Raw genomic sequence first — 144,179 nt, forward strand, 5'->3', positions numbered from 1 at the left:
GAGATCCCCCCTAAAATCAATAAAAACTGCTCAACACCTCGACATTGAATAGTGAAACTTGCAAATTCCAAAGATAAAGAGAAGATCCTTAAAGCAGCAAGAGACAAGAGATCTCTAACTTTTATGGGGAGAAATATTAGATTAACAGCAGACCTCTCCACAGAGACCTGACAGGTCAGAAAGGGCTGGCAGGATATATTCATGGTCCTAAATGAAAGAACATGCAGCCAAGAATACTTTATCCAGCAAGGCTCTCATTCAGATAGGAGAGATAAAGAGCTTCCAAGATAGGCAGGAACTGAAAGAATAGGTGACCACCAAACCAGCACTGCAAGAAATTTTAAAGGGAACTCTTAAAATTCCTCTTTAAGAGTAAGTCCAATGGAACAATCCACAAAAACAGTGACTGAATAGATATCATGATGACACTAAACTCATATCTTTCAATAATAACTCTGAACGTGAATGGGCTTAATGACCCCATCAAAAGGCACAGGGTTTCAGACTGGATAGAAAATCAGAACCCATCTATTTGCTGACTACAAGAGACTCGTTTTAGACATAAGGACACCTACAGCCTGAAGACAAAAGTTGGAGAACTATTTACTATTCAAATGGTCCTCAAAAGAAAGCAGGGGTAGCCATTCTTATATCAGATAAATGAAAGTTTATCCCAAAGACTGTAGTAAGAGATGAAGAGGGACACTATGATGGATCTATCCAACAAGAGGACTTAACAATCATCTTAAAGGATATATCCAACAAGAGGACTTAACAATCATCAATATATATGCCCCAAATGTGGGAGCTGCCAAATATATCAATCAATTAATAACCAAAGTTAAGACATACTTAGATAATAATACACTTATACTTGGTGACTTCAATGTAGCGCTTTCTACACTTGATAGATATTCTAAGCACAACATCTCCAAAGAAACGAGAGCTTTAAATGATACACTGGACCAGATGGATTTCACAGATATCTATAGAACTTTACATCCAAATGCAACTGAATATACATTCTTCTCAAGTGCACATGAAAATTTCTCCAGAATAGACCACGTACTGGGTCACAAATCAGGTCTTAACCAATACCAAAAGATTGGGATTGGGATTGGGATTGTCCCCTGCATGTTCTCAGACCATAATGCCTTGAAATTAGAACTAAATCACAAGAAGTTTGAAAGGATTTCAAACACGTGGAGGTTAAGGACCATCCTGCTAAAGATGAAAGGGTCAACCAGGAAATTAACGAAGAATTTAAAAGATTCATGGAAATTAATGAGGATGAAGATACAACCATTCAAAATCTGTGGGATACAGCAAAAGCACTGCTGAGGTGGAAATACATCGCAATACAAGCATCCATCCAAAAACTGGAAAGAACTCAAATACGAAAGCTAAACTTGTACCTAATGGAGCTGGAGAGAAAACAGCAAATAGATCCTACACCCAGCAGAAGAAGAGAGTTAATAAAGATTCTAGCAGAACTCCATGAAATCGAGACCAGAAGAACTGTGTAACAGAAAAACAAAGCCAGGGGTTGGTTATTTAAAAGAATTAATAAGATAGATAAACCATTAGCTAGCCTTATTAAAAAGAAGAGAGAGAAGTCCTAGCCTCAAAATCAGACAACACAAATAAATAAAAGGCATTCAGGGATCCCTGGGTGGCGCAGTGGTTTGGCGCCTGCCTTTGGCCCAGGGCATGATCCTGGAGACCCAGGATCAAATCCCACATCGGGCTCCCAGTGCATGGAGCCTGCTTCTCCCTCTGCCTATGTCTCTGCCTCTCTTTCTTTCTCTCCCTGTGACTATCATAAATAAATTAAAAAAAAAATAAAAGGCATTCAATTTGGCAAAGAAGAAGTCAAACTCTCCCTCTTCACCAATGACATGCTACTCTACATAGAAAACCCAAAAGACTCCACCCCAAAATTGCTAGAACTCATACAGCAATTGGCAGTGTGGCAGGATACAAAATCAATGCCCAGAAGTCAGTGGCATTTCTATACACTAATAATGAGACAAAGAGAAATTAAGGAGTCAATCCCATTTACAATTGCACCAAAGCATATGATACCTAGGAATAAACCTAACCAAAAAGATAAAGGATCTATACCCTAAAAACTACAGAAACTTCTGAAAGAAATTGAGTAAGACACAAAGAGATAGAAAAATATTCCATTCTCATGGATTGGAAGAATTAATATTGTGAAAATGTCAATGTTACCCAGGGCAATTTACAGGTTTAATGCAATCCCTATCAAAATACCATGGACATTATTCAGAGAATTGGAACAAATTATTTTAAGATTTGTGTGGATCAGAAAAGACCCCAAATAGCCAGGGGAATATTAAAAAAGGGAACCATAGCTGGGGGTATCATGGCTAAATAATAGCTGAGAAATTCCCTATTTGTGGAGGGAAACACTCATTGAGATCCAGGAGATAGAGAGGTCCCCCCCTAAAATCAATAAAACTGTTCAACAACTCAACATTTAATGGTGAAACTTGCAAATTCCAAAGATAAACAGAAGATCATTAAGGCAGCAAGAGACAAGAAATCCCAAACTTATATGGGGAGAAGTATTAGATTAACAGCAGACATCTCTACAGAAACCTGGCAGGCCAGAAAGGGCTGGCAGGATATATTCAGGGTCCTAAATGAGAAGAACATGCAGCCAAGAATACTTTATCCAGCAAGGCTCTCATTCAGAATAGAAGGAGAAATAAAGAGCTTCCAAGATAGGCAGAAACTGAAAGAATATATGACCACCAAACCAGCTCTGCCAGAAATATTAAGGGGGACCCTGTAAGATAAAGATGAAGCCCAAAGAAATCCACAAAACCGGGACTGAATAGCTATTATGATGACAATAAATTCATATCTTTCAATAGTTACTCTGATCCTCAATTGACTAAATGGTCCCATCAAAAGGCACAGGGTTTCAGACTGGATAAAAAGGCAAGACCCATCTATATTCTGTGTATAAGAGATTCACTTTAGACCTAAGGACACCTACAGCCTGAAAATGAAAGGGTGGAGGACTATTTACCATTCAAATGGTCCTCAAAAGAGAGCTGGGGTAGCCATCCTCAACAGATAAATTAAAGTTTATCCCAAAGACTGTAGTAAGAGATGAAGAGGGACACTATATCATACTTAAAGGTTCTATCCAACAAAGACTTAACAATCACGAATATTTATGTCCCTAATGTGGGAGCTGCCAAGGATATCAATCAATTAATAACCAAAGTAAGACATACTTAGCTAATAATACACTAATAGTAGGAGTCTTCAACACAGTACTTTCTGCAAGTGACAGATATTCTAAGCACAACATCACCAAAGAAACAAGGGCTTTAAATGATATAGTGGACCAGATGGATTTCACAGATAGTTACAGAACTTTGCATCCAAATGCAACTGAATACACATTCTTCTCAAGTGCACATGGAACTTTCTCCAGAATAAACCACATACTGGGTCACAAATCAAGTCTCAACTGAGACCAAAAGATGCAATTGGCATTGTCCCTGAATATTTGGAGACCACAACGCTTCAAAACTAGAACTCAACCACAAGAAGAAATTTGAAACAATCTCAAACACGTGGAGGTTAAAGAGCATTCTGCTAAGACATAAATGGGTCAACCAGAAAATTAGAGAGTTAAAAAGATTGATGGAAAAGAATGAAAATGAAGATACAACTGTTCAAAATCTTTGGGAAACAGCAAAAGCAGGCCTAAGAGGGAAATACATTGCAATATAAGCCCCCCTCAAAAAATTGGAAAAAACTCGAGTACACAAGCTAACCTGGCACCTAAAGGAACTGGAGAAGGAACAGCAAATAAAACCTACACCAGGCAGGAGAAGGGAGATAATAAAGATTCGAGCAGAACTCAATGAAATGGAGACCAGAAGACTGTAGAACTGATCAACAACCCCAAGTTGGTTCTTTAAGAGAATTAATAAGATAGATAAACCATTAGCCAGCCTTATTAAAAAGAAATGAGAAAAGACTCAAATTAATAAAATCATGAATGAAAGAAGAGAGATCACAACCAATAATAAGAAAATAAAAAACGATTTTAAAAACGTATTATGAGCAGCTATATACCAACAAATTAGGCAATCTGGAAGTAATGGACACATTTCTGGAAAACCACAAATTACCAAAACTGGAATAAGATGAAATAGAAAACCTTGAACAGGCCAATAACCAGGGAGGAAATTGAAGCAGTCATCAAAAACCTTCCAAGACACAAAAGTCCAGGGCCAGATGGCTTCCCTGGGGAATTCTATCAAACGTTTAAAGAAAAAATAATATCTATTCTACTAAAGCTGTTCCAAAGAATCAAAAGGAATGGAGTTCTTCAAACTCATTTTATAAGGTCAGTTTCAACTTAATCCCAAAACCATCAAAGACTCCACCAAAAAGGAGAATTATAAGCCAATGTCCCTGATGAACACAGATGCAAAAATTCTCAACAAGATACTAGCCAATGGGATCCAATAATACATTAAGAAGATTATTCACCATGACCAAGTGGGATTTCTCCCTGGGATGCAATGTTGGTTCAACACTCATAAAGCAATCAATGTGATAGATCATATCAACAAGAGAAAAAGCAAGAACCATATGATCCTCTCAATAGATGCAGAAAAAGCATTTGACAAAATACAGCATCCATTCCTGATCAAATCTCTTCAGACTGTAGAGATGGAACATTCCGCAGCATCTTAAAAGCCATCTACGACAAGCCCACAGAAAATATCATTCTCAATGGGGAAACACTGGGAGCCTTTCCCCTAAGATCAGGAACATGACAGGGATGTCCACTCTCATCACTGCTATTCAACATAGTACTAGTAGTCCTAGCCTCAGCAATCAGGCAACAAAAAGAAATAAAAGTCATTCAAATTGGCAAAGAATAAGTCAAACTCTCCCTCTTCTCAGGTGACATGATACTGTACATAGAAAACCGAAAAGACTCTACCCCAAGATTGTTAGAACTCTTACAGCAATTCAGCAATGTGGCAGGATACAAAATCAATGCCCAGAAATCAGTGGCATTTCCAAACACTGAGACTGAAGAAAGAGAAATTAAGGAATCCATCCCATTTACAATGTCACCCCAAAGCATAAGATACCTAGGAATAAACCTAACCAAAGAGGTAAAGGATCTAAACTACAGAACACTTCTGAAAGAAATTGAGGAAGACAAAGAGATGGAAAAATACTCCATGCTAATGGCTTGAAGAATAAATATTGTGAAAATGTCCATGCTACCTAGGGCAATTTACACGTTCAGTGGAATCCCTGTCAAAATACCATGGACTTTCTTCACCGTTGTGTGGAATCAGAAAAGATCCTGAATAGCCAAGGGAATATTGAAAAAGAAAACCAGAGCTGGTGGCATCACAATGCCAGATTTCAAGTTGTACTACAAAGCCGTGATAATCAATACAGTGTGGCATCAGTACAAAAACAGACACATAGATCGATGGAACAGAATAGAGAACCCAGAAATGGGCCCTCAACTCTATAGTCAACTAATATTCGACAAAGCAGAAAAGACTATTCACTGGAAAAAGGACTGTCCCTTCAATAAATGGTGTTGGGAAAATTTGACAGCCATGTGGAGAAGAATGCAACTGGACCATTCTCTTATAGCATACACAAAGATAAGCTGAAAATGGATGAAAGATCTAAATGTGAGACAAGAATACATCAAAATCCTAGAGGAGAACACAGGCAACACCCTTTTTGAACTTGGCCACAGTAACTTCTTGCAAGATACACATATGAACACAAGGGAAACAAAAGCAAAAATGAATTATTGGGACTTCATCAAGATAAAAAGCTTCTGCACAGCAAAAGAAATAGTCAACAAAACTAAAAGATAACCTACAAAATGGGAGAAGACATTTGGAAATGACCTATCAGATAAAGGGCTATTATCCAAGATCTATAAAGAAATTGTTAAACTCCACACACCCAAGACACAAACAATCCAATCATGAAATGGGCAAAAGACATGAAGAGAAATCTCACAGAGGAAGACATAGACATGGCTAACAAGCACATGAGAAAATGCTCTGCATCACTTGCCATCAGGGAAATACAAATCAAAACCACAATGAGATACTACCTCACACCAGTGAGAATGGGGAACATTAACAAGGCAGGAAACAACAAATGTTGGGGAGGATGCGGAGAAAAGGGAACCCTCTTACACTGTTGGTGGGAAGTTAAGCTGGTACAGCCACTCTGGAAAACTGTGTGGAGGTTCCTCAAAGAGTGAAAATATAGAGCTACCCTAAGACCCATCAATTGCACTACTGGGGTTTTCCCCCAAAGATACTGATGCAGTGAAAAGCCAAGACACCTGCACTCCAGTGTTCATAGCAGCAATGTTCACAGTAGCCAAACTCTAGAAGGAACCTCAGTGTCCTTTGAGAGATGAATGGATAAAGAAGATGTGATCTAAAAAAAAAAAAGAAGAAGAAGATGTGATCTATGTATAAAATGGAATATTATTCAGCCATCAGAAAGGATGAGTACCCGTCATTTGCTTCTATGTGGATGGAACTGGAGGGTATTATGCTGAGTGAACTAAGTCAGTTGGAGAAGGACAATCATCACATGATTTCACTCATATGTGGATTATGAGAAATAGTGGAAGTGATTATAAGGAAAGGAGAGGAACTGAGTGGGAAAAATTAGAAAGGGAGACAAACCATGAGAGACTCCTAACTCTGGGAAATGCACAAAGGGTTGTGTAAGGGGAGGTGGGCTGGGGGTTGGGGTGACTGGGTGATGGGCACTGAGGGTGGCACTTGATGGGATGAGCTCTGGATGTTATACTATATGTTGGCAAATCGAACTTCAATTAAAAAGGTCACTGAGATCAGGAAAAAGAACTGACCAGGGCCTTGGTCATATAAAACACACAAGGATTCTCCTTGATGACTGTGGAGTCACTCAGGCAAGCCAACTTTCCAGGAAGACAGACCTGAGGTGAGCAGGCATTCTAGTGGGGGACACCAAAGTCAAAGGTGTGGGAGCAGGAAAGCCCAAGCTTGCTTGAGGGTAAGCTAGCTTGTGGGTGAGGTGCTCATGTGTGTGTGGGTGAGTGAGGGTTGGATAGACTATTCCAGAAGACTCGGAATCCAGGCTCAGACACCTGGATATTTCAATACATATAGAGGGCCTAGTACTTTCCCAGGTTCTTCATTCCATTCCATTCCATTCCATTCCATTCCATTCCATTCCATTCCATTCTTCATTTCAGTGCAGAATCTATTCAAACTGTGGCAATTAAAGGTCACCCATGAAGCCTTTACAGAGCCACAAGGAACCACCAGCAGGATGGGAGAAATTCTATCTACTTTATGGGTTCCAGATCCATTGAAGTTCTGTAATCACTTTTGATCACCTCATTGTCAACCCAGCCATGTTGCTAGGTGTGTTTTCCAGACTTAGCTCTTTTAAATTAATCTCCATGACTAAGCCTTGTCATTCTGCTTTAGAAACTGAGGAAACCAGGACTCTGTGTGTTAGCATCCCAACACCACTCATTTCTTCGTGTGATATCAAGCACCCTGCTTGCCCCCTTGTGTTTCTCTCACCATATGAGAAAACAGTGATAGTACTCACAAGAACCCATATTTCTTTGGTGGGGGGCACAGGGTGGATAAAAATGAGTTAGTACATACAAAGAGGCTTACTCTAGAAACACTTTCTTCCTTCTGGCCTTGACGGCCCTGGACCCTGTCTTCCCATTCTCTTTAGAGGTCCAGTATCCTCTTACCTGTCTTTCCTTTAGAAAATCATTTTCATGGATGGCTTGCCCACGTCAGAAAGCATCTGGGCTGTCAGGAACCTGGGTTAATACTTAGCCTCTTGGCTGTATGAAATGGCTTCCCTGGCAGAGGCCAGGTCTTTGTGTTTCTGAGGGAAATTTGCAGCCTTTGTTTGGGGATATAACACTGAACTGCCATGGAATTCATCTGGGCTTGTTATACAGGTGATGATGTTCACCATGCCACCCAGTAACCCTTAAGCTCCTGACCAGGAAGTGGGGACTTGGTGTGAGATCTGAGCAGGGTTTGTCACTTTTTTACCACCTTATGAGCATTTCAGTCCTTTAATTGCCACAGTTGAGTTCATGCATGTTTATAGATCATCAGTTTAGGGCAAGTGTGTTGTTCAATTTTTTCCTTGGTGTTTAATAGTTTTTGGAGTACAAATCTTTTCCTCCTTGGTGAGGTTTATTCCCAGATTTCTTATTGTTTTTGGTGCAGGTTTAAATGTGATTATTTTCTTAATTTCTCCGTATGTTACTTCATTATTTCTCTATAGAAATGCAGCCATTTTCTGCACATTGATTTTGTATTCTGCTACTTTACTGAATTCATTTTTCAGTTCTAGTTGATTTTTGGTGGAGTCTTTCAGGTTTGCTATAAGAGTATCGTGTCATCTGCAAATAGTGAAAATTTGACTTCTTCTTCCATAAGGTTGCCTTTAGTTCTTTTTGTTCTTTTTGTTGTCTGCTGGCTGTGGCTAGGCCTACCAGCACCTGGGGTGAATGAAGGTAGTGAGAATGGACATCCTTGTCTGGTTGCTGATCTTAATGAGAAAGGTCTGTTTTTCCCCATGAAGTAAGGTTGATGTTGTCTGTGGGCTTTTCATATATGACCTTCCTTATGACTAGAGCTCCTCTGTTGAGGGCTGTTTTCATCAATGGCTGTTGTACTTTATCAAATACTTTGTGTCTCTTGACATGATCAGATGGTTTTTATCTTTTCTCTTATGGATGTGATGTTTCATGTTGATTGATCTTTGAATATTGAACCACCCTTGCATCCTGGGAAATTCCAAAGGATTGTGTTGAATTTTTTTAATGCTTTGCTGGATTCTGAAAGCTAGTTTGTGTTGAGAATGTTTGTACCTATGTTCATCAGAGATATTGGCCTGTAGTTTACTTTTTGTGTGTGATATATTTATCTGGTTTTGGCGTCAGGGCCAGGGTAGCTTCATAAAATGGATGTGGAAGTTTTCCTTATTTTTTTATTTTTGTGAATAGTTTGAGAAGAGTAGGTATTACCAGTCCTTCAGTGTTTGGTATAACTTGCCTGTGAAGCCATCTGGTCCTGGACATTTGTTTGTTGGCAATTATTTTTATTACTAACTCAATTTGCTTGCTGGTATTCGGTCCCTTCAAATTTTCATTTTCTTCCTGCTTCAGTTTTTGTAGCTTCTATACTTCTAGGAATTTATCCATTGCAGGTAGGTTGTCCAATTTTTTGGAAATTAGTTTTTCATAATATTCTATTACAATCATTTATGTATGTATGGAGTTGGTTGTAATTTCTAATTCTTCCTTTGTGATTCTGTTTCTTTGAGTGCTTCCCCCTTCTTCTTTAATGAGTATAGCTAGAAGATTATCACTTTGTTGATCTTCAAAGAACTAGATCCTGGTTTCATTAATCAGTTCTACTGGTTTTTAATTTTTTTTGTAACATATATTTTAGCTCTAATTTTTAGTATTTTCTGTCTTCTACTGGCTTTGGTTTTGTTTACTGTTCTTTTGCCAGCTCCTTTTGTGTAAGTTTATGTGGTTTATTTGAGATTTTCATTTGAGGTAGGCCTGTAACCTTCCCTCTTCAGGATCCATTTTTCTGTATCCCAAAGATGCTGGACCATGGTCTTGACATTTTTGTTTCCATGTAATTTTTTCTTTCTTCTTTGAATTTTCATGGATGCATTCATTGTTTAGTAGCATGGTTTTGAACCTTGACATGTTTGTTTTTTCCAGATTTTTTTCTTGGGATTGATTTCTTGTTCCACCGCATTGTGCTTAGAAACGATGCCTGGTATGATTTCAATCTTTTGCAATTTGCTGAGACTTGTTTTGTGGCCAAATACATGACCTATCCTGGAGAATGTACCATGTGCACTTGAAAGGAATTCAGTTCTGCTGTTTGAACAATGGAATGTTCAGAATATATGTCTTGAACTGAGGGTATCAGTCCAAGCTACTGTTTCCTTATTGATTTTCAGTTTGGATCATCCTTCTATCAAAGTAAGAGGGGTGTTAAAGTCTCCTACTATTATTGTATTGCTGTCAATTAGTTCCTTTATGTTTGTGACTAACTGCTTCAAGTATTTGGGTGCTTGTATGTTGAATGTACATGTATTTAAAACTGTTATATCTTCTTGTTGTGATGTCTCCGCTATTATGCAATGTCCTTCTTTGTCTCTTACTACACTCTGTTTTAAAGTCTGTTTTGTCTGATAGAAGTGTTCCTACTCCTGCTTTCTTCTGACAACCATTTGAATGATAATTTTTTTCTCCATCTGCTCACTATCATTCTTCAGGTGTCTGGAAGTCTGAAATGAGTCTGTAGTAGGCAGCACATAAGTGAGTCTTGTTTCCTTTTGTTTATTTTGTTGTTGTTGTTGTTGATTTAATGAGTCTTGTTTTTTAATCCACTCTGTTACCCTATGTCTTTTAATTGGAGTGTTTAGTCCACTTACATTCATAGTAATCATTGATAGGAATATATTTATTGCCATTTGATTACTCAGGTAAGTTTGGTGGCATTTCCCTGATGGAACCCCCTGAATCCTCCTCTCTCATTCGTCATCTTTCAAAGCTCCTGATAGGAAAGGTTCATGCACCTCATGACATAAGAAAAGCATGAGACTTATGGGGTCAAGCTCAGTTAACAATTTCAGACAAGTTAGGGTAAGTGTGTATACTGAGACTGAATGTGTAAACTGGTGACTGTCTGGGACCATGGACATCAGAACAACAAAGACCTAAAAGTCACCTTGTCCAGCAAGGAAACTGTGGGGATTTCTCTGGTCAAACAATTATCCTGGCAAGAGAGAGCCAATTCCTGATCCATCAGGTTCCAGCCAGGGAAGAGTGGCTACTATCGGACCAAGAGGCTGGGGCCTTCAGGGAATTTCTGCTTTCAAGAGAACTGCCCAAGGAAATGCAGGAAGGCAGGAAATCCTAGCTCAGAAGTAAGCACAGATGTTCATGGAACCTCGCCCCCATGGGGCCTTCAAGGTATACCAATATCTTTACCCCACATACAAACCAAGAGGAAAAGGAATTCAGAGATCATTGACAAGGATTCTAGGAGGGTTCCAGTTTTGGTCAGGGGTGAACCTAGAGCCCCTATAGTGAGACTGAGGATGGAAAGTCCTGCTTGCCCTTATTCTATCCACTAATTATCTTCTCCTGGCCTCATGCCTTTCACGTGCAGGATTTGGTCTCTTTACATTTTTATCCCCACTTTAATGGTGATGCAATTCCAGAGTTTGAACTAGACAACTACACATTCCAAATACTGGGAAGAGCAAAAAAACCCCACACCCAAGCAAAATAATCCACATCAGCAAAAGAAGCAAGAAAAAGTCCTTCCTTTAAAGTGTACAAAGGCAGCCACTGTCCTGGGGCAGGAAGTAAAGACACCCATTCAGTGGTTCTTGCTATTCCTGTGAAAGTACCTCCAACTCTTAATCTCAGCAGTTCTGAGGGGCTGTCTCTGTGATTTGCCCAAATTTCTTATACCGTCCTCTGAGAAAGGGGGCCTTGGAGGTGCCCTTCAGTAGCTAGGGAGGAGGACTGGATCTTCTACTTCTTTCCATATAAAGTTGCTGATGACTCTGTAAGATTTCTCAGTTTAAAATAAATATGAGAGGGATGTCTGGGTGGCTCAGTGGTTGAGCATCTGCATTTGGCTCAGGTCATGATCCTGGGGCCCTGTGTTTGAGTCCCATGTCAGGCTCCCCACAGGGAGCCAGCTTCTCCCTCTGTTTGTGTCTCTGCCTCTGTCTCTGTGACTCTCATTAATAAATAAAAATCTAGAAAAAAATTAAAAATGAATATGAGAGTCTTTACCTCTTTTAGATTACTACAGGAAGTAAAAGAATGAAACTGTACTCCTGGACTCTAAAATAAAAGGGGCTTTAATATAATAACATTAAAATGTACCAATTCCCATTTAAGACAATGAAATGTTGGCCCTCCAAATAAGTAGAGATGGGAGGAAGAGGTGTTGAGCAGATGGGTCTCCTGCATGTCGCATTGCCACTGGACACTGGCTCAGCCTTGAGCTTGACTGTGGCCAATTCTTTCTGTTCTTGAGTTCTGTTGGCCAGCTAGGATCAGGACTCCAGCTGGCAGGACAGGATGTAGCTAAGGACAGAATGACACATGTGAGTTGAGCAGGAGCTTCAATTCGGGAGTCTTTCCTGGTATCTTCCCAGGAGCTGGAGTCTGGTACCCCAGTAGCAAGGCTGGAGGCTGCCCCAGGAGCCAAAGAAGAAGAATCCCTGGAGTGGCCACCAGAAAGAGTCTACCTCTACGCTCACCCAGCTCCTTATGAGTCTTATCTCTCCTCTTCACCGAGCCACTCCCCAGACTGGAACCAAGCCCTAAATGGATCCTTGGGCTCTATGTTGTAATGATCTGCAGCCACCTGAAGCAGCATGATCTCCGTCATGATTTTGTGTTCCTGGACCAAGAGAGAAGGATGGAATGCATGCAGAGCCTGGGTGGGGAAGCTGCAGAATCATGGGAGGGCTTAACTCTGGGACAGGGGACCAGTGCTGGGTCTTTGAACATGTGGCAACCCACCTTCCTGCAAATTCATCCAGTCCCAACTTGTTCTCAGAGGTGAGTAGTATAAACTGTCCCTCTTCTGAGAAGTTATCCTTGATTGCCATTCCTCTGTCATCACTTACTAACTAGATGGGACTTTCACTTCTTTATCAAACTATTCCTGTAAATGTGAGAATGAAGGGATGAAGGCAAGGAATGTTCCTCCCAGGGACATCTCTGATAGGCACAACCCTACCCTTACCTACTGGAAGTCATACAGAGCGTCACCTTCTTCTGGTGGTTGATCTCATTCCCCTGGAAAGCAGACAACCAAAGTCCATCAGTAAAAGCACCTTGATTATTACTAGCTGCTAATACCCACTCCTTCTGGCTGCACTAAGGCCAGGTACACAAGGGAGCCATGTGTACACGGATGACAGGACTGCAGTCTAGGCCAGCCTCTGGGGTCCAGGGAAAGGAAGACATGAGGTGGCTGCTCTGGTATCCTGTAGCACAGGAAGGGGAGGCCAAAGCCTCAGGTGGGCAGGGGCTGCTAGGCTCCTTAAGTGCTTGCTGATGTGTACAGGGGTGTCCTGATTTCACTCTGCTCTCACAGGCAACCCTTAAGGAAGAGGCTGAGGTCAACCCAGACAAACCTCATGCTGCTTTGCATTCAGGCAGCAGACTTGATCCCAGGACCAGTGAACTAAGTGCAGCCTCCCCTCACTCATCACTGACATGAGCAAGAAACCCTAGCCCACAGGAGCAACTGTGAGGCTGTGAGGCTGTCATGATGGGAAGGTTTGCCAAGTACTGAGAGCTCAGGGCTCAGTCCAGGGGCTATCTGTTACCACACTTCAAGATTCTGGCCCCTCCTCCCCAGCTCTCAGGCTCACACACCTCCAAGTACTCCTCCATTGCAATATCCAGCATCATCAGGTCAGTGGGGAAGGTGCCAAGGAAGGAGAGAACACCCTGTGTCATGGGGTTGAGGGTGGAATGAGTCCCTGTGTCCACAGAGATGAGATCCTCCCCGGGAAACATTTCAGCTCCCTGGCCCACCCCAGCTTCCCACGTGGAGCAGACTAGGACCCTTGGTGACCTCCCTTCAGTTACCCTTTCCTCACCCTCCAAGAACATCAGAGTCCTCCTAATCATTTTGAGGGCATGCTTTAGAAAAATCATAGTATGTAGCCCTGGGCCCCTGCCCACCCACAAACTCATTTTGTATCCATCTTTATAGACCCCCCTTTGGTCATGTCAAAGGAAAGGTTTTAGAAGCTGTGGCAATAGGAGTCAGAGCTGGAGTTGGAAGGCCCCACCTGTCTTGATTTGGAGGCTTCCAGCTTTCAGAGAAAACCCCCTCTCCTCTGGGTTCGAGGCCTAGTACCTGAAGCATGCTCACCTTCTTCTGCCACCCCCTCTTCCATGCTCTCTAGACCTCCATCCCCAGGGTTCCAAGTTTAGATAGCCATTTCTGCAGGGCCCAGGACAAGTTCCTTGAGACCATAATAACCTCAGTCTGCTCCCCAACCCCCACATCCTTGACTGCAGACCCTGAACATCTGACCCAAGCAGCAATGCTGCATTATCCTTAAGCATACCATGAGTGGTTCTAGAACAACCTCAGCTCCAACATTCACTCCATGTGTGGCCTTAAGCTTGCAGTCTGGCCTCCCTGAGCCTGATTCCTCATTGGGAAAAGTGAGAACTCCAGCTACCTCCTATAGTCTCCTGAGGACCCAGTGTCCTATTACTATCATCATTGTTGTGGCCCTCAACCCATCCCAACCCCATCACTGAGCAGAGGCCTGTCCTCTGGGCTCTCAAGGTTGGTACAGGCTTCCATCTGGACCAGCTGGTGACACACAGAGAGCTTGTGTGTCCAGGCTAGGGATTCCGGCTGAGCATCACCTGCTTGTTCCACCCCCAGTGGAATTTTTACCCCAGGCTGCATCCACGTTCATGCCAAAGGCTTCACCTCCTGAAGTAATGCTCCAGGCCATTCCCTACTTCATTCATGCAGGGCACTGTTCTCTCCCATCCCTCCCCTCTTTCTAGACTTACAACTTCCATGTTACCTGGATAAGCAGCTTCTTACTCTGTGGGTTGTCTTCAATGCACAGCTTTTTAAATGTTTGAAAACTCTTCCTGAATAGAGGGAAAGAAGGCAGGATCAATGTAGGAATAATGTGGCAAGGTTGAGTGCAAGTCCCTTTGATCTGAGAACCCAAAAGTGTCAAACTGCTGGATGAGTGTTTTCTTTGGGTTCCTCTGAGCACTCAGGTCATTGGAGGACATGGGAGGGAGCTCTCATGAGGGTCATCCAGTACCTCCATTCCCATATTAATTAAGCACCTCTGCTTTGGTCAATTTTGGTTTCAATTGGGCAGACTCTAGTTGCTGTAAAGTACACATCCAAAAACTTCTAATTCAGCTCAGCCCAGTCCCCCCAAGTGGGGACATTTGGGAAAACTGATTTCTAAAGTAGGAGGCATGGTGGTCTATTCCCCAGGAAGGCTGAGAAAACCATGTTGTCAAGGTATGCTGCCTCCCAGGAAGTCCAGGCTGACTGAGGGGGGAGGGGAGCAGAAAGGTATATGGGAGATCCCTCACCTGTCCTGGTCCTTCTGGAGAGAGGCCCACTCACCTGGAAACTTTGGCCCATGTCTTCTTCAGCAGTGAATTGAGGCACTCTGCAGAGCAATGAGTAGTAGTTCCACAGGATTTGACAGGCCTGGGGAGGGAAGAGAATGAGCTGTCAGGTGGGTATCAGGAGCCCTATTTGCTCAAGAGCTGTAGCCTCCCTTAGTGTCAATCTCCGCTCCTGGATGAGACAGATGTCCAGGGACCTGCAGAAGGGCACATGGAAGACCCAACGAGTAGTAGTAAAGGTCAGCATGCCCCTGGAAGGAAGAGCTTAGACCAGAGAATTCAACCTTGAGAACTGATAAAGGGAAGAGCAGTTCCCGAGGCTCAGGAGAGCAAGTCAGTTGGGCCTCCCATAGGCATACCTTGGCCACCTTGATCCAGTGCTCCACCACCATGGCTCGGTCCCGGGCTGTCATGCCTGGGTTTCCAAGACAAGTGGTGATGATGCAGTTGGCCACACAGTTGTACTGGGTGATGGTGGCATGGACTGTGCATGCCAGGTGCTAATTGCCAGGCTTATTCTTCTTGGGCCAGATGGAGCCCAGGCCCTGATGAGGCAGCACCTTCTTGAACAGACTCAAGAGAAGAGGGGGACGTTCACTCATACAGTCCTATGTAGGGGGTACAGGTCAGAGCTGGAGCTCAGGAAGCTGAGAATGTGGTCTGAGCCCAGTTGGAGTTCCTGGATTGAATTCCATTCCTCTTCACTGAGGGAACCCAGGATAGGATGAGCCAAGAGCAGATACCGTCAGGGAAGGAAGGAGGGCATTTGCACCCTGATCATCCTCATTAACTTCAAGCTCCAGGTGGCAGTTCAAGGTGCAGGGACTTCCAGGTATCCTGCAATTTCTGGTCAGGCCAGGTACCCAAGATGGGAGAGAAGGTGCTGGGGAGAGTCATATGTAGAGCAGCATCAGAGGCCTGGCCTTTCCTTTCACATGGTACTCCCATAGCACCATTATTTCTGTATGGTCCCATAGAATGGCCTCAGCCTGATTTCCAACCCCTCTGTAGCTGTCCTTGAAGTGGAAGGTCTGGTCATCCAGAGAACCTGTATTAGTCTGGTTTTTCTAATTATCCTCTTCTCCATGGCCAAGGGCCTTGTCTACTCCACCCTCCATGTAAACCAGGATCAGGGCTTAGGTTGTCAGCATATTGGTTGGTGGTCTGCTCACCAGAGTTTGTGTTCTTGGCCTCAGGTGTGGTGGTCAGCAGAGGTGGTATGGAGAGGGACAGGCAGAACAAGATGGGACAGTTGAAAGGATGGGTGTTTGAGGCACCAAATCAGCCCAGACTGTGCTCTGCTTCCCAGAGGGCTTGGGACCCTATGTGCAGCTCCCTTTGACTCATTTGCCTCTTTCCATGAAGTCCCCAAAATGAAGCCCTCCAAGTGGAAATCAAGAGATCTGTGAGACCTATGGCTCTGAAAGTCCCTCCTCAGCCACAGCCCCTGTAGTCTCTCAACATGCTCTGTGGAGGCAGCAAGGCCCTCCTTCTGGATCCAAAGACCAATCAAAGTTTTACTTGATCTTTAAATTTTTTAAAGGATATTTGTTAATTTATTGGAAAGAGAGAGACTGAGACTACAAGCAGGGTGAGCATCAGAGGGAGTGGGAGAAGCAGGCTCCCCTCTGAGCAGGGAGCCCAATGTAGGGCTCAGACCCAGGACCCTGGAGATCATGATCTGAGCTTAAGAGAGAGGCCTAACTGACTGAGCCACCCAGGTGCCCTTATTTGATCTTATTGTCCATCAAAATGGTCTAAATATGGGTGATCCATTCATCCCTCAAGGTGGCCATGAAGATGTCACATCTAACAAACTATGGACATGGGTGCTTACACTTGTAGAGTCATTGACTGTCTGACTCTCTGATTAGAATTGAGACCCAGACATTGTATCTATTTTATTCCTTCATTTATCTTAGTGACTAGAAATGTATCTGCAATACTAGGTGCTTAATATATATTATTGGATGAAGGAATTCCAACCAGCACTCTCCTTATACTGAGTAGAAATTGAGCTGTTCTGCCTGCCCCCAGTGACCTCTACTCTGGGCACATAAAGGACAAGTAGCAGGACCAGTTAGACAGAATCTCAGAAGTCCTCTGCAAACAGGAAAACTGCCTGCTTTCCAATGTGCTTCTGTAAACCTGAAGTGCCACAGGCCCATGAGTGTTGATATTGAGAACTTCTTCACTGGGGAGAGAGAACTGCTACACATGAAGATGTCCAGCATGTCCAGCAGCTCTTTCTACACAGTCAGGCACCAGATAAGTCTATGCCATGTTTTCTCCCATGATTTCCCACAGTAGCCCCATGAGGTTCATCCTCTTACCACACCCACTTTTCAGGAGAGGAAAAGGAACCTCAGAGAGATGCAATGACATTCCCAAAACATACCAGTAGTAGAGGTGAGCCTCACCCCCTGTGCTGTGTACATGGGGTGGTCACTCACTGCTGGCTCAGGACTTGTTGGGCTGTGGTGAATATCTGGTATATTCAGGAAATGATTGGGATGTTTGAGAGGTTTCTATCCTTGAAGGATGGTATGAAAGGAAGGATGGTACTGTATGAAATTCTCCATTGTGCCTTCCTTGAGAGTCAGGAGGGTGCAGGCCTCACCCAGGGACAGGGTTGATTCCTTTTCACACCAGAGAGACAAGGAGGGGCACTCTAGTCAGCTTCAAAACCATGAACCACTGGGAAGATAAGGGTCTGGCACTCAGACCAGAGACCCCCCATTCCCTCAGAAACTTGTACAGGACAAGGGACTTGAGTGCCCACACAGAAAAAAGTTTTGGCTTCAAAGTACAATTGGTTTTAGGGGAGACATGGTAATCCATTGGTAACTTCTACACACTTTGTTAGCTGAGCAACAACAGCATTTCTCTCAACTAATAGCTTTTATGAAGACCAGTATGCCATTGAGTCATCAGTTAACATCTGAAAGCCAATAGAACACAGAGGGTTAGAATCTTAAATGCTGCTCAAGATCACATACGTTGGGCCTGAGAATTGTCCAAAGTATGGGCTGCATTGCATTTCCCCTAAACTGATGTGGCTTGGTCTGTTCCTGAAATGGGGAGAAAGGGTCATGGGAAAACCACATTCCTCAGCAGGCCCCAGGGGAGCCAGTTGTTTCTAGTCTGGGTTCTGGGTTTCCCTGATCATCTCTAGGTCTTGAAATTGGACATGAATGTGGACCTGTTCTCACCCCAGATTGGCACTTGTAGTTGGTGGCCTGATGCACCTATGCTTGTCAGGGGAGATAGAGTAGTTGAACCCTTGGAGCAGCTCATCAAAGATTTCTGGGTGGATGTCTAAGGAAGGACAGAGCCAGCTACCAGGGCCAGGAGGCAACAGAGACCTTCACCCAATCTGGGGTTCCATGTTATAGCAGATCTAGCAACTAAAACAGTCTGTGAGGACACGTAAGGCATTCTTTAAAGCACTGCAGAAATGACAAGAGAATGGCATCAAGTCAAGTGCCAAGGGCCTTGAAAGACTGAATCACTGTGGCAGATGGCTTCATTTATGTAGTACTGTGAAGATCTATAAGGACAAAGCTCATGACCTGTTGGGCCTACAATGATTTGATGTGTTCTGAGAGAGGACACGTTACAGGAAAACATATAGAATGGCTTCATCCCACCCTTCCTTTTGTGTTAAATCACACTCTTTAGTGTGATGATTTGTAAGGGCTTGGAGAAGTTCTGCAGGGACAGTGAAGCTGGGTTCTACACAGGATATCTGGGATGAGTAGGTGGAATAATAAAAACAGTAGTAAAATGCAAAGATACTCATTGCTTGTGAAAAACAAAACAAAACAACCCCCACAAGCCCTCAAAAACATTAAATATATTCTGCACCATTCCAACATAGGTGAAGAGTGTCTTCCCACCTCATCCCATAGCTAGTGGCTAGGCATAGAGGTTCAGATCACTTTGAGGTTGAGCTTGTGGGACACTCACATGGAAACACTACGGAAGGGCCTCAGGTTTCTCTCCATGTTTGTGTGGGAGCCATATTTGTGTGGAGAACCTGCTTCCCATTCTCACCTCAGAAAAGCACTGATCCTTGTTTGCCTGGTGCACCAGATAATTGTCTAGTGTTGGAATAGTCAAAGCCACAGACCATCTCCTCCAAGATCTCCTGGGTGAAGCTCTGGAAATACAATGTCCTATATATACAGGGCCAAGAGACATTAGGGTCCTCCCTGGACATCACCACAAGAGGACACCCCCATTAGAAATCGTGTTCTCCAGTTCAGGCCAAGAGGGGCCACTGAAAAGACATCTGGCAAGGAGGAAGCCAGATGAAAGAGACTCTTGGGCTCATGACTAACATATTCATTATTGAGCTTGGTCCCCAGCACTCACCTTCTCATCTTGCCTGCTATGACCTAGGGTCTGAACACAAGATATGTGTCAGACTTCCAACACCTGGAAGCTGGTTTCTGCCCAGGAAGGGCATGCACCTCTCCTCTGTCCCCTCTACACACACACACACACACACACACACACACACACGTGGCAGGAGGTGTGAGCCTGCTCCGGTGAGTGTGGTCTGCTCTCCAGTGGGCTGTCCCAAGCTCCCTCATGGTACCTGCTGGTATCTCCCAACACATGACCAGAAGCTTCAGAGGAGAGGGCTGAGCTGAGGTCAACAGTGGAATGAAAATCTCTCACTTTGGACTCTCCTGAGTCCAGAGTGCCTGAAAGTAGGAATACAGCAACTGAACGTCTTGTTCTCGTGACCATCTCCAGTTAAGTGAGTTGGAAAGCAGGAAGATCTAGACTGCAGGTTCCTGGTTACCAGAGTTCTAAGTCAGCTGTGGGCCTGTCACCAAGGAAGTGAGGTCACTTTTTCAAGATTCCAGAAACTGGATCCCTTCCTTCATATCCAGATCCCCTTCATGGAAGATGACTGCTTACCCCAATGTCATATCCTTAACTGTACACAACGAATCAAAAATGCCATAGCCACAACTCTGAAAATGCAAGTAAGGTCCTACCTTTGAGGAGATGGAGCTGAATTCAGACATTTATTTCTGTTTGTTTTCCCAGTTCTGTGTCCTACCTAACCCACTGTGTCTTTCACATAGTCCCCAGTTTCCCAACCTGCACAGTGGGGATCAGGCTAAAATATGTTTCCTAGAGACATCATCAGGTGTCTATGCATGATATTTATAACATGTGTGGTCTGGTATCCTGCATATCTGAGGCACAAATTTAAGGAAGCTTGACAAGAAAGGGTGGGATGTGGCATGGAGTACCACTCAAAAGTGGCCTGGGCTCCTGCAATGTAATATCACAAGAGTCACGTTCCCTCTGGCCTCGTTTTAATGGGGGTACCACAATGGGGTGGAAATGCTCCAAGGCAGAGACATTGTTGTCTTCAGTAGTAAAACCATCCAATTGTTTCTTGTTATATTTGGAGTGAGACCCAGTTGCCTCGTTTGGGTCTCTTGACCAAATGGTTTCTTAAATCATTGTGAGGGCTGCAGCCTTCACAATGGTTCCCAGCAATCCTGACCTGTGCTATAGGTATCCCTCTGTAACCCCAAGCTGCCTATTGACTGGCTTCTGACCAATAGGATACAGCCAACATGATGGCATGTCACATCTAAGTTTCAATTGGAAATAGCGTCTCACTTCCTAGTTACTTCCTCTCATATTCCACTCACTCATGTTCCACTTCTGACTCTTTCCATTTCCCATTTTCTTATCTATCCCTGAATCAAAAATCTACCAGAGGTGTTTTGAGCTGCCATGTCTAGAGGCTCATGTGGCAGAGAACTGAGTCAACTTGGGAGAAAAATCCTCTGTCAGGTTAAGCTCCCATGAGGCCACAGCCACAGCCTCTGATGTACCTTAAGGCTGAGGAACCAAGCTAATTTGTGCCTGGATTCCTCATTCACAAAACCGATGAGAAACTAAATATATGAATTGTAAGATGCAAGGTATTGGGGCAATACAGTAACAGAGGAACAAGAGATAACTAAGTCTACCAGGCCTCAGCATCTCTCCCTTCCCTTTTCTCTCTCCTCAGATCTCTTCGTTTCCCCACAGCCATGCTGGCTGCCTTTTTCACCTGTTCTGGCCAAATCAGCTTCTGTTAGTATCTGCAACAGGGGTCCCTTCTTCCTGACACACTGTGCTCAGATGTGTGCAGATCTAACTTTACCCTTTTGTTATTCTGTTCTCAGGATTTCACCCTCAGTGATAGCTTTCATACCTTTCTCTCCACTGACTCCCCGGCCTTCATTCATAGCACACAGTCTTGTGTAGCATCTAGCACTTGCTCTTTTCTTTCACATGTTTTTGTGTTTGTGCTTTTGTCCATCTCCAGACTGTGAATTCCTAAAGGCAGGGAGCTTGTGGTATTTTCAGATCCACCCATGGGCCCACCAAGGTACCTAGCATAGGGTGAGTGCTTAGTGCGTAGTTATGGAATGAATCAATGAGAAGTTTTTGGAAGCCACCTCCCCTTTCAACCACCTCCACTGCAGGGAGACATGCCACTAACAGTTTCAAGTTGTCTCTGGGCAAGGGGATGACCATGATGGCCTCTGTGTGAGTCTTTCCTCTGCATTTCCTCCACACAAATCCCTAGGTACCATTACAAAGGAGGCTTCCTGCATCATATTTTCCAGCTCAAGCATTACACCCCAGGCAGGCACACCACACAAGGAAAGCACAGCTTTATTTGGGTGTCCTCAAGGCAGTGGCTTTCCAGAATAACAGGGCAAAGGACCAGGACCTACAGGCTCCAAGGGCAGAGTAAAGGACCTTTTCCTGTCCTCTCCATTGGTTTTCTGTTTACAAATATGGGACCTCACCTCAGCCAGAAGACTGACCCTGGACCCACCCATGCCTATCTAAATGAGGATCCTGAAGGTTCTGTGGAGACTGGTCTTGTCCCTGACCCCAGATGCAGTGTACAGTGCTCTGGCATTTTCCTAGAGAAAATAAACAAATGATAAACATGTAGACAACATGACTAACCATCAGAAAAATGCAAGCCAAGAACACAATGAGATATCACATCACATGCATTGGAAGAGCTAGCCTAAAAAAGACAATGCTGCTGAGAATGCAGAGAAAAGGGAACCCTTGGGCACTATTGTTGAGATCGCACATTGGTACTGTCACTATGCAAAACATATGGTGGTTCCTCAAAATTTAAAAATAGAACTACCATATGATCAAGCCATTCCACTTCTGGGACCATATCCATAAAAAACAGAAAAATGTGTCCAGGAAATATTTGCATCTCCATGATCAGGAAGCACTGTTTTAAACAACCAAGACATGAAAATGTCCATGCCCATCAGTGGTGACTGGATAAGGAAGTGTTAGCTATAGAATGGAATATGAATCAGCCATAGGAAAGGAAATCTTGCTATGTGTGATAATGGTACTGGACTTTGAAGGTATTGTGCCAAGCAAAATAAGTCAGAGAAAGGCAAAATATGGTTTTATACATATATATTCACTTATATGTGGAGTCTAAAACAAAAATAAAGAAGAAAAACTAATTCAGAAAAGGGGATCAAACAGAAGTATCCAGAATGGGAGTTGAAGGGATGGTGAAAAGACACAAACTTTTAGTTTTAAGATAAAGAAGTAATAGCGATTTACAGTACAATATGACGACTACAGTGAATACTACTTTCTGGTGTATCTGAGAGGTGGCAAGAGAGTAAATCTTGAGAGTTCTCACCACAAGGAAAATCTTTTGCTTTCTTTTTTATTTACCTTATTTTCGTTTCTGTTTTTGTTTTAGCAGGGTATATACATCTTCCTCATTTTTTAAGTTTTTAATGTATTTTTTGGAGTTCTATTTGCCAACATAGAGTATAACACTCAGTGCTCATCCCATCAAGTGTCTGTCACCCACCTCCCTTTCTACTACCCCTTGTTCAATTCCCAGAGTCAGGAGTCTCATGTTCTATCACCCTCTCTGATATTTCCCACTCATTTTCTCTCCTTTCCCCTACAACCCCTTTCACTATTTTATTATATTCCCCATATGAGTGAAACCATATAATGATTGTGCTTCTCCAGTTGACTTTCTTCACTCAGCATAATACCCTCCAGTTCCATCCACGTCGAGGCAAATGGTGGGTACTTGTTTCTAAAGGCTGAGGAATATTCCATTGTGTGTGTGTGTGTATATATATATATATATATATATATATATATATATACACACATCTTCCTTATCCATCCATCTCTTAATGGACATTGAGGCTCTTTCCACAGTTTGGCTATTGTGCATATTGCTGGTATTAACACTGAGGTTCAGGTGTCTCGGATTTTTATTGCATCTGTATCTTTGAGGTACATCCCCAGCAGTGCAATTACTGGGTCATAGGGCAGATCCATTTTTAACTCTTTGAGGAACCTCCACATAGTTTTCCAGAGTGGCTGTACCAGTTCACGTTCCTGCCAACACTGCAACAGGGTTCCCCTTTCGCCACATCCTATCCAACATTTGTTGTTTCCTGTCTTATTAATTTTCACCATTCTCACTGGTGTGAGGTGGTCTTTCATTGTAGTTTTGATTTGATTTTCCCTGATGACAAGTGATGCGGAACATTTTCTCATGTGCTTGTTGGCCATGTGTATGTTCTTTGGTGAAATTTCTGTTAATGTCCTTTGCCCATTACATGATTGGCTTGTTTGTTTCTTGGGTTTGGAGTTTAAGAAGTTCTTTATAGATCTTGGATACTAGCCCTTTATCTCATATGGCATTTGCAAATATCTTCTCCCATTCTGTAGGTTGTATTTTAGTTTTGTTGACTGTTACTTTTGCTGTGCAGAAGCTTTTAATCTTGATTAAGTCCCAGTAGTTCATTTTTGCTTTTATTCTCTTGCCTTTATAGATGTATCTTGCAAGAAGTTGCTGTGGCCAAGTTCAAAAGGGGGCTGCCTGTGTTCTCTAGGATTTTGATGAATTATTGTCTCAATTTAGATCCTTCATCCATTTTGAGTTTATCTTTGTGTATGGTGTAAGAGAATTGTCTAGTTTCATTCTTCTGCATGTAGCTGTCCAATTTTCCCAGCACCATTTATTGAAGAGATCATCCTTTTCCACTGGATAGTCTTTCCTGCTTTGTTGAATATAAATTGACCATAGAGTTGAGGGCCCATTTCTGGGTTCTCTATTCTGTTCCATTGATCGGTGTCTGTTTTTGTGTCAGTACCATACTGTCTTGATGATCACAGTTTTGTAGTACAACTTGAAATCTGCAATGGTGATGCGCCCGGCTCTGGTTTTCTTTTTCAGTATTCCCCTGGCTATTCAAGGTCCTTTCTGATTCCACACAAACCTTAAGATTATTTGTTCCAACTCTGTGAAGAAAGTCCAAGGTATTTTTGACAGGGATTCCACTGAATGTATAAATTGCCCTGGGTAACATAGACATTTTCACAAAATTAATTCTTCAATCCATGTGCGTGGAATATTTTTCCAGCTCTTTGTATCTACTTCATTTCTTTCAGACGTGTTCTGTAGCTTTTAGGGTATAGATTCTTTATCTCTTTGGTTAGATTTCTTTCTAAGTATCTTATGCTTTTGGGCGCAATTGTAAATGGGATTGACTCCTTAATTTCACTTTCTTCAGTCTCATTGTTAATATATGGAAATGACACTGATTTCTGGCCATTGATTTTGGATCCTGCCACATTGCTGAATTGGTGTAGGAGTTCTAACAATCTTGGAGTAGAGTCTTTTCGGTTTTCTATGTGCAGTATCATGTCATCTGAAAAGAGGGAGAGTTTGACTTTGCTGATTTGAATGCCTTTTATTTCTTTTTGTTGCCTGATTGCTGAGGCTAGGACTTCTAGTACTATGTTGAATAGCAGTGGAGAAAGTGGACATCCCTGTCTTGTTCCTGATCTTAGGGGAAAGGCTCCCAGTGTTCCCCATTGAGAATGATATTTGCAGTGGGCTTTTCGTAGATAGCTTTTAAGATGTTGAGGAAGTTCCCTCTATCCCTACACTCTGAAGAGTTTTGATCAGGAATGGATGCTGTATTTTGTCAAATGCTTTCTCTGCATCTATTGAAAGGATCATATGGTTCTTGTTTTTTCTCTTGTTGATATGATGAATCACATTGATTGCTTTATGAGTGTTGAACCAGCCTTGCATCCTGGGGATAAATCCCACTTGGTCATAGTGAATAATCTTCTTAATGTATCCTATTGTATCCTATTGGCTAGTATCTTGTTGAGAATTTTTGTATCCATGTTCATCAGGGATATTGGTCTGTAATTCTCCTTTTTGGTGGGGTCTTTGTCTGGTTTTGGAATTAAGGTGGCGCTGGCCTCATAGAATGAGTTTGGAAGTACTCTATCACTTTCTATCTTTCCAAACAGCTTTAGTAGAATAGGTATGGTTTTGTCTTTAAACGTTTGATAGAATTTCCCTGGGAAGCCATCTGGCCCTGGATATTTTTGTCTTGGGAGGTTTTTGATGACTGCTTCAATTTCCTCCTTGGTTATTGGCCTGTTCAGGTTTTCTATTTCTTCCTGTTCCAGTTTTGGTAGTTTGTGGTTTTCCAGAAATGCATCCATTTCTTCTAGATTGCCTAATTTATTGGCATATAGCGCTCATAATTAGTTTTTAAAATTGTTTGTATTTTCTAGGTATTGGTGGTGATCTCTCCTTTCTCATTCGTGATTTTATTAATTTGAGTCTCTTCTCTCTTCTTTTTAATAAGGCTGGCTAATGGTTTCTCTATCTTATTAATTGGCTTTCTGATGCTGAATTGTAATCCAAATTTTGGAATTCTTTGACAGAGAGTACTTTTTCTGATTCTTTCTTTTGTGGTGAAATCCTCCTTCTAGTCATTTTGCTCAGTGCAGAGTGGCTGTATCAGCGGGCTGAGTCAAGAATATCAACCACGATTTAAAAAATTTCACCCTAGATGATTCTGACGAGGTCAGAGACAAGAAAATGAAAATAAAGATTAGAGCAAAATAAAACAAAAGGCCCACTAAAGTTAAAAACAAATTTTAAAACAAACTAGTGGGGAGGGGCAAGATGGCAGAAGAGTAGGGTCTCCAAATCACCTGTCCCCACCAAATTACCTAGATAACCTTCAAATTATCCTGAAAATCTACGAATTCGGCCTGAGATTTAAAGAGAGACCAGCTAGAATGCTACAGTGAGAAGAGTTCGTGCTTCTATCAAGGTAGGAAAATGGGGGAAAAAGAAATAAAGAAACAAAAGGCCTCCAAGGGGGAGGGGCTCCGCGAGGAGTCAGGCGAAGGCCGGGGCGAGTGACCCCAGGACAGGAGAGCCCCGTCCCGGAGAAGCAAGAGCTGCACCAATTTTCCCGGATGGAAAGGCCTCACAGGGATTTGGAGCAGGACCCCAGGAGGGCAGGGATGCCCTCAGGTTCCCTGGACACTAACAGACACCTGTGCCTCGGGGAGAGTGCGCCCAGCTCCCTAAGGGCTGCAGCACGCAAGGCGGGACCCGGAGCAGCTCAGAGGGGCTCGGGCGGTGGCTCCGCGAAGGGGGCTGCGCGGCCGGGAGCGCGAATCCAACAGCGCAGGCCCCGGAGCACAGGGCGCCGGGACACAGCCCAGGATCCGGCCTGCCCCGGGACAGGCAGAGGCCGGGAGGGCCCAGGACAGCGAGGACGCTCCTGCCCCGAGCTGAGCAGATCAGTGGCCCCACCCCGGAGCCTCCAGGCCCTGCAGACGGAGAGCTCTGGAGTTACTGCGGGAGCTGACTCCAGGGCTCCAGACCTGCCCCCGCCACTGGGGTTGTTCCTCCTGGGGCCTCACGGGGTAAACAACCCCCACTGAGCCCTGCACCAGGCAGGGGGCAGAGCAGCTCCCCCAAGTGCTAACACCTGAGAATCAGCACAACAGGCCTCTTCCCCGGAAGACCAGGTAGACGGACAAGTTCCAGGGGAACTCAAGGGACTTAAAGTATACAGAAACAGAAGATACTCCCTTGTGGTTTTTTTTTTTCTTTTTGGTTTGATTCCCCCACTCCTTTTTTTTCCCTTTCTTTTTTGCTTTCTCTTTTTCTTCTCTTTATTTTTCTTTTTTCTTCCTTTTTTCTTTTTTCTTTTTCCCTTTTCTTTCCTTCTTCCTCTCCTCTCTTTACCTCCTTTTCCCAATACAACTTGTTTTTGGCCACTCTGCACTGAGCAAAATGACTAGAAGGAAAACCTCACCTCAAAAGAATCAGAAACAGTCCTCTCTCCCACAGAGTTACAAAATCTGGATTACAATTCAATGTCAGAAAGCCAATTCAGAAGCACTAATATACAGCTACTGGTGGCTCTAGAAAAAAGCATAAAGGACTCAAGAGACTTCATGACTGCAGAATTTAGATCCAATCAGGCAAAAATTAAAAATCAATTGAATGAGATGCAATCCAAACTAGAAGTCCTAATGACGAGGGTTAACGAGGTGGAAGAATGAGTGAATAACATAGAAGACAAGTTCATGGCAATGAGGGAAACTGAGGAAAAAAGAGACAGACAATTAAAAGACCATGAAGATAGATTAAGGGAAATAAACGACAGCCTAGGGAAGAAAAACCTATGTTTAATTGGGGTTCCCGAGGGCACCAAAAGGGACAGAGGGCCAGAATATGTATTTGAACAAATCATAGCTGACAACTTTCCTAATCTGGGAAGGGAAACAGGCATTCAGATCCAGGATATAGAGAGACACCCCCCCCAAAAAAAATCAATAAAAACCGCTCAACACCTTGACATTGAATAGTGAAACTTGCAAATTCCAAAGATAAAGAGAAGATCCTTAAAGCAGCAAGAGACAACAAATGCCTGACTTTTATGGGGAGGAGTATTTGGGTAACAGCAGACCTCTCCACAGAGACCTGGCAGGCCAGAAAGGGCTGGCAGGATATATTCAGGGTATTAATGAAAATAACATGCAGCCAAGAATACTTTATCCAGCAAGGCTCTCGTTCAGAATAGGAGAGATAAAGAGCTTCCAAGATAGGCAGAAACTGAAAGAATATATGACCACCAAACCAGCTCTGCCAGAAATATTAAGGGGGACCCTGTAAGATAAAGATGAAGCCCAAAGAAATCCACAAAACCGGGACTGAATAGCTATTATGATGACAATAAATTCATATCTTTCAATAGTTACTCTGATCCTCAATTGGCTAAATGGTCCCATCAAAATGTGCAGGGTTTCAGACTGGATAAAAAAGCAGGACCCATCTATTAGCTGTCTACAAGAGACTCATTTTAGACAGAAGGACACCTACAGCCTGAAAATAAAAGGTTGGAGAACCATTTACCATTCAAATGGACCTCAAAAGAAAGCAGGGGTAACCATCCTCATATCACATAAATTAAAGTTTATCCCAAAAACTGCAGTAAGAGATGAAGAGGGACACTATACTATATGTAAAGGGTCTATCCAACAAGAGGACCTAACAATAATGAATATTTATGCCCCAAATGTGGGAGCTGCCAAGGATATCAATCAATTAATAACCAAAGTAAAGACATACTTAGCTAATAGACTCATAGTAGGAGACTTACACATGGCACTTTCTGAAAATGACAGATTTTCTAAGCACAACATCTCCAAAAAAAAAAAAAAAAAAAAAAAAAAAAAAAAAAACAAGGGCTTTAAATGATACAGTGAACCAGATGGATTTCACAGACAGTTACAGAACTTTGCATCCAAATGCAACTGAATACACATTCTCCTCAAGTGCACATGGAACTTTCTCCAGAATAGACCACATACTGGGTCACAAATCAGGTCTCAACTGAGACCAAAAGATTGGAATTCTCTCCTGCCTATTTTCAGACCATAATGCTTTGAAACTTGAACTCAATCGCAAGAAGAAATTTAGAAGAAACTCCAATACGTGGAGGTTAAAGAGCATCCTGCTAAAAGATGAAAGGGTCAACCAGGAAATTAGAGAAGAATTAAAAGATTGATGGAAAAGAATGAAAATGAAGATACAACTGTTCAAAATCTTTGGGATACAACAAAAGCAGTCCTGTGAGGGAAAAACATCACAATACAAGCATCCCTCAAAAACCTGGAAAAAAAATCAAATACAAAAGCTAACCTGGCACTTAAAGGAACTGGAGAGAGAACAGCAAATAAAACCTACAGTAAGCAGAAGAGACATAATAAAGATTGGAGCAGAACTCAATGAAATACAGACCAGAAAAACTGTGGAACAGATCAACAAAACCAGGAGTTGGTTCTATGAAAGAATTAATAAGATAGATAAACCATTAGCCAGCCTTATTAAAAACAAAAGAGAAAAGACTCAGAAATTAATAAAATCGCGAATGAAAGAGGAGAGATGACCACCAATACTAAGGAAACACAAACGATTTTAAAAACATATTATGTGCAGTTATATACCAAGAAATTAGGCAATCTAGAAGAAATGGAAGCATTTCTTGAAAACCACAAACTACCAAAACTGGAACAGGAAGAAATACAAAACCTGAACAGGCCAATAACCAGGGAGGAAATTGAAGCAGTCATCAAAAACCTCCCAAGACACAAAAGTCCAGGGTCAGATGGCTTCCCAGGGGATTTCTATCAAATGCTTTTTATTTTGTTTTATTTTATTTTATTTTATTTTATTTTATTTTATTTTATTTTATTTTATTTTTTAAAGATTGTATTTATTTATTTATGAGAAACACACACACACACACACACACACACACACACAGAGGGAGACAATGGCAGAGACACAGGCTCCATGCAGAGAGCCCAGCATGGGACTCAATCCTGGGTCTCCAGGATCACACCCTGGGCTGAAAGCAGTGCTAAACCACTGAGCCACCTGGGCTGCCCACTATCAAACGTTTAAGAAAGAAACAATACCTATTCTACTAAAGCTGTTCTGAAGGATACAAAGGGATGGAATCCTTCCAAACTCAGTTTATGAGGCCAGCATCACCTTAATCCCAAAGCCAGACAAAGACAAAAAAAAGGAGAATTATAGACCAATATCCCTGATGAACACAGATGCAAAAATTCTCAACAACATACTAGCCAATGGGATCCAACAGTACGTTAAGAAGATTATTCTTTGTTTTTTTGCCCATTTCATGATTGGATTGTTTGTTTCTTTGGTGTTGAGTTTAATAAGTTCTTTATAGATCTTGGATACTAGCCCTTTATCTGATAGGTCATTTGCAAATATCTTCTCCCATTGTGTAGGTTGTCTTTTAGTTTTGTTGACTGTTTCTTTTGCTGTGCAGAAGCTTTTTATCTTGGTTAAGTTCCGATAGTTCATTTTTGCTTTTGTTTCCCTTGCGTTCATGGATGTGTCTTGCAAGAAGTTACCATGGCCAAGTTCAACAAGGGTGTTGCCTGTGTTCTCCTCTGGGATTTTGATGGAATCTTGTCTCACATTTAGATCTTTCATTCATTTTGAGTTTATCTTTGTGTATGGTGTAAGAGAATGGTCTAGTTTCATTCTTCTGCGTGTGGATATCCTATTTTCCCAGCACCACTTATTGAAGAGACCGTCTTTTTTTCCAGTGGATAGTTTTTCCTGCTTTTTCGAATATTAGTTGGCCATATAGTTGAGGGCCGATTTCTGGATTCTGTTCCATTGATCTGTGTCTGTTTTTGTGCCAGTACCACACTGTCTTGATGACCACAGCTTTGTAGTACAACCTGAAACCTGTCATTGTGATGCCCCCAGATATGGTTTTCTTTTTTAAAATTCCCCTGGCTATTCGGGGTCTTTTCTGATTCCACACAAATCTTAAGATGATTTGTTCCAACTCTCTGAAGAAAGACCATGGTATTTTGATAGGGACTGCACTGAACGTGTAAATTGCCCTGGGTAGCATTGACATTTTCACAATGTTAATTCTTCCAATCCATGAGCATGGAATATTTTTCCATCTCTTTGTGTCTTCCTCAATTTCTTTCAGAAGTCTTCTATAGTTTTTAGGGTATAGATCCTTTATCTTTTTGGTTAGGTTTATTCCTAGGTATCTTATGCTTTGGTGCAATTGTAAATAGGATTGACTCCTTAATTTCTTTTTCTTCAGCCTCATTGTTAGTATATAGTAAAGCCACTGATTCTGGGCATTGATTTTGTATCCTGCCACGCTGCCAAATTGCTGTATGAGTTCTAGCAATCTTGGAGTAGAGTCTTTTGGGTTTTCTATGTAGAGTATCATGTCATCGGCAAAGAGGGAGAGTTTGACTTCTTCTTTGCCAATTTGAATGCCTTTAATGTCTTTTTGTTGCCTGATTGCTGAGGCTAGGACTTCTAGTGCTATGTTGAATAGCAGTGGTGAGAGTGGACATCCCTGTCTTGTTCCTGATCTTAGGGGAAAGGCTCCCAGTGTTTCCCCATTGAGAATGATATTTGCTGTGGGCTTTTCATAGATGGCTTTTAAGATGCTGAGGAATGTTCCCTCTATCCCTATGCTCTGAAGAGTTTTGATCAGGAATGGGTGCTGTATTGTGTCAAATGCTTTTTCTGCATCTATTGAGAGGATCATATGGTTCTTGCTTTTTCTCTTGTTGCAATGTTGAACCGACATTGCATCCCAGGGATAAATCCCACATGGTCATGGTGAATAATCTTCTTAATGTACTGTTGGATCCCATTGGCTAGTATCTTGTTGAGTATTTTTGCATCTGTGTTCATCAGGAATATTGGCCTATAATTCTTTTTGGTGGGGTCTTTGTCTGGCTTTAGGATTAAGGTGATACTGGCCTCATAGAATGAGTTTGGAATTATTCCATCTCTTTCTGTCTTTCCGAACAGCATTAGTAGAATAGGTATGGTTTCTTCTTTAAACGTTTGATAGAATTCCCCTGGGAAGCCATCTGGCCCTGGACTTTTGTGTTGTGGGAGGTTTTTGATGACTGCTTCAAGTTCCTCTCTGGTTATCGGCCTTTTCAGGTTTTCTATCTTCCAGTTCCAGTTTTCGTACTTTGTGGTTTTCCAGAAATCCGTCCGTTTCTTCTAGATTGCCTAACTTATTGGCATATAACTGCTCATAATATGTTTTAAAATAATTTGCATTTCCTTGGTATTGGTGGTGATCTCTCCTTTTTCATATATGATTTTATTATTTAGAGTCTTTTCTCTTTTTTTTAATAAGGCTGGCTAATATTTTATCTATTTTATTAATTCTTTCAAAGAACCAACTCCTGGTTTTGTTGATCTGTTCCACAGTTTTTCTGGTCTCTATTTCATTGAGTTCTGCTTGAGTCTTTATTAATTCTCTTCTTCTGCTGGGTGTAGGTTTTATTTGCTGTTCTTTCTCCATTTCCTTTTTTTTTTAAATTTTTTATTGGAGTTCAATTTGCCAACCTATAGCATTACACCCAGTGCTCATCCCGCCAAGTGCCCCCCTCAGTGCCCATCACTCACTCACCCAACTCCACGCCCACCTCCCCTTCCACTACCCCTTGTTCATTTCCCAGAGTTAGGTGTCTCTCATGTTTTGTCACCCTCACTGATATTTTCACTCTTTTTCTCTCCTTTCCCTTTATTCCCTTTCACTAATTTTTATATTCCCCAGTAGTTCCTTTAGGGGCAGGTTTGCTTGTGTATTTTAGTTTTTCCCAGTTATTTAAGGGATGCCTGTATTGCAATGTATTTCCCTCTCAGGACTGCTTTTGCTGTATCCCAAAGATTTTGAACGGTTGTACCTTCATTCTCATTAGTCTCCATGAATCTTTTTCATTTTTCTCTAATTTCCTGGTTGAGCCTTTCATCTTTTAGCAGGGCATTCTTTAAACTCCATGTGTTTGAATTTCTTCCGAATTTCTTCTTGTACTTTATTTCAAGTTCCGAAGCATTATGGTCTGAAAATAAGCAAGGGACAATCACAATCTTTTGGTATCAATTAAGATCTGATTTGTGACCCAGTATGTGGTCTATTCTGGAGAAAGTTCTCTGTCCACTTGAGAAGAATGTGTATTCCATTGCATTTGGTTATAAAGTTCTGTAAATATCTGTGAAATCCATGTGGTCCAGTGTATCATTTAAAGCTCTTGTTTCTTTGGAGATGTTGTACTTAGAATATCTGTCATTTATAGAAAGCACCGTGTTGAAGTCTCCTAGTATAAGTGTATTATTATGTAAGTATATCTTTACTTTGGTTGCTCCCACAGTCGGGGCATAAATATTCATGATTGTTAGGTCCTCTTGTTGGATAGTTCCTTTAAGTATGATATAGTGTCCCTCTTCATCTCTTACTACAGTCTTTGGGATAAACTTTAATTTATCTGATATTTGGATGGCTACCCCTGCTTTCTTTTGAGGACCATTTGAATGGTACATGGTTCTCCAATCTTTTATTTTCAGGCTGTAGGTGTCCTTAGGTCTAAAATGCATCTCTTGTAGATGGCAAATAGATGGGTCTTGCTTTTTTATCCAGTCTGAAACCCTGCGACTTTTGATGGGATCATTAAACCCATTCACGTTCAGAGTTACTATTGAAAGATATGAATTTAGTGTCATCATAATACGTATTCAGTTCTTGTTTTTGTGGATTGCTTCCTTGGGCTTCCTCTTTCTTTTACAGGGTCCCATTTAATATTTCTTGTAGAGCTGATTTGGTGGTCACATATTCTTTCAGTTTCTGCCTATCTTGGAAGCTCTTTATCTCTCCTTCTATTTGAATGAGAGCTTTGTGGGATAAAGTGTTCTTTGGCTGCATGTTCTTCTCATTTAGGACCCTGAATATATCCTGCCAGCCCTTTCTGGCCTGCCAGTTCTCTTTGGAGAGTTCTGTTAATCTAATACTTCTCCCCATATAAGTTTGGGATTTCTTGTCTCTTTTGCTTTAAGGATCTTCTCTTTATCTTTGGAACTTGCAAGTTTCACTATTAAATGTTGGGGTGTTGAACGGTTTTTATTGATTTTAGGGGGGATCTCTCTATCTCTTGGATCTCAATGAGTGTTTCCCTCCCCAAATTAGGGAAGTTCTCAGCTATGATTTGTTCAAATATGCTTTCTGGCCCTCTGTCCCCTTCGGCACCTTCTGTGACCTCAATTAAATGTAGATTTTTCCTTCTGAGGCTGTCATTTATTTCCCTTAACTTTTCCTCATGATCGTTTAATTGTTTTTCTCTTTTTTCCTCAGCTTCCTTCCTTGCCATCAACTTTTCTTCTATGTCACTCACTCTCATCTACCTCATTAACCCTTGTTGTTAGGACTCCAATTTGGATTGCATCTCATTTAATTGATTTTTAATTTTGGCCTGGTTCGATCTAAATTCTGCAGTCATGAAGTCTCTTGATTCCTTTATGCTTTTTTCCAGAGCCACCAGTAGCTTTATAATTATGCTTCTGAATATGGTTCTGAATTGACATCGAATTGTAATCCAAATTTTGTAACTTTGTAAACAGAGTACTGTTTCTGTTCTTTCTTTTGTGGTGAGTTTTTCTTTCTAGTCATTTTGCTGAGAGCAGAGTGGCTGTATGAGCAGGCTGTATCAAGAATATCAACCACATATATGTATACAATGGAATATTACTCAGCCATTAGAAATGACAAATACCCACCATTTGCTTTGATGTGGATGGAACTGGAAGGTATTATGTTGAGTGAGGTAAGCCAATCGGAGGACAAACATTATATGTTCTCATTCATTTGGGGAATATAAAAAATAGTGAAAGGGAATAAAGAGGAAAGGAGAAAAAATGAGTGGGAAATATCAGAAAGGGAGACAGAACATGAAAGACTCCTAACTCTGGGAAACAAACTAGGGGTGCTGGAAGGGGAGGTGGGCAGGGGGTGGGGGTGACTGGGTGACAGGCACTGAGGTGGGCACTTGACGGGATGAGCACTGGGTGTTATTCTATATGTTGGCAAATTCAACAGCAATAAAAAATAAATTTATAGATTAATAATAATAATAATAATTTATAAAAAAAGAATATCAACCACAACCTAAGGAAATTTCAGCCCAGATTCTGCCAAGATCAGAGACCAGAAATTGAAAACAAGATCAGAATGAAATAAAAACAAAAGCACCACTAAAGTTAAAAACAAATTTTAAAACAAAGTAGTAAAAAATAAAGACCAAGAATCCCAAAGAAGAAGAGAAAAAAAGAAAAAAAAGGAATAGGAAAAAAAGGAAGAGGGACTGGGAGATGGTGATGGTGATGAAGTTGTAGTGGAGGGAGAATGAGGGGTTCTAGAGGGTGTATCTTTTTTCTGAGTATATTAAGTTCTGTATGTTAGAAGATGCTCAGTCCCAAAGTTATATAAACCAGAAATACTTGTAGAAGGCCCCAACATTGACCACCAAAACATAAATGAGATAAAAGAGGGGGGCAAATGGGAATGAGGAATCTCACAGAATGAACCAGCACGGTATATCACTTGGTTCTGGGTGCATGCTGGTCATGTTTTAGAAGGTATTAACTTCCCCCATTGCAGAGCAAAATGAGGCAGAGAAAACAAAAAAACACAAAACAGAAAAAAAACCATATATATATATCTCCCAAAATTCAGTTGAGTATGTTGAAGGGAATCTAAAAGTGGAAAATATATCTAGGACCTGTAATTGTAGAAATATGAAAGTAAAAAGGAAGAATCTTAAAAATGAAGAGGTGGTAAAATATTGTAGTTAAGGTGGGAAAAGTGAAAAAAGAATTGCAAATTTACAGTCTGATATAAAAACGAGTTGTACTTGGGCAGCCGAGGTGGCTCAGCGGTTTAGCACCCACTTGATCCTGAAGACCTGGGATTGAGTCCCACGTCGGCCTCCCTGCATGGAGCCTGTTTCTCCCTCTGCCTGTTTCTCTGCCTCTCCCTTTCTCTCTGTGTCTCTCATGAATAAATAAATAAAATGTTAAAAAAAAAAAAGAGTTGTACTGGAAAAAGGAAGAAAAAAATAGGAGGGGTACCCTGTAGTTCTATATACTGTAAATCTCTTGACCTCCCCTGGAGCTTTCCAGCGCTGCTTGGTCAAGAACTTGCTCTTCTCCTGTCCTTCCAGCGGGTCTTCTGGCGGGGAGGGAGGCCTGCTGTGCTGATTCTCAGGTGTGTGTACTTGGGGGAGATGCCCCCCCCACCCCCGCCATATGCCGGGCTCAGTGGGAGCTGTTTACCCTGTGAGCCCCCTGTTCCCTGGTGGCCCTGCCTCTCTCAGGCACATGGTGAAACAAGGAGGAACAAGCACACTGGCGGCGGCCAGGTCTCCAGGCCTGGAGTCAGCTCCCCACAGCAACTGCCACAGTCTCGTGGTCTGCACTGGTGTAGGTGCTCCTGGGGCAGCAGGGGAAACTGACCTGCACAGCTTGGGGGCCCAGCAGGAGAGTCCTCGCTGTCCTGTGCCCTCCCTACCTCTGCCTGTCCCGGGGGAGCGCAGGATCGTGGGCTGTGTCCGCCGGCACCATGGGATCCCGGGCCTGTGCGGCTGGAACCGCGCTCCTGGGCCGCGGCTCCCGAGGCACAGGGCGCAGCCCCCACCCCGGGCTTCTGCGAGGCCCCGGCTGCGCTCCGCCCGGTCCCGAGCGGCCGCGTGCAGTGCGCCCTCCCCCAGGCTCTGCTGCTAGTGACTCCGGGAGACTGGGGGCTCCACTGCCTCTTCTGAGACTCTGCCCAATTTCCCTGCTAAACGCCTTTCCGTCAGGCAAGAATCTGGTGCAGATTTTTAAAAGTTCCTGCTTTCCTGGGACCGGACTTTCCTGTCCTGGAGGCTTTCGCTGCCCTGCCTTAGCCCGGCTCCTCGCGCCCCGCCCCCCTTGATTCTTTTTCATTTTTTTCCCGCCTTCCTGCCTTGTTAGAGGCGAAAACCCTTCTCTCTTTAGCGTTCCAGCTGTTCTCTCTTTAAATCTCAGGTCAAATTAATAGGTTTTCAGGATGGTCCGAAAGTAATCTAGGTAAGTTGGCGGGGCCAGGTGAGTTGAGGACCCTATTATTCCTCCGCCATCTTGCCCCACCCCCTCAGGTTTATGAATTCTTTTTTTTTTTAAGGATTTTATTTATTTATTCATGACAGACACAGAGGGCGGGGGGCAGAGACACAGGCAGAGGGAGAAGCAGGCTCCACGCAGGGAGGCCGACGTGGGACTCGATCCCAGGCCTCCAGTATCATACCCTGGGCTGAAGGCGGCGCTAAACCACTGAGGCACCCGGGCTGCCCAGGTTTATGAATTCTTACCAAAAATAGCCTACCTGGTTCTCCAGATCTGCAACTACTCTAGGGAAAAAGCCAAACAAATTCAAAACGCAAAACCATATGGGAATGAGTAAATTGTACAGGCTCTAAGGTGTGCTATCAATTTTTTTTCAATAAGGTACCTTTATTGTCATTTTTTCTTCCAGTTTTATTGAGATATAATTGACAAATAATAGCGTTTAAGTTTAAGGTATATAGCATGATGACTTAACCATTTCACAATATATAGAAATGTTATCACAATTTTGGTTAACATCCATCACCCCATACAGCCACAAAAATTTTTTTTTTGCCCATGTGATGAGAACTTTTACGATCTACTCTCAAATGTACCACACTGCATCGGTAACTGTGGTCATGTTGTACATCCCCAGCACTTATTTATCTTATGACTGGAAGCTAATACTTATGACCACCGTCACCCAACTCTCTGGCACTCCTGCCTCTGGCAACCACAAATGTGATCTCTTATTCTGAGTTTGGGGTTCTCTTTAGATTTCACATATAAGGGAGGTCATATAGTATTTGTCTTTCTCTGACTTAGTTCACTTAGCATAATGCCCTCAAGGGGCATGTAGCTGCAAATGGCATTCCCCTTTTTTATGACAGAATAATATTCTGATATACATATGATATACATATGTGGCCAGGTAGTAGATATTCCAGCTTTTGTAGGCCATATAGGGTATCTGTAACATGTTTTCCTGTGTGTGTGTGTGTGTGTTTACAACTCTAAAATTGTAAAAATATTTTTTAGGCATTTTTAACTTGAGGGCTGTACAAAAATAGGCAGAGAAATGGATTTGGCCTACAGACTGTAGTTTGCTAGCTCCCAACTTACGATTATTACAGCTGCTAAAAAGATTTCTTGAGTATGAGCAAGAGATTCTCAGACAGACTGACACAGAGAGAGGGAGACAGATGATAGATAATCAAATAGATGATTAGATTAAATAATTAGATAAATTAGACAAGTAGATTAGATAAATACAAGACAGAAATACGTTTATGTATTTTTATTATACATATATTTATACATCTACTTGCCTTTCTACACACATACATTCTTGTATATTATCAATAGTTCAGTTAGAATGATAATGGTAGGTAGGTAATTCCACACACACACACACACACACACACACACACAAAGCCTTGAATCTAAATGCTATATTGCTAAGTCTTGCTTTGCTTGGCAAGACTGGTTCTACTGTATGGGAGCTCAGAAGGAAACACAGACCATAATGTAACTCTCCTCAGTGTGGCAGGCTTTGTCTCTTACCATCTCTCTCTGGGAGCACCTTCTGAACTAACTTAACTCCTCAACTCTTAGCCACTTTGGAGTTTATAATAAAGTATTGTTGACTAACATCACAATGCTGGGCATTAGGACTCCAGAATGTATTTATTGACTTAGTTGCAAGTTTGTATCCTTAAACAATATCTCCCCCATTCTGCCACCCCTCCAACCTCTGACAACCACCATTCTACTCCATTTTTATGAGTTCGGTTTTTTTAGATTGCACATATAAATGAAATCACACATACTGGTCTTTCTCGGTCTGATTTAGGTATTGACCTTCCTCTCTGATTTATTTCACTTATCATGAATGCCCCAAAAGCCCACCCATGTTGTCACAAATGGTGAAATTTCCATCCTTCTTATGGCTGAGTAATATTCTACTGTGTGTGTGTGTGTGTGTATCACATTTCCTTTATCCACTCATCCACAATGAACACTTAGGTTGTTTCTATATCTTAGCTATTGTGAATAATACTTCAATGAACAAGGGGTGCAGATATCTCTTTAAGACTCTGATTTCAATTCCTCTGGATATATATCCAGAAGTAAGATACCTGAGTCACATGGTATTTCAATTTTTTATTTTTTATTTTTTTATGTAGGCTCCACACCCAGCATGGAGCCCAACATGGGGCTTGAACTCATGACCCTGAGATCAAGACCTGAGCTGAAGTCAAGAGATGGACCCTTAAGCGTCTAAGCCACCCAGGCACTCCTAATTTTTAATTTTTTGAGGAAGCTTCTTATTGCTTTCTATAATGGCTGCACCAACTTATGTTCCCACAAACAGTGTACAAGTGAACTATATAGTTTAGATCTTTATATCAAGAGACTCCTTGCTCATAAGCCCCACAATTAAACAAATGAGGTTCTTTTTTTTTTTTTTTTTTAACAAATGAGTTCTAGAGTCAGAGCTGGGCTTACCTCCCTGGGTATGTTCCATAAGCATGCTGAGTCTTCTCTTATTTATTTGATTGGCCATTTTCACATGGGGGTCAAGTGCAGTAAGTCAGATGAGTCCTATAAATCCCTGAGCAAAACTTCTCCATCAGTATTAGCTAGTGGTGTTCCTGTGGCATCTCCCCTGAAACCACACAAGTGCAGTGGTCACCTAGATTTCTAGTTCTCCAACTGCTACATTTTGGGTCTTCCCTCCAGTAAATTTTCTGCCACCTTGAACTTCCTCACATCTGAGCCTCCAAAAGATTTTGTTCCAGTTGAGTTCCTAATCAGAAAGAGCAAAGCTCTCCTTGTTAAAGACTCCTCTCCACCACCTCTACTGCACCCCACCCCACCCCACGGGAAACCAGCATAGCTGAAAGTCAGTTGTACTTGGAAATGGATGCATTTCATTCATATTTGCAAGTACAGACAAAGATCCCCTTCAGCAGCAGCTGAGCTTCTCATCCTCAGGAATCTGCAGTCAGCAAGTTTAGCTGCCCATTGCTCCAAAAGCCGATACTTAAGATAGGAGCTTTGGATGGAAAGGAATAGGAGCTTTACTCTGTTGGCCAGCCACCTGGGGAGAAGATGGTGGACTCTTGTCCAAAGGCCAACTCCAAGGTTTCAGCCTGGCCCAGAGGTTTTTAAAGGAATAAACCTTTAAAGGGCAGTTAGTTAAAGGCGTGCAGTGGTCTGTAACATTTCTTGATTCTGTGCGGACTCGATAGTTGCCAGCTACAGATGTTATTGCAGTGCTCAGAGTTGTGCAAGAGATCTGGTTCCTCGATGCCCAGCAGGTGGTGCAGGAGAGTCTGGTGAGGTACAGAAGTGCTCTGATCTTTCTATCCAGAATGCATGACCTATGGATATGAGAAGAATCAGTCAGGTAACTAGTAACTAGCCTACCTAAGTAGGCTATGTAAGTAGGCTTACAGACTACCAGATCGGCCAAGGGGCCGAGGCAGCTTCAGGCTGGGGCAGATCTTGGAGCAGCATATCAGCCTTTGCCAAAACACTGCAGGACAGTTGGGCAGCACTCAGCCTACCAGCATGAGGTAAAAGGCTTTTTATTGCATTGATCTCTTGAAATTGTGTCCAGTGTCTTTGAAAATCTCAAGACAAATTTTTCATAAGTGCTAGATTCCAGCCCTTGCCTAAATATTTAATATACCTTAAATCTAGATAATAATTGTTTCAGGCATGTTAAATTTTGCAGCACTTTCCAGCGGCACACAGGCTCTCCCCAGTGGAAGCCTTTAGAAATCCTAGCCAGGAAGTGGCCAGAGGCTGGAGCAGGGAAGAAAAGGCAAAGAGACAGGCAGCATTGGGGGAAGGGGGAGGGGCAAACATTTCATTCTGTTGCAGGTAAATTTTCCTCAGTTAAGGATGCCAACCCGGGGATAAATGTTCTTACAAGCTTCTGTTCTTCTGTTTTTCATTTGAAAGGAAAAGTCAGGAGCTTGGGGTTAATTATATATATATTTTTAATTTTTTTATTATAATTTTTAAGGGAAGCATATTCTCCATAAACCCAGCATTGGATGCCCCAATAAAGGATGAGTTGGATTTAACTAATTCTTTTCCAAAGAACTGCAGTGGGGCACTAAACCAGAATCCACATCTCTGAGGTTCCCCAGAGGCTCCAGAGAAATTGGATTCCATCAATCCCTGGCACCCAGGATTTCCTTTTCTGTTTTGTTTTTAATCCTCCGTGATCTTTAAAGAACAAACAAACAAACAAAAAACAACTAGAATCATGAAAGACTTTTTTTTTTTTTTCAGAATAAAGATACTATGACCATGCTAAAGAACTTTGGGGAAATGTCAGCTATTCTAAGGGGAAAAATTCAAACGTCTATTATATATAACCAAACAGGAATAAACTCTTTCAACATTTGATACATATATACTTTATTGAATAGATTTTGGAGAAAGTCTTTTCAAAGTTAAGGGTATATATTCCATACAGTTTCATCCTTTCGCTTAACATTATATTGTGTTGTTAAAATTTATCAATATCATGAGTATCGATGGCTTCCATAATGCTGCAAAATATGGATGTATCGTGATTTCTTTTTCCTTCTTTCCCTTAGTTCTTTCTCCTCTCCTTCCTTCCTCCCTTCCAATCTTCCTTCCTTCCCTCCTTCCTTCTGGATGCCTTATTTGATAATCACCTTTATGCATTCACACCATTTAAATAGTCAAGGTGATCTATAAGGTGGGAGAAACAGCAGCCTCCACCCCCCACCATATTTCCCACTCCTCAAAAGCAATCAGTAATTCTTTTAGCAACTATTGTGCTATTTGTTGCCATATGCTTAAATAATATGCTTATATCAGAAGTTCTTAATTTTTAAACTTTAGCCATTATCTATTTTGTTTCTACCATATGACCCCCTCCCCAGCACACACACACACACACACACAAACACACACATACCCCTACATATCTCCCCTCCTACATCCTCCCAATCCCAATATCACTTTGTGACTTTAGTTAGACCAATATTCATTATTTGGATTATTACAACCACATAAACCCTATTCACAGCTGAGCCATGGCTTGCTCTACCACAACTATTCTTTTCCTGTATTTTGTTTCATTTTTTCTGAAGTTAAGGGAAACAAACAAAAGTTGTTTTGTTCTTTGTTTCTTTTTCTTAGGTTTCTAAGTACTTTTCACCATCTCAGCAACAAGCTCTATTCTAGTTGAACAAACCTCCTTTCCATATTTTGAAACCTTGGTCAGGCTGCCATTGTCACATTTCTATGGCAGTCACTCACAGGACATTTGATGTACTCTTGCTCTCTAGGTCCTTAGTCGGAGGGGAAGTGTGGAGTATTTCCCTTCCCCCACATCTTATGTAAGACCTTCTTCTGCACTGGATCCTGGGGTTCCTAAATTCCATTTCTTTATTTACTAACTGGGTTTATTCCTAATTTCCAGGGGGCATCATGTCCTCTTGGCTTCCTGAGCAAGTGTCTGTAATGTAAAGTTTTTACTCACATTTAAACGATTTAAATGAGTATGTGGCTACATCAAGAGGTCTAAATTTAAAATTGTTTTTCCACAGGTGTTGGGAGGCACATTTCTCCACTGTCTTCTAGCTTTCCAGTGTCATTGCTGAGATGTGCAATAGCATTTGGATTCTTGTGTGTGACATAAATCCCTTCTCCCGCCCTTCCCCAGAACTGTAGAATTCTGTCATCAGTGTTCTAAAAGCTTAGCAACGTGTACTTGGTAAAGGGTTGTTTTGTTTTTAATAGTTTCATTCTCAATATGTGCAGCTGGTAGGATGTGTTCATGCATCTTCATCAGCACCTGGGACACCTCTACCCTCACCGTTTCTGGTGTAAATGACTTGAGCTCTGACTTTGAGACCAGTTTAATACGTCTTTTACTAAGAAGGTGCTGAAGGGTTGGCTGCCCTGGCTGGGGAACCCTGAGCCCCCCGCCCAGAGACAACCACTGGGGGTCTAAGCTCAGAGTTGGGAACTTCCTTACAGGCTTTGTCATATGTCACTTTGTCAAACGACACTAGGTTATTGAGCTTGTTCCAAGCTTTGCCTTTGGGCCACTTGTTTCTGGCCTTGCCCCCAGATCTGTGCCCTGGTTCTTGTCTTTCTTGGCCAAACTCCCAGCATCTTTCTTCTTGTTGTCCTTGGGAGACAGGGCAAAGCTCAGGGAGCCGCCACTCCCCCTGCAGCCTCGCTAAGATGTCCCGCAAAAGGGGCTACAGTTTATCTTTACCATGTGGAAACTTACAGCTTCCCATTCAGGGAAATTGTATTGCATTCTTCCAGAATATTCTTTCTTCCTTTCATTTCCCTTGTCCTCTCTAGAACTCATATTATTTGATGTCAGTCCTCTAAGACCGTTCCTCTAATTTTCCTGTGTGATATACTTTGTATTCTCTTTATCTGGTTGTTCTATTTAAAAGATTTTTTAAAGTCATTTTTTCCTTTCGATCTTAATCTTCTGAGTTTTTCACCTATTTTAATTGTTTGAACTTCCAAGACTTCTTCCGTGTTCTTTAAATTCTTGGGTGTTGTTGTTGTTGTTGTTGTTTTTAAAGCATTTACTTTTATTCCATGGATGCAGTGTCTTCTCCTATGTATTGATTTATTGATGACTTTTATTTGTTTTTTGTCTTGTTGTTGTAAGTCTTCTGCTCCGTCTAGAACACTTTTACCACATGCTTATTTGGACCACTGGCCTCCAAGCTAGAGGCTTTCCTAAAATATTTGGGGATCCTATGTTGCCTGATCATGATTGAGAACCAGACATTAAAAGGCTGATGGGAAGCCTGGAGCACCTGCACGGGGCTTCCTCTTATGGTGACCTTACTGCCCCATTTTATAAGGAACCCCTGATGTGGTTGTCCTGGACTTCTTAACTTCCTCCAGAACAGATACTAACCCCTTTCCCTAAAGAAATAAGCCCCGCTGAAGCATTTTCTAAACTGACTTAGGAAGATGTGGTCTCAAAATTCAACATGCAAACATATATTTAACTCTCTCGTTCACAGCATTGTGCCCAAGACTTCCAGCTGTGCCTGTAACTGCAACCCACAACCTTGTTTTATCCTTTTTTTTTTTTAGCTTTTTCTTTTTAATTATTTTTTATTGGTGTTCAATTTACCAACATACAGAATAACCCCCAGTGCCCGTCACCCATTCACTCCCACCCCCCACCTTCCTCTGCTTCTACCACCCCTAGTTCGTTTCCCAGAGTTAGGAGTCTTTATGTTCTATCTCCCTTTCTGATATTTCCCACACATTTCTTCTCCCTTCTCTTATATTCCCTTTCACTATTATTTATATTCCCCAAATGAATGAGAACATATGTCTGTCCTTCTCTGATTGACATACTTCACTCAGCATAATACCCTCCAGTTCCATCCACGTTGAAGCAAATGGTGGGTATTTGTCATTTCTAATGGCTGAGGAATATTCCATTGTATACAAAAACCACATCTTCTTTATCCATTCATCTTTTGATGGACACCGAGGCTCCTTTCACAGTTTGGCTATTGTGGATATTTCTGCTAGAAACATCGGGGTGTAGGTGTCCCGGTGTTTCATTGCATCTGTACCATTGGGGTAAATCCCCAACAGTGCAATTGCTGGGTCGTAGGGCAGGTCTATTTTTAACTCTTTGAGGAACCTCTACACAGTTTTCCAGAGTGGCTGCACCAGTTCACATTCCCACCAACAGTGTAAGAGGGTTCCCTTCTCTCCGCATCCTTTTCAACATTTGTGGTTTCCTACCTTGTTAATTTGCCCATTCTCACTGGTGTGAGGTGGTATCTCATTGTGGTTTTGCTTTGTATTTCCCTGATGGCAAGTGATGCAGAGCATTTTCTCATGTGCATGTTGGCCATGTCTATGTCTTCCTCTGTGAGATTTCTCTTCATGTCTTTTGCCCATTTCATGATTGGATTGTTTGTTTCTTTGGTGTTGAGTTTAAGAAGTTCTTTATAGATCTTGGAAACTAGCCCTTTATCTGATAACGTCATTTGCAAATATCTTCTCCCATTCTGTAGGTTGTCTTTTAGTTTTGTTGACTGTATCCTTTGCTGTGCAAAAGCTTCTTATCTTGATGAAGGCCCAATAGTTCAGTTTTGCTTTTGTTTCTTTTGCCTTCGTGGATGTATCTTGCAAGAAGTTACTGTGGCCGAGTTCAAAAAGGGTGTTGCCTGTGTTCTCCTCTAGGATTTTGATGGAATCTTGTCTCACATTTAGATATTTCATTCATTTTGAGTTTATCTTTGTGTATGGTGCAAGAGAGTGATCTAGTTTCATTCTTCTGCATGTGGATGTCCAATTTTCCCAGCACCATTTATTGAAGAGACTGTCTTTCTTCCAGTGGATAGTCTTTCCTCCTTTATCGAATATTAGTTGACCATAAAGTTGAGGGTCCACTTCTGGGTTCTCTATTCTGTTCCACTGATCTATGTGTCTGTTTTTGTGTCAGTACCACACTGTCTTGATGACCACAGCTTTGTAGTACAACCTGAAATCTGGCATCGTGATGCCCCAGCTATGGTTTTCTTTTTTAAAATTCCCCTGGCTATTCGGGGTCTTTTATGATTCCACACAAATCTTAAAATAATTTATTCTAACTCTCTGAAGAAAGTCCATGGTATTTTGATAGGGATTGCATTAAACATGTATATTGCCCTGGGTAGCATTGACATTTTCACAATATTAATTTATCCAATCCATGAGCATGGAATATTTTTCCATCTCTTTGTGTCTTCCTCAATTTCTTTCAGAAGTGTTCTATAGTTTTTAGGGTATAGATCCTTTACCTCTTTGGTTAGGTTTACTCCTAGGTATCTTATGCTTTTGGGTGCAATTGTAAATGGGATTGACTCCTTAATTTCTCTTTCTTACGTCTCATTGTTAGTGTATAGAAATGCCATTGATTTCTGGGCATTGATTTTGTATCCTGCCATGCTACCAAATTGCTGTATGAGTTCTAGCAAACTTGGGGTGGAGGCTTTTGGGTTTTCTACGTAGAGTATCATGTCATCAGTGAAGAGGGAGAGTTTGACTTCTTCTTTGCCAATTTGAATGCCTTTAATGTCTTTTTGTTGTCTGATTGCTGAGGCTAGGACTTCCAGTACTATGTTGAATAGCAGTGGTGAGAGTGGACATCCCTGTCTTGTTCCTGATCTTAGGGGAAAGGCTCCCAGTGTTTCCCCATTGAGAATGATATTTGCTGTGGGCTTTTCATAGATGGCTTTTAAGATGTTGAGGAATGTTCCCTCTATCCCTACACTCTGAAGAGTTTTGATCAGGAATGGATGCTGTATTTTGTCAAATGCTTTCTCTGCATCTAATGAGAGGATCGTATGGTTCTTGGTTTTTCTCTTGCTGATATGATGAATCACATTGATTGTTTTAAGGGTGTTGAACCAGCCTTGTGTCCCGGGGATAAATCCTACTTGGTCATGGTGAATAATTTTCTTAATGTACTGTTGGATCCTATTGGCTAGCATCTTGTTGAGAATTTTTGCATCCATGTTCATCAAGGATATTGGTCTGTAATTCTCCTTTTTGGTGGGGTCTTTGTCTAGTTTTGGAATCTAGGTGATGCTGGCCTCATAGAACGAATTTGGAAGTACTCTATCTCTTTCTATCTTTCCAAACAGCTTTAGGAGAATAGGTATGGTTTTGTCTTTAAACGTTTGATAGAATTCCCCTGGGAAGCCATCTGGCCCTGGACTTTTGTGACTTGGGAGGTTTTTGATGACTGCTTCAATTTCCTCCCTGGTTATTGGCCTGTTCAGGTTTTCTATTTCTTCCTGTTCCAGTTTTGGTACTTTGTGGCTTTCCAGGAATGCGTCCATTTCTTCTAGATTGCCTAATTTATTGGCATATAGCTGTTCATAATATGTTTTAAAATCGTTGGTATTTCCTTGGTGTTGGTAGTGATCTCTCCTTTCTCATTCATGATTTTATTAATTTGAGTCTTCTCTCTCTTCTTTTTAATAGGGCTGGCTAATGGTTTATCTATCTTATTAATTCTTTCAAAGAACCAACTCCTGGTTCTGTTGATCTGTTCCACAGTTCTTCTGTTCTCGATTTCATTGAGTTCTGATCGAATCTTTATTAACTCTCTTCTTCTGCTGGGTGTAGGATCTATTTGCTGTTTTTTCTCTAGCTCCTTTATGTGTAAGGTTAGCTTTTGTATTTGAGTTCTTTCCAGTTTTTGGATGGATGCTTGTATTGCGATGTATTTCCCCCTTAGGACTGCTTTTGCTGCGTCCCAAAGATTTTGAACAGTTGTATCTTCATTCTCATTAGTTTCCATGAATCTTTTTAATTCTTCCTTAATTTCCTGATTGACCCTTTCATCTTTTAGCAGGATCGTCCTTAACCTCCACGTGTTTGAGGTCCTTCCAAACTTCTTGTTGTTATTTAGTTCTAATTTCAAGGCATTATGGTCTGAGAATATGCAGGGGCCGATCCCAATCTTTTGGTATCGGTTCAGACCCGATTTGTGACCCAGTATGTGGTCTATTCTGGAGAAAGTTCCATGTGCACTTGAGAAGAATGTGTATTCAATTGAGTTTGGATGTAAAGTTCTGTAGATATCTGTGAAATCCATCTGGTCCAGTGTATCATTTAAAGCTCTCGTTTCTTTGGAGATGTTGTGCTTAGAAGACCTATCGAGAGTAGAAAGAGCTAGATTGAAGTCACCAAGTATAAGTGTATTGTTATCTAAGTATTCCTTCACTTTGGTTATTAATTGACTGATATATTTGGCAGCTCCCACATTTGGGGCATATATATTGAGGATTGTTTTTTTTTGTTTTGTTTTGTTTTATATTGAGGATTGTTAAGTCCTCTTGTTGAATAGATCCTTTAAGTATGATATAGTGTCTCTCTTCATCTCTCACTACAGTCTTCGGGGTAAATTTTAGTTTATCTGATATAAGGATGGCTACCCCTGCTTTCTTTTGAGGACCATTTGAATGGTTATGGTTCTCCAACCTTTTATTTTCAGGCTGTAGGTGTCCTTCTGTCTAAAATGAGTCTCTTGTAGATAGCTAATAGATGGGTCCTGCTTTTTTATCCAGTCTGAAACCCTGCGCCTTTTGATGGGGTCATTAAGCCCGTTCATGTTCAGAGTTACTATTGAGAGATATGAGTTTAGTGTCATCATGGTATCTATTCAGTCCTTGTTTTTGTGGATTGTTGCACTGGACTTCTTCTTAAAGGGGAATTTTAAGAGTCCCCCTTAAAATTTCTTGCAGAGCTGGTTTGGAGGTCACATATTCTATCAGTTCCTGACTGTCTTGGAAGCTCTTTATCTCTCCTTCCATTTTTAATGAGAGCCTTGCTGGATAAAGTACTCTTGGTTGCATGTTCTTCTCATTGAGGACCCTGAATATATCCTGCCAGCCCTTTCTGGCCTGCCAGGTCTCTGTGGAGAGGTCTGCTGTTACCCTAATACTCCTCCCCAAAGAAGTCAGGGATTTCTTGTCTCTTGCTGCTTTAAGGATCTTCTCTTTATCTTTGGAATTTGCAAGCTTAACTATTTGTTTTATCCTTTCTAGGGAATACACCTACCATCTTCTGCCACATTGGATGGTGGGTGTTGCAAGGACCAGAGGCAGAGTCTATAGGGTACAGCATCTTCTTGAGCTAGCTTTTAATCAGTCTTCCTATTGAGACAGAGGCGGGACTGGACTCAGTGCCCTTGGTCCTTAGATGAAAGCCTGTCCCAGAGCAGCAGCCTACCTGGCAGGCACATGGGGGCAGGAGGCTTACCACAGGGAGACTCCACCCTGAAGACTGGCAAAGACAGACCCAAACCAGTCTGCTCCCGGGTGGGTCTCAGGGCAACCTCTCACTGACTTTCTCCCTCGTTATAATACTCCAGGTCCTTGGTGGAGATTTCACATGCAAATGAGACAGGCAGAGCAGGTTCTGTCCTCTGCACCTGCACACCCACCTTCCCATCTCCCTACCCCACCTATGCACTTAGACATGACTCCTTTCCTGCCTCAGTCTCTTTAAAATCTTTCTGTGGCCTTCGTTTTGGGAGCCAGCATGGAGGACCCTTTGTGCTGGGTCGCTTGCGTTCGGGCATAAGCTCCAATAAAAGACTTGTCTGGAACTTTCCATTTGGCCTCTGTTGTCTTCTGTTGCTTGGAGAGCCTGAAGACCCCAGTGGATCCCACTGTTCTTAGCTCCAGTTCACCCCTACACACATACACTTCTGCAGCACCTCCTGTTGCTAATTCCTGAGCCTTTGGGAAATTCTTCATTTTCAATGGGTTGCTTCTTAGGTTCCCCCAAGGCTGGCAGAATTGGCTTTCCCACGTTTGATAAAACCAATCCCCTCTTGTTTAGCTGCGTCAGGGTTTCCAAGATTCTGCTTTCTTTGTGTTCTCTTTCCTTTATGGTTAGAAGTCTTCATAAACTGTCATTTTAGTAGGATTTGAGAAGGAAGCTAAGACAGTCCCATGTGTTCAATGGATCGTTTCATGATATACCTTTAAATGTTTCTTTTCAACCATCACCTAGTTCAAACTTTTAAAAAGTTTTATGCATTTATTTGAGAGAGACAGTAAGACACTGCACAAACCAGAAGGAGTGGCAGAGGAAGAGGGAGAAGCAGATTCTCCACTAAGCAGGGAGCCCAAGGCAGAACTCCATCCCAGGACCCCCAGATCATGAGCTGAGCCAAAGGCAAATACTTAACTAACTGAGCCACCCAGGCGCCCTTAAAATTTTAAGCAGTTGTAACTAATCCTTCCATGAATACCCTTGTTCACAAACCTGTGTGTCAGAGTACAACCAAAGAAAGGCAGCAGGAGATACACAGTAAAAGATATAATGCAAGGAACCAGCCTGTGGATGATAAGGGCTGGTTAGGCAAATCCTGCTCCACAGGCAAACTCTCAGGAAAGGCAGGCCAAAACTCCAGGGCATGAGCACCAGCAGCTGTCCACTGGCAGGATTTCTTCATCAGGGAGCCTCAGCTCTGTCTTTCAGCTTTTCGACTGATTAAGCCAGGGCTGCCCAGATTACATAAAATAATCTTTCTTATTTAAAATTAAGTGATTGTGGACTTTAATCACATTTACAAAATACCTTTACATCAACATTTAGGTCAATGTTTGATTGAGTAACTAGGTACAATAGCCTAGCCAACCAAGTTGACACATCAATAGACCACCACAACCCTTGACTGAATGTCTGGTTTTCTATACATTCTTAACATTCAAATTTTTATTCCAAGAGCTTCTTGTATGTTTTGCCACAATTTCCTGCAATTTCTATGTCACATATGTTCCAAACTCTCATGTATAAGTAAAAGTGCTCTGCTGTGATTGTTTAAAATCTTTTCTGTAACTGAAACTTTAAATGGCATCAAAATATTGTTGATTTAATTTGCATTTCTTTGATTAGTGGCCATTTTTTGGTATGTATGTTGGTTAATTTTATACTACCTTCTTATATTAGTATTTTTTGAAACACTAATACTAGAAGAGCCTTCTAGGTATTAAAAGACTACCTTTTGTCATGCTTATAATCTTTTAATTTCTGTTTTCTAGTTTGTCCTTTGATTTTTGTGAATAACATTTGCATGTGGGCTCTTTTTGTCATGTTTCTCTCTCATCTCAGATGTTTGTCTGTCTCTGTAAGGAAACCAATGACTATCTTTGTGACCACTGAGCAAAAGGTGGTGGACCACAGCATCAGGTGGCACCCACACAGGTAGAGAGTGGAAAGTATTCGAGTTGTTCTAGTTCATGAATCTGCCCAAAGAACCAGCTCAGCAAAGGAAGAGATGGTGACCAAAAGGGTGTCCTAGGCCAACGTGAATAAATTAATACTCCATCCCTATGAGAGGACCCCCACGGGACACCTATTCACACAGAGCCCCAAACTATTCCCTTCTTATCTCTTGGTGTCATAAGCCCAGCATTTCCTCTTAGTTTCCCTGAATATTCTGATGGATCAGAAATCCAGGCTTAAACCTTGGTTTCCATGCTTGAGAGAAGAAACAAAAAACAACCTCACTAAATGTTATTACTCAACTACCACACCATTCTCCAACAATTTCTACAGAGAAATTTCCTTCCTTTGCAGTTGGTTCTCCAAGACCTCTCTTCACATTTTTCACTAAGAATGTGGAAGTGGGGTGTCCCTTGGTAATAAATTTCCTCCACTTTTCCTTCTTTCTGGGCCATTCCATCATCTCCATCCATTGGTGGGGGTGGGGAGCTATGACAAAATACCACAGTTTGGGTAGCTTATAAACAACAGAAATTCATTTCCCCATTTCATTCATTTGTGGAGGCTGGAAGAACAAGATCAGAGTGGCAGCACTGTTTGAGCATCCTTCCCAGAAGTGATCATGCCCTAAGCCTGTTGCTTTGTACAACTGCTCATTCACACCCCAAATGTCTGCTTTTCTCCCCCTACAGTGAAATCACCGAACATTCCCTGGAAAATACCTTACAACAATTGAAATGCCATTTTACCTGGAATTTATATGATGAAGAAAGTTCCTTACATGATTTGGAAAACAGTGCATGATGAGGTACAGTTTCTAAACAAAGAGTTCAAAGCAATCATGTACAATCTGTTTTCCTTCATTAAACACCTCAGAGGCCAGAATAAGGCGGCTCTGGAATACTTACAGCAAGCAAAAGAGTTTATCTTACATGGACATGCCAGCCAAGGCATAATCTGAAGTCTGGTCACCTGGGGAAACTATTCCTGGGTCTATTATCACATGGGTAGGCTTCCAGAAAGCACAGGGTTACATTGACAAGGTAGGACATCTTTGCAAGAAGTTTGCAAGCTCCTCTAAAAGCAAATGCCCTGCGACTGACAGAAAAAGGATGGGCACTTTTAAAGTGCGAAGAAAAGTAGTATGAATGAGCTAAGGAGTGTTTGGAGAAGGCTTTGCAAAAGAAACCCACCAATCCAGAATTCTCCCTGGGACTGGCCATCACATTCTATTGTCTGGGTGACAAAGTACCAACAGAGAACACCATTTGCCTTCAGAGGCAGGCCATCCAACTGAATCCCGACAACCAGTATATTAAGGTTCTCCTGGCTCTGATGCTCCAGAAGATCCAGAAACAAGCTGAAGGAGATAAGCTAGTGGAAGCAGCCTTGAAGAAAACACTGTGCCCAACAGATGTACTCTGCAGAGCAGCCAAATATTACCAAAATAAAGGTACTCTAGACACGGCTATAGAATTACTTAAGAAGGCTTTAGAATCGGTGCCAAACTATGCCTATTAGATAGGATGCTGCTACAGAGCAAAAATCAGGCAAATACAGAGGTCATGGAGGTACACCACCAAGGAGAATGAGGAAGAGCTGCAAGAGATGACAAGGCAGGCAGTGGATCACTCTAAGAAAGTTGTCAAGATGAATATCAACCTTCCCCATGCCTGCTCAGACCTTGCCTGCCTCTATTTCATAACGGTTCAGTATGATAAGGCACAGTATTACTTCCAGAAATAATTCAGTAAGGATCTGACTCCCACAGAGAAACGAGTTCTCCACCCGTGCCACGGGAACTTCCAGCAGTACCAGTGGCTGCGTGATGACACCACCATCTGCCACTACCTACAGGGCCTAAACATCAACGAGACGATGACTGAGAAGGAAAAGCTGATCATTAACCTCAGAAAAATTGCCCACAAACGACTCTCTGTGAATGTCTCTGATGCTGTGGGTTGGGAACTCTCCAGATTCTCATGAGCTGAATAGAAAGGGGCACTGGTTGGACAGTCTGCCTTCAGGTGCTGGCAGAGTTGTCCCCTCTGCCCAGTGGCTGAGAAAATGACAGAGGGAATGGCGGGCCCACCACCCAAGGAGCAGAAGGCCCTAGAGAAAGCCCATAAGGAGGCCTTGGGGCTTCAGATAGAGAAGAGCCAGAGTGACAATGAGAGAGGGGTAAGGAGACCTGGTGAGATGGTCACCAAGGGAATAGAAACAGGGACACAGAGCAGCTGCAACTCGCAGGAACTGGACCAGATGGCTGACTGAGCCATCCAATAATAGCCAATAATTGCTGTCTCTTTTTCCAGGCTCGCCAAATTCTCTCATCTAGACCTGGAAATGCAGAATCACTTCTCCTCTGTCCTATAGCTATTTTGAGCTCAAGCCCCCTTGAAAGTGAGCACCTGCTCTGGGGCTATGGGACTCTGGTTCAGTCTCTGTTTGCAATACCCAGATCTCACCCAGTGCCTTGCACGTGGCCTGGCACACAGTAGGCACTCGACATTGCCAAGGGAACAAGTGAAGACAACATCGCCGAGGCCTGGTCTTCTTCCTCGCTCCTTGTGCTCTGAAATGAATTCCATACAATTCAAATATGTGAATGTTTAAAAAATAGAAATCACAACATTTCTACAGGAATTCTTGAGAACATTTTTAAAATCACAGGGTCTGGAAGTTTAACATATGAAACAAAACACAAAAGGCAAAAGTATTCAGCAATCCAACCACATTAAAAACACATTTCATAGATGAGAAACCTTCAGAAAGTCCCTGACAGACTTAAAAATACTGTTTCAGCACATTACTGGGGAGAGGATTAACTTCTTTAATGCTGAAACAGTCCTATTCATCAATAAGGAAAAATCAACTCTTTGGACAAATGGGCAAAGGTCAGGAAATTAAAATGGCTTAAACACGTGAAATGATTGTCCATGTCATTCTTGTTAAGAGCAAAGCAAACCAATACTATTAAGAGAGACCATTTCAGGTCAACTAAAGAAACATCTTCTGGAAAGAATGCTAACAAGGATGTGGGGAAACAGGCTTTATCATGCATCACTGTTTAGGTTATAAATCATGCAGATGGAAGGTATTTGTTGATAGCAATTAAGCATTTCATGAATCTCCGCCCCAGCAATTCCACTCATTAATTTATCCTGTATTTGCGTATGCATGCAAAGACATGTATATACTCATGAAGCTTCGTTTATAATAACAAACAACTCAAATGCCCATCACTAGAGACTCATTAATTCAATTTTCCTATTTCAAACACAGAACTGCATGCGACTATCATAAAAAATAATAAGGCAGTTCTAAATGTAAAAACATGGAGCACTATCTCTTCAATACACTAAAAAATTAAAAAAATAAAAGTGCAGAAGAGTGTATACAGCATGCTGATAACATTGTTCAAAGGAAGGAAGGAAGGGTAGGAGGAGGGAAAAAAAGCATATCACATTATGCATAGACTATTTGGGAAAGAATATATTTCCTCTAGGGTAGCCTCCAGGGAAGGAGCAGGTTATCTGAGAGTCTGTATTGGAGGAAGACTTCTATATTTCAATTGTATAGATTTTTTAATTTTTTTAATTTTTAAAAATTTATTATTTATTTTTAAAAAGATTTTATTTATTTATTCATGAGAGACACACAGAGAGAGACAGAGAGAGAGAGAGAGAGGCAGAGACACAGGCAGAGGGAGAAGCAGGCTCCATGCAGGGAGCCTGACATGGGACCAGATCCAGGGTCTCCAAGATCACGCCCTGGGCTGAAGGCGGCGCTAAACTGCTGAGCCACCCGGACTGCCCAATTTTTAAATTTTGAATTTGATACCCAAAGCATATATTAAAAACAAATTCAAAACCAAAGGTAATCGCACTGGAGTGCTGTGACCACTCCAATGGTATCCATTCTGCAACTAGTTCCTGCTGAGTACAAGCCACACTTAGCAACATTTGAGGATCTCTGCACATAACGGACGAGTCTCTGGTTCCCAGGTCTTCATTCATGCCTTCAATTTTACTGCCACCACCCACCCACTCACCCACTCACCCCACCCTGATATACACAGCGTGTCCTCTCACTCTCTTCATCCATCCATAATGAGATCCATCGTAACTAATCCTTCAAAATGTAGCCATGACTTGGACCTTTGCTCTGATGGCTTTTCTCCACCTGTCCCACTCTGCTGTCTCTTTTGCTATCTCATCCATGCTCAGGAATTTACTTTCTGTGCAACAAACTTTTCTTGAACTCCCAAAAGGCATCAAGTAATGTGATGAATGCAAATGCACCAAGATGAAGGGCACACAGCTCTTCAAGATCACACTGCAATGTTGTGCTTTCATCGGCAGCACACACCCTCCAGTTTCCTCATTTCCCAATAAACAAGGAAGAGCTTTATCCTTCCCAGGCACTTGCCAGTGTTGCAGCGTTTTCCCCTCTCTGTCATCAGATGTGTGAAGGTTTAATCTTGCCATCATATCATAAGCTCCAGAAAGTTCACAGTGAGCCTTCCCTGACCTGACATGGAAGGGTGAGTTCACCTGTGTTACTTGGCCTTGTGTGTTATGGGGCAGGGGGCGGTGTCTGCCTGTAGCCCTTTGGTAAATGTGAGAGGAACCCAAAGGAAGGTGCAAAGTCTGGTTGGAAACTGAAGTAGCCACTGCTTTGCTTCCAGAGACCCAGCAGGGCAGCTGGTGAGAGAGGCCAAAAGGCTCCCACTGCTAAGTTTCACAAAGAACCAGAAATTGATAGATGTGCAGAGACACATTTCCACACATCTCCTCTGCTGTCCCTCATACCCTTGTGTGGTCTTTTTCATCCCCCTTTTACTTATCAATGCTTCTGTGATAATCAACCTTCTTTTTTTTAAGATTTTATTTATTTATTCATGAGAGACAGAGAGAGGCAGAGACACAGGCAGAGAGAAAAGCAGGCTCCCTGTGGGGAGCCCGATGTAGGACTCCAGCCCAGGACCCCAGGGTCACACCCTGAGCTGAAGGCAGATGCTCCATCACTGAGCCACCCAAGCACCCCGATTGAATTTTAAAACTCTTTTTATTCTCAGAATCAGACACTAACAAATATTTGAGGCATTCGTTGAAGGCACTGGGACTTTGAATAAATGCTCTCTGCCAAGCGACACGATCAACAAAAGTTCTGTGTGAGCACAGGAGTCTCCAGGGCCCAGAAGGTGAACACAGAACACAGCCCATGGGGGAGGATGGGGGAACAAGAGAGTTAACGTCCCAAAAGCCTCCCAGAGGATGGTACTAGAGGTCTGGAAAATGAGGGCAAGATTCCCATCAGAGAGTAGAATCTGGCTTTAAGAAAGAATCTTCCAGGGATCCCTGGGTGGCGCAGCGGTTTGGCGCCTGCCTTTGGCCCAGGGCGTGATCCTGGAGACCTGGGATCAAATCCCACGTCGGGCTCCCGGTGCATGGAGCCTGCTTCTCCTTCTGCCTGTGTCTCTGCCTCTCTCTCTCTCTCTGTGTGTGACTATCATAAATAAATTTTAAAAAATTAAAAAAAAAAAGAAAAAAAAAGAAAGAATCTTCCAAATGCCTATCCAGTGGACTTTCATCATTACCACTGACTCGAAATCTCTGAGCTTCCTCCATTTTTCTTCAGTTGGGATGTCTATTATGGTTCTTGTGCCCCACCAGAGCACAGGGCATACAAGAGTTATCACATCTAGTCTTTGAGGTTTGTTCCCACCAGACCACAGGAAGTCACACCCTGTCCATTGAGGGGAATGGAGCATCACTAAGAGATTGTGGATATTTAGGGTGTGAAGGGTCCTCTAGCAGGTGTGTATTGAACTAGCCACTCACTCATCTAGGTGGACAAAGCTTTCATCAAACATTCTCTGCAGGGACATTGAACAAAAAAGAGGGCCATTTTCTCCATAAATCTCAAGAAAAACCTATAGAATTTTGTTTTATGGACTTAAAAGAATTTTTACTTACAGTCAAAATATGATGTGGTTTTCAGACTTTATGGCAAGTATTAGAATTATTTGGAAAGTTTACTAACACAGAGATTGCTTGGCCCCACTCCTAGAATTTCTGACTCATTTTACTGAAGATGGAGCCTGAGAATTTGCATTTGTGGCAGGTCCCCAGGTGAAACTGAAATCACCTTTGGTTGATGGCAATGTGGGAACTGGTGCATTATACCACTTTGTAGCTGATGTGGCCACACAATATGGAAATGGCTTTCCTCATTCTGAAAACAGTAGACAAGGACTCTCCTCTAGTCCACACTGAGACAGGGATAGCCCTAGGCCTATATTCTGGGACACAGATACATAAATAGTTGTAAGAACTGGAATAATCAGAACTCTCACTGGGGAAGCTTCATTTTTCTCATAATAGAAATATTACCAGAAGAGACTTGGTTTTCTTTTCCAGTTTCTATTTTTGCATTTACACTACATATACTAACACTCACTCAGCTACCAGAGCAGCTGGTGCGTACTTCTTGTGTGAACGTACACAGGTGCTTGCCATACAGATATCTGAAGAGTAAAACGTGCTTTCCCTGTGCTTCTCCCCTCTGGGTACCTCTATAATAAGATTTAAACATTGCGATCCAATAGTTCACTTGAGTGCAAATTCAAAACAAACAAACAACAAAAAAAATCCCAGTTTTCCTAGTTTCCTTCTGCAGCATTTCTTGTACATCTAACGTACATTTCTTTTTCTTTAAGATTTTATTTATTTATTTGAGAGAGAGCATGAGCAGGGGGAGGGGCAGAGGCAGAGGGACAAGCAGACTTCCCCACTGAACAGGGAGCCTGATGCAGGACTCCATCCCAGGACCCTGAGATTATGACCTGAGCCAAAGGCAGATGCTTATCTGACCATGCTACCCAGGTGCCCCTAACATACATTTCTGTAAATACATACTAGAATTTATAACTCATGAATGACACCTAAAAGTAAGGGTTTCCAATTGGAGTAGGCTTGACTGTGTGTCCCAATAAAAGGGTAGAGGACTGTCAAGAGGAGGAGCTTCTGCTTCCCCCTGCAGCACGCAGACACAACCTGCCATAAATAAGCCTTTCTCCAAGACTGATTTACCTGCTTCAGCTGTATTCAATTGTACCGGAGAATAGGCGTCAGTCATGCTCAGCATAATTTCCTGCGGTCAAAGTCTCCAAGTGTTGTTACCTTTTTTCCTCTTGGGTCTACACACACAGTAATCCCTTTGCAATCAACGGTATGAATAAGGAAAAAGCAAAGAAAATACATTTCCTCCATCATAGCAAACCACTGCGCTGGCAAATGGTGACATAGGAGTGCTGGATACCCACAGGATTTTAAGTGTCGCGGTGTTCAGGAAAGCCCAGGACGTGTACAGGTATTAGAAGGCATTTGGCTTAGGGTTAGTGCTCATGAGGGATGGATGGTGGACCCTGAGAGGAGCTAACATTCCAGAAAAGGCAACATCAAAAGTGTCTCCTCTGAGACACCTGGGAGGCTCAGTTGGTGAACCGTCTGCCTCGGCATGATCCTGGGGTCCTGGGATCCAGCCCCCCACAGGGCTCCCTGCTCAGGGGGGAGCTTGCTTCTCCTTCTGCCTGCTGCTCACCCTGCTTGTGCTCCCACTCTCTCTCTCTCTCTGTTAAATAAATAAATAAATAAATAAATAAATAAATAAATAAATATATATAAATAAAATCTTTTTAAAAATTTCCCTTCTGGCCTCTTTGGTTAATGTTGGTTAATGACTTTAGCTATTAATTATAATAAAAGGTAGCATGCACTTCTTATGTGCCAGGCACTATATTAAGGACATTTCATGCTTTAACCGATTTGATCCTCACACAGCACTATTATGAGTTGGGTAGTAGTAGTGGGATCAGCATTTCACAGGAGGACAGACGAAAGCACGAGAAACATTCAGTAATTTCCAGTGTCACAGCACATACACAGAGCCTGGGTTCAAATCCAGACAGGGCATCAGAGCCCATGGTTCTGATCATGTTTTCATTCATTCAGCCTCTACCTTCTGAATGCCTGTCATGTGCCCCATACTAATGCAGGGACTAGACACTCAGTCCTTAATGAAACAGCCCTCTTCCTTTCAGGGGCCCACAGACCACAGGGTAATAAGGGTGAGCACAGGGAGGATGGGTAAACATTGTGGTAATGAAGCAAGCTGCTTGGTGTTTGGTACCCGCATCCTTCTCCAAGCTGGGCTCCCTTGATGTCAGCTGATCTAGGACATCATTACAGCCTGAAGGAAGAAGTTCTGGCTCACTACAGGGTGGGGGACACAGGGTGCTGGAGGCGGGGCTCTTACTCAAGATTCATTTCCTAGTAGAGCCAGACCAGTTTTACTGTCCAGTTTCAGTTTCTGTTTCCTAAAGTGAACTGCAGGAAAACAAGGAAGAAGCGCCAGGAAGTGCTTGCATATACAGGTTTCCTTAGTGTCTCTCTCGGAGGCAGAGGAGGGAGACTTCTGAAGAGCACCGTAGCCAGAGCCACAGCCTTCCAGCACCGCTAAGAAGCACTCCACAATCATGAGGTAAAAATGCTCCTGCCCTGATTGTGCTGAAAATATCCAGTCTCTTGCTGTGAATGCAAATCCCACATGGCCACCCTCCTAAAGCCTAAGTTCCTGACTTGTTTTGCTTCTGCATTTGTTTGCAGCCTTGTGGTGCTCTAGCTGCAAGGCCTAGTGTTCCTCTTGCCAATGCTGGCTGGCTTATTTCTGAGATTTTTCTGCCCCAACTCTGTCAAGCTTCCTCAGGGTGCCTCACAGGGATGCTGACAGATGAGGTCCAGAGGAAGGAGGGAGGAAGGAGGAGAGAAAGAGAGAGAGGTGCTTCAATCAGGCAGGTGCTTCATTTAAAGATGGGGTGGGGCAGGGAAGACTCTCTTTTGTTTCCTATTTGAAAGGATTAAGTGAGAGGCTTTTAATAAGATTCTTATTTTATTTTAAGATTTTATTTATTTCTTCATGAGAGACACAGAAAGAGAGATGCAGAGACACAGGCAGAGGGAGAAGCAGGCTCCATGCAGGGCATCGGATGGGGGGGAAGGGGTTTTAGCCAAAGGCAGACACTCAACCACTGAGCCACCTAGGCGTCCCAGTAAGATTCTTATTTAATGAAGGATCTGTTTTTAGCAGATATGGTTAAGATGTACTCCAGGCAGCAACCCCAACTCATGCGAAGGTAGATTTCCTTTCATTCATCTTAGATTTGTATTAGGGCTGATAAGATATAGTCATTAATTCAACAGAATATATTTTACCCCCAAATGCTACTGATTGGCCTAAGTCCTTCTCTCTGAAGTATGGATTGGAGGTCAGATGCTTGAAGAAAAGAGCCCCCACCTCTAAAATGCTCTTTTGCACCGATTGCCCTGGGAGGAAGTAGGGTAGGAAGGGAGCTTTCTGTTTTCTCCAATGTGAGGGTGGGATAGCCAGACTAGATGCCTCAGCCTCAGCCTCAGCCCTGGGAGCTCCAGAGTGCAGGGACACCAGCCCCAGCTTTGACTTCCTAAAGGACACATTGCCCTGCTTCTATAAGTTTCCTGATCTCTCTTCTCGAAGTGATACTTTTTCTGCAACTCTGCATGTCTGACAGGAAAGAAAAAGATCTGATGTATTTCCAGATGTCTGTTTCTAGGGTAATTCAGAATATTTAGAAACCTTTTCTAACTTCTTAGAACTTTAGCATAGTCTTCTCTTAGACTCTGTCCCATAATAACACAGACCCATCAGTCTCTCTTCTAATTTTCTTTGATCCCTTAGTAATTAGGTGCTGTTGCCAGGCATTGGCCCTGTGCTCTAAGACAGTGGTTCTCAAATTTGAGCATGCATAAGATCTATCTGGAGGGCTTGCTAAAAACAATTCCTGGACTCAACTCCCCACTTCAGATTCTGATTTGGTAATCCTAGGTTGAGGTGATGTGCCCAAGATTGCGAATCGGAGAAAACCACCAAGGAGCTGTTAGCAAGCTCGAGCTTGGGTCCAAGTATATCTGACACAGAGAGCAGGGACTTGGACCCCGAGGTGAATTACAGCTGGGTCTTATTAGCAAGGTAGAGCTTGGGTCCAAGTATACCCAACACAGCGGAGCAGGGACTTGGACCCCGAGGTGGGTTATAGCTGGGTTTTTATGGGCTGGTCTAGGGGTAAGGTGGGGTTTTGCAGTAAGGGTGGGGGTGTGAGAATCTCCAGTAAAGAGGTCTCACAAGCTCTTGCTTCCTTATTCCGATAAGGGCGTGCTTTGTGGGTTTTTTGTAGCCGGGGTAAGGTAGAGTTCAGTACCTGGTCACAGTGGCCTGGTCACAGTGGCCTGAGATGGCTGCCAAAGCTACAATGGCTGTACTTGTGCCAATGTTAAACTTGAATGGCCCTAATTTTCTCGGCCTCCACAGAGGTCCAAGGATGGGCATTTCTAACAGGCTCTTCGGTGCTAGTACTGCCCTCAGACACTGGTGCAGCATTAGCTCTGAACCTGGTGAACAGTGTCACTGTGACTTTTATGCAGACAAGAAGCAGAGGAAGAAACTGATGTGTGTAAACAGTTGGAACTTCTACAGTCATCAGGAGCATAAGTCTCAGAAGTCTCAGTCCAGGAAGCAAGTGTCTGGAACCAACTTCTGATTTATTCGTGGAAATGAAAGCCCATAATCGCACAGTGAAATTGGATGCTTTGGAATGGATACTCAAAGATTTTACATGTGTGTATAGTAAATGCCTCTATCCTGCAAATGCACAATTGACTATAGGCTTTATATGTTGGAGATAATTTCAACTGTATTCACTCTTTCTGTTTCTCTTATAAAAAATGAAAGTTGCCAGGCACCCAGGGGGACTTAGTCAGTTAAGGATCCCTCTCTTGATTTCTGTGGAGGTCATGATCTCAGGGTCTTGATATTAAGCCCCACATAGGGCTCCATACTCTGCAGGGAGTCTGCTTGAGATTCTCTCTCTTCCATTGCCCCTCTCCTCTCCCTGCTGCACTCACATGCTCATGTGCTTGAGTGTGTGCACTCTCTTTCAAATAAATAAATCTTAAAAAAAATTTTTTTAATTAAAGGAGAGAGTTGCTAAAGAGCTTATGTGCTACGTTTATGTAATCTTATTGGGAAGAAAAATAGATCAGATTGGACATGAAATTTTCAAGGGAAGTCTACTGTCATTAGCATGCCAGATATCACACCAGGTATTCTCCTAGGCTCACAAACACACACACACACACACACACACACACACACACACACACACACCACCCATCCCACCGCATATTATATTAAGAGGCTCAGACAACCTGGCTCTCCACTAAGGCCTGTCCAGGACTTCAAGAGGACAGAGGGTCCTTCCCCATGCAGACACTCCTACCCATTCTCCTTCCTCTTTTCTGTTTATTCTACTTGGAGTAGTTAAGTCTCCATCTGACTCAAGTAGCATAAATGAACAGGAACTGACTTAAAGTTCCTGGAATGGCTCAGGACCCACATGCAGAACTGGAGCCCAGGAGGGCCAGAACACGACCATGGAAAGCTTGAGGGACCTAGACTTTGTATCTACTCCATGTGCCTCTAGGTCACCATCTCTCCAGGGCATGCTGCAGATCACATCCCCTTGAGCCCTCCAGCAAGCACAGTATTCTCCCTAACTCCAGACCACTGGCTCCCACCTGCCTCTTGTTTCCATTTCCAGCTTCCACTTGAGTTTGGGTGCCCAGCCCCAATGTAATCATCAACTTGGATGGGAAGGAGAGAGGGAGAGGGTGTAAAAAGTGAGAGATAGGGGGCAGGAAGAATGGGGGAATATAATCTTCCATTTGAAACACTTGACAAGTATTTCAAAGATGGTTTTTGGCACACTGTGTAACTTTCCATGCATCTACTGTTTGTCTATGTCAGAATCTATAATATTTAGAATATTGGCTCCTCATAAAAGGGCTAATTAACACATACTATGAAAAAATATATTTTTAAATGAGAAAAAGCAATGTTTCAGGGATTCTAATACAGAGGCAATGCAGAGAAATGAGAAATGATTTTGGGCAGTTAATGATTTTTAACCTTCTCATCTCTGAAGTTATTCAGGATAGGGTTTCTGTGTGGTGAGTTTTCCTTATTTTACTTTACTTTTATTTTATTTTAATTTTGTTTTAAAGAACCAATACTGAAGGGAATGGAATTCTTCTTAGAAGAGTTGCAAGAGTCCCTTAAGGGAAAAAGAGCATTACCCATAAGAAAAGATGCTAGGTATCTTGTGAACCTCCTCCTGTAACCACACTTCCAATACTGTGAACACAAACCACAGGAGAGGAAAAATAAAATTTCAAAAGATAATTAAAGCCACAAATGCAAAGATTTTAATAGACCAATACAAATGAGAAATGTTAAGATGTCAGTCTAAGAGATAGCAGTGAGGTGGAGGGGAGAAAAAGATTACATTTTATTTCAAGATAAAAGTTTAAAACATGGGATCCCTGGGTGGCTCAGTGGTTTAGCGCCTGCCTTTGGCCCAGGGCACGATCCTGGGGTCCCGGGATCGAGTCCTGCGTCGGGCTCCCGACATGGATGGAGCCTGCTTCTCCCTCTGCCTGTGTTTCTGCCTCTCTCTCTCTCTCTCTGTCTATCATAAATAAATAAATAAATAAATAAATAAATAAATAAATAAACCTTTTAAAAAAAGTTTAAAACATTGCTAACATACATAATACTAAAGTAGTATGATGATGCAAAAGCAGAGGAAATAAGAATTTAGAATTATTGAAATATGATTTAAATAGTTAAAATGGGAAAGTTCAGACAAAATGAGAACAGAGATTGCTGAATTAATAAAAAGACAAGATAAGGGGCACCTGGGTGGCTCAGAGGTTGAGTGTCTGCCTTTGGCTCAGGTCATGATCCTGGGGTTCTGGGATGGAGTCCTGCATCAGGCTCTCCCTATAGGGAGCCTGCTTCTCCCTCTGCCTCTCTCTGTGTCTTTCATGATTAAACAAATAAAATCTTAACAAAACAAAAACAAAACCAAAATTGCCTTAAAAAACAAAAGACAAAACCAATTTGATAAAAAAAAAAAAGTTTGGATGACCAAATAAAATCAGTTAAGGATATAAAACTCAAATAATAAGAAATAGCAATAAGGACAAAAAGGACAAATTAAGGACCAAGAAGCTAAAAATACAAAAGACAATGCATAGGGGTAATGAGATTAAAATCAACCTGGGGAGACATTAACAGAATATACAATTCCAAAGCTAAAATTTTCAAATACAAAAGTAAATGCTAGGTAAGATGAAGAACATAAAGCAATCAAATAGCCTTTCTTCTTAAAAACTGCATCAAGTCAGGGCACCTGCATGGCTTAGTGGATTAGCTTTAGCTTTCCTTTAGCTGCCTTTAGCTGCCTTTAGCTCAGGTCATGATCTCAGGGTCCTGGGATCAAGTTCCATATTGAGCTCCCTGCTCATTGGGCAGTCTGCTGCACCCTCTGCCCCTCCCCCTGCTCCTGCCCTGTTTGTTTCTTTCTCATAAAAACCATGGCCCTTTCCCTAATCCTTCCACTACCCACATCACCTAACCCCTGTGTCCCCGTGCATTTAACGCATACACCAAAATACAGAAACAAAAAGGAAATATTGTTCTTTTTTGATTGGGGTAAAAGCCCTGAGGAAGAGGAGGAGGAGATCTGTACTGCCATGCTTCCCGTTTCTTGTCAGGAGAATCCATGCTGTGTCTCAAAGCATCACCTTTCTGTTTTGCCTTCCAGTGAGAGCACCAGGAAGGCCTTAGAGAGCTGCCTGTGGCAACTGAAATGCCATTTCACCTGGACCTTGGTGGATGGAGGAAAGTCCCTGGATGATTTTGAAGACAAAGTGTGCGATGCAACTGAATTCCAGAACAATGAGTTCAAAGCCACAGTGTTCAACATACTGGCCTACATAAAACACCGCAGAGGCCACAACAAGGCAGCCCTGGAATGCCTCTGGCAGGCAGAGGAGCTGATCCAGCGGGAGCACTCTGATCAAGCAGAGATCCGAAGTCTGGTCACCTGGGGTAACTATGCCTGGGTCTATTATCACCTGGGCAGATTTGCAGATGCTCAGATTTACGTGGACAAGGTAAGACGAGTATGTGAGAAGTCTCACAGCCCCTACAGCTTAGAGAGCCCTGAACTAGACTTCCAGGAGGGGTGGGCCCGGTTACAGTGTGGCAGGAAGCACAACGAGAGGGCCAAGGTGTGCTTTGAGAAGGCTCTGGAAAGGAATCCCAAGAACCCGGAATTCATCTCCGGACTAGCCATTGCGAGCTACCGGCTGGAGACCTGGCCACTGCCTCAGAATCCCATCAACCCTCTGAGGCGGGCCATTCGGCTGAATCCTGACAACCAATATGTGAAAGTCCTTTTGGCTCTGAAACTTCAAAAGATGAAGGAAGAAGGGGAAGGGGAGAGTCTTATTGAGGAAGTGCTGGAGGAAACCTCATGTGCAACAGATGTGCTTTGCGGAGCAGCAAAACTGTATCAAAGAAAAGGAGCACTGGACAAAGCTGTCGAACTGCTAAAAAAGGCTCTAGAAGGCATGCCAAACAATGCCTACCTGCACTGGCATATTGGATGCCTCTATAGGACAAAAGTCCTCGACCTATTGCAGGACACAGGAAAGAATGAAATGTACGGGAAGAGAGAGAAGTTAGAAGAAGCCATGGGACAAGCTGTGTATCATTTAAAGAGAGTGGATGAGGCCAATGCAAACCTATCTTGTGTCTGCTCCTATCTGGCCTGCCTCTATGCCCAAGCAGGTCAGTACGACAAAGCAGAGCACTACTTCCAAAAAGAATTCAGCAAAGAGCTTTCTCCTGGAGCCAAACAAGTGCTCCATCTGCGTTATGGCAACTTCCAGCTGTATGAAATGAAAAGAGAAGACAAGGCCATCCATCATTTCATAGAGGGCATGAAAATAGACCAGAAATCAAAGGAGAAAGAAAAGATGAAAAATAAGCTGCAAAAAATTGCCTGTATCAGGCTTTCTAAAAACAGAACTGATTCCGTGGCCTTGCACCTGTTGGCGTTTCTTCAGGAGCTGAATGGAGAAATGCAGCCAGCAGAGAACTCTGAGAGGCATCTGGACTCTAGAAGCTTCATCCCCCCAGCATCTTTCGCTGAGGAATGAGGAATCATGATATGGTGCCCATGGGATGATGGAGGGGAGGGAACAGAAACCCCTCCGCCAACTGGGTGTTCACGATATTTGACAAGTGGTAATGTGGGGTAGGCATGGGCTGAGCTGCTGGCTATGGGTCTGGACCAGGTTTGTGGAGGAAACTGCTGGGCCAAGTGTTAACATATGAATTGCTCAGGGAGTTCTGACAGGGAGTAGATTGGATGGGGCAGGGCCCCGGGGCTTGGTAAGGGGGCTACTTCCCATTGACGTCTTGGGAGCAATTTGCATTATGACATTCCCTTAGTCATCCTCCGTGGGGTGATGCCCTGGGTTTGTCTCTATGTTTATATAAAGCAGCCAGATCCCTCACATCTGTAACACTGTGGTCCATTTTTGTAATATTTTTCCACCCTTGGAGTCATTTTAGATCTTGTACAGTTTGGCCCTGCATAGACAGTAATGTGCTGTGTCCCTTCAAAGGCTGGAGGACCAAAGCCTCCATAAAGCTAGGAATCTCCTGTCCTTCACTTCTGCATCCTCCCCAGACAGTCCTCAATCTAGACTGTCCTAGAAAGCTTGAGTTCAATTGTCCCATTATGTGAGATGGGAACGTAGTTTGAAAAAAAGAGAGCAGAGAACAGGCTGAATTAGAAGGAACATATCCAAGACAAGCAATGGGGTTAGGCAATCAGGGTTCAAGAGTTTCAGGAGGCACATGGGTAGATTTTGCCTCCATCCTGCCCTCCCTATGTTACAGCAAATGAATAAAAAGGGAGATTCTGTACAACATGCCAGAAAGTAAAATAATACATTTATTTAAAACGTCTGGAAAAATAAATGTCACGCCAGTAGGGATGGGGATTGAGTAGACAAAAGAGAGAAACAGAGAAGAATGCTGGTTTGTTCTTAAAGACTGTAAATCATACGGAGAAAAATTTCACTTTCTTGGCCACTGTTAGGAAAATTTCCTTGTAAGCTGAAGACTTGCTTTGTTCAAACATGCTTGGCTGAGCCCAGGTCCAAGGTGATAGGAAAGCAGCAGAACAGAAGGCTCATTTGGATGCCAAGGACCTAGTGAAAGACCTTGTAAAGTGACATCACTAATGGAGAGTTTTCTCCTCCAATTAGACGTGTTATATATTAGGTGATAACAAAACTTTTTGCCCTGAAAATCTTCAAGGAAACCACAAAATTCATGGTTTGTTTGGGGTGATTGGGGTTTTCTGGGTGAATACTGAATGGCCAATGATATCAGTTTTAGTGTGAATCAAAACAGAGCTGACCCAGCACAAGACCCTCAGTCACCCTCTGGGTTGCAAAATATTTGCCTATTCACATTATTTTAAATTTAAATAGTGATTACCAGGGGCTGAGGGTTGGGAAATAGGAGACATGTCTTTTAAGGGTAAAAACTTACAAATAATAAATAAGTCCTGAAGATCTAATGTATAGTATAACAACAATGTGGTATTATAATCATCAAGATCTAATGTATAGTAGACAACAACATTGTATTATAATCATCATACTTGCCAAGTTAGGGCAAGATCTTGATTATTCACACCACAGCAAAGAAATGATAAATATATGACACAATAGAGGTGATAACTATCACTACAGTCATATTACAATATATAAATGTATCAGATGAACCTTAAATTTGCGCAGTATTATATGTAAAATGTATTTCAATGAAATTAAGTATATATTAACATTTTTATTAAGCAGTTAAAACATATAAACTTCGGGATTTTTTTAAATTAAAAATTCAACTACTGTAATGGTTTTCATGTTGTTTTCTGTATTAAAAATCATGTTGTGTACACCGAGATCACCAGTACGCATAGTATGGATTCCTGAAAAAATCTATAGATTTAATTAATAAATAACTTAGAGGTGATGGAACATAAAGGAGTGTTCTGGGTTTTTGGGCTTTTTTTTTTTTTTTTTGAAATTTTACTGTACCATAAATCTTCTAAATCCAGATACTGATTAGTGAAATATTATACTGCTTGTGAACTGGCTCCACATAACCTGGACTGGTCTAACATTATAAGCACTGAATAGAACAGACTTTTTTTTCCCCTAAGCCTTAAGAATCCAGGATTTCAGCTTACACCCTGACACCCACCACCATCCACCCTCACGCACACAAGTCCCCTGCCCCACACTCTGACAGTGGGTGGACTGGTTCTCTTCTGTTATAGCTTATTAACAGCATGTGCTTCCATCTGCCTTCTATCTCCTCTTCTGGCCTCCATTATGAGAAATGAAGTATCACTCATTCTGTTACATGCCCGATTCTGGAGGCAACCTAAATGCATTTTGGAGAGTTTTCCCTACTAATCAAACAGAAAGAAACAAAAGGCCCTAAGCTCTGTCTTATTTTCTAAGAGGTCTTTGTGGAAAATGCAATTCACACTAGCTGCAAAGGTAAACTCATTCTATTGGACTGAATGGGACAAACATACCTTAGGAAAAGGTTTAGCTTTCTTATTATTGGATCTGGTACCTGGGGAGGAAAACCCGGGGCGTTGTGAGTGGAAGGTAAGATGAGCAGGTGTGCTTTTTTTAAAATATTTTATTTATGAGAGAGAGAGAGAGAGAGTGACAGACAGACAGAGACATAGGCAGAGGGAGAAGCAGACTCCATGCAGGGCACTTGCACTCCCACTGATATGGAACTTGATCCCGGGTCTCCAGGATCACGCTCTGGGCATGAAGCCACCCGGGCTGCCCATGCTTTTTTTTTTTTTTTAAGATTTTAAAATTTTATTTATTCATGAGAGACAGAGGAAGAGGCAAAGACAAAGGCAGAGGGGGGAGCCTAATGCAGGACTTGATCTCAGGACCCCAGGATCACACCCTGAGCTGAAGGCAGATGTTCAACCACTGAGCCACCCAGGCATCCCTGTGTACTGACCTTGAGAGAGGACCACTGGCACCTGTAGACTGCTGAGAAAGGAAGGTACACCAGGTGTGTGCAATCTTGTCCATGATGCATGTAACGCCAGCAAGACCTTCGCTGAAACAGGTTCCTGAAAGGAAAAAGGTAAAGCAAATAGGAAGGAGATAGGTGACATATTACCATCAATTTTTATTTGAAGACCAAAACCAATGGAAATGATTAGAAAACAATACATAAAATTATGTTTACACCTCATGTCTTCTGAAATCTCACAACAAATGGAGCCATGTTAACTGCAGTATGCCTAATTCCCTGGCTTTTAGCACATTTCCAGTGCAGGACAGTTGACTCCCCTCAGGTAGGCACCCAGGAAAATAAAAAGCCCCTGAAAGGCATGTTCTGGGTGTTGATGAACGAGTTTTTCGGAATGACCTGATCACACCTGTTATTTCCACACCCCAGCACCCACACTCACCCATGTCCTCCGCCCACAAAATTGCTTCAATACGTCTCATCATTCTGTATATCTGATTGCCACCTCGAGAGTCCTGATACCCTGGCCACGATGTTCTCAAATATGTTAGTGCCCATGAAGGAGTAAGAACTTCTCTCATCTGTATGGGGGCCAATGGGCACTGAGTATTTATCTGCCAGCCTCAGAGTCCTCAGTGAAAGGTTCACTAGCTTCTGCTCTTAGGTCCTTTTACCACCATACTCAGAGACAGTCCCCGGGGGCAGTAGACCTTGAGTTATGGTCCTTGTTCATCTTTCTTCCTACCTCCTGTCAACGACTTTCACAATCTGCACCCAGTACAACTGGAAGTGTGGAAGTGTCTGAATCCTGACACAGATAAAGGGGTACCTGGATGGTTCAGTGATTGAGTGTTGCCTTCGGCTCAGGTTGTGATCCCGGGGTCCTGGAATCGAGTTCTGCATCGGGCTCCCCATGGGGAGCCTGCTCTTCCCTCTGCCTATGTCTCTGCCTCTGTCTCTGTGTCTCTCAAGAATAAATAAATAAAATCTTTCAAATAAATAAATAAACACAGATAAAACTGCAAAGTCCCTGCCATATGGCCTTGGATGCCAACCTGGGAAGTGTGGATTCCACCCAGAGACCATGTGCTCCTGTCTCCCCACCCCCTTCCACCACCACTACACCCATAACCTAGTTTGGGGAAGGCAATAATTTAGTTTGACTCATCAATAAGAAAATTTCCTTATGGGTCAGGGTATAACTGCTTCTTACTGGTAATCTGTACTTTTCTGGGAGGCTGCAAGAGAGAAACAAACTAAAAATCCTTCATGTGACACAGTGCAGTGACTCTGACAAACTGTTTGGCAGTTCCTCAAATGGCTAACTGTAGAATTACCCATGATCGTACAGCCTGGCAATTCCACTCCTAGGTACATATACCCAAGGGAAAGGAAAACACGTTCCCACAAACTTGCATTTGAATTTTCATAACAGCATTATTCATAATAGTCAAAAAGTAGATTTGTTAATTGATGAATTGTCCTAATAAATAAGGTATATCTGCACAGTGGAATATTACTGAGCAGTATAAATAAGTATAATACTCACTACATTTATTCCAAATAAATAAAGCAGTGATATGCACTACAACATAGATGAACCTTGAAAACATTATGCTAAATGAAAGAAGCCAATCACCAAATGTCTATTAACATGAAATGCTCAGAGAAGGCAAAGCTATAGAGATAGACAGTAGATAGTGGTTGCCTAGGGCTGGGGTGAATGGTAGGATCATAGGTGATAGCAAAGGAGCATGGACTTTTCTTTTGAGGGTAATGAAAATCTTCTAAAATTAACTGTGATTATGATTGCACAGCTCTAGTGAATTGCTGAAAGCTATGGAATCAGACCTGCTAAGTGGGTAAGCTGAACAGTATATGGATTATATTTCAAGGTAACTATTTGCCAAAAAGTAGATTCACTGACTAATGAATTGACTCTTGTTCCAAAAATATAAAAGAAAGCAAGTTCTTCTATTGCCTTCTCTTTTTAACCTCTAGGTTTGTTTTCACTGTAAAGTATCTTTCTGGTTACTAGCATTTTAAATACTGTTATTGCTTTTGTACTCAACAGATATGTTGGAGAACTCTTGTATCCTATTGTCTGAGTATGGGCATGAAAATCTGGTCCTATGTTATTTTATCTTTAAACATTTGTACCAAACAACCATTCATGGGCAAACTGACTCCAAAGAAGAGTTTAGGGACGCCTGGGTGGCTCACCGATTGAGCCTTTGGCTCAGGTCGTGATCCCAGAGTCCCAGGATCGAGTCCCACATTGGGCTCCCTGCATGGAGCCTGCTTCTCCCTCTGCCTATGTCTCTGCCTCTCTCTGTGTGTGTCTCTCATGAATAAATAAATAAAATCTTTTAAAAAAAGAATAAGAGTTCAGATGCAGAAGGAAATTTGACTCAGTGTAGAAATCTAAATCTCACACTTACAGATTTAAGAGGACTGTGAATTTCTTAATATACAGACTCTTAGTTAACCACCCTATGCAACTGTTGCAAATACTGTACTGATTCATGAGTACTTCTTGAGCCAGGAATTAGAATAAGAAGAGAAGCAAGAAGACAGGCAGCTGGTACTACTATAGTGGAAGATAATTCTGCATTAGATAAGCATCCACTGCATTCAGGCTGAGAGGAAGGCTTTGACCACATAGATAAATTAACCTTTTCCCTAATCTAACCACTTTTGTTACGCAGCTCCTCCTGCACTCCAAACCCAGGCATGTCTCTCAAATCAGCACCCTTACAACACAGCTTGCACAATACAACTTCCTTCTCTTTGAGCAAAGAAAGTAAGACACAGAGATACATTTCTCCTGGGCTGGATGTTCAGGGTGTGCAAGTCCTGCTCTGACAGGGTTAAGTACCAGATTCTGAGCAGCAGAGATGCCATGTGTTGTTTTGAAAATTTATGGTTTTGTGTGTGTCTGTGAGAGGTGAGACCCTCTAAAACACAGGGCCAAAGCCAGTGGCCTCTCTTCCCTGGATCTAAGAGTAATATTTATATCTTTTATAGTATCACAAGTATGTGTACCATTTATAAAGGTTTGTCACTTTATTCCTACCAGGATAACCAATTGTTAAGTAAGATAACCAATCAGAATGACAGACTTGTCCAAGTTGCGGGTGACTTTCACTAGATACAACAAGAATCTCTGGGCTCAAAATATCTCTTTTTTTTTTTTAATTTTTTTTTTAACTTTTATTTATTTATGATAGTCACAGAGAGAGAGAGAGAGGCAGAGACACAGGCAGAGGGAGAAGCAGGCTCCATGCACCGGGAGCCCGACGTGGGATTCGATCCCGGATCTCCAGGATCGTGCCCCGGGCCAAAGGCAGGCGCCAAACCGCTGCGCCACCCAGGGATCCCTGGGCTCAAAATATCTCATGATACTCCTGTTGTTGGAAAAACCATATGCCAGTTTTGTTACACAAGAGTCTGCTTTCTGTAGTTTCAAGAATGGAGGGAGCCTTTCTCCTAACTGACCATTCTTTCATTAAACCAACCATGAGAACTATACTCCCTCAGTTTTTATGGTTACACACATCATGGCTAGAAATTTTATAAAAAAGTTTCTAAATCTCTCAGGATAATATTACTCCTTCAGAGCTTGAAGCACAAATACATGAATTTATCAGACAGCCATTAAACAATAATACATGGGTTACTATTCCCATTTTATAGCTGGGAAAACAAAAGTATTGCCTTAGACCTCACAGATCGAAAACACACTCCAGGGCTTGGTGTCTTGCTCTATTTAGTGTAGGGCAAAAAAGGAAATTCGGACTCAGTGATTTGACTCATGGATAATCCCACAACTAGTAAACGGAACATGTGAAATTAATCCAGGTCTCCAGATGCAAATTGTCTCCCACAAGTAAATTTACTGAAAGAAACTACTTTTTACAGAATATTTGTAGGAAGACTTTCTGGGGCCCAGGGACTGGACATCAACGTGGTTTATGTTCCCACTCCACCTCAAAGCCTGACACAGACCCCATAACAGGCAGGTCCAGCTGCCACAGGAATTATGACAAGCCCAGCCTCCACAAGGCCACACCAGCCCTGGTCTCACCGGGACACAGAAAAAAAGCCAGAGTTGAAAAATGCCAAGGAGCTGTGGGGATCCACTCACCCTCTCTACTTTAAGAGCCAAGAGTGGAACAGGGTCCAGATGCTGTACATGGTGGGTCCAGTCATCCCAGAGAGCTTATGGCCTCAGCAGGTGTGGTGTCCACAAGCCAATGCCAACCTCTGTTGTGCTGGAAGACAGAAACTAAGTCGTGGGGTATTTTTTTCTTTTTTGTTTTGTTTTGTCTTAAATTTTTTTCTTAATTTTTATTTTTTAAAGATTTTTTTTTTGATTTTTAAAGATTTTATTTATTTGACAGAGAGAGAGAAAAAAAAACGAGAGAGAGAGAGAGAGAGAGAGCATAAGCAGGGGGAGCAGGAGAAGGAGAGGGATAAACAGGCTCCCCACTGAGCAGGGAGCCTGACTCTGGGCTCGACCCCAGGACCCTGGAATCATGACCTGAGCCAAAGGCAGACATTTAACTGACCGAGCCACCCAGGCACCGCTTATTTTTTTAATTTTTAAAAATTTGTCTTGTTTTAACTTTTGTTCTTTTTGGTTTTGTTTTATTCTCTTCATTCATTTTTTATTTTCTGCTTTTTTCTTTTCTTTTTCTATAATTATTATTATCGTTACCATTATGTTCTTCTTTCTGTAGAAAACCATTGTTTATTGTTTTTTCTTCCAAGATTTTATTTAAATTCAAGTTAGTTAACATATAGTGTATTATTGGTTACAGGAGTAGAATTTAGTGATTCATCACTTACATATAACACTCAGTGCTCATCTTAAAAAATGCCCTCCTTAATGCCCATCACCCTTCTAGCACATCCCCCATTTTCTTCCCTTCTGGCAACATTCAGTTTGTTATCTGTAGTTAAGAATCTCTTATGGTTTGCCTTCCTTTGTTTTTATCTGATTTTATTTTTCTTTCCCTTCCACTATGTTCATCTTAAATTGTCTTTCTCTGACTGACATTTCTAAAAAGACACTATTTAAAAGAATGCCTAGCATATACAGCCACAGCTCCAGCCAGCCAACAAAAATCATCCAGCACACAATCTACACAGGGGACACCATTCTCAAGACCAGTCCTTCAAGTTTAAGAGAAATATCCATTCCACCTAATCCACAGAAATAAACAGAGAAGGTCAAGCAAAATGAGGAGACGGAGGAATATGCTACAAAAAAAGAACAAGAAAAAAAATCTCAGGAAAAGAACTAGACAAAACAGAGATAAGGAACATGTCTGATAAAGAATTTAAAAAAAAATGGGGATCCCTTGGGTGGCTCAGCGGTTTGGCGCCTGTCTTCTGCCCAGGGCCTGATCCTGGAGACCCGGATCAAGTCCCACATTGGGCTCCCTGCATGGAGCTTGCTTCTCTCTCTGCCTGTGTCTCTGCCTCTCTCTCTCTCTCTCTCTCTCTCTCTGTGTCTCTCATGAATAAACAAACAAAATCTTAAAAAAAAAAAAAAGAATTAAAAAAAAATTTTTAAGTAGCTCTAACATGGGACTTGAACTCATGAACCTGAGATTAAGGGTCACATACTCTACTACTGACGAAGCCAGCCAGGTACCTCATCTGATGAATTTAAAGTAATTATTGTGAAGATGCTCACTGGGCTGGAGAAAAGAGTGGAAGAACTCAAGGAGACCTTCAATAAAAATATTAAAAATGTTAAAAAGAACTAGTCAGAACTAAAGATTACAAGAATTGAAATAAAAAACACACCAAAGAGAATCAGCAGTAGATGAGAAGATGCAGAAGAATATAACAGCCATCTGGAAGACAGGGTAATAGAGACCACACAAGCTGAACAGCAAAATGAGAAAAGAATTTTTTAAAATGAGGATAAATGAAGAAATCTCTCTGACAACATCAAGGAAACAAATATTCACATTATAGGGGGTCTCAGAAGAAAAAAGGGAAAAAGGTGTGAAAACTTAGTTGAAGAAATAATAACAGAAAACTTCCTTAACCTAGGGAAGGAAACAGATATCCAGGTTCAAGAAGCACAGAAGTCACTAATAAAATGAACTCAAGGTCCACACTGTCATACATAATAATTAAAATGTCAAAGGTTAAAGATAAAAAGAGAATCCTATAAAAGCAGCTGGAGAGAAACAAAAAGTTACCTACAAATGATAAACTATAAGGCTATCTGCTGATTTTTCAGCCAAAATTTTGCAGGCCAGAAAGGAGTGGCATGATATATTCAAAGTGCTGAAAATGTATTCTACCAGGCAAGTTTATCATTCAGGTTTGAAAGTGAGATAAAGATTTTCCCAGACAAAAAAAGTGATGTTTATCATCACTAAACCAGCCTAACAGGAAATGTTAAAGGGACTTCTTTAAGTGGAAAAGAAATGGCCATAATTAGACATAGGGAAACTATAATTAAAAGACCTAAAATATGACAACACATACATAAAATGTGGAAAAGGGAAGAGAAAGTGAAAAAGATAAAGAAAAAAAGAAAAATATTTTTCTTTTTGTTCTTCAAAATGTATTTGAACTTAAATGACAATCAAATTAATATAGATTGCTATTTACTTAGGATGTTATATATGGTAACCATAAATCCAAAACCTATGATAGACACATAAAAAATAAAAGGAAAGCAAGCCAAATATAACACTATAGAAACTCATCACCCACAAAGAAAGAGGAAGAGAAGAAGAGAGGAATAAAGAAAATCTATAAAAACACCTAGAAAACAAATTTTAAAATGACAAGAAGTACAGATCTGTCAGTTATTACTTTAAATGTAAATGGTCTAGGGACATCTAGCTGACTCAGTCCATACAGCATGCAACTCTTGACCTTGGAGTTGTGAGTTCAAGCCCTATCTATGTTAGGTGTAGAAATTACTTAAATGTAAATGGCTTAAATGCTCCAATCAAAAGATATAGGATGGCAGAATGGATTTAAAAAAAAAAAAAAGACCCACCTATGCTGCCTGTAAGAGACTCATCTCAATCCTTAAAAACACATACAGACTGAAAGGGAAGGGATGGATAAACATTCACCATGCCAATGGAAGGGGGAAAAAAGCTAAGGTAGCAATACCAATATCAGATAAAATAGACTTTTTTATTTTTTTAAGATTTTAAAAAATTTATTCATTTGAGAGAGAGAGCACAAAGGGGTAGGGATAGGGTCAGAGAGAGAGGGAGAAACAGACTCCCTGCCAAGTAGGAAGCCTAATGCAGGGCTGGATTCCAGGACCCCAGGACCATGACCTGAGTAGAAGGCAGACACTTAATGGCTAAGCCACCCAGGCACCCAGACAAAATAAACTTTATAACAAAGATTGTAACAAGACAAAAGAGGGCATTACATAATGATAAAAGGATCAATCCAACAAAAGGATATAAAACAATTGTAAATATGTATACACTCATCCCTGGAGCACCTAAATAACACAAAGAGAGAGGAATTGATGGTAATACAATAATAGTAAGGGACTTGAACACCCCATTTACATAAAAGGATAGATCATCCAGACAGAAAATCAGTAAGGAAACGATGCTTTTGAATGACATATTGGACCACACACACATAACAGGTATATACAAAACATTCTAACCCAAAACAACAGAATATACATTCTTTTCAAGTGTACATGGAACATTCTCCAGAATAGATCACATATCAGGCCATTAAGCAAGCCTTATTCAATTTAAGAAGACTGAAATCATACCATGTATCTTTTCCAACCACAATGGTATAAGACTAGAAATCAATTACAAGGAAAAAACTGGAAAAAACACAAACACATAGAGACTAAAACAATATGACTAAACAACCAACAGATCAATGAAGAAATCAAAGAATACATAAAAACACATGGAGACAAATGAATATAAAAACACAATGGTTCAAAACCTTTGGGACACAGTAAAAGCAGTTCTAAGAGGGAAGTATACAGAGATACAGGCCTACCTCAAGAAACAAGAAAAAACTCAAATAAACAACCTAACCTTCACCAAAAGGAACTAGAAAAAAGAGAATGAACAAAACCCATAGTGAGTGGAAGAAAGGACATAATAAAACAATAATAGAAAAAATCAACAAAATGGAGAGCTAGTTCTTAGAAAAGATGAACAAAATTGACAAACCCTTAGTCAGATTTATCAAGAAAGAAAAATATTCCCAATAAATAAAATCAGAAATGAGAGAGAAGTAATAACTGATACTACAGAAATATAAAGGATTATAAGACAACACTGTGAATGACAAATTACATGCCAACAAACTGGACATAGAAGAAATGGATAAATTCTTTCAAAACGAAAACAGGGAGAAAGAGAAAATCTGAACAGATAATTATTACAAGTAACAAACTTGAATTGGTAATCAGAAAACTACCAAAAAATAAAAGTCCAGGACCAGATGGAATCACAGGGGGAATTCTACCAGAAGTTTAATGAAGAGTTAATACTTATTCTCCTCAAAATATTTCAAAAAATAGAAGAGGAAGCAAGGCTTCCAAATATATTCTATGAGGCCAGCATTACTTTGATACCAAAACCAGACAAAGGCACCATAAAGAAAGAAAACTCTAGGCCAATGTCCCTGATGAACATATAAGCAAAAGTCAACAAATATTATCAAATTGCCCACAACAATTCATTAAAAAGATCATTCACTATGATCAGGTGAAAGTTATTCAGCCAGCAAGGATGGTTCAATATTCACAAATCAATTATCACCATACACCACATCAACAAAATGAAGGATAAAAATCATCTGACCATCTCAACAGATGCAGAAAAGACATTTGATAAGATTCAACATCCATTCATGATAAAAAAAAAAACTCTCAACAAAGTAGATTTAGAAGGAACAACCTCAACATAATAAAGGCCATCTATGAAAAACCCATAGCTTACATCATACTTAATGGTGAAAAACTGAGAGCTTTCCCTCTAAGGTCAGGAACTAGACAAGGATGTCCACTCTCACCATTTTTATTCAACATAGTACTGGAAGTCCTCGCCACAGCAACCAGACAAGTAAAAGAAATAAGAGGCATCCATGTTGGTGAGAAGTTAAACTGTCACTATTTGCAGATGACATAATACTATACATAGAAAATCCTAAAGACTCCATGAAAAAACTGCTAGAAGTAATAAATTTGGTAAAGTGCTAAGATACAGAATTAATATAGAAATGGGTAGCATTTCTATACACAAGTAAAAAAGTGGCAGAAAGGGAAATTTAAAAAAATACACATACAATAAACAATTGCACCAAAAAGAATAAAATACCTAGAAATAAACTTAACCAAAGAGGTGAAAGACTTGTATTCCAAAAACTATAAAACACTGAAGAAAGAAATTGAAGATGACACAAACAAATGGAAAGACGTTATATGCTTATGGATTGGAAGAATTAATATTGTTAAAATGTCCACATTAGTCAACGTAATCTACAGATTCAATGCATTCCCTACTAAAATACCAACAGCATTCACAAAACTAAAACAAATATTACTAAAATTTGTGTGGAACCACAAAAGACCCCGAAAAACCAAAGCAATCCTGAAAAAGAACAAAGCTGGAGGTACCACAATACCAGATTTCAAGATTTATTACAAATCTATAGTCATCAAAAGTATGGTACTGGCACAAAAACAGATGTGGATCAATGGAATAGAATAGAAACTCCAGAAGTAAATCCACAATTTTAGGGTTAATTAATCTATAACAAAGGAGGCAAGAATATACAATGGGGAAGAGATAGTTTCTTCAACAAATGTTTGGGAAAACTGGACAGCTACTTGTAAAAGAATGAAACTGGACCACTTATACACAAAAATAAACTCAAAATGGATAAGGACCTAAATGTGAGACCTGAAACCATAAAAATCCTAGAAGAAAACATAGACAATAATTTCTCTGATGTAGGCCATAGCAACATTTTTCTTGATATATCAACTAATGTAAGGGACACAAAAGCAAAAATAAACTACTAGAACTACATCAAAATTAAGAGCCTTTGTACAGCAAAGGAAACCATCAACAAAACAAAAAGACAACTTACTGAATGGGAGAAGATACTTTCAAGTGATATATCTAGCAAAGGGTTCATATCCAAAATTTATAAAGAATTTATACAACTCAATACCAAAAAACCCCACATAATCCAATTTAAAAAATGGGCAGAAGACCTGAATGGGAAATTTTCTAAAGACATACAGATGGCTAATAAACACATGAAAAGATGCTCAACATCCCTACTCAGGGAAATGCAAATCAAAAAGCACAATAGAGGGCAGCCCCGGTGGCGTGGCGCAGCGGTTTAGCGCTGCCTGCAGCCCTGGGTGTGATCCTGGAGAGTCTCACATCGGGCTCCCTGCAGGGAGCTTGCTTCTCCCTCTGCCTGTGTCTCTGCCTCTCTTCGCTCTCTCTGAATGAATAAATAAATAAATCTTAAAAAAAAAAAAAAGCACAATAGAATATCACCTTATACCAGTTAGAATGGCTAAAATCAAAATGACAAGAAATAATGTGTTGGCAAGGATGTGGAAAAAAAGGAACCCTCATACACCATTGGTGGGAATGTAAATTAGTACAGCCACTGTGGAAAACAGTATGGCATTTCCTCAAAAACTTAAAAATAGAAATACTATGTGAGCCAATAATTCCATTATTGGGTGTTTACCAAAGAGAATGAGAATACTAATTCAAAAAGATATAGGCACCCCTATGTTTATTGCAGCAGTATTTACAATAGCCAAACTATGGAAGCCACCTAAGTGTCCTTCATTAGATGAATGGATAAGGAGATGTGCACACATGCAGACAGATACACACAGGAATATTACACAGCCACTAAAAAGAATAAGATCAGGCCACTTGAGAAGTCATGGATGGACCTAGAAGGTATTATGTTAAGTGAAAGAATCAGATTCAGACCAATGCCACACAATTTCACTCATAAGTGGAAACTTTAAAAAATGAATCAACAAATGAAAAGCAGAATCAGAACTATACATACAGAGAACTGATGGTTGCCAGACGGGAGGCCGTGGGAAGTTGGGCCAAACCGGTGAAGGGAAGAAGGAGACACAGCCTCCAGTTAGGGAATGAGCAAGTCACAGGGATAAATAGCAGAGTATAAGAAAAACAGTCAGTGATACTGTAATAATGACACAACAGGACACAACACTCCTTCTGAGTGCAGCCTAATGTATACATTTTTTTTTTTGAATCACCAAGTTGTACACCTGAAACTAATGTAATATTGTGCATCAACTACACTTAAAAAAAATTCTTGGGGTGCTGGGTGGCTCAGTCAGCTGAGTGGCTGACTCTTGACTTTGGCTCAAGCTGTGATCTCAGGGTTGTGAGATCAAGCCCTGTGATGAGATCCATACTGGGTGTGGAACCTACATCAGATTTTCTCTCTCTCTCTCTCTCTCTCTCTCTGCCCCTCTCACCCTCTCTCCCTCTAAAAGAAAAAAAAAAAAAGGTTTTTAATTTTGAGAAAAAAAGTCAATTGAATATGTCATGTTTACAGAATGCCTTCAAAGTAACACCTTGATTCACATTTGATTCAATACTAGGGATATTTAGTCAAGATGACACCCCACAAAACACCAGAACATTTATATTTTGTGTTTTCTCATTCTAGGTTTTTCATTATTCTTTTCATTTTCAATAGAAAAATAATTTATTTAAATAATATTTTTCCTGTGTCTTGTACCTGTGATTAATAATTAATAATAATGATTTTATTATTTTTAACAGGTTTTTTTGTTGCTGTTTTCAAAAAGAATAAACAAAATGTTCACTTGCAAGAAAAGAAAGCCCTTTCTTGGGACTTGCCCTAGATTAGATTTATGGTCAGATTCAGGGAGTGCTTTCACGTTCTCTCCAACTGTAAGTTTCAGGGTCACGTTTTTAAACGACATGCTCGACTTGCTCAGACTGAGTCATCACAGATTGCCCCCATAAGTCTTCTTTTCCTCCTCTCAGGCTGAATCAGTTTCACTTTCCACTTCCCTTCCCTTTCACTGAGGCAATGGCTCAGAAAGGGAGAGAAAACATTAGCTGATGGCCTCCCGCAAGCCCCTTATATAGCTGCTCCAGCGCTGATTTGAGGCAGACTCGGGAAATTTCAGAAGGAATCTGCTTGGACCCCGGTTTTCAGTTTGGAAGAGGAGCAGTTGCAGACATGAGGTCAGTGACACAGGAATGTGTCAGCGCCCTTGATCTCGGATGCAGGTTGTAAAGGCAGCTCTGGGTGCAGGCAGGGTCCTGTGTAGGTGGCTGCTCTTGGATGCAGCCTGCCTTTCTAAGTGGGGGCACTTCCTATGTCTGTGGGTTTGTTTTTTTTTCTGGTGGACACACTCCACTCAGGCTTGTGGAGCTTCTAGCTGGGAGTCTGGATGACAGAAAGGCTTGCAGGAATGTCAGACCCACTGGAGCACAGTTTGCAGATTCAAAGTTATACCTTGTGGGGATTTACTCTTTATGGGCTTTTTGGTGGTTGTTTCCTTTGAAAGGACTAAGGGGCTTTCTTCTTGCTGTTTTGAAAAAAAGTATTTCTTTTCAGCAGATATTATTAAAGATGGAATTAGTACTGCAAACTCAACTTCTGCTGAGAGGAATTTTGCTCTGAAACATTGGGTCAGTCCAAGGTGGGAACTAGAAGAAACAATTCTTACAGATGGGCATTTTCCCAGAAATCTTATAGGAAAACAAAACAAGAAGCTTAGGGTTTGTTTTTATTTCTCTGCTGAGAGCTGAGGAGCAGTAACCAATCTCTCTTCAAAACATAGTGACCTAATCTTTTTTAATACTGATGTAATCTCTGAGAGACTCCTAACTCTGGGAAACAAATTAGGGGTGGTGGAAGGGGAGGTGGGCGGGGGGTGGGGGTAACTGGGTGACGGGCACTGAGGGGGGCACTTGATGGGATGAGCACTGGGTGTTATTCTATATGTTGGCAAATTGACCACCAATAAAAAAAAATACTGGTGTAATCTCTAGTGATGGAAAGCAGGTCAGTGGTTGCCTGGATGGGAGAGGGGGTTGGGGCTGGCTAGGAAGGTACACTGGGGAATCTTTGGGGATGATGTAAAGTCTATAAGGAGATAGTGGTGGTGGTTGCTTGGGTATATACACCTGTCAAAATTCACCAAGCTCTACACTGAAAATGCGTGCATTTTATTGTATGTAAAGTATAATCTTAGCAAACTTGGTTTTTTATTTCTTTTTTTTTTTAAGATTTTATTTATTTATTCATGAGAGACACAGAGAGAAAGGCAGAGACATAGGCAAAGGGGAGACTCGACCTGGGATCATGACCTAAGCCAAAGGCAGACACTCAACCACTGAGCCACCCAGGTGCCTCACAAATTTGGCTTTTTAAAATGCATGTAGATATCCTTAAGTCCTGCCATTAGATGGAGCTAAGAGAAGAACAAGCTGGTCCCATCAAACACCCTTGGGGACCCCAGTGACCACTCAGGGAGTGAGGATTAAGAAAGACCCCCCACACACCCCCCACCCCAGGCTCCCAAGTGCTCTGTGGCTTATATTTGGGGATGTGCTGGCTAAGAGGAAGTCACTATCAAGTGCCTCGGGTTACATTTTTCTAAACATTTATCTCCATGAGTAGAGTTGACCAGAAACCTTGGCCCTGCCCAGCGCCTTGTTAGCCAGTTTGCCCAAGAAGCTTTATGGTGACCTGTGTTTGAGTGTGTTCAGAGCCACTGACCTGAGGAAGTCTGGGAGTGCAGAGGGCTCTTGGACCCTGGTAAACTGATGTCCACATCAAGCTGCCCTGTTTGCAGAGACTGTAAGGACAGGGGCAAGTGGGGCTGCTTCTCCCCAGCTGGGCTGAAAATTGCCAAAGTGGAAAAGCACTTGAGGAGACCCCAGCACCTGCTGGCTGGCTGATGGGTTCCCTCCTCTGCCCCACAAAAAATTCACTTAAAACTACAGCATGAATATGCCAGTGATTGTGGTGGTGGTAACAATGTCTGCGTGGTCAGCAGTTGGTAGTGCCACTCTGTTAAGTCCTTTACATGTTCATATTGCCATCCCAGTAGCCCTAGGAAGGAAGAACTGTGATTTTTTTTTTATTAGTCTCATTTTCTAGATGAGCAAACTGGGGTCCAGAGGGCGAGTTACTTGCCCAGGAGATTAGATGTAGGAGCAGGATCATTAGTGCTAGGCATCTCATAGCTCTGTGTGTAAAGCCCAAGAGGGTGGAGTGTCTTAATGATGGACTGTCTTAATGCTTTTCATGATGCTCACTTTATTTTTTTTTTTAATTTTTTTTTTTATTTATTTATGATAGTCACAGAGAGAGAGAGAGAGAGAGGCAGAGACACAGGCAGAGGGAGAAGCAGGCTCCATGCACCGGGAGCCCGACATGGGATTTGATCCCAGGTCTCCAGGATCACGCCCTGGGCCAAAGGCAGGCGCTAAACCGCTGCGCCACCCAGGGATCCCCATGATGCTCACTTTAGAGGATTAGAAAGGACTAAAAGGTCTGGGCCCTCAGGATCCCAATTTGGAGAACAAGGACCACTGTCTTTGGCAGAGACTCACTCTGTAAAGTGCACAGTGCCATACCCTAGATGAACGAAAAAGTGGATCTCCCCAGGGCATAGTTTCCTATAATTTGGATAGAAGGAAAAAGTAAATTCATTCAAGGCCATTTTGAATATAAGTAAATGAGGCTTAGGACACCATGTAAGAAATATTCCAGAGCTGGTGACAGATAGAAATCCAGATGTCTTGTGGTCATTCTCTATTCTAGATTGCCTGACTCACCGGTTAATACACTACATTATCTCTGACAGGTACATGGGAAACCGCTTTTCAAAATCCTCTTGAAAGGATGCTTCTCAAAATGTGGTACAAGGGCTTCTGCAGGTACAGAGTTCCCAGGGGCTTGTACAAATGCAGATTCCTGAGCCCAAGCCCACCCCCAGACTTCAACAGAAGCTCTGGGAATAGGGCCTGGATATATAATGCCTTTTCTCAAACCTCCAGTTTGTGAGGAGCCCTGTTCCCAGGGGAGGGTGACCTCAGCTCTGACACATTCAGTTTCAGTTTCTCCTCGAAGGGAATCTAGATAGCATGGCATCAGTTTCGTTGTCATTTCCTGTTTGATAAAAGCACAGACCTCAGGGCTAGCTTTCTGGGTAAAAGCCTTTTGGCATTTGCTTCCCATCCACAAGGAGAAAGAAAATCAGCCTGGACCCCAGCTTTTCAGAATTGAGAGAAATAGCCAACATGCGGTAAATATGCCCTACTTTTCTAATAGAAAGTTGAGAATTTCTCACAAATCTTGTTCTTGCATGCAGCTTCCTGAACTATGCTGATTCAGGGCTTGCTTATAGATTAAATACATATTTATCTAATTTGATAGTAAAGGTATCTTAACAGCGCATGCATTTTTAGTTCTGTGGCCATGTCTGATTTACAGACACTGAAGGAAGTGTTCCCAGGGGAGCTGGAACTGGCAGATGGGAAGGACAGGAGCTGAGAGAGCCCAAAGGGAAAGCATGCTCAGATCCCTTTGGCACAATCCCATCAAAAGGGCTGGGGCCCCCCCAGAATAGTTACTGGAGGTCCAGGTCCCTCTTTTGTTTCTCCTGTGAAAAGGCTAAATCAGTGGGTTTTCTTGTGGTAGCTGTGGTTCTTTCAAAAGCATGCTTAGTTCTCTGCAAATGTGCTAAACACTAAGTCAGCACTGCAAAACTCCAGTTCATAATGAGGTTGCTTTTGCCCAGGAACTTGCTCTTTCAGAACTGAGAAATATGTTAAAGGGAAGGAAGAAATACCACCCAAAAATGTGCCACTTTGGCTTGTCAGTTATTTTGAGCCAAAGGCAATCGAGACCCAGCAGACTCCTGGAAAACTTTTACCACTCCCTTAACTGCCTGAAAGAATTTAGATGTGGGGCCTCCCCGCAAAGGCTGCTGTTATCAGAAATAACTTTTTATCTGAGAGACTTGCTTGCACAGCAGGACAAAGGTAGATTATCAACCATCTGCACTGGTTTTCCTGGGAATCCCTCCTCATTGCTTTGAATTTCCAGACCCCCATTCAGTCAGCTGAAGATGAAACCTGAGCCTCACCTACCTGCCTGCCTCTGGGTCTTATACTTTAATGGGGCTCCTACACATACGAAATGGATTTTTTTCTTTCCTGCTCATCTGTCATGTCAATTTAACTATTAAGACTAGCCAAAGAACCTATAGCAGTAGAAAACAATTTTTCTGGACTGGTAGTGTCTACCTTAGGCATCCTCTTACTGATCTGACATCATCCACAGGTATCCCAAATGGTAGCAGATGGCCTGTATCCCAACAGATCTGAGTCCTCTGATAGAATGCAAATTAGCAGGCCCTGCATTCTGAAATCCAGATCAGAAACAAGGCCTAGAAAAAAAAAAAACATATTTAAAGAGGACCACAGGTACCTTACCTACACATTAAATGTTCCCTCCATTGTTTGTATGTAAATATGAGTGAAGGACATCCAAAGTGAGTGGAGATGGGGTGGCATGGGAAATGATGAGGAAGCAGAAGTCAAGCTGAGGAGAAAGCAGAGCAGACACCCAGCACCCACCCCCCAGGTGGGATTTGGGTGACATTCCTCAGGCACTCCTGGCTGCCCTAAAGCTAAGGAAAGGAAAAAACAAATAGTTGACTATAGAGATCACAATCCTACAAGATATGAATCTCCCTCAGTTTACCAATGTCTTAGTAATTCATGAGAACAAAGCATTTTTATCAATAACCTAGCTTTCAAAAGGAAATGTAGATAAAATTAAATGTCCTTATAACCTGCAGCCCATTGATGGATACTTGAAGCTGTTAGAGTGTCCTGTTCCTCCAGGAAGCTCTCAACTATCTTAATGTTAATGACTTGCTAGAAGGGAAAACAACCCTAACTGACTATGGCAAGGCTCTGATATCCTGTAAGATATGAAAATCTTTTTGAAACTTCCTTTATCTTTACCTTCCCCCAACCCCAAAGTCTATAATCAGGCACCCACAACCCCAGGGCAGCTTTTCCTGCCCATGGGTCCTGTCCGCACCCCCTCCTCCCCCGGGGCTTGAATAAAACCGAAGACTTTTTTTTTTTTTTTTTTTTGCACCGAAGACTCAAGAATTCTTTCTTGGCCCTTGGCTCTGAACCTCACCCCATCAAACTTCACCTATATCCCAAAACTACATCATTTGGTTCCCTGACTAGGAATCGAATCTGCATTATGAAACTATATCAGAAGAACTTTGATACAAAGTAAGACTTGCCCATTTAGGGGCTGTTTTAAGATGAAAAACTGGCCACTGGCAATCTCTGCCAAAAAGGGAAGTCTTCTTGGAGCCTTACTGCTCACTCACAGTGTGGTGTGAGCCAAATCATCCGAAGACCTGGTACAAATGCAGACCTGGATCCAGTAGGGGTGGGATGCTGCCTTTTTAACAACCCCCTACAGATCCAGGTCTGTATTTGTACAAGGTCTTTGGGTGACTTGGCCCCTGTGCACGTCAAAGCACTGCTCTGGAGAGTTCTTTGGCTCACTTTCTGAAGTGATGGGCTCCCTGGGTTGTGCCTGTTCTGACCAACTCATTGGGCATGAGGTCTGCCTGTCCCTGCACAAGGTCAACAGGAGCATAACTAGAGTATCCCTTGGTATAAGCTGCCTCAGTAATTCCCTGGAAACTCCTATTCTTATCATATGAGGTAAGAACTCTTTCCAAAGATTTCAAGATTCTACTCAAGTAACGGCTTTGACTAGGCCCTGGAAGAAGTAGCATCTACGCTGGGGTCTGTGGGTAATGCCAACAGGCTGTCACCACCCAGGGAGATGAGTGGGAGAAGCACAGAGTATCCGTGGGTTAAATCCAGGTATTTCCTAAGGACTGGTACTGCTGGTTTTATCTGCTTTGGCCAGAAAAACCTCATGGCTGCAGCTGGAGGCCATGAGAAGTCTCTTCCTGGGCCAGAGGGACTCCCACCTCCCAGGGTTTTTCTAGACACAGAATCTCCAGATAGGAAGGGCATTCAACTCTCCATGTTTCACCTGAACTTAGACATTCTCTTTATCAAGTTTCTGCAACAGTCATCCTACCTGCTTGCTTTTTTTCCCTTTAAATATCTGAATTTAATTATTGCTCAGTAATTTCATAAATTTCATACATATACATACAAAGAGTGTTTAGAGCAACTTTGAAAAACACATATGAGCTAAATTAGTAAGTGAGGAAGCCTTGGCAAATGGGTGTTAGTTTTAAAAAAGACAAGTGGGGGCACCTAGGTGGCTCAGTGGGTTGAGTATCTGACTTGGTTTTTGGCTCAGGTCATGATCTCAGGGTGGTGGGACTGAGCCCCATGTCAGGCTCTGCACTCAGCAGGAAGTCTGCTTGAGATTCTCTCTCTCCCTCTCCCTCTGCTCCTCCTCACACGCGCTCTCTCTTTCTCTAAAATAAATAAATAAATAAATAAATAAATAAATATTAAAAAAACAAAGAAAAGAAAAGATGCCTGATTTGACTTCAGGCTTCTTAAATTTTAAGATTTGCTTTGTGGCCTAACATAGGATCTGTCCTAGATAATGTTCCATGTGCACTTCAGAGGACTGTGTATTTTGCTGCTGTTGGATGGAGTGTTCTGTGAATATCTAAGTTCATTTGGTCTATAGTGTTGTTTAAGTCCCATGTTTCTTTATTCATTTTCTGTCTGGAGAATCTATCCACTGTTGGAAAGGGATGTGACAGTCCCCTGCTGTTACTGTATTGTTATCTATCCCCCTGCAGGTCTATTAATATTTGCTTTATATACTTAGGTGCATAAACATCCTATTCTGGGACTGACTGCTTTGTCATTATACAATGACTTTCCTTCCCTCTTTGACTTGAAGTCCATTTTGTCCAATATAAGTGTAGCTACCGCTGCTTTCTTTGGTTTGCATGAAATACCTTTGCGTCCCCTCCTTTTCCGTGTGTGTGTGTGTGTGTGTGTGTCCCAAAAGCAGAAGGCAGCATGTGTTCTTTTATATGCATTCAACCATTCTATGTTTTTTGATTGGAGAATTTAGCTCATTTATATGTGAAGCAATTTTGGATACTTATAGACTTATTATTGTCCTTTTGTTCATTGTTTTCTCCCCACTTGACAATCCCTTTGCTTCCTTCCAATTCCCTTACTCCCTCTGTGATTTAATGCTTTTCTGTATTAGTAGCATGCTTGTATTCTTTTCTCTTTACCTTCTTGTGTATTTAATACATATTTTTCCTTTGTGGTTACCGTGACACTCAAATAAAGCATCTTATATTTATAACAAACTATTTTAAGTATATAACTTAGGGTTTTTTATTTTATTTATTTACTCATGAGACACACAGAGAGGCAGAGACATAGGCTCTATGACTTAGGGAGAAGCAGGCTCCCTGCAGGGAGCCCAATGTGGAATTTGATCGCAGGACCCCAGGATCACAACCTGAGCCCAAGGAGATGCTCAACCACTGAGCCACCCAGGCGCTGCTATAACTAAAGTTTGAATGCATACCTTTTTAATCCTCCTGCCCTGACATTTGTGTTTCTGATGTCACAATCTGTATCTTTTTACATTGTCTATATATTAACAAATTATGGTAGTTATAGTTATTTTTTAAGAACTTTATCTTTTAATCATATTGCATTTATAAGCAATTTACCTACCAAGGCAATGGCATTTTAGGGCAAATCTCCTGAATGCCAGCTCTAAGTTTCTCCTTCTTCTTCTTCTTCTTCTTCTTCAGATTTTATTTATTTATTCATGAGAGATACAGAGAGAGAGAGGCACAGACACAGGCAGAGGGAGAAGCAGGCTCCATGCAGGGAGCCCGACGGGGGGATCGGGTCTCCAGGATCACACCCTGGGCTGAAGGCAGGCGCTAAACCGCTGAGCCACCCAGGCTGCCCTCATGTTTCTTCTTATCAAGATATCAGGACTCCCTGTCCAATATACTTTGCACCAAATTTTACTTCGGGGTGGTGGGGAGGGTATCAGGTATTGAATATCTAATCAAATTCAAAACCTACAGAGGAAGGCTTATGATACCAATTTAATATCAGTTTTCAATAGATTTTATAATTATGAAGCCACTTAAATAGTTGGCTATCTCCCTGAATAAACTGCCCTTTGTTACCATAAATTTCTTAGCATGGCCAGCTCTAGCATTCATAAAGTGGTGGTATGGATGGAATATCTGTAAGAGTTCAATCCACAAGGCTCTCTTATGGGTTCAGTAACATTGAGTGAGTTTTTCTGCTTGCCTTACACATCATGAGCCACTGCAATCTCCTAGAGCTTATATATGACAGGGTTAGAATATGTTTCATCTTGGAGAGAGAATCTTTATCAGTAACTGCTTAGAAATGTAGTCTGGTAAGATCCCTCTGGTTTACTGATATGTCAACCTGCATCACCACCATGGGGAAAAATAAGAAAGTGTTATCAAACTGGCAAGGTGGTTTCTGGTTTTGTTGCAGCAAAAACATCCAAAGTCACCCGCCCTTCTGTAGGCTTACTGAGAAGCTAGATGAATACTCTCTACCAATCCTTAGAATGTTCACCTATCATTTCCAGGCACCTAACCCTACAGATACATTCTACTGATCTGAAACTCGTGCCTTCCCTCTTCTCTCTACATGCCCTAATTGGGCAATCAGCAAAGTTAACTAATCTTGAAACATGGAAATGACTTTATCAGTCCTTAATTGCATAACAGTTATAAACATATTTGTTCAGTAATCATCTTTGTAATTTTCTCTTAATATAACTTTTCTAATAATTGCTACCCTGAGTTATGATCTCTAGTCCTTCAAACAGGGCAGCTAGAATCACCAGGTGAAGCCAAATTGGAAAGCCCTAGAATGGAGACAAAAGACAATGGCATTGTGGTTCTCTAGCCAGGGACCAAGAGAATGGAAAAGACTACCAAGACTAGAGGCCCACACATAAAAACATATCTAGATAGATAGCAACATCCCCCTCTTCCTTTGCCTTGAGTCAATTCTCTCGCCTCTGTGTCTTTGGCTTACATGAGCTTTGCCAGAGAAACACAGAAGCTAGAGCAGAGCGTTTGCATCAGTGGTGTGTGGGCTGGTGCTGATCCATAGGAAACTGCAAATAAACTCACTGGCTCCTCAGTGAGCAAAATGTATTTTGACCAGTTAAAGGACTTCCCTTCATTCTGATTATATTTTTTACTTCTTCAGTGATGATAAAAATGATTCTTTCCTTCTCTCTCTCTCTCTCTCTCTCTCTCTCTTTCTTTTTAATAGTGTTGGTGAGCATAGGTGGTTGGTATCTTTTGGGATACATTTTCTCCCAATGTCATTGTTTTGCCAAATAAGCTGGCAGATCTATTTGGCTCATAACCTTTTTTCTGAAGTTGTGCTAGTATGTGAAATCTGAAACTAGGAACAGTAACTGAGTTTCATGATTTTTGGAGCTTCTTTCCAATCTCATGGAACCTACTGGTAAGAAAGAAGGAACACAACTCAATAAAACACCTCCCAAGCCCCAGGCAAATATTGACATGAGAACACACTTTGAGAACTCCATAACTTATTTAACTAAATAAAGCAAATGGTCTCTCTTGGTGTCCTCCAACTACAAAGCTCAAATTTGTCAATTTTGTTTGTTTCTCAAAACAAATTCATTCTGTCTGGGGATCTGGCCTGTGTCAAGGAGACTGCATAAATCAGGCTGAAACTGAACCTCCAGGGGTCTGTGTGTGTGACTGTAGGGAGATGGTGGAGATGCTGAAGGGGAAGGCTCAGTCTCACAGTATGGTGGCAAACACCCCTGACATTTTGTTTCTCTACATGGCTCTTATTAAAAATAAAAATAAATAAAAACTAAAATAAGATGTTATTTATTTATCTATTTGACAGAGAGAGAGAGAGAGAGAGAGAGAGAGAGACAGAGAGAGAACAAGCAGGGGGAGCTGCAGGCAGCAGAAGAGGGAGAAGAAGACTCCCCACTGAGCAGGGAGCCTGACATGGGGTTGCATCCCAGGACCCCAAGGTTATGACCTAATCTGAAGGCAGATGCTTAACCAAGTAAACCACCCAGGGGCCCCTCTATGGCTCCTTCTAACCAGTCTGGGAGCTCCTAGGCCAAAGGACCAGGATAACTAACTTTTATTTTTCTTAGCATCCTTCAAAACTAACCAAGTGACACAAAGGAGTGGCCCTATAGAGGGTCGCTGGATAGCTGCATCAAACTAGCCCAGAATGTGAAGGCTGAGCAGTGACTTCTAATGGAGTGGGACAAGAGATCCCAGTACCTCTCCCTGCTGTGCTCTCCTCCCATCCACCCCAATTGCCCTGCATGTCTGCCCGCACACTGGAAGGGACGTGCTCCACGGATTCTTGTACAGACCACAGCAATTGGAGGTGAAGCCAGGAAGCAAGAGGAAGAGTACCTCCTCTACTGTCTAGAAAAACTTTAGGGGTGGATTAGTCAGCACTCTCCTGAAAAACAGAACTAGTAGGAGATACATATATGTACATTTAAACTGCTAGGTGATGGCAGGCCCCATCCACCAAGACTGGGGAGACAGAACAGGCATTTGTTAAAGGCAGTTGTTCCAGACTCTTCCATGTGTTTACTGGCCAAGAAGTAGACTCTTCTGATACCATAATAGAGGAAATCAGTCAGCCTACTCCAGAGTTCAGGCTTCACGAAGGCCTTTTCTTTTCTTTTTTTTTTAATAAAATAATTTTTATTGGTGTTCAATTTACCAACATACAGAATAACACCCAGTGCTTATCCCGTCAAGTATCCCCCTCAGTGCCCGTCACCCACTCACCCCCACCCCCCGCCCTCCTCCCCTTCCACCACCCCTAGTTCGTTTCCCAGAGTTAGGAGTCTTTATGTTCTGTCTCCCTTTCTGATATTTCCCACACATTTCTTCTCCCTTCCCTCATATTCCCTTTCACTATTATTTATATTCCCCAAAGGAATGAGAACATACACTGTTTGTCCTTCTCCGATTGACTTACTTCACTCAGCATAATACCCTCCAGTTCCATCCACTTTGAAGCAAATGGTGGGTATTTGTCATTTCTAATGGCTGAGGAATATTCCATTGTATACATAAACCACATCTTCTTTATCCATTCACCTTTCGATGGACACCGAGGCTCCTTCCACAGTTTGGCTATTATGGACATTGCTGCTAGAAACATTGGGGTGCAGGTGTCCCAGCATTTCATTGCATCTGAATCTTCGGGGTAAATCCCCAACAGTGCAATTGCTGGGTCGTAGGGCAGGTATATTTTTAACTGTTTGAGGAACCTCCACACGGTTTTCCAGAGTGGCTGCACCAGTTCACATTCCCACCAACAGTGCAAGAGGGTTCCCTTTTCTCCGCATCCTCTCCAACATTTGTGGTTTCCTGCCTTGTTAATGTTCCCCATTCTCACTGGTGTGAGGTGGTATCTCATTGTGGTTTTGATTTGTATTTCCCTGATGGCAAGTGATGCGGAGCATTTTATCATGTGCCTGTTGGATATGTCTATGTCTTCCTCTGTGAGATTTCTCTTCATGTCTTTTGCCCATTTCATGATTGGATTGTTTGTTTCCTTGGGTTTGAGTTTAAAATGTTCTTTATAGATCTTGGAAACTAGCCCTTTATCTGATACATCTTTTGCATATATCTTCTCCCATTCTGTACGTTGTCTTGTAGTTTTGTTGACTGTATCCTTTGCTGTGCAAAAGCTTCGTATCTTGATGAAGTCCCAATAGTTCATTATTGCTTTTTTTTCTTTTGCCTTCAGGGATGTATCTTGCAAGAAGTTACTGTGGCCAAGTTCAAAAAGGGTGTTGCCTGTGTTCTCCTCTAGGATTTTAAAGGAATATTGTCTCACATTTAGATCTTTCATCCATTTTGAGTTTATCTTTGTGTCTGGTGCAAGAGAGTGGTCTAGTTTCATTCTTCTGCATGTGGATGTCCAATTTTCCCAGCACCATTTATTGAAGAGACTGTCTTTCTTCCAATGGATAGTCGTTCCTCCTTTATCTAATTAGTTGGCCATAAAGTTCAGGGTCCACTTCTGGGTTCTCTATTCTGTTCCATTGATCTCTGTGTCTGTTTTTGTGCCAGTACCACACTGTCTTGATGACCACAGCTTTGTAGTACAACTTGAAATCTGGCATTCTGATGCCCCCAGCTATGGTTTTCCTTTTTAAAATTCCCCTGGCTATTCAGGGTCTTTTCAGATGCCACACAAATCTTAAAATAATTTGTTCTAACTCTCTGAAGAAAGTCCATGGTATTTTGATAGGGATTGCATTAACGTGTAAATTGCCCTGGGTAACATTGACATTTTCACAATATTAATTCTGCCAATCCATGAGCATAGAATATTTTTCCATCTCTTTGTGTCTTCCTCAATTTCTTTCAGAAGTGTTCTATAGTTTTGAGGGTATAGATCCTTTACCTCTTTGGTGAGGTTTATTCCTAGGTATCTTATGCTTTTGGGTGCAATTATAAATGGGATTGACTCCTTAATTTCTCTTTCTTCAGTCTCATTGTTAGTGTATAGAAATGCCACTGACTTCTGGGCATTGATTTTGTATCCTGCCACGCTACCGAATTGCTGTATGAGTTCTAGCAATCTTGGGGTGGAGACTTTTGGGTTTTCTATGTAGAGTATCATGTCATCGGCAAAGAGGGAGAGTTTGATTTCTTCTTTGCCAATTTGAATGCCTTTAATGTCTTTTTGTTGCCTGATTGCTGAGGCTAGGACTTCCAGTACTATGTTGAATAGCAGTGGTGAGAGTAGACATCCCTGTCTTGTTCCTGATCTTAGGGGAAAGGCTCCCAGTGCTTCCCCATTGAGAATGATATTTGTTGTGGGCTTTTCTTAGATGGCTTTTAAGATGTTGAGGAATGTTCCCTCTATCCCTACACTCTGAAGAGTTTTGATCAGGAATGGATGCTGTGGGTTCTCAGGCAAGATGGCGGAAGAGTAGGGTCCCCAAATCACCTGTCTCCATCAAATTACCTAGAAAACCTTCCAATCATCCTGAAAATCTATGAATTCAGCCTGAGAATTAAAGAGAGACCAGCTGGAATGCAACAGTGAGAAGAGTTCGCGCTTCTATCAAGGTAGGAAGACGGGGGAAAAAGAAGTAAAGAAACAAAGGCCTCCAAGGGGGAGGGGCCCCGCGAGGAGCCGGGCTGAGGCCGGAGCGAGTGTCCCCAGGACAGGAGAGCCCCGTCCCGGAGACGCAGGAGCTGCACCGACCTTCCCGGGCGGAAAGGGGCTCGTGGGGAGGTGGAGCAGGACCCAGGAGGGCGGGGATGCCCTCGGGCTCCCCAGGACACTAACAGAGCAACTGCGCGCCCAGGAGAGTGCGCCGAGCTCCCTAAGGGCTGCAGCGAGCACGGCGGGACCCGGCGGGACCTGGAGCAGCTCGCAGGGGCTCGGGCGGCGGCTCCGCGGAGGGGGCTGGACGGCCCCGGGAGCAGCTCGGAGGGGCTCGGGCAGAGGAAGAGGCTCCGTGCGGAGGGGGCTGCGCGGTTTCAGGAGCAGCTCGGAGTGCTCGGGCGGAGGCTCCGCGGAGGGGGCTGCGCGGCCCGGGAGCGCGAATCCAACAGCGCAGGCTCCGGAGCACAGGGCGCCGGGACACAGCCCAGGATCCGGCCTCCCCCGGGACAGGCAGAGGCCGGGAGGGCCCAGGACAGCGAGGACGCTCCTGCCCCAGCTGAGCAGATCAGCGGCCCCGCCCCGGAGCCTCCAGGCCCTGCAGACGGAGTTCCTGCCGGAGCTGAATCCAGGTTTCCAGAGCTGGCCCGCCACTGGGGCTGTTCCTCCTGCGGCCTCACGGGGTAAACAACCCCCACCGAGCCCTGCACCAGGCAGGGGCACAGCAGCCCCCCCAACTGCTAACACCTGAAAATCAGCACAACAGGCCCCTCCCCCAGAACACCAGCTAGACTGACAAATCCAGGACAAGCCAAGGGACTTAAAGTACACAGAATCAGAAGATACTCCCCGGTGGTTCTTCTTTTTTTTTTTTTTTGTTTTGTTTTGTTTTGTTTTGTTTTGCTTTTTGATTTGTTTCCTTCCCCCACCCCCTTTTTTTCTCCTTTCTTTTTCTTTCTCTTTTTCTTCTCTCTTTTTTTCTTTTCGTTTTTTTTTCTTCCCTTTTTTTTCCTCTTTCTCTTTTCTTTCCTTCTTTCTCTCCTCTCTTTTTCTCTTTTTCCCAATACAACTTGCTTTTGGCCACTCTGCACTGAGCAAAATGACTAGAAGGAAAACCTCACCTCAAAAGAAAGAATCAGAAACAGTCCTCTCTCCCACAGAGTTACAAAATCTGGATTACAATTCAATGTCAGAAAGCCAATTCAGAAGCACTATTATACAGCTACTGGTGGCTCTAGAAAAAAGTATAAAGGACTCAAGAGACATCATGACTGCAGAATTTAGAGCTAATCAGGCAGAAATTAAAAATCAATTGAATGAGATGCAATCCAAACTAGAAGTCCTAACGACGAGGGTTAACGAGGTGGAAGAACGAGTGAGTGACATAGAAGACAAGTTGATAGCAAAGAGGGAAACTGAGGAAAAAAGAGACAAACAATTAAAAGACCATGAGGATAGATTAAGGGAAATAAACGACAGCCTGAGAAAGAAAAACCTACGTTTAATTGGGGTTCCCGAGGGCGCCGAAAGGGACAGAGGGCCAGAATATGTATTTGAACAAATTCTAGCTGAAAACTTTCCTAATCTGGGAAGGGAAACAGGCATTCAGATCCAGGAAATAGAGAGATCCCCCCCTAAAATCAATAAAAACCGTTCAACACCTCGACATTTAATAGTGAAGCTTGCAAATTCCAAAGATAAAGAGATGATCCTTAAAGCAGCAAGAGACAAGAAATCCCTGACTTCTTTGGGGAGGAGTATTAGGGTAACAGCAGACCTCTCCACAGAGACCTGGCAGGCCAGAAAGGGCTGGCAGGATATATTCAGGGTCCTCAATGAGAAGAACATGCAACCAAGAATACTTTATCCAGCAAGGCTCTCATTCAAAATGGAAGGAGAGATAAAGAGCTTCCAAGACAGGCAGCAACTCAAAGAATATGTGACCTCCAAACCAGCTCTGCAAGAAATTTTAATTTTAAGGGGGACTCTTAAAATTAAAATTCCCCTTTAAGAAGAAGTTCAGTGGAACAGTCCACAAAAACAAGGACTGAATAGATAACATGATGACACTAAACTCATATCTCTCAATAGTAACTCTGAATGTGAACGGGCTTAATGACCCCATCAAAAGGCGCATGTGTTTGAGGTCCTTCCAAACTTCTTGTTGTGATTTAGTTCTAATTTCAAGGCATTATGGTCCGAGAATATGCAGGGGACAATCCCAATCTTTTGGTATCGTTTCAGACCCGATTTGTGACCCAATATGTGGTCTATTCTGGAGAAAGTTCCATGTGCGCTTGAGAAGAATGTGTATTCAGTTGAGTTTGGATGTAACGTTCTGTAGATATCTGTGAAATCCATCTGGTCCAGTGTATCATTTAAAGCTCTCGTTTCTTTGGAGATGTTTTGCTTAGAAGACCTATCGAGTATAGAAAGAGCTAGATTGAAGTCACCAAGTATAAGTGTATTATTATCTAAGTATTTCTTCACTTTGGTTAATAATTGATGTATATATTTGGCAGCTCCCACATTCGGAGCATATATATTGAGGATTGTTAAGTCCTCTTGTTGAATAGATCCTTTAAGTATAATATAGTGTCCCTCTTCATCTCTCACTACAGTCTTTGGGGTAAATTTTAGTTTATCTGATATAAGGATGGCTACCCCTGCTTTCTTTTGAGGACCATTCGAATGGTAAATGGTTCTCCAACCTTTTATTTTCAGGTTTTAGGTGTCCTTCTGTCTAAAATGAGTCTCTTGTAGACAAGAAATAGGTGGGTCCTGCTTTTTTATCCAGTCTGAAACCCTGCGCCTTTTGATGGGGTCATTAAGCCCGTTCACGTTCAGAGTTACTATTGAGAGATATGAGTTTAGTGTCACCATGATATCTATTCAGTCCTTGTTTTTGTGGATTGTTGTACTGAACTTCTTCTTAAAGGGGAATTTTAAGAGTCCCCCTTAAAATTTCTTGCAGAGCTGGTTTGGAGGTCACATATTCTTTGAGTTACTGCCTGTCTTGGAAGCTCTTTATCTCTCCTTCCATTTTGAATGAGAGCCTTGCTGGATAAAGTATTCTTGGTTGCATGTTCTTCTCATTTAGGACCCTGAATATATCCTGCCAGCCCTTTCTGGCCTGCCAGGTCTCTGTGGAGAGGTCTGCTGTTACCCTAATATTCCTCCCCATAAAAGTCAGGGCTTTCTTGTCTCTTGCTGCTTTAAGGATCTTCTCTTTATCTTTGGAATTTGCAAGCTTCACTATTAAATGTCGAGGTGTTGAACGGTTTTTATTGATTTTAGGGGGGGATCTCTCTATTTCCTTGGATCTGAATGCCTGTTTCCCTTCCCATATTAGGAAAGTTTTCAGCTAGGATTTGTTCAAATACATATTCTGGCCCTCTGTCTCTTTCGGCGCCCTCTGGAACCCCAATTAAACGTAGGCTTTTCTTCCTCAGGCCGTTGTTTATTTCCCTTAATCTATCTTCATGGTCTTTTAATTGTCTCTTTTTTCCTCAGTTTCCCTCTTTGCCATCAACTTGTCTTCTATGTCACTCACTCATTCTTGCACCTCGTTAACCCTCGTCATTAGGACTTCTAGTTTGGTTTGCATCTCATTCAATTGATTTTTAATTTCTGCCTGATTGGATCTAAATTCTGCAGTCATGAAGTCTCTTGAGTCCTTTATGCTTTTTTCTAGAGCCACCAGTAGCTGTATAATAGTGCTTCTGAATTGGCTTTCTGACATTGAATTGTAATCCAGATTTTGTAACTCTGTGGGAGAGAGGACTGTTTCTGATTCTTTCTTTTGAGGTGAGGTTTTCCTTCTAGTCATTTTGCTCAGTGCAGAGTGGCCAAAAACAAGTTTTATTGGGAAAAGGAGAAAAAGAGTGAGAGAGAAGGAAAGAAAAGAGAAAAAGAAAAAAGAAAAAAGGAAGAAAAAAAGGAAAAAAGAGAAGATAAAGAGAAAGAAAAAGAAAGAAAGGTGAATAAAAGGGTAGGGGAAGCAATCAGAAATCAAAAAGAAAAAAAAGAAGAAGAAAAAAACACGGGGGAGTATCTTCTGCTTCTGTATACTTTAAGTCCCTTGACTTCCCCTGGAACTTGTCCGTCCAGCTGGTCTTCTGGGGGAGGGGCCTGTTGTGGTGATTCTCAGGTGTTAGCACTTGGGGGAGCTGCTCTGCCCCTGCCTGGTGCAGGGCTCAGTGGGGGTTGTTTACCCCGTGAGGCCCCAGAAGGAACAACCGCAGTGGCGGGGCAGCTCTGCAGCCCTGGATTCAGCCCCCGCAGTAGCTCCGGAGCTCTCTGTCTGCAGGGCCTGGAGGCTCCGGGGCGGGGCCGCTGATCTGCTCAGCTCGGGGCAGGAGCGTCCTTGCTGTCCTGGGCCCTCCCGGCCTCTGCCTGTCCCGGGGGAGGCCGGATCCTGGGCTGTGTCCCGGGGCCCTGGGCTCCCGGGCCTGTGCTGTTGGATTCGCGCCCCGCCCCGCAGCCCCCTCCGCGGAGCCGCCCCCGAGCCCCCCCAGCTGCTCCGGGTCCCGCGTGCGCGCTGCAGCCCTTAGGGAGCTCGGCGCACTCTCCCGGGGCGCAGTTGCTGTTACTGTCCCCGGAGCCCGAGGGCATCCCCGCCCTCCTGGGTCCTGCTCCACCTCCCCGCGAGCCCCTTTCCCCCGGGGAGGTTGGTGCAGCTCCTGCTCCTCCGGGACGGGGCTCTCCTGTCCTGGGGACACTCGCCCCGGCCTCAGCCCGGCTCCTCGCGGGGCCCCTCCCCCTTGGAGGCCTTTGTTTCTTAATTTCTTTTTCCCCGTCTTCCTACCTTGATAGAAGCGCGAACTCTTCTCACTGTAGCGTTCCAGGTGGTCTCTCTTTAAATCTCAGGCCAAATTCGTAGATTTTCAGGATGATTTGAAGGTTATCTAGGTAATTTGGTGGGAACAGGGTGACTTGGGGACCCTACTCTTCCGCCACCTTGCCCCTCCTCCTCCACTAAGGCCTTTTCTTCAGATTCTACCTGAAGGTTAAGACAGGATGGACTCTGGGATGGAGAACTCTTGGCTGTCCTGTCATCAGTTCTGCCTTGCACTAGAGCCATCAACTTTGCTCAGATCAAAAGTAGGCAGGTAAACATAGTGGCCTTACAATGTTCTACCCCAACTGCTTTTTCTGTGACTTTGTATATTTGTCAATAGCAAAACCGAGCTGGATCTTTAGCTTTATTCCCATTTCTTTATACAAGAGTCTTTATATAATTGGACATATTTTTTGGTTTTCCTCACAGAGAATTTTAACCCTCTTTTTATTCTTTCTACAACAATTTCTACATATACTTAATTTTGCCTACTTTTTTCTCTACTTTCCAGTAAAATAAAGGTTAAAGATTCTCCCTACTGCTGGTTTAAAATGTGTGTGTGTGTGTGTGTGTGTGTGTGTGTACACACAAAAAAATGAAAAAGAGAGATTTGTTATCAGGAGTTGACTCACATGATTATGGAGGCTGAGGATCATAACCATGGTCCACTGTCCACAAGCTTTAGACCCAGGAGAGCCCATAATGTAATTCTAGTCAGACTCCAAAGGTAGAACTAGAGGTATAATGCCGTAAGCTCTAGTCCAAGTCTGAAGGCCTGCGAACCAGCAATGCCAACAGTAAAAGCTCCAGTCTAAGGAGAGAAGACCAATGTCCAGCTCACACAGCCAGATAGACAGAATTCACACTTCCTCCCTTTGTGTTCTACTCAGGCCCTCAGCAGACTGGGTGGTGCCCATCCACTCCTGGAGGGCAGTCTGCTTCCACTCATTCTCCTGAGTCAGCTGCTAATCTCTCTTGGGGACATGGTCACAGGCACCCAGAACTCATGTTTAACTAGACATCTGGGCATCCCACAGCCTGGGCAAGCTGACCCACAAAATCAACCTGTAATTGCATCCCGGGGTGAGGTGCCTGGCAGGAGCACATCACAGTGACCATGTTTATTTTCTCCACAGTGAGGTCAACAAGAATTCTCTGGAGAAAATCCTTCCACAGCTGAAGTGCCATTTCACATGGAACCTACTTAAAAAAGATGGTGTCTCACCTGATCTAGAAGATGCAGTGTGTCACCAGATTGAATTCTTAAACACTGAGTTCAAAGCTACAATGTACAACTTTTTGGCCTACATAAAACACTTAAGTGGTCACAACGAGGCAGCCCTGCAGTGCCTAAGGCAGGCTGAGGAGCTGATCCAGCAGAAGCACTCTGATCAAGCAGAAATTAGGAATCTGGTCACCTGGGGTAACTATGCCTGGGTCTACTATCACCTGGGCAGATTTGCAGATGCTCAGATTTATGTGGACAAAGTGAGACAAGTATGTGAGAAGTTTTCAAATCCATATAGTATTGAGTGTTCTGAGCTCTACTGCGAAGAAGGGTGGACACGGCTAAAGTGTGGAGCAAATCACAATGAAAGGGCCAAAGTGTGTTTTGAGAAGGCTCTGGAAGAGAAGCCCAACAACCCAGAATTCGCTTCCGGACTGGCCATAGCAATGTACTGTCTGGATAATAAACCACAGAAGCCAGTCTCCATCAACATTCTGAAGCAGGCCCTTGAGCTGAATCATGACAATCAGTACATCAAAGTTCTCTTGGCCCTGAAATTACAGAGGATGAATGAAGAAGCTGACGGGGAGCAGCTGGTTCTGGAGGCCTTGAAGAACGCTCCTTGCCAAACAGATGTCCTTCGTAATGCAGCCACATTTTACCAAAAAAAAGGTGACCTAGACAAAGCTATTGAATTGTTTCTAAGGGCATCGGAATCCCTTCCAAACAATGGTTACCTCTATCACCAGATTGCATGCTGCTATAGGGCAAAAGTCAAACAAATTCAGAATACAGGAAGATGTGAAGCTAGTAGGAACAGAGAAAAGATTGAAGATCTAAAGAAGTGTGCTATTGACTTTGTGATTAAAGCTATTGAGAAGGGAGTAGATCCTCTGTATGCATATGCTGATATCACTGATCTCCTGGAAACAGAACCATATTATCAGGTAGCTTGCAGTAAGGAGCTCCCCAGCACTGAGAGGCAACAACCCCACCAGCACTATCCCAATTTTCAGGGGCATCAGGGGAAGGGGAAGTCTGAAGACACCGCTACCCAACATGATTTGGAGGATTTCCCCACAAGAGCAAAATCAACAGAGGAAGGAAAGACAAAATACTCACCACAGAACATGGCTGGAAATCAGCTTCCACAAAATGCACCGAATTCTTGGTATCTCCAAGGATTAAAACACAAGCTGAATGGAGAGCTACTGCAAGCAGCTGAGTGTTATGAGAAGGAGCTGGGCTATCTCTTAAGGAACAGCCCCACAGGCATAGGCAGCTTTTTCCTGCTGTCTTCTGAGCTTGAAGAAGGTGGTGAGGCAGTGGGTGAGGGCCCGTGCAATCCCATTCTCAGAGCTCCTGAGCCCTGAGCTGAAATGCAGAGGAGGGACAGGAGCACTGTCCAGGGACCCAGGACACTCCGAGATGGCTTTAGAGGACATTTGTAGAGTTGCTTCCTCATATCTGTCTCCCCTGTCAGTCTCAGCCATGCACACCCTTCTAGTCTGCAGGCCTTACTACATACACAATTACCAGTGGAAACGGCTTCAGGGCTGTGTGATGCTGATTAAGTCTTAGTTTGCACTCAGGTCATCAGATATCCCCCATCTCTGCCCTGTTTACCAAGGCAAACAGCTGGCTGCCGCCTGCCAACAGCTCTCCTGTCCCATTGCTATCTAGCCTTTCAGGGTGGGACCCCTGAAAGACCACCTTTTGACTAACCCTAGAATATACTTTATCTCTTACTCTTGGCTCCAGCCTTGTGTTTATATAAATTGATTGTGATACTCTGATAAATATGTATTCTTGACAGTGATGCTACAATAAATTTTAAAATCTTGACTCAGGATAGAAAGCAATTGTGTGGTTTGCATTGTGACTGTGAGTGATATTCATTCCTAAAATTTCTCTTTGGGACACTGTCTAGGGACAGTGGGTCATTGCTACAGCCATATACCATACTATTCTCAACATGCCCCATGTTAGCACCAAGGAGGAGCTGGCCTGCCTTTAGCCATGGGAGCTGTGACTCTTGTTCTAGTCCAGGGGCCTTGGCTGAGCCCATGGCCAAGTTGGCAGCTACTGCTACTGAGCAGGGTTGCTATGCAACCAGAAATACCTGGGCAGTGGCCTCCCTAACAATGTGTAAGGGGCACCAGTACAAGGCTAGCTATAGAGACAAGGATCTTCACCTTCCAAAGCAAATGAAAATATTCAAGTATCCTCCCAGCTGGAGAAACCCTTAGTGCTGTCCATCATGCAGCTAAGAGGTCTACTGAGAGCTCTATCGACCTCTCCTCAACCCACAACAATGCCTGTGTTCATATGCTTTTCTACTGGTATCATCAATTGTCTATGTGCAGAGGAAGATTGTTATGTGCCAATTCCCAGACAAGACAGAGGGACCGGCATTCCCATCTCCTTTGTAAGTGGAAAGTTCAGAAACTGGACTCTTCACTCACATAGAAGGGGAATTCTGGGAAGGTTCTTTCTAAGTTACATTGGCTAAAAAAACAGCTGACTTTGATGAGGGTGCCCCCCATCCCTGAATTATCTGCTGGCTCCAACAAGGCTGAGAGAGCAGCCAGTGCCCAGCAGTCAATTGTTAACTCCTGGCCAGCCTTAACCTAGAGCAGCACTATCTTTTGTATCTGGTTCCTGAGGAGTTGCTGGGCCCAAACAAGGAATATTACAATGAAAACCAACACTGAAAGCATGGAAGAGCATGGAAGGGTAGCTGGGGGCAAGGTGGAGACTGTCCATAGCTACAGCTTGGGGTTAGCTGAGGATCTGCCTATCTATGTGCAAGCACACATGCTCAAGGACACAAAAATTCTGAATAGTAGTGGTAATCAGGGAGATTGGAGGTTTCCCCAACAGGGATACCTCATCTCATCCCCAGAAATGACACACAGCTGACTCCTAAGAGGATCATGGATACCACCCAGGCTGTCCCCCCATGCTCAGAGTCCCATACGGTATTGAGGCTCCTGACCTACATATCTATGCCATGATTTATTTTGCTGCCTAGATGATTTTTATTGAAAAGATGCCTCTGCATCTACAATCTACCATTGTCTGAAGGGAATACCCAATCTGCACTTCCTTGTATGTAACCCTGACCTCACACAACTCTGCCTCTGGAGACCTAGAGGGAATAACATAAATTGCTAGTTTTCATAGACATCTACTCCTTCTTACTACGTGGGGCCATACCCAAACTTACCCAACTAGTAAACTGGTGGGTACTGAGAACTTCTAGACCTATGCCATTTTACCACCTAGGCTGTGGGCAGGCTTGACTGATGGCCACACAGCATGTCCCAGCAGATTCCAGGGCTGTCCACAAAAGAGAGTATTGGAGGACTGTGTGTGTGGGTGTCAGTCTCCACAAGGGAAATCATGGGCTCCTCCCCTCAAGCTTATCAGCTCCAGGGTATCAGGAACCCTGACTCCTTGACTCACAACTGTATGCCTGAAATGAACTAGGCTCTCAGAAAATTTTGAGGAATATAGGAACACTTTGGCTCCATTGAGAACTATGACACTGCCATCATCACCAGCTCAGGGATTACATCTTCCAAAACAAGTTATTTGAATCCTGGAAGAGGGTACTGGGAAGATAAAACAGCAAATGTCTCAAGCTATGAAGCCATAACAATAAAACAATAGCAGGTTTACATACTGGTCTCTGAACTATGTTCCAGGATCTGTGCTGAGTCCATTTTTAGCATCCAAAAACCAGTGTGGAAGGTATGAGGCTCAGAAAAGTTTGGTAACAAAAAAAGAAAAAAAGAAAAAGTTTGGTAACTTGTCCAAGGCCACACAGCTAGGAAGAGGTATAACTGGCACTCAGCTCCATAACTATGAAACCAAGCCACCCTGCTCCCATGGATTTGTGTACATTCTGATGTGCTATGTCCTGATTCTGTTGGCATAAGCCAGAGGTTTCAGGCTCTACTGTAAGGGCAGCTCAGACTCCTGACTTGTGGATTTCTACTAGAATCTTTTACTGTCATTTTCTCCATTTAATACAAAGTGCCCTCCTTCACATTGACTACTCTGTTTGATTTCTGAGCATTCTGGCTTTCCATGTTACTCCTCCTTCCCATTGTGTTTTGCAATCTAGTGTCAGGTTTTTAAATTCAGCCTGACACAGCTAATTCACAGGACCTTGATAGTGGTAACACTCCTCAAGCTACCTGCAAAGATATTTAGAATTATGCCCACACAGGGCTGCAACAACCCCTCTGGAACCACCAGCATTTGACACAGTAAGCTCCATTTTGTAAAAGTCGGGCCTGGACAGCAAGGATCTCTGAAATGCATGGGGGATAGTATCGTTGAACTTTCAGATTTTCCTCTGCAGTACATTTTTTAGTCATTCTCATAGGAAATTGAGAAGGGTGGAGAGATCCACACTCAGCAAGTCTTGGCCTGTCTTTTCTTTCCTTTGTTCCACTGGATGGAGTTACCATTCCCTAATAATCTGCTATATCCTGTTCTCCAGTGAGAATTCTAGGAAGTTGGCATCAAGGATCCCTAAGACACCCCCTGGGTCTGGTGATTCAAGAAAGGCTCACAGGAATAAACATATCCTACCTGTGCATTAGATTTATTACAACAAAAGCAAAAGCAGCACAGACAAAGAGTACATGGAGTGAAGGCCAAAGAAACCCAGGCACAAATTGCCCTGAGATCTGCCCCAGTAGAATCTCACAGGTTATACTTAATTCCTCCAGCATGGAATGCAACCATACCTCAAACACTAGTTGGAGCCTCAACACTCAGGGCTTTATGCTCAAGGGACTCGTCACACAGGCACCCTCTGCTTAGTACATATCAAAATTCCAGATGCTAGAAGGAAAGTAGGTGTCAACATTAACCACATCCCACTGTTTACACAAACATTTTAGCCGTGATAAACTCAAAGGGGTGGATAAAATTAGAGCTTACATATTACAGGGGAGGAAAAATCTTTCTCTCTCTATCCTTCTGCATTTAGTAGCTGGGCCCATGAGCCAAACTGATCAGAGCCAGGTTAATAAGAGAAAAAATAGTTTTAGTTACAAACATACATGCTAGGGTTCACAGGGAAAACGTGGCTTCCAGAGGTGCCAGATGATTGAGGCTTACAGACCATCATGCAGTGTTAGTGAATGAGTCATTGGCAGACCTAATCCCCTTCAGTTGGTATTCAAACCTGGCAGAATGAATTTGCTGACATCATGATGTCAATGAATTTTCCTCTCTCTTTTTTTTTTTTAATTTTTATTTATTTATGATAGTCACAGAGAGAGAGAGAGAGAGGCAGAGACACAGGCAGAGGGAGAAGCAGGCTCCATGCACCGGGAGCCCGATGTGGGACTTGATCCCGGGTCTCCAGGATTGCGCCCTGGGCCAAAGGCAGGCGCCAAACCGCTGCACCACCCAGGGATCCCCCTCCTCTCTCTTTTTTTAAAATTGTATTTAATTATTTGAGCACAAGCTGGGATGGGGTGAGGATGAGCAGGAGAAGCAGACTCCACTGAGTGTGGAGCCTGAGATCATGATCTGAGCAGAAATCAGACACTTAACTGACTGAACCACCCACGCGCCCCTCAATGAATTTTCCTAAGGCTTCATTGTCTAGTGTGGAGTCTCCTGTCTCCATGGACATGTGGAGCCCAGAGAGGCCAGAGGTAATTGAAGTGGGATGCTGTAGGGGGAGCACCACAATCTGGAATGATATTGACAATGTTGAACTTTACCTGAGCCCCGTGCTACCAGACAGAAGCTACAGTCAAAAAATCTGCCCATCCCACAACGTTTGGTGTCTGAGAGTGGGGAAGAGTTAAGCCAAGCTAATCTGTGGGACTGCATTCTCAGTATCTGTTTTGTTTGGCTATATCAGCCTGAGGCGGGGGTGGGTTGGTGGGGGGGGGGGGGGGGAGTCTTGAACTAAGTAGCCTTCATGTGCAAGCACACACTCTCGATAACAGCCTGCAGAATTACAAGCACATATAGGCTCCTGATAGGATTTCCCCAGCAGCCCGCCTGAGCAACCCTCTCCCCTGCCTCTCAGGGCCTTCTTCTTCTGCCCACCTCCCCTTAGGTAAGTCCCTTGAGGAGCTTAGAAAGACCCCACTCTTTCTAATTTGAAGAGACCAATCCAGCCCAAGGCCCAGAACCCCAAAGCATTTCACTCACAACCCATGATAAAGGCCTCTGGCTATGCCTCTCTCTCTCTCTCTGCCTTCAGTCTGCTTTGACCCTTCCATCATGGGACTATAGGACCTGTGAGGAAGAAATTTGTCCAGTTCAACTTGTCTTGTGGTTTTTTGTTAAACCATAAAGAAGTATCCTTTCCTGTATGACTTAGATAAAACTCACCATGGGTCCCCCATTTCCTTCTGACAGGCCAGACACAGACCCTCCAAATTCCCATTCTGTGTCTCATAAATGGTTAGCTGAATTATTTGTCCCCATGATCAATCAGAACAAAATGTCTATAAATTTGACTTGGCCAAAACTCTCTCCCTCCCTACAAGACTCCTCCCTAGGGTTAAACAAGTATTGGAAAGGCCAAACAATCCCTTTCAAAGCTTGGCTGACAAGGAATGATCTCCCTATCTCACCACCCTCTCTTCTCCTCCCTTACACCTAATTTCCAAGCTTGTTTATACCTCTAAATAAAAAGCCCTCTTCTGACTAATCTTTCAGACTTTTGCAGATCTTAAGACCAGAACTGTCTCCCTATTACCATAATCACTTTCCTTTATTGCAAGTCTTTTTTTTTCTCACTTAATAAATTCCATTTTTTAGAGCACTTTTAGACATACAGAAAAAGGCATGGGAAGTACTCCTCCTACAGATTCCCCTATTATTAACATCTTGCATTTGTGTGTATAGCTCCAACTGATGAACCCATATTGAAATATTACTCCTAACTAAAGTTCATAGTTTACATGAGGGCTCTTTGTATTGGGCACAACACCAGGTATCTACCATTACTTTATCATACAGTTTCATTGCCCTAAAAATGCCCTATGCTCCAACTATACCACTTCCCCTAAAGCCCTGACAAGCTCTGATCTTTTTACTAATCCTATAGTTTGGCCTTTTAGAATGTCATGAAGTTGGATTCATACAAGATATAGACTTTTTAGGATGCTTCTTTCACATAGCAATGTGCATTTAATGTTCCTTCATGTCTTCTCATAGCTCGATAGCATGTTTATTTTAACTGCTGAAGAGTATTCCATTGTGTGGATGTACCACAGTTCATTTATCCCCTCACCTGCTGAAGAACACCTTGATTGCTTTCAATTTTGGCACCAACAGGGGTACCCAATTAGCCAACTCACTGAGAGGAAATGTGTTATATCATTTTGAGCCCAATCCCCAGGTGGTATTTTGACTGTCCTAAGAAAAGTAAGGGGCTAGGTATTATCTACAGACCATCAAACAAGTGATGCCCTTCGGGGGTACTAATGCCAAGACACCTGAAACAAACGCATGCCTGGCTGGACCGTAAGGATGTTATTCACATATTGGGGCAACTGTCATATAAAATGTTCTATTTCTAGAGTACCAATCTGGTGTCAGCTGGCACCATGGCCAGCTTTCATAGCCCCATATCCTTATCTGCTTCTGTAGGTTTACTGTGACTTGAGATACAAGTGCCGGTTTGGTAGTTCCAGGCTAAAGCCTTCTGGAAGCCTTAGTGTGTGCAACCAGCATCACTGTACCTTTGAATAGCCTCAAAAACCTCCCTTCCAGAGCCAGGTGTGGTCACAGCACACATTCTTGGAGGTATTCTCTGAGTGGGGAGCCAGAAGGATAATGATTCTGCCAAAACATTTCAGTTGAAAGATTAAGAGTTAACCCAAGAAGGTTTTTCGGGAAGAAAGAAAGAACGTTTCCTCTATGATTACAAAGCAACCAATGTCCCCTGCTCCTGTTAAAATTAAATACTTATGAATCTGTCTCTCCAACTAGATGGCAAGTCACCTGAGAAGAGGAAACATGTCATATCCATGTCCCAAACATCATAACTAATGGTCACTCATGGTTTGCAGACTTTTGAAGTGAATAAGGAGCTCATGGCAATGAAGGCTGCCTCGGACATCCCAACAACATGTTTGAACTACAGGATCCTAAGCATTTATGGGCTTCTCAGAACCTGGAAATGGCATGTGTAGTGGAACTAATGCTTTGCAGCCCAGTTTAGAATCCTAAATTCCAGCTACAACTAGAAAATAGCTTTACCTCTTCTCATGTCTCTAAAGACACAGACTCTCTGAAAGTCTCAAGATATTTCAGACAAGTCTAAAACTATGAACCTCCTAGGATCCTGATAACTTATGCTGTAGACATTGTAAGAGCATACTATGCAATGTCTTTTTTTAAATTTTTTTTTAAGAGAGGCAGAGACACAGGCAGAGGGAGAAGCAGGCTCCATGCACCGGGAGCCCGACGTGGGATTCGATCCTGGGTCTCCAGGATCGCGCCCTGGGCCAAAGGCAGGCGCCAAACCGCTGCGCCACCCAGGGATCCCTGCTATGCAATGTCTTAAGCCTAGCTCAATTTTGTAAATGTTCCTTAAAATTTACATTGACAATGCCAAGTGAATGAATGCTTGACAAGTAAAAATAAAACCATAAAAAATTTCAATTATAACTACAATACAAGGGAATCAGCCAGAAATCAAAGTTATGGTAGGTCAAAGACAGCCATTATGACCTCTAACATGGTACAACAATCACTGAAGCTTTCAGAAAAGAGTAGTTCATGCTGGATGAGTATTTTCTCTCATGGATATGATGTCATGTATTTGCAAACATGAGTAATCTCCAAGGCAAATATTAGAGGTCATGGGTATATAGAGGCCAAAGCACTTTGACCAGCATTTTCATATTTTATCATATTGTGTGAATTATTAAGGTGCAGAGACACCAAAGCATGCGCAAATGAAGTTACTGACTCAGAACCTCAAAGAAAGATAAGTAGGTACTGGCAATGAGTTCCTGCCCACTCTTCCATAGCACTTGGGCCTGAAAAGGACCTAGGGATTATCTAAGAAAGTACTTCTCAAACTTTAACATACCAATAAATCACCTGAACACTAGGAGGACTCTAATTCAGTAGGTCTGTGGAGGGGTCTGGGATTCTGCACTTCCTAAGCTTTAGTTGATGCTGATGCTGCTGGTCCACAGACCACACTGAGAAGTCAAAGTCAGGCTCAGTGCTTTTTAGCCACAATTATTGGAAACACAATTACATTGGAGCTCCTTCCTTCCTCCCTCCCTTAGTCAATCAATCAGTGATAATTCTGATGCCTGGGGCTCACTGTCAGAGATTCTAATTCAGGACTATAGATTAACTCAGGTGTCAGTACTTGTTTTTATTTTGCAAAGATTCCCAGGGAACTTTCTGTTTTGCACTCAGGGTTGCAAAACACTGTCCAAGGCTAACCCTTTTATTTAGCTGCTGAAGGAACTTGCAGAGTTTAAATGAAACTCAACGCACCCAGCTTGTCAATCAAACCCAGAACCAGTCCTGGAATTCTGACATTGGACTCATAGTTCCATGCTTGAGTTTCATATCTTCAGGCAGGAGCCCAGTCCATTAGAAAGGAGTTGCCCTCTCTTGTTTCCATTGCTCTTTTCGATTTGCACACATGCACACATGCACACATACACACGCTCACATACTTTATTGGCCGTTTCCTCTCTCCTTGATGCTGTTCTGTCCTGTGAAGTTTGGGGGTCTGTTTATCCCAAGGAGCCACTTGGCAAGATTCCACAAACCTGATGAGCTGAGCTGGAGCCCCACAGAACCAGGACCACTGCCAGACTCATAGCAATCATGGGATACATAAACACTTCCTCTGTCTGACTGACATGTTGTCAATAGATATCAAAGAGGTGAAGGGGACTAAGGGGCACCGACTTCCAGTTATACAATAAATAAGTCAAAGAATATGAAGTACTGCATAGGAAATATAGTCAATTATATTTTAACAACTTTTTATGCTGACAAGTGGTAACTAGATTTATCGGGTGATTATTTTATAATGTATATAAATGTCAAATGACTATGTATTATACCTGAAACTAATATAATATTGCATGTTAACCATACCAATAAAAAAATAATGTTTATGCAAAATAATTTTATGCGCAAAAATTCCAAAGCCATACAACTGTCAGTACAAACAGCCTTTCTAACCTTTATGCCAGTACCTGCTTACATGATGGAGCTTTAACCTCCTGCACTCGGAGCACACAGCCCTAAACTATCTGAGATGGTATGCGTCTGGGAAAGTTCCTACCATCAGTTGATTCTGTCAAATGACAAGTCTCAGATGTGCTTCCTAATAACTCTAATGGCTTTTTCACTCCACATAAAACAATGTTTGGCTGATAGCCACTCTTCCCTTTAAGTGAACTTATGCTTCCACAGTGGGCCAGCTTAGCCCTAGTTTCCTTCCTTCTGCTCCCTGGGTAGTTCCACTCTCCTCCATACTCTCATTTTGCTTAGGGAATTTTACTGCCTACTTCTATCATCAAAGCATACTAAGGAGTGGAATTGGGATTCTCTATATTTGGGCAGTCTTGAGACATGCTGAGTTAGGAAGAACACATGGATCCAAACCATATCCTGTGCTTATAAGATGTTAAGAGGGCCAGTACATCGTTCCGGGAATTAGGAATGGACAAATGTGGTCTACCACAAATTGCCTAAGTCCCTCCTTGGATGAGAGATACAAAGATGACTTTAACTCATCCAGAGAGGGATCTTGTATGATGTTCTTCTTAAGCACACACTTTTCCTTAAAAAAAAATTTATATTTGAATGCATAAAATAGATACATTTCATGTTTCATATTTCTTTTTTTGGATAATCCTTCCTGTTATATAACCTTCAACTTTAGAAATGTCAGGACACTTCTCTAGGTGCTGAAGCAAAATGTAGAAGTTCTCTGAAGAGAAAGAAGAGCCCCAGACATCTGGGAGCCAGCATGACACTAACAGCTAGGCTCTGGTGTTGCTGGACAGTGACCCACAGCAAGAACCTGTGTTTTTCTGTAGCACATTACATTAACACCAGATGAGGCCACCCTGACACCATGACAGATCAAGACAAAAACAAGGTCACTCCAAAAACAGATCTGAACAATCTGAACACAGACAAAAATATGAACGCTGTCCAGCTGGGTCCAAAAAATGGCCAAACACAAGGTGAAACTCTCTCCACTTTTCTTCTGACAGCATTAGGGGAACCACAATGTTGAGAGGGAGGTAGGAGGAGACAGGGGTTTTGCAGTGTTGAGGGAAGGGCTAAAATTAGTTTTACATTAGCATAATTAATATCTTTCAAGTTGTATTTTAGACAACACATAACCTACTTGTTGGCGCCATAAAGTGATTAGCATTTCCTTAAAGTTTTTATGTCAGTCTGTCCTAAATGACATTGACAACAGAAGCCAGAGGAGCAACAGATTCCTTCCAACAGGAAGGAAAGAACTCTGGGGATAGTATTTGACAATTCAAAGTGCTAGCTTCATTTCCATCAGACTGAATACTCTGAAAAATACAAATAATTGTTGTCTATTTTTTCAGTAACAAATCAAACAGGCATGTTATTGAAGAGAGCCTGGTTCAACTGAGATGTCACTTTGCATGGGAGTTGCTATTTGAAGACATTGAAATGCCTGATTTAGAAAACAGGATATTTTTCCTATTTTCTAAACAACCTACTGGCCTATGTGAAATATCTGAAAACCAGGAAGCCCTGGAAAGCCTGAAGGAAGCCGAGGACCTAATCCAGCAGGAACATGACATCCAATCAGATGTGAGAAGTCTGGTCACATGGGGCAACTATGCCTGGCTGTATTACCACATGGGCAGACTGGCAGAGGCCCAGGCTTACCTGGACAAGGTGGAAAACACTTGCATGAAGTTTGCAGCTCCCTCCTGCTATAGGATGGAGTGTCCCCAGATGGACGGCGAGGAGGGCTGGGCCTTGCTGAAATGTGGAAGGAAGAACTATGAACGGGCCAAGGCCTGCTTTGAGAAGGCTCTGGCAGAGGACCCTGAAAACCCTGAATTCAGCACCGGGTATGCAATCACCATGTACCGCCTAGACAGCCTTAACATGGCTACAGAGACTAGTGAGGCATTCTGCCTGCAGCCCCTAAAAGAGGCCATCAGGCTAAATCCAGAAGATGTGTATATTAAGGTTCTCCTTGCCCTGAAACTTCAGGACCTGGGACAAGAAGCTGACGGAGAAAAGTACATTGAGGAAGCACTGAACAACACATCCTCCCAGACCTATGTCTTTCGATATGCTGGCAAGTTTTACCGTAGGAAAGGCTGTCTGGATAAAGCTCTTCAGCTCCTAAAAATGGCCCAACAGGCAACACCCTCCTCTGCCTTCCTGCATCACCAGATAGGGCTTTGCTACAAGGCATTCACGATCAAAATAAAGAGAGCTGCAAACTGGCAGCGCAGAGGTCAGGATAGAGAAAATGTCCACAGACTGGTTCACTTGGCTATATATGAAATTGAAAAGGCTTTGATGTTAAGGCCCACATTTAAGTTTGCGTATATTGAACTGGCTGGCATGTATGCAGAAATAGGGCAATACACAAAGGCTGAGGACACTTTTCAGAAAGTGCTGTACATGAAGAACATTGACAATCATCTACAGCAACAGATTCATTACCATTATGGCCATTTCCAAGAACAGGACAAGAAATCTGCAGATAAAGCAGTCACCCATTACTTAAAAGGTCTCGAAATCAAAACAACCTCCCGCACCAGGGAAAAGATTCTTACTACCTTAGAGAAGTTGGCTAAAAGACGTGTTCATCAGAACGTACATATGGTGGAAAGTTTCAGCACCCTTGGGTTCATCCACAAGTTGAAAAGGGAAGGGAGCGAAGCCCTGGAGTGTTATGAGAAGGCTATTAGCCTGGTTGCTGACTTCAACAGGGTGATTTGAAATATAGGTCACTTTTACCTGTTCAATGTGTTCATAACTAAATATGATTAACATCTTTGCTGATTGCCACTTTCAGAAACACATAACATGTTGAAATACAAAACAGTTGATAAAACACATATTCAGCTGCCTGCTGAACCCCCTCTTTCTTTCCTTGCCGACCCCCCCCCCCACTTTCTTTCCCTTTCTATCCATGTGTCTATGAAAAGAGCATCCATTCTTCTAGAACACATCCCTGTACTCATTGGCCAAGGCTGATTACTGCTATTTAGGGCACCTACTACCTGCTGGACCAGTATGAGTCCTTTTCCCTACAGTTTTGCATTTGGAATGAGCAGCTTCCATCCTCACTCTAACTGGTGTTCTAAATAAAGGAGTCTTAAACAGGGATGATTTCAGCCCCTCCTAGGCCCACACTCCAGTCACATGCCAGCAGAGCTATGTGCACATACCCCTATGGCTTCAGAACTACACCCATAGGATGGATACACATTGGTCCAAAGACACTCCTGCTGCTTGGTTCTCACGTTCAGGACATGAATTTTTTGACATGACAGTGATCCTGAACCAAGAGTTCAGATTGCTCCTATAGACATGCATTGGGCATTGCTCCACACACACGCTGATCCTGGAGCTCATACCGGGTTATTTCTGCATATTTGTGCATACATATATTCTGTATTGAGAAAATACCTGACATTTGCTACCCACTCAGAATTTAAAAAGCATAGTAAACAGAAGACAAAAAAAGAGAAAGGATTTCTTTTTTTCATGGGGCCAGGGGCAGGGACCCACCAGATCTGAAAGCAAAGCAAATAAGCAAAGATAAGAAAGGAAAAAGAAGGGACTTCATGGGGTCACTACTGTGTCCTGCCCCAAGGCCCATTTCCCAAGGCCTTCCCACACCCAAGACCTGCTGGTCAGTGAGCCAAGTCTATATAACCTCATAGAAACTCGAACTTTTCTGTGTACATTAGTCCAGCCACTGGCAATCACAAAGGATCCCTGTGTTCCAGACATGTTGCTGGACATGTACTCATATCTAAGAAAAATTAAAATGTATTGGGGAAAGACAAATATGGGAAAAGCCTATTTAGGAGGTGCAATATAAAAGTGACAAAAATATTAATGCAGTTTTTAAGTGCTTGCTCTGTGGTGGGTGATGTAATCTCCCTTTTCTATCTAAAATATTTTCTCGGGGGATCCCTGGGTGGCTCAGCGGTTTGGTGCCTGCCTTTGGCCCAGGGCGTGATCCTGGAGTCCCGGGATTGAGTCCCGCATCGGGCTCCCAGCGTGGATCCTGCTTCTCCCTCCTCCTTTGTCTCTGCCTCTCTTTCTCTCTCTATGTCTATAATAAATAAATAAATAGGGATCCCTGGGTGGCGCAGTGGTTGGCCACCGGCTCCCGGTGCGTGGAGCCTGCTTCTCCCTTTGCCTGTGTCTGTGTCTCTGCCTGCCTCTCTCTCTCTCTGTTTGACTATCATAAATAAATAAAAATTTAAAAAAAGACCCTTGCTAAAAAAAAAAAAAAAAAAAAAAAGTGTTGAGTAGGGACTTACTTCAACAGGCCATGGAAATGTAAGGTTGGTTTCTCCCAGAGAGCTGGAACTGACCGGTGTGGAGGGACACAAAACATGTAAGTAGCGCCCATTTCAACCTCGTTGCTACTAAACCAAGAATGGATTTATTATATTTAGCCTACAAAAAACCACTAGAGCAGGAATATTGTCTTCTTCTTGTAAACAGCATGGACTGAAGTCATCCGGTTTATCAGCTAATTGTACTGACTGATTTCTTACACAACCACAAAAAGGAAAACTAATGGGTAGAAACCCAATGGATAAATAGATAGGATATGAAGCACATCTAGTAAAATGTGACTGTAGGATCTGGGTGGTGAGTAAACTAGTGTTTGTTGTAAAATTCTCTCAACTTTTCTCTGTTTGATGATGGTCAAAACAAAAGTGTTAGGATAAAAAGGTAAAAAAAAAGCCATATCTAAAAAGTAAACCAAATAAGGCAAATGAACCAAAATATAAATGGGCTAGAGGTTAAAACTACATAGAGATGAAATATTCCAAGTGATCTGTTTGAAGTGCCAGATGTTTATTTTCCCCACCCCTGGGACTTTGCACACACACACAACATGCACAGGCATCGGCACCAAGGGAGAAAGGGGCACCCCTGGCTCTCAGCCCTGGACCTCGTGGTGTGAGAGGGGAGAAGAGGATGGTTTTTCTCTCCTGCACTCATTAAGGACTGAGGGGATCCATGAGCAAACCCCATCCCTTTCACCTCTCAGCCCAGGACAAGCTGCCTTGGTAACATGTTACTGCTAACCTTGACAGTAAGTAGAGAAAGGAGATGCCTGTCCCAACCATCACAGGGTCAGGTGTAAGGGTAAAGAGGGGTATGGTTTGGATTAGGCCATGAAGGGGGGCTGCTGATGCCATCCAGAAGCCTATGCAGCCATGGGGGGCGATGGGGTGCACAGTGCTCGGGCCTCTGAGCTACTGTGTCCCTGGCTGAACAGGAAGGGTAGGGGAAGCAGATAGGGTGCAGTCATTGATTTTGCCCCCACTTTGGGCTTGAGGGAAGTACCACGCACAAGGAAGCCACCGCAGCAAGCTGACGTGCCCATCCTTCCTTTCCTGCACAGCCATCCAGAATCCAGCCACCAACCTTCATGATGGGCCAGGACTGAATGGGTCCAAACACTGGCCAGTCACTGAGTCTTTACACTACTGGGAACACCCTTCAGAATGGTGCCAGGTCCACCGACATTGGTAATTTGGTTTTATCCAATTCTGTACTCACCTGGAAACCCCATAAGGCACTGCACGCAGTCCTTACCCCTTGATTCCTGATGGTGAAGCTGTGGACAAAAAAGAATCTTCTGTCTCTCACCTCAGTTTTCTAGTCTCTCATCTCAACCACTTACTGTTCTCTCTCAATATGCTTCTTCTGTTTTTATTATTTTCAGGCCACATGTAAAAACATGGCTGACAACGGTACCAAATACCTATGTTACAGGCCTGACATGCCTCAGATTCAGCTTTCCAAGAAGTAAGTCTAATTGTCTCCTTTAAACAAATTTCTTTTTTTTTTAAGATTTATTTATTTATGAGAGAGAGAGAGAGCACATGCAGGAGCAGGGGAAGGGGCAGAGGGAGAGGGAGAAGCAGACTCCCTACTGAGCAGGAAGCCCATTGTGGAGCTCAATTCTGGGAACCCAGGATCATGACCTGAGCAGATGCTTAAGCGATTGAGCCACCCAGGTGCCCCTTCTCTTAACAAATTTCAAGCTGAGGCTGTATAACAAACAAAGCTCTATTTCCCTAACGGAGCTCTAGTTGAGGACCCCTAGCAATTATAATTCTATTTGGTCACTGTTCACATTTCCCCCTTTTGATCAAGATCTTTCTTCAGGGGCACCTGGGTGCCTCAGTTAGTGAAGCATCTGCCTTCAGCTCAGGTCATAATCTCAGGGTCCTGGGATCAAGTCCTGCCTTGGCCTCCCTGCTCAGTGGGGAGTCTGCTTCACCCTGTGCCCCTCCCCCCTGCTTGTGCACATTCTCTCTCTCTCTGTCTCTCTCTCTGTCTCTCTCTCTCAAATGAATAAATAAAATCCTTAAAAAAAAAAGATCTTTCTTCAGAAAGTACCCATGGTCAATAAATTTTCTGAAAACATTGATGATTAATTTTATGTTTTGAATCCTCCATCACAGGAAGTTTCATTTAGGGTATGGCATGTCCCACATAGGAGAAAAAGAAGTGTATGCCAGTTGTTGTGCTAAGATATTGGCCACACTGGAGCAACAGGGAGGCTCAGGGAAGTGAATCTTGGGCATTGTCCTTAGCCAGATGTATTAGCAGACTAGATGAGCTAAGTTGCTCAGGTGGCAAGGCTTGGTCAATCATTTCCAGTCTCTGAATTACCATCACATTTTGGGAAGAAACGGCAAAAAGAAATAAATGCATGACACAAATAGTTTGAAGATGCTGAATAGGGCATACATATGATTAACAGCACAAAAATTTGCAATCCTGAGCATAAGAGAGTTCTGAGTCCAGTAGGAAGCCAGCTAAAAATAGGAGAAATTAAAATAAAATCATTTGGAAGTAAAGTGTGAATGTCTCTTTAAGGATTTAACTCATCTGACTAATGTAGGGGTTCTACTTCCACCTGTGAAGAAGTGTTTATCCATGTACAACATGAGGTGTTAGCAACAGCACAGACCCTTTCTTGAACTACATTAAACAGTCTAATGCTATTCTATAACTGAGGACCATGTGGGCTCAGGAATCTAGAGATTTTTGTTGGGTCTTAATGGTTCAGGTGGTGGAGTGAGCTCTTCTGTTAACAGTTCTGGGAAGGTTTTTCATCAGAGCTTCTAAGTCTGCCATGTGTATTCCAAGTCATGAATTTATGATTCCAAGGTATTGGTTAAGCTGATCTCCAGAATATCTGGCAGGAAGGTCACAGACTGCGGTATGACCACAACTGTTGTCTTCATATTAAAAAAGATCCTCATCAGTGTAATCATCTACTACTGATAAGGCCCTTCCCTTCTCCTTCTTGAGATTCAGGAGTAGTGGTTGTAGCCATTTTGAGAAAGCTAGGATAGCAAATGCCAAATAAACAATAACAACAACAAAAAAACAAAACAAGAAAAACATGTGCCACCGAGGCCTTTTCAGCTATCAAGACATTCCTAAGGCCAAGACTGGTGATCATATTCACACACAGAAACACAACCCTTAAGTGCATACATCAAACCAGACATGTTGACATATTTATAGAGTAATATAACAGGCAATAAAGGAAGGGTGCACTGAAGCCAGAGGTCAGTTTTGGGGAGTGGCCCACAAGTTACATTGAGTTGGCAAGCTTGAGGATGGAGGGCCATGGGAGGAGGGTTGGATATATGTAAAGACAGGGAAAGAACAATAGGTATACAGAAGCCTCTAAGGTTACCACCAGTGAAGAAGTCCTACTGAGAGTAAAACAGCAAAAATCATAAGAATTCCTACACAAAGAAAAATAGTCTCATCTCAGTGAGTTTAGGAATTTCCATTAAATTTTGACAGTTATGAAAGAGTTATTATACTGGTTTGGTCCTGACTCTTGGGAAAGTATATTTAGATGTCATCTGCTTCTTTTTCTGGGATGTGGTCAATTTGAGGTTTTCTTTTCTTTTTTTTTTTTAAGATTTTATTTATTTATTCATGAGAGACACAGAGAGAGGCAGAGACATAGACAGAGGGAGAAGCAGGCTCCATCCAGGTAGCCCGATGTAGGACTCAATCCCAGAACCCTGGGATCACACCCTGAGAAAGGCAGAAGCTCAACCACTGAGCCCCCCAGGTGCCCCAGTTTAAGGTTTTCAATTGATTTGGTCATCCAGTTGGATGATGCAGTCTTTTTAGAATGAGAAACATGAAGCCATGATTTTGTGGCACTAGAGGGGGCAGGGTGAAGTCTTTGTGAAGATATTTTTTCCAATAACCACATGTCCAGGTTGGAAGCTATGATTTCAATGTTTTTGTCTCCTGGGAGCACACTGTGGGAAGGCTATTCCACCAAAGTAGGACTATCCTCTACAAATTTGATTAGGCTGTTGTGAAATTGAAGCATATCCCTGTTGTATCAGCTATGGATCAAAGGAAGCAAGGCAAGGTACACTGAGTGTCCTGATACAGTTAAATGAGAGAATAAGTCTCATTTAGTCTCATTTAGAATGTTAGAAATTTCTATAATTTACATTTAACATACACGTATAGATATAACATAAAGAAGGTTTAGCATTACTTTTTCTTTTTAAGTAGGATCTATGCCCAGTGTGGAGCCCAATGCATGACCTGAACTCATGATCCTGAGATCAATACCTGACCTTAATCAAGAGTCACATGTTTAATGAATTGAGCCACCCAGGTACCCCAGGATTACTCTTTATTTAACCCATTTAATTTAACGTATCAGATAAGACTAATTAATTTAATAGATCTTTGTAATGTTCCAGGGACCATCCTGAAAAAAAAATCCCAAAGTTTCTTCCAGGTCAAAAAGACTTTATTTATAATTTAATTTGGGGAGATTTATAAAGCATATCAGAAGTTTTGGACACTTGGCTAAATAGGACCACAGAAAATTATGAAACATACTTAGTTATCAATTTAATCAAGGCAACAAAAGGATTTCAAAGACAAATACAGAAAATGATATAGTTACAAAAGCCTTAGCTCTTTTTGAGGAGAGAAGACTTAAGTTTTTCAAAGTAATCGATGATGTGATAAAGATGAAACAGAATCTTTGCTTCCCAGGTAGATTACCTTAGCAATAAAGAAACTTTGCTTACAGTTTCTTATTAAGAGCAGACATATGGGGCACTTGGATGGCTCAGTCAGTTAAGCATCCGACTTTTGATTTCAGCTCAAGTCATCGGAGTCTCTGCTCAGTATAGAGTCTGCTAGAGGTTCTCTCTCTCCCGCTCCCTCTGCCCTTGCTCCTGCTCACCCGAGCTCTCTCTCTCTGTCTCTCAAATAAATAAAATTAAAAAAATAAAGAACAGACCATAACCCAAGAAAATGTTGTTTTCAGTAGTTTTATTTTTACATCTACTAATTAGATTTTTGAACTCTTAGAATTCCTATTTCCTAGTGTAAACTAAGAAAGCAGCAATTGTGGCCTGGAAAATTTATAAACACATTTCATAATTTCCAGAAGCTTAGTCCTCCTTATAATAATTTTAATCCTTTTGCAATAAAACCTGTTTATTAACAGGCCTAAATATATATAAAGTGTATAATATATCTATATATAATCTGTCTGTAAAAATTAAAAACCAAAATATATAGTCTATATATACACAATCTCTATAAAAATTAAAATTCAAAATATATAGAAAATCTATAGATATACAATCTCTCAGTAAAAATCAAATCCAAAAGAAAATAGACTTATATGCAGAGAGAATATATATTTAGTCTCCCTGTAAAAATTAAGTCAAGAGCAAATAAACTAATGCTTAGCAATGTCTCAGTGTATTATCTTATTAGGAAATGACCTAAATATTTAATGGCTAGCCATCATCTAATTTAACTCAGCAAACCTCCAAAGTTTTAAGTCACCAAAAAGATTTGGGAACACTATTTCTGAAGACATTACTATTGCTGGAAAGTTTATTTATAAACTTTATCTTACTTACACATCTCTTTAATTCACTTGTTCTTCATAATTATATTTAGATGACTTATGAACATTTCACAAAACATTAAACAGCTGTCCTATTTTGTCCTCTTTTGGCATAAAACCTGTTTATTAACAGGCCTAAATATATATAAAGTGTAAAATATATCTCTCTATATATAATCTGTAAAAATTAAAAACCAAAATATATAATCTATATATATACACAATCTCTATAAAAATTAAAATCCAAAATATATAGAAAGTCTATAGATATACATTCTCTCAGTAAAAATTAAAAACCAAAAGAAAATAGACATATACAGAGAGAATATATATTTAGTCTCCCTGTAAAAATTAAGTAAAAATTAAGACAAATTCTATAACAGAGGTAACAAGATCTTATATGATTAATAAAATCCAGGTAGAAAAAGTTGCTTATCTGGATTACATCTAATGCTGGTAACTCTGCAAACATGCCTGTTTTAATTAAATCAACACACTTCAATTAACTTTTATTTATTAAAGATTAACCTAGGGCATGTGATCTTGAAACTTATTTGAAATAGTTGCTATTATAATTTTGAGAATTGTTATAAATACTAAATCTATATAAGTACTTCATGTTCTTTTTAAAAAAGATTTCTTTATTTATATATTTATTTATTTTGTGAGAGAGCGAGAGAACGTGAGCAGGAGGGCCAGAGGAAGGAAAGAGAATCTCAAGCAGATTCCCTGAGAGCTTGGAGCCTGATATGGGACTCAATCTCACCACACTGAGATCACGACCTTGGCCAAAACCAAGAGTCAGTTGCTTACCCGACTACACCACCAAAGCACCCCAGCCCTTACTATTCTTTAAGCCGATTAAACAGGGCCACTGGCATCTAGGGAACTGGACAGTGCTCCTGCACATCTATGAGAGTCATATCTGACAAACAAGAACACTTTAGACCACTAGCATAGAGAGCATTAAAAGCACTGTCATTAAAGCCTATAACGTGTTCTGTTTGAAGTCTCAAGATGCTAGCACAGCCTTTTTCTCTGTGCCAGTGAACAAGGAAGAGGTTATAGGCTCTTACTGTCATTGGCCATTCTCAGGAAGGGTTTCAGTTAGCAATAATCGTGCCTCAGATTAACCTCATTGGCTACGATACTGCCACTGCGCAAAGCTCATTCTCAGGAAGTGTATGCAAGACAAAGGCAAAGAAGAATTAGTGAAACACAACTTCTCAGATATTAGCAGCAAATCTGGGTTCAGACTCCAGTTTAGAAATATATGCATCATTTTATTTATGAAAGGAACACCTTCTGTTTCCAGATGAGCAAACAGAAGCACAAATCTGGGGCTTGAGCTTGGCAAGTTCACACAAGCCAGTATTCACCAGCACTGGCTCCAAGCTCAGTGGACTCTGGACACCTGGCAACACCCCATCACCAGCTCTCCGTGAGGTCATTCAGAGCCTGAGAAAGGAAGTAGCCCATCAGTGAAACTGCTTTCACCAGCCTCTTAACAGTCTCCCAAAGGGAACACAGAAAGCAATCCCTGTTTCATTTTCCTCAAGCTGGAACCTTGCTAACTAGTTTCAGTTTCCACTTTCGTTTTTATCTTGGTTTCCAGTTTAACTTGGTAAAAACACGCCCATAGGTTACATCATTAACTCTTTCTCTTATAAACCCCTTTGTTGGGGCCAAGTCCTTTGCACATCCTCCAGACTGGCTGGATCTCAGAGGAGCCCATCAGCTCAGCAAAACACTGCAGAACCGCTGTCTAATTCACAGCAGCCATGAGGTAAGGATTTCTCTACCTCTCTACCTTTCTGTCTAAAGTTTTGGAAAAAATGTTAAACAATACTACCTCAAGAGACTTAGTTTCAGTGATGTCAAGTTTCCTTACTCTTCAATTTGAGCACCTGCTTATGGATGGAGTGTTCATTAATTCACGCATTTTCATTTTTGTTAGCATCAGCCTGAGGAAGCTGACCTCAGAATAAAGCCCAAAGAAGCAGAGGGATGCAGGAAAAGAGTTTTCTAGGAAGGGAGAAAATGACCCCCAGTCTCTGACATTCTTTTCCCTAAATTTCCTGTCTGACCTGGGGAATGAATGGACATTGGTCTAGAAGGAGACTTTGCTTTTTGCTGACTCTTCACTGTGGGGGAAAAGTGGGACCCATAGAGCTGGAGGAGCCACAGTACTGGGTTCTCTCAGATTCTTGAGGAAAATGTGGTGGCAGAAGCTCACTGCCAACAAGGACAACAAGACCTTTCTCTGTAGGCTTCTGGTCTCACTGTCTCTACCACTGGGCGCCCATGTCAGGTCTTCCCAATCTGACTGGATGTAAGATTAGCAGATTACTTCTCCCCTAGGGAAGCCAGGGGTCTGCAGATCTTGATATCCTCTTGGCCGCCGGGCTTGGCCAGAGTCATGCACTTGGGAACATCCACATCTTCCTTAACTAGGGGCCCTAATGTGGGAATTTCTATATTGTCTAAACTGAATCTTGATTGAAACCACCCTTGATATCAACAGACTGAAAAACAACTAATTAATATTGACTTTCAAATTTACCCCCGGTGCTCCAGTGGACAAAATTTTGAAGGGACAAAAGTCCCAGAAAATGCATAATTACACACCTATGATCAACCCTCCTCCCTGGTCCATAGACAGATGGAATGGTTTATCACTGATAAAGAAAACAATAATTAATAATAATCATCTTATAAAAGTAGCTATCACTTCCTCAATGCTTATTGAATGCCAGCCTGGCTTCTAAAAGTATTGTGTAAATTCTTATAGTTAACCCTTAAAAGACAGCAATGAGGCAGGTACTCAAATCATACTGATTTTGCAATAGTGAATCTTAGATTTAGAAACATTAGGGATCACACAAATAGTAAATAAAGAGCTGACACATGAGCCAGAGTCTCTATTGAGTGATGCTTTATTTAACCTTTAAACCAATGTTTCTTTATTTTTTAAAGATTTGTTTATATTAGAGAGGTGGGGGGAGGGGCAGAGAGCAAGAGATAATCTCAAGTAGACTCCCAGTGGAGTGTGGAGCCCAGCATAGGGCTCCATCCCAGGACCTAGATCATGACCTGAGCCCAAACCAAGAGTCAGACACTTAACTGACTGAGCCCAACAGGTGCCCAAAGCCAATGTTTCTTAAAGTATACCAGTGGGGAGTTCATGAGATCATTTCAGACTGCATACTAATTAGTTTTTGTTTTAATGCTTTTGTGTTTATTTCAACAAGTACTAGAGGAAAAAAAATATATCATTTTTAGAATTTCTGTTCAGGTTAGCAGTATGATATTTTATTGTGATAACATATATGTATGATAAAATTAGCCATTTTAACTACTTTCAAGTATACAATTTCATGGAATTTAGTACATTCACAATGCTATCCAACCATTGCCAGTATCTACTTCAAGAATATTGCCATCACTCTGAGAAGACAGCCCGGCCCTTATAGCAGTCACTCTCCACTCATCCTTCACCCAGGCTCCGGCAACCATTAGTCTGCTTTCTCTCTAGGGATTTGCCTACTGTGGATTCTCATCTAAAAGGAAGCATGCAAGAATTGATGTTTTGTGGCTGCCTTATTTCATTCAGCATAGTCTTCAAGGTTCATCCATGTTGTCATGTTGTAGCAGGGGTGAAAATGTCCTTCCATGTTCGGGCTGAATAATATTCCATGGTATGCATATTCCACGTTGTGTATCCATTCATCCCTTTGCCATTTGGGTTGCTCCCACCTTTTGACTATTATGAACAATGCTGCTATGAATAGAAGTATGTAAATATCTGTTCGAGTCTCTGCTTTCATTTATTTGGGGTATATACCCCAAAGTGGCACTGCTAAATCATATAACAATTCTATTTAATTTTTTGAAGAGTCATCACCATGCTACATAGCAACTACCCCATTTTACATTCCCAGTACTAATGCGTAACAGTTCTAATTTTTCCACATCCTCGTCAACACTTGTTTTTTCTGTTTTGCTGTTAGTAGCCATCCTAATGGGTTCCATACCCATTAGCTCATTCATACCCAGTAGCTCATTAGGTTTCCACTTTGCATTTCATTAGCGATTGGTGATGTTGAGGATCTTGCATGTGCTTGAAGCCATCTGTGTATCTTTAATGGAGACATATCTGTCTTTTGCCCATTTTTCAGTCAGTTGTGTTTTTTTTAATTAAAGATTGATTGATTATTTATTTGAGAGAGAGAAAGAGTGTGTGAGTAGAGGGAGGGGTAGAGGGACATGGAGAGAGAGAGAATCTCAAGCAGACTCTTAGATGAGCAGAGAGTGCGATTTGGGGCTCGATCCCTGGGACCCTGAGATCATGACCTAGCTGAAGGCAGATGCTTAACTGACTGAGCCATGCAGGCACCCCCAAACACCATTTGTTGAAACACCTTTCCCCACTAAATGGTCTTGGCACATGTGTCAAAAATCATTTGGCCTCTGTTATTGACTTAATTGTGTCCCCTAGTCATCTGTGGAATCTCTTACTCCTGCTGTGACTGTATTTAGAGTTAGAGCCTATAAGGAGTCCTAAGGGTTAACTGAGGTCATAAGGGTGGGGTTTTCTCTGAAAGGGCTGGCTGATATCCTTGAAAGCAGAGGAAGTGAACTCATTCTCAATCTGTGCTCCACAGAGTAAAAGTCATGGGGTGCCAGCAAGGGCCCTTATCAGGAAACAGATCAGTGGGCACCTCGATTCAGGACTTACAGCCTCCAACTGTGAGAAATTAAATGTCCTCTGCTTAAGCCACCAAATCTGTGATACATCATTATGGTAGCCCTAGAAGCTAATGCAACCAGATATGCGAGTGTTTATTTCTAGGCTCTCTATTCTGTTCCACTAATCAATATGTCTGTCTTTATCCCTATACTACACTGTTTGCATTATTGGTAGCTTTGTAGTAAGTTTTGAAATCCAAAAGTATGAGACCTCCAACTTAGTTCCTTTTCAAGATCATTTTGGTTTTTCGAGACCCCTTGAGATTCTATCAGAATTTTAGATGGATTTTTCGTTCCTACAAGAAATGGTTCCTACCATTGAGATGTTGATAGCAACTGCACGTAATCTGTAGATTGCTTTGGATGGCCTTGACATCTGAACAATATTAAAGCTTCCAGGCCATGAACATAGGATGCCCTTTACTTTATTTTTTTTTCTTAACTTTTTTCAGCAATGATCTGTAGTTTCCTATGTACAAAACTTTCACCTCCTCAGTTGACTTTATTCTTAAGGATTTTATTCCTTTTGATGCTATATTTAAGGAATTGCTTTTTAGATTTTTCATTGTTAGAAATACAAATGATTTTTACATGTTGATTTTGCAATTCTGCTGAAATCATTTCGTAGTTCTAACAGTTTTTCTGTGGAATGTTTACGATGTTCTATGCACAAAATCATAACATTTGTAAACAGATTCATTTTACTTCCTCCTTTTCAACTTAGAATGTGTTTTATTTCTTTTCTTGATCAATTGCTCCAGCTAGGATTTCCAGTCCTATGTTGAAGAGAAGTGGCAAACATGAGCATCCTTGCCTTATTCCTGATTTTATTTTATTTTTTTTAAGATTTTATTTATTTATTCATGAGAGACACAGAGAGAGAGAGAGGCACAGACACAGGCAGAGGGAAAAGCAGGCTCCATGCAGGGAGCCTGACATGGGACTTGATCCCAGGTCTCCAGGATCACGCCCTGGGCCTGAGGCAGGCGCTAAACTGGTGAGCCACCCAGGGATCCCCTTATTCCTGATTTTAATGGAGAAGCTTTCAGTTTATCACCATTGAGAGTGATGCTAGCTATGGAATTTCAATATATGGCTGTGCACAGCCATGCCATGGAATATTATTCCCCAGTAAAAAGCAATGAACCATTGATACACTCAACAGCTTGAATGGTTGTCAGGAGCATTGTGATGAGTGAGAAAGAGGCAATCTCAAAATGTCACATACTTTATCATTCCGGTATACCACTTTCTTGAAGTGACAAGAATTATAGTGATGAAAACAAGTTAACAGAGGCTAGAGATGTTTGCTGAGGAGCAGGGAGGGCCACAGGTGTGATTCTGAAGGAAAAGTGTGAGGGAGATGTTTGCGATGATAAAGTAGTTCTGCATCTTGATTGAGGTGATGGTTCCATGGATTTACTCCCATGATGAAATGACACAGAATTGACACATCTTGTCCCAATGTCAGCATTGACATTACTGAACTGTCATTCTGTAAGGTATAATCACTGAGGGAAACTTAAACTGGACCTCTGTGCAAATATCTGCAAATATCAGTGAATCTACAACTATTTCCAAATCATAAGTAGGGGAAAACACTTGGTTGTACAAATATCATCTCCTTTAGGTGGTCTTAATTTGTTGCAAAAGCTACAGACTAAGGTCCTGAAATGAATAATATTTCCTAAGGTTCCACATTTCTGACCTGATTACAGATACAGGAACACAGGACACTCTTATAGCATCTAATATGTATGTTCTAAGAGCTTTACAGAAACAGGCTTATTTATTTTCACCCAACTCCAGACTCCAGTGTGGTGAGTCTATCACTATCCCCATCTTACAGATGAGACTGAGGCACAGAGGGGTGACTTGGGGGAAAGTGGGGAAGCCGGTGTATGGGACTGAGAAAAGTGATTCAAAATCCGTGTAGATCTTAAGGACTTTAAGGAAAATCAAAGCATGTGTGCCTATCCAAGGCTCAGTTCTAAAAAAGGAGGTGCTTTTATCTGCTTCTTTCTGTGGGTTGTTCCTCATTCAACAAAGAAAATCTGTTTTCATTTTTATAGTAAGAATATGGATGAGATCAAAGATAAGCTGGACCAGCTAAGATGTCACTTTACATGGGAGCTGCTATTTGAAGACACTGAAATGCCTGATTTAGAAAACAGGATCTTGGATGAGATTGAGTTCCTAGACACCAAATACAAGGCAGGAATCCACAACCTACTGGCCTATGTGAAACATCTGAAGGGCCAAAACCAGGAAGCCCTGGAAAGCCTGAAGGAAGCCGAGGACCTAATCCAGCAGGAACATGACATCCAATCAGATGTGAGAAGTCTGGTCACATGGGGCAACTATGCCTGGCTGTATTACCACATGGGCAGACTGGCAGAGGCCCAGGCTTACCTGGACAAGGTGGAAAACACTTGCATGAAGTTTGCAGCTCCCTCCTGCTATAGGATGGAGTGTCCCCAGATGGACGGCGAGGAGGGCTGGGCCTTGCTGAAATGTGGAAGGAAGAACTATGAACGGGCCAAGGCCTGCTTTGAGAAGGCTCTGGCAGAGGACCCTGAAAACCCTGAATTCAGCACCGGGTATGCAATCACCATGTACCGCCTAGACAGCCTTAACATGGCTACAGAGACTAGTGAGGCATTCTGCCTGCAGCCCCTAAAAGAGGCCATCAGGCTAAATCCAGAAGATGTGTATATTAAGGTTCTCCTTGCCCTGAAACTTCAGGACCTGGGACAAGAAGCTGACGGAGAAAAGTACATTGAGGAAGCACTGAACAACACATCCTCCCAGACCTATGTCTTTCGATATGCTGGCAAGTTTTACCGTAGGAAAGGCTGTCTGGATAAAGCTCTTCAGCTCCTAAAAATGGCCCAACAGGCAACACCCTCCTCTGCCTTCCTGCATCACCAGATAGGGCTTTGCTACAAGGCATTCACGATCAAAATAAAGAGAGCTGCAAACTGGCAGTGCAGAGGTCAGGATAGAGAAAATGTTGACAAGATGGTAAGATTAGCCATATTTCATTTTCAACTTGCTCTGGAACAAAAGCCCACATTTGACATTGCTTATATACACCTGGCAAGTATGTATATAGAGGCTGGCGACTACAGAAAAGCTGAAGACACTTATCAAAAAGTGTTCTCCTCGATATCCCTTGATGAAGAAAAACTACAAAAGATACATTTCCACTATGGTCAATTTCAGGAATATCAAAAGAAATCTGAGGTCAAGGCAATTATCCAATATTTAAAAGCAGTAAAAATAGAAAAGATGTCATTGACAAGGGAAAAAAGTATTAATGCTTTGGAGAAACTGGCTGTAAGGAAACTTAGTAGAAATGCATTGGATGTAGAAAGTTTGAGCATTCTTGGGTTCATCTACAAAGTCAAAGGAGAATTGAACAAAGCCCTGGAGTACTATGAGCAGGCCCTGCGGCTGGCTGCTGACTTTGAGAATACTGGGACAGGATTCCTAGGTGTGGAAATATAAACCACGTTCACATTTTATTTGATTTTAGGTAAACATGTCAACTCTAATCATCTAATCATTTTTTCAGCTTGCTACTTTAAGAAACATATTTAGTAATCCACCATAGCAATATAAATTTTTAACAATTATACTCAAACCTGATAAAATATTGGTTGTATTCAGAAAATAGTGAAACAAAATATATACATCTCTGTGTGTGAGAGTGAGAAGAAGCATTTCTCTATGAATGTTATATAGTAGAAAAACAGTTTTTTGAGTAGATTTGTAGCAAATGAAGCATTGGACTTTCATAAAATAAATGCTTAATTCATTTCACCAATAAATAGTTTTCAGCATTAGATAATGAATGTGGTGATATAGGGGAGGAAAAACTCTTTTTACTCTACCCATCATAGGTTCACTGGCCAGGACCCCATGATTAGACTGACATGGACAGATTAACAAGAGAAAAACAGAGGCTTATTAACACATGCATCGCACATACACATGGGAGTGCCCTGTAATGAGTAACTCAAGGGGTGGTTAGAACTTGGACTTACATAGAAATTAATATTACATTTAGAGAAGGTATAAGAAAAGGAAGGGGGGACCCCTGGGTGGCTCAGTGGTTGAGTGTCTGTCTTTGGCTCAGGGCATGATCCTGGGGTCCTGGGATGGAGTCCCACATCAAGCTCCCCGCATCAAGCTCCCCGCAGGGAAACTGCTTCTTCAGAGGAAGAACTCTGCCTGTGCTTCTGACTCTCTCTCTGTATCTCTCATGAATAAATAAATAAAATCTAAAAGAAAAAAAAGGAAGGGAACCTTGAGTTTCTATGTGGCAAACTCTAGGAAGGTAAATATGTGGGAGAGATTAATGGAAAATAAGAGCGAGTTAATAATGTTTGTCATGTAGATTTCTCTGGTAGTGACTCTGGGCTGATGGCTGGCATAGACTTGTCTATAGGAATTGAAGGGACCAAACTTTTTATCATTGAAGGGATCAGAGGTACATAGATGCAATCTTCCCTACTCACTTGTAACTAAAACCAGAGATATATTAGATCGAACAAAATGGCATCTCATAATACTTATGTTTGGGGAAGGAGGCCAGGTGGTGCTAAAATGAATCTGATCACTGCCAACTCTCTCAGAGTGAGAAATATTGAAGGTAAATAATTGTTGGATCATTGGTTGACTCTCAGCTAGGCAACTCTTCCCAGGTATGGCTACCCATCATTTGTCACCAGAAAACAGAGCTCATGTATGCAAAATAAATCTCTGGATTATGGATTGTGTTTTGTGAGGTGTGTTTGATGATCTGCAGAGACCATGGTGATTGGAGTGTCTTACAACTTAATACCATCTCTCTAACCCATCTCTGCCCTCTCTGAAACAGGCTTCTGCACCCTCAGGGCTCAGTAGCTCTAACCTTTTCAACAACCTGGATGTTTGTAGAGAAAGACAACAAGCAGCAAATCTGTAAAAAACAGATGCTTTTTGGTATTGAAAACACTATTGCCAAGCTTACACATGACCATCTCCAAGGCATTACCAAGAAATCTCTTTAAATTGACAGCTGACTTCCAGTAGCTTGCTATGGAAATGACTGGCAGAACCTCAGATGGTGCCCTTACTTAGAGCTCCCACCACTAAAAAATTTCTCCAAGTACCTAGGAAATGTCTCTTGTGTCCCCTAAATCAGGCTGGGCCACAGCTCCTGCCATTCACTGCTGTTAATACTTGAAGCCAGATCTTTGCTAACTGCTCTCTGCATACCCCTGCAAGCTCCAGTTCCTTGGGGACCCTCCTTGGCCATCGACATCTCCATTCTCATGGTGCCTGCATTGGGAAGGAAGGCCCCTTCCTCTAGCCTGCCCCAGCTTGAGTGACCTACCCTCAGTCTGAATCCACAGCTCTGTGGCTTGTCCTTAACCAGACCAAATGTGATAACAGCTGCCTCCACTCTGGAATCCCACGTTGAAGGGAGCAGGTCTTCTCTGACATTCCCCTGGCTAGCCACCATTTCACCTAGGTGTCCTTGTGAGTTCTAGGACCATCCTCAACTGCTCTTCGCCTCTGTTCAACTCTCCCTCTCCTACCTGAAATCCAGCTCCTGTCTCTCACAGGCTGTGTTGTGAGGACTAACACAAATGAATTCAAACACACGAGGGTATTACTTATAGCACTGATTCTCAAGGAGGGAGGGTGTGAGGGAAGAAGAGAACCTTGCCCCTGAGAGAGAGAAAGTTGCTTTTGGCAATGTCTGATTTTGTTTGTCACAGTTGCAGGATGCCACTACATCTAGTGGGGGTGGAAGGACGCTGCTTTGATATCTCACGTTGGGTTGCTCCCCACAATGCAGAATTATTCAGCCCAAATGTCAATAGTGCCAAAGTTGAGAATTTCTGCCCTATACCCATCGCTTAGAATAGTTTCCGAAGCAGAATTTAGATCAACTGCCATGTTTCACTTTCTATCTCCCTTTGTGCCTAGTTGCTATGTTTTACATATTGATTAGAATTTGAAAGACAATGCACTACTGATCTTTCCAAGAACTCACCCAATCTAATAGTCTGTGAAAAAAGATCAATATTCAAATTCCATCTAGTAATTTTGGCATGTTCAATACCCACTCAACAGCCAGGCTTTTGTTTCTTCTCAATCCTGAAAAGGTATCTTCTTTTAAAATTTTTACAGATGGTTTTTGTCTTTCTGAATTCGAATTCTTAAACAATATAAGTAGATAACCAGGATTTTTTTTCCTTTTATGTTCACCTCTGATTATTTAGTAGCTATCCATCTAAACCTTAATAAGCAAAGACAATCTCTTGGCCCAGATATGGTTAAGAGAAAGGAAGGGAAGAAGTAGGAATGGGCAGAAAACATAATCAACACACTGAAAACTTTTTCAAGCCCTGGGGTGCTATTGGATTTTTCTATATCTTTGGTAAGGAGAAAATTCTGGATTTACCCTCACCCACAACAAACTGTTCAGTACCTTTTCTAAAATGGCTTCCTGCTTAAGTTAAACATTACAATAGCCTTCAGGACTATGATATTACCTCTCTGGTCTCCTTTCTTATGACTTTTTCCCTGCTCTTAAGGCCACTCCAACTATGCCATCCCCGTAGGGCAAGTATACTCCTACCTCCTGGGGTTTGTACCTCGTCCTTCCCCTACCTGAACTTCCTTCCCTGGCCCTATAACCTCAGTGCTCACTCCTTCACCTGCTTCAGATCTTTACTCAAATGCCATTTACTCAGTGAAAACTATCCTCCTCAGCATATTAATAATGGAAAACACCCTGCACTGTAACCCTGACCATGCTTTTTCCCCACAGCACCATCTGCCGCACAATGCTTTATCTGATCTTTATTATTTTTATCTACTCCCTCTAGAAATTAATTCCATGAAAACATTTCTCATTGCTATATTGCCGGTGTTTGGCACAACACTTGGCTCTTAGCAGTTCAATATACTCTGTTGAATCAATGAATGAATGATCAAAGTTGAAGGGGACAAAAATTTTAGCATATGGGTATTTGGCATTTTCTGCTTAGACTCTCAACACCACCTCTATCTTCATTAGAAGCATATTAAATGGAACACCTGGGTGGCTCAGTGGTTGAGCACCTGCCTTTGGCTCAGGGCATGATCCCAGATTCCGGGATGGAGTCCCACTTTGGGCTTCCCTCGGTGAGCCTGCTTCTTCCTCTGCCTGTGTCTCTGCCTTTCTCTGTGTGTCTCTCATGAATAAAATAAAATCTTTTTAAGAAAGTGTATTAAACAAGGCACAGTTGGCAAGGGCACAGAAGGCGAGCAGTGTTATACAGCTCTAGATAGTTGTATAAATCTTTCAGCAAAGCCTTTCAGCACACAGCCATTAAATTTTATTTTATTTATTTATTTATTTATTTATTTATTTATTTATTTATTTATTTATTTATTTATTTATGATAGGCACACAGTGAGAGAGAGAGAGAGGCAGAGACACAGGCAGAGGGAGAAGCAGGCTCCATGCACCGGGAGCCCGACGTGGGATTCGATCCCGGATCTCCAGGATCGCGCCCTGGGCCAAAGGCAGGCGCTAAACCGCTGCGCCACCCAGGGATCCCCAGCCATTAAATTTTAAAATGTATATTCATTTTGACTCCAAACTTTCTCTAACTTTACCCAACGGGAATAATGACATGGGTGGGATGTATAGTAGCGCACCTGTGTTGTTTGTTGAATCAAGATGGGAAGCAGGGACTTCTTTCTGCTTAGGATGCAGAGAGATATAAAGAGCATCGCTGCAGCCCTTACAACAAAAATAACGCAGAACAATCTATTGTCCTTCTTTTTAAAAACAATTTTTTTTTTTATTTATTCATGAGGGACACAGAGAGAAGCAGAGACAGAAAGGAGAAGCATGCTCCTCACAGGGAGCCTGATGCAGACTCAATCCTCAACCCCTGAGCCACCCAGGCGTCCCTCCTTTTTTTTTTTTTTAAGATTCTATTTATTGGGGAGAGAGAGGGAGGGTGGGCGCACGAGCAGGGGAAGGGGCAGAAGGAGAGGATGAAGCAGAGTCCCCACTGAGCAGGGAGCCCCAGGCTCAATCCCAGGACCCCAAGAGCATGGCCTGAACGGAAGGCAGAGGCTAAATGACTGAGCCACCCAGGCGCACCTCTCCTGTCATTTTATTATTTAAAAAAAAAAAAAAAAAAGGGTCGATTGAGTGGCACGCATAGTCGGCGAGTTAGGTGAATGCCCAGACCCGCGTCCAGAGGCCCCGCTGCAAATCCCACAGCGAACCACCCTCGGTTCCGCAGACTCTTCTCCACGCTCTTACAGAAGTTTCTGTTTCCTGGAGGGGACGCGCCTAGTCCGGACGCAGAGTCACTATGTCGTTTCCTTACCCTTGGGCGCACACAGCCGCCCTCCCGCCCCAGCTCCCCCACCCGCCTCGTGCCCGCCGCAGCTCCTACCCCGCCCCCGCTCGGCAGCCAGCCCGGGCTCCCCATCCTGGGCAGAAGGCCGCCTCCCAGGACCCCCCACCCCCACCACCAGGAGGTGAGGATTGTCTGCATTTCTGCTTCCTGACTGCCTCACCACCAACAACAAAACAAAAAAAAACAAATAAAACTAGTAATATGAATCAGGATTTTGTCCATTGCAGACAGTAGAAACCTAATTCAAACTCGCTTAAATCAAGTTATTTCTTTAAGTTAATAGAGGTTCAGGGGTAGACAGGGTGATCCAGGCAAGACTGTTAAGGCATTGTCATGAGCATTCTATTCTGTCCTTCTCCTGCCAAAGCTCTGTTGTCCACTCTGTTAGATTCCTTCTCAGGAAGGCTGTCCCCAAGTTTGGAAAGATTGTCCACTGGCAAATCCAACCTTATATTCTACTAGTTTAAAATTTTTAGAAGGAAGAGACTTAGCTCTAGCAAAAGTCCCATTTCAGCAAAATACTTCAATTGGACTATCTCTGAATCAATCACTGGGACCAGGAATGGCTGGAATACCTTGTGCCTTGCCAGACTGGAGTGAACGGTGAACAGCCCATGTCAAATCATGTGGACTGAGAGTGGAGGGAAACGATGTTCCAGAAATGAAATCCAAGAGAAGGGATCCTCACCAAATGGAAGCTGTAGATGTCCACAGCCCTGGGCTGTATACATTTCCTGAGTCAATTCTATGGACCTTGGCTGCAATGCTGAGTTCTAACTGCCCGTTTACTTATAGGCTCTATATGAGCAGGGCCGTGTCTCCATCAGGGTTCCATCCCCAGGGTTGTTTAGAAGATCTTGCACATAGAAGGCTGCCCATAATGAAGAAATATCTCCTGTCCCTTCCTTTTTCCTTCATCTAGTTTCAGAGATCATGTTTCCAGTGGGTTCTGCAGAAATTACATTGGGCCTCACACAAGGGGAGCTTGTGTGTAATATTCACTCCACAAAATATTTGTGGAGTAAATGTATTAAGGGCACTGATAAGTTCATAATAGTTGCCCACAACCCCAGAGGTCAGAAGGATGTGGCACTTACAGCAAAACCTACTGAGCTTACTCAGCCTCCTTTTGTCTTTTTCCTATCTCCTTTGAAATCTGTTACTCTTCTTATCTATCTCAAACTTATGCTTTCCCATCTCTTGATATACCTGGTTCCTGTCTGTTTCTGAGCCTTTTCTCCCTGTGGGGTTTCCTCACTCTCTCCCTCCTTCCCTTTCTTCCTCCCTCTGAAAAAATGATATATTGGTATGGCTTCTGGGTCTCCTTTGGTGTACTTCTTTTTCTTATTTTTCACTTCCCCTCTCTCTTCCTACTCACCATGCAGAAATGGGATTTTTATGTTTGTTATTGACTATTTATATATCTATGATTCTTAATTTTCCAGGCTAGTGAACAAAACATTTAAATTTCCCTCTGTAAAAACTGGTGGCACTGGGGGGTTAGTGACTGCCAAAAGGCAATCAATACCCTGCCATCTTTCCAGGACTTGTTTTGCAATAAGTAACAAGAACTTAATGAAAAAATCTCTTGGATATAGCTGTACACAGAGGAAACTACTACAAAGTTATAGGGGCCTAGTGTTTCAACTGTAAATTCCAATAGAAAGTCAGTTTGGTTGCTAAGCAGAGAACAATGTGTAAGGTTTAAAAATTGACGTATTTCTTCAAAAATTTAAAGACGATTTTATATTTGACAGTGAAATTCCTAAGAACCCCCTGAAGGCTATCCTGGAGTTAGAATGTCACTTTGCATGGAATTTACTTAAGACATTCTGTTTGATGTGGAAGATACAATTGGGCAGCAGCTTGAATTTTTCGCCACAGAATCCTGATTTACTCTTTATAACCTATTGGCCTGCATGAAACACTTAAAAGGCCAAATGAAGATGCCCTGGAATATTTGGACTGAGCAGAAGCCGTAATGCAGAGAAAACACTCAGACAAAAAGGAAGTACGACATCTGGTCACTTGGGGAAACTATGTGTGGCTGTATTGTCACATGGACCAGCTCAAGGAAGTTCAGAAGTATTTAGACAAGATAGGGACCGTCTGTAAGAAACTGTCCAGTCCTTCTGACTATGAATTGGAGAGGCCTGAGATTGATTGTGAGAAAGGGTGGGCACTCTTGAAATTTGGAGGAAAGTATTACCAAAGGGCAAAAGCAGCTTTTGAGAAGGCTCTAGAAGCAGAACCCGATGATCTAGAATTTAACATCAGCTATGCCATCACAATATATTGGTTGGACCATTCTGACCACCACAGGCCTACACAAAGCTCTTCTTTGGGCCCACGGAGGAAGGCTGTCACCCTGAACCCAGCAAATGCCTACATTAAGGTCTGACTTGTGCCAAAGTTCCAAGATGTGTTGTGCCCAAGATTGCGAATCCGAGAAACCACCAAGGAGCCAACGCCAATGCAAGCACATGAGGGTTTATTTACAAGCTCGAGCTTGGGTCCAAGTATACTCCATACAGCAGAGCAGGGACTTGGACCCCGAGACTAAGAAGCATAGTAGTGTTATAGGGGTCCGTGGCCAATGAGATTGTAACATACGTAGAAAGTTGCACAGTCATGTCGGTCCACACGCAGGTGGCCAATTGAATTAGGATTCACCCTACAGTGACCATTTGAACTAGCCTATTATTCTGGTTAGAATTGGTGCACAGGTTTGGCGGGCAAAAGAGGGGTTTTCATTCCTTGGCGGTTAAAGGTCAGAGGTCCCGCATTCCTATGTGTGCTGGTTTCTGATAAGGGTGTGCTTAATAGCTAAACTAGGGTGAGGGAGTGCCTTAAACAACAGGCAGGTCATGTGGGGGGTTTTACATGAGATGGCGGGTGTAGCACAAAATGGAGTTAGTCCTGCTCTGCTTGTCCAGGGGTAGGGGATTTTTGTTAAATTTCCTGGGTCCCACAGATGTACATGCAGAAGCTGAAGTGGAAAGGTTTATTGAAGAAATCCTGGACCAGATATCTTCCCAACCTTACGTCCTTTGTTACACAGCCAAATTCTACAGGAGAAAAAATTCCTGGGACAACGCTCTGGAACTTTTGAAAAAAGGTCTTGAAAGTGACACCAAGGTCTTCATTCCTGCATCACCAGATGGGACTTTACCAGAGGGCACAAATGATCCAAATCAAAGGCCACGGGCAACAGACCCGTGGGAGGATAAATGGAGAGTGGATAGGCTTCTTACAATGTTGCTCTCTCATTTCAGAGTAGCTGTGCAACAAGACTCCACCTTTGCATTTGTTTACACAGACCTGGCCAACATGTATGCTGAGGGAGTCCAGGATAGCAAAGCTGAAGAAGTCTTCCAGAAAGCCCTTCAACTGGAGAACATAACTGATGATCACAAACATCAGCTCTACTACTACTATGGCCACTTTTAGGAATTCTACTGTAAATCAGAAAGTACTGCCATCCACCATTATTTAGAGGCCTTGAAGATCAGAGACTGCTCATCCCTCTGTACCAAACTGACCAGTGCTCTGAAGACACTGGCTGGGAAGAGACTTGGTCACAATGCTTCAGACCTGCAGAGTTTATGAGCCCTGGGTTTTGTTTACAAGGTGGAGGGAGAAGAGAGACAAGCTGCTGAGTACTGAGTGGGCCCTAAGGATAGACCCAGAAAATGCAGTGTCTTGGGTTCTCCGTGAGCTTCAACTTTCTATTTAAATACATACTCTGGGGGGTGGGGTGGTGGTGGGGAACCTGGGTGGCTCAGTGGTTGAGCATCTGGCTTTGGCTCAGGTTGTGATCTGAGGGATTGGTGTGGGATTGGGTCCCACATCAGGCTCCCCGCAGGGAGCCCGCTTCTCCCTCTGCCTGTGTCTCTGCCTCTCTATATATGTCTCTCATGAATATATAAGTAAAATCTTTTTAAAAAATGAGCAGATTGAAAAGCTGGGGAAAATGATAAATGAATGGGTACAGTATATGTCCTCGTTCTACCTCCATAGATTACCAAGGTTTCAGTGATTTGGTTTTGGGTTTGGACTGGGTGGTTCTCATACCCCCAGTTTCTGGCCTCTGGTTAATTTCTTCAGCATTCCAAAGTTACTTCTGTGTAGCTTTTTCTTTTGCCTAAAAGTTTCAGACTTATTTTCCTGTAGATCTTCCAGGAAGAGTTCAGCCCTGTTTTTGGTTTGCATATCCACCTTGAAGGCTATACTGCTTAAGGGCTTTTAACCCCAAGGGGCTATTTAAATTGAGATGCTGCAGAAAATTGCTTCTCTAATGTTGTTTCTCTGATAATTGTCCACAATTATATTTACCACCACAGTATTAGTAGAAAAGAGTGCCTTGTGATTAGATTCTCCACACTGCCACTGCCGTAAGATTACAATGTATATTTTTTATTTATTGTTACTATTTTTAAATATCTGTTATGATTTTATTATAAAAGTGATGATTCTCATTGTAAAAATTTAAAAAACAGAAGCAAATGAATTTAAAATTTAAGAGCACTTCCCTCACCCTAACCCAATTCCACAACCCCATGGAAACCTGTTAACAATTTAATATGCAACCTTCCAGATATTTTTTCTATGCATATTCAAACATACATCCATACTGCAATGTATTTCATGAATTAATTTTTTTTTAATGTTTGTTTTACTTAACTCTCTGCTGATTTTACTAATTTCATTTGTTTATTCAAGAAGGAAGAACAGGGAAGGGAATGATCTTTACTCAGGTATTTCAGAAATTCAGGACTGATGTCCTAACCTGTCAGTAGAAACATTTGTCACATTTTGCAGCACATATTTTATTTTGTAGTAAATCATTTTCCTCCATTGGGAATGATGTTGTAATTAAAGTTATGTTCCCAAGTAGGGACTCCACAGACAATAAAATAACAATTATGGTATCTAAACAGTAATACAGCTATAAGCCTCTATATTTAAATGTTAGGCTTTAATTCATATTAAATGACTTTAAAATTCACTAGATATTAAAACATTGAAGAATTGGCTCACAAAGGATCCCTGGGTGGCGCAGCGGTTTGGCGCCTGCCTTTGGCCCAGGGCGCGATCCTGGAGACCCGAGATCAAATCCCACGTTGGGCTCCTGGTGCATGGAGCCTGCTTCTCCCTCTGCCTGTGTCTCTGCCTCTCTCTCTCTGCCTCTCTCTCTCTGTGTGTGACTATCATAAATAAATAAAAATTAAAAAAAAAAAAAGAATTGGCTCACAAGATTATGGAGGCTGAGGATCATAACCATGGTCCACTGTCCACAAGCTTTAGACCCAGGAGAGCCCATAATGTAATTCTAGTCAGACTCCAAAGGTAGAACTAGAGGTATAATGCCGTAAGCTCTAGTCCAAGTCTGAAGGCCTGCGAACCAGCAATGCCAACAGTAAAAGCTCCAGTCTAAGGAGAGAAGACCAATGTCCAGCTCACACAGCCAGATAGACAGAATTCACACTTCCTCCCTTTGTGTTCTACTCAGGCCCTCAGCAGACTGGGTGGTGCCCATCCACTCCTGGAGGGCAGTCTGCTTCCACTCATTCTCCTGAGTCAGCTGCTAATCTCTCTTGGGGACATGGTCACAGGCACCCAGAACTCATGTTTAACTAGACATCTGGGCATCCCACAGCCTGGGCAAGCTGACCCACAAAATCAACCTGTAATTGCATCCCGGGGTGAGGTGCCTGGCAGGAGCACATCACAGTGACCATGTCTATTTTCTCCACAGTGAGGTCAACAAGAATTCTCTGGAGAAAATCCTTCCACAGCTGAAGTGCCATTTCACATGGAACCTACTTAAAAAAGATGGTGTCTCACCTGATCTAGAAGATGCAGTGTGTCACCAGATTGAATTCTTAAACACTGAGTTCAAAGCTACAATGTACAACTTTTTGGCCTACATAAAACACTTAAGTGGTCACAACGAGGCAGCCCTGCAGTGCCTAAGGCAGGCTGAGGAGCTGATCCAGCAGAAGCACTCTGATCAAGCAGAAATTAGGAATCTGGTCACCTGGGGTAACTATGCCTGGGTCTACTATCACCTGGGCAGATTTGCAGATGCTCAGATTTATGTGGACAAAGTGAGACAAGTATGTGAGAAGTTTTCAAATCCATACAGTACTGAATGGTTTTTTCAGTGACCAAAACTGCCGGGGTCCTCTGCACCCCAGGTCACACTGGCAACTGTGGGCACCACTGCTGTGTGTTGACACTGGTAGCTCCTGCTCATCCTTGTTACTAACCTTCTATATATGTTTTAGCTTTGCCAGTCCTTGGGTGGCGCAAAACCATATTAGGGCCTTTGCATGGTGCCCTGAAAGGGTCAGAAAGCTGGGTGCTCACCTGGCTCTTTCTTTTCTTTCCCAGCAAGACCCCTTTTTGGCTGGGAGTTCCCTGTTGGCACTGAACAGCACCAGCCAGGGCAGATGGAACCAGGGCAAAATGAAGCTGTTCCCCTCTTTTTGAAGAGTTATTCTCAGGGTATCCCAGAATTGCTTTTATTCACAAGTAAGGTGTGTAACTATTGACCTCAATTGAGGGAGGCAGGATCCCCTACTTCACCATCTTGGTGACATCACTCTCCAACAGTTTTGTATTCCATTTTGTTTGTTTGTTTAAGATTTATTTATTTATTCATGAGAGACACAGAGAGAGGCAGAGACATAGGCAGAGGGAGAAGCCAGCTCCTTGCCCGATGTGGGACTCAGTCCCGGGACTCCAGGATCACACCCTGAGCCAAAGGCAGACGCTCAACCACTGAGCCACCCAGGCGTCCCTGTGTTCCATTTTCAAATAAATAATCAACCACAAAACTAAGTCACATCCCATGATTGATAAATATATATAGAACTTACATTTTAAAAAATCTTACAAGAATCCTATAAAGTAGTTACTGCTGTCATTCACTTTATAGTGAGGGAGAAACTGAGGATTTCAGTGGTTAGTCATCTGTCTAGACACACAACTGTGTTGAGTGGTAGAGATTGGATGTGTATGCAGACCAGACTGACTGTCAAGTCCATACTCCTTGATGGTATCTCACTACAGAGGACTGAGATCCCACAGCCCCAGCTCCTATCAGACAGCCTTTAACAATTCTCCTCAGTCACAATTGCCAGCCCTATTCCCTAGCATATGCAGCTGAAGAATAGACTTTCTGAATCAAGGCTCATACATTTTATTGCATATAAAGAGCTTCCCTCAAAGGAAGTAACAGAGGCGATCACAGCTCACCTGCTTAATGCCAGTCCTCATCCTCTCCCCTATACCCTTCCCTTCACCTTGAAACAGTACTCACTTGGCACAGCCTATCCTCTGAAGGTAAGTCCCAGGCAGGCTCAAAACTATACACATTAAAACACCCAATTAAGAGCATTTGGAGATTTTGAACACTACCCACTGCAATGCAATTATAACTCTTTTTCTGCCAAATTCCACAGAATCCAAAAGAGCACAAACTTCCTTTCCAGTTCCCTGTCCAGCACCAGGCATCCAAAGGATAAAGGTTAGAGTCTCCTGCATCAGCCCACTGAGGAGGCCGGAGACCACATAGAACTGCACATGTGCAAAGGGCTGTGCCTTACCTTCCCGGTGTCATCAGAGGTCCCATTATTTACAGTTCAGTGTCCATAAGTCTCTATGGCGTCTCCTTTAGAGATGCCCAAAACAATCTTCTCCCTGGAGGTGTTGTTTTTACAATTCTAAGGACAGGGTTTAAAAGTGGGCTTTAATCATAGCCTGTGTTTCAACTACTGACATAAAACTACCACAGACATATATATATCACAGGTACATCTATAGCATTCATGAACATAGGTAAAACGTTTAAGAAAAGCTAAAAACAGGCCAAAAATTTAAAAATGTCTTATCTATGATTATCCAGATTTCTCTTGAGTTGCAAAATATGTTTGCTTGGGAAAATTATACAAACATTAAACAAAATGAAAAAATCCTAAAAAGAAATATAATCCAAAAGAAGACCTCCTCCTCTTTAGAGTTAACTTTAAGTTAAACTCTCACATTTTTATAAAGAGTACTATGCTTTGCGACTATCTCTTTATCAAATAAGACACAGTGGAAATCTTTATTAGTAAATATATTTTAACAATATAAAATTCTTCCTTTATGTCCATGATGATAATATAGTCCAGGAGGGTTATGTGTTCAAAGAAAAATACATCTAGACATATATAAGAAATGTACAGTCCATATGAAGGAAACTACTGAACTTCAGTGAATAATAAAAGATTTGAGTAAATGGGGCACCTGGATAGCTCAGTGGTTGAGCATCTGCCTTTGGCTCAGGTTGTGATTCTGGTGTCCTGGGTTTGGGTCTTGCATCAGGCTCCCTGCAGGAAGCCTGCTTCTCCCTTTGCCTATGTCTCTGCTTCTCTGTGTCTTTCATGAAAAAAATAAATCTAAAAATCTTTTAAGAAAAGAGTTGAATAAAAAGAGGTAAAAATCATTTTCCTAAATAAGAAGATGAAGTATATTATGGTGTAACATTCCAAACAAAATCTTCACAAACTTTTGGACATTTTTTGTTCTGTTGCTAGAACAAATGTAAATTTTATTGTAGAATAGTGAGGCAGACATTTTGTGCAAAGGCAGACCGAAGCTGAACCAAAATGTCTTTTTTTTAAAGATTATTTATTTATTTATTCATGAGAGATGGGGCGGGGTGGAGGGGCACAGAGACATAGGCAAAGGGAGAAGCAGGCTCCATGCAGGGAACCTGATTTGGGACTCGATCCAGGGATTCTGGGATCATGCCATGAGCCAAAGGCTCAACCCCTGAGCCACCCAAGCATCCCCCAAAATGTCTTTAATAGCTACAATAATCTACATATTTTAGTTCTGAGTCATGAAAAAACAGCAATATATAAAGTCCTAATATCATGTAAGAATCTAGTATGTGATAATGTCACAATTTGAAAAAAGTAGAAAATAATGAGCCTCGCAGGGTAACTGATGGTGTCTCTAGACAACTAGTAAGAGTAGGTGTTTACCTCCTATATTGTAATGAATACATATCTGTAAGTATAAGTATTCTTAATTGAAATATTAAATTGTAAACTATCAAAGTTCAAAAATTATGAGTTTCATAATTTTAATATTGAAAATGCATGACACCAACAGCAGACAAAACTTGTTTAAAAGTTTGAATTTATGAAATCTTGACTTCAAAAAGAATCCTTCTGTAGACAAGTTTTAGAGGACACTGCAAATAAAGAAATGGAATCATATTGACACAGAATAATATAAAGTGAAAAAGAGCCATTATGTATAGTTCTCATTGTTGCTATAAAAAATATAGATTCTTATTACATAGAGCACATAAATCAGGAAAATATTGTAATACTCTTTTATGATCGACTGCAATAAAATGAGCACCTCAATTAAACCGAGGCTAAGAAACCAAAGGCACTGTAGGTCCTACCGCCACAGATGCCAGGGCTCTGACAGCTGCAGCCAGCCCTTGAGAGGGAAGCCAAGGAGCAATAGGCAGCAATTGGTCCAGTCGTTCCTTCTGCTCTTGCTCACTCTGCTGGACCTGATCATGTCACTAAGAGGTCTGTGTGAGGCCTTTTGAGCTCTACTCCACAGGAAACCTGTGCCCCCAGGAGCCCGAGGCCTCTCCCCCAAGCCCATTTACTGATCTCTACTTCCCTGTACATGTGGCTGCTCCAAGAACCCCAAAATACAGATCTCGGGTCCATCTGCAGCCTATCTTTTTTTGCAAGCCCAGCCTGATATAAAACAATAAAACTAGAAATTCACAAAATAAATGATAAATAAAAATAAAATGAAGCTAAGGACATTAGTCAACACTAAGGAACTGAAGATGAACAGTCAATAAATAATGTTAAACTGCTCAATGTTTCTAGAAAATCAGTTCAAGAATATTATATAAGGTTGTAAAAGTCTGTAAAAGAATAGGATTCATTATGGAAATGGGTTTAGAGAATTCACATTTCCAAACTTTGGATGAACCTGAAATTCATACAGCCTTTCTGGAGTCAATTTCATCAGAACTGAAAATGAACTTAACTTTCAATCCAGAAATTAATTTTAGAAAGAAATCCAAAGAAGAAAACTTGGAGGAGTGTAGAAAGGTATATGCCCAAAAGCCCTCCTCTACAATGTTAATTTATAATAATAAAAATACTGGAAGCCACCTAAGCAAGTTCAATAGGTTGTAAGTAAAATGGTACTGTTTTATAAGAGAGAATCCTAGGTATTCATTAAAAATAAGCATGTAAGGGCAGAAAAGCCAACAGACAAAATGTTAATCACAATATTGTGAAATGAAAAATGGGAATTTACAGTATATACATTATCCTAATCTGTGTGCGGGCATGTATGTGTATTTCCAAAAAGAATACTGAACT

General features: G+C 42.2%; 5 protein-coding genes, 2 long non-coding RNA genes and 3 pseudogenes across 12 annotated transcripts; 6 read left to right on the forward strand and 4 right to left on the reverse strand.

Annotated features, from left to right (window-relative positions):
• Positions 1-11,997: 11,997 nt before the first annotated feature.
• On the reverse strand, positions 11,998-20,088 carry LOC112660904 (uncharacterized). 3 transcript variants are annotated; one of them, XR_003137302.3, is made up of 7 exons: positions 15,646-20,088; positions 15,282-15,368; positions 14,713-14,782; positions 12,894-12,946; positions 12,668-12,812; positions 12,403-12,545; positions 11,998-12,226 (listed from the first exon to the last, which is right to left on the reverse strand). It is a non-coding gene; the product is annotated as an uncharacterized LOC112660904 (long non-coding RNA). The 3 variants fall into 3 exon arrangements; XR_007410081.1 differs by having other exon boundaries at positions 12,898-12,946; positions 15,282-20,088; XR_007410080.1 differs by having other exon boundaries at positions 15,282-20,088.
• A 2,009-nt stretch (positions 20,089-22,097) lies between these two features.
• LOC112660897 (uncharacterized) lies at positions 22,098-42,851 on the reverse strand. 2 transcript variants are annotated; one of them, XR_004814875.2, is made up of 3 exons: positions 42,703-42,851; positions 39,678-40,555; positions 22,098-22,245 (listed from the first exon to the last, which is right to left on the reverse strand). It is a non-coding gene; the product is annotated as an uncharacterized LOC112660897 (long non-coding RNA). The 2 variants fall into 2 exon arrangements; XR_003137295.3 differs by lacking the exon at positions 22,098-22,245 and having other exon boundaries at positions 39,596-40,555.
• Positions 42,852-42,997: 146 nt separating this feature from the next.
• LOC112660806 (40S ribosomal protein S25-like) lies at positions 42,998-43,491 on the reverse strand (annotated as a pseudogene).
• Positions 43,492-50,871: 7,380 nt separating this feature from the next.
• Positions 50,872-53,887, forward strand: LOC112660807 (interferon-induced protein with tetratricopeptide repeats 2-like; annotated as a pseudogene).
• Positions 53,888-59,308: 5,421 nt separating this feature from the next.
• On the forward strand, positions 59,309-68,026 carry IFIT2 (interferon induced protein with tetratricopeptide repeats 2). Its single transcript, XM_025448560.3, has 2 exons — positions 59,309-59,504; positions 64,723-68,026. Exons 1-2 carry the CDS (start codon positions 59,500-59,502, stop codon positions 66,122-66,124), a joined length of 1,407 nt encoding a protein of 468 aa, XP_025304345.3. The 5' UTR covers positions 59,309-59,499; the 3' UTR covers positions 66,125-68,026.
• A 13,061-nt stretch (positions 68,027-81,087) lies between these two features.
• On the forward strand, positions 81,088-102,256 carry IFIT3 (interferon induced protein with tetratricopeptide repeats 3). Of its 2 annotated transcripts, none has more exons than XM_025448561.3 (2): positions 81,088-81,331; positions 100,307-102,256. In XM_025448561.3, exons 1-2 carry the CDS (start codon positions 81,327-81,329, stop codon positions 101,769-101,771), a joined length of 1,470 nt encoding a protein of 489 aa, XP_025304346.3. In that variant the 5' UTR covers positions 81,088-81,326; the 3' UTR covers positions 101,772-102,256. The 2 variants fall into 2 exon arrangements, with proteins under 2 accessions (XP_025304346.3, XP_048964843.1); XM_049108886.1 differs by lacking the exon at positions 81,088-81,331 and adding an exon at positions 83,425-84,408.
• A 9,258-nt stretch (positions 102,257-111,514) lies between these two features.
• Positions 111,515-113,406, forward strand: LOC112660808 (interferon-induced protein with tetratricopeptide repeats 1B-like). The gene is given in 3 exon segments (XM_049108878.1): positions 111,515-111,626; positions 112,116-112,163; positions 112,166-113,406. Coding segments are annotated over 3 exon segments (1,386 nt in total). The 3' UTR covers positions 113,392-113,406.
• An 8,184-nt stretch (positions 113,407-121,590) lies between these two features.
• Positions 121,591-121,754, reverse strand: LOC125755026 (U4 spliceosomal RNA; annotated as a pseudogene).
• Positions 121,755-122,162: 408 nt separating this feature from the next.
• Positions 122,163-130,112, forward strand: LOC125754933 (interferon-induced protein with tetratricopeptide repeats 1-like). The gene is made up of 2 exons (XM_049108888.1): positions 122,163-122,372; positions 127,408-130,112. The coding sequence occupies exons 1-2, from the start codon at positions 122,368-122,370 to the stop codon at positions 128,843-128,845; spliced, it is 1,443 nt and encodes a 480-aa protein (XP_048964845.1). The 5' UTR covers positions 122,163-122,367; the 3' UTR covers positions 128,846-130,112.
• A 3,815-nt stretch (positions 130,113-133,927) lies between these two features.
• Positions 133,928-137,027, forward strand: LOC112660851 (interferon-induced protein with tetratricopeptide repeats 5-like). Of its 2 annotated transcripts, none has more exons than XM_049108890.1 (2): positions 133,928-136,153; positions 136,820-137,027. In XM_049108890.1, exons 1-2 carry the CDS (start codon positions 135,740-135,742, stop codon positions 136,868-136,870), a joined length of 465 nt encoding a protein of 154 aa, XP_048964847.1. In that variant the 5' UTR covers positions 133,928-135,739; the 3' UTR covers positions 136,871-137,027. The 2 variants fall into 2 exon arrangements, with proteins under 2 accessions (XP_048964847.1, XP_025304349.1); XM_025448564.3 differs by having other exon boundaries at positions 133,935-136,153; positions 136,733-137,027.
• The last annotated feature ends 7,152 nt before the right edge of the window (positions 137,028-144,179 follow it).

Source organism: Canis lupus, chromosome 4 (assembly GCF_003254725.2).
Source record: "Canis lupus dingo isolate Sandy chromosome 4, ASM325472v2, whole genome shotgun sequence".
Classification (NCBI taxonomy): Eukaryota; Metazoa; Chordata; class Mammalia; order Carnivora; family Canidae; genus Canis; species Canis lupus.

What these genes read in the sequence shown, in the direction of transcription:
- LOC112660851 (XM_025448564.3), top strand. Translation starts at nt 135,740, where the DNA reads ATGCAGAGAAAACACTCAGACAAAAAGGAAGTACGACATCTGGTCACT. An exon ending in CAGCAAATGCCTACATTAAG is followed by an intron (nt 136,154 to 136,732) that starts GTCTGACTTGTG and finishes TGGGTCCCACAG; the next exon opens with ATGTACATGCAGAAGCTGAA.